Below are 144179 nucleotides of genomic sequence, written 5' to 3'. Positions count from 1 at the left end.
CATCCTCCTCATGTGGTACCCTTATTTCTTTGAAAAATACAGCTTCCAGTAAAGCATATTGCACATATGAGTGAGATACAGAGATCACGTAGATTTTTTTTGGCCCATAACCAGTAAAGAGAAGTCTTAGCTTTGAAGACCTGAGGCAGCCTTTGAATTCGTGATATTTAAAGCAGAGTGCATACTCTCCCGGCCAATGCCTTTCTTCTCTACCCCTGTGAGGCAACACAGAATTTCATTCTTTGTCTCTCCTTGAAGTTCTTGAGGGTTTTGGTCCTGCCTCAGTGACAATCCCCAAGAATGATGAAATGTTTTCTCTGATAATCAGTATTCTGACAAGTTGTGCAAATCATTCAGCACGTGTCCATAGAACCTGCCTTCCAGGAGCACCTTTGGAATGGAGTTTGACCACATGGATGCTCAAGAAAAGCAGATGTTTAAGTGGCCTCAACCCATCTGATGCAACTTTTTCTCTCTTATCCAACGAGCCATTGTTAAAAAGGCTCTCTGGCATTTACATAGTTCTAATTACTCAGATGACTTTTTACATGCTGTCTATCTCACCAAGGCCTTTTGGCATCTATGGTAAATCTGTTTTATTTTTCTTTCTCACCTTTCTGTGCCCTGAGGAGTTTTTTGTTGTAATGGTGAAAGGCTTGTTGTGCCGCGGTTCTTTACTTTAGCTTCTTCATACCACATGGAAGTCAGCTGTAAAACCAGAGTGTCCCGTAATGAGATCATCCAATTTTAGAGATTAACATCTGGAAGAGATTTTACTCTCATCCAAGTACCAGTTGCATGGGCCATGGATGTAGCAAGTATAATATATTCCTTCCCTTTTCTGGGAAGGTTTTGCTTGTGGTTTTGGCCAATAGCAGTTAAAGAAGTCTTCAGTTTGCTCAAATCTGTGCCAGTTTGAAATAGATTTCCCCTGCTAAGAGAAATGATGTGATTTTTATGTTGTACTGTTCATTGCTTCTCACTAAATACAGCATGGGCAATTTAATTTCAGTAAGGCCTTTTCCTATTTCAAATATCTGCTTTTGGCTCTAAGCTTTTTGGCAATATGGGTATTTAAAAATGATGCAAAGCATATGTTTAAAGAAAATGCTTTTCTTGTAGTGGAAAACACTGGAACTTTGGTCATTCGAAGTGGAAATGATTTGTGATAATTGATTTGCTAAATGTGGTAGTTATTGACAATTTGAATTAATGACTAGAAATGGGAACTCATGATAGAGGTAATTTACGTAGCTGTATCTATAACAAGCATCATTGATCTAACTGTAAAATGAAATAATCATTATGATCTTTATGACATTTTTTTTTCTGCCCAAATATTATAAGCAATTCAAGAACGATACTATTTATTTTTTTTCAAGAAGTTATTTAGACAAACACTAATATGATTTTTTAAACACATATTGATAATACAACTGTAACTTATAACTGTGTTCACAATATACCGCTTGTCACCTGACGAGATCTTTATTAAAACAAGCTAGCTTTTCTTTCCCTGTAGCTATTCCAATCTTCTCCAACATACCATCTAGACGTAGCTTTGGTGAAACAGACTAGAATACTGTACAGGGTCAACACAATAATTTAAATGAGCAGAAATAGTAATTTGATTCTTTCCTTCTTTGAACTGTACAAGGAAAGACACAGTTGAGAAACAACAAAATAAAGATAATTTTTGCTTTAACCCTCATCCGAAATTTATGGTGTTATATAGCAGTTCATAATCACTGTTGCTTCTCATGGATTAAGAATGGTAAGAAAGAAGGTAATGCATAGAAGAAAATGGAATCTGAAGAAAACTGCATCATGATCAATCTAGAACTATGCTGTACTGACACCAGATTTCAGCATTTGCTTCTTCCTCCTTATAAAGACAATCTTTGAGGTTTTTCTACTGTGCCTGTCCACTTTGCTCCTTCTCTGCAAAGGATTCTTTTTCTCAAGATCTCCTGGTCCTGTCAAAATCAAGAAATGGGAGGACACCCTGAATCTACTTATCTCAGTGCTCCAATTACATATTTAAAGAGGTCATCAGAGAACCCAATATCTGAGAGCTAAAGAGGAAAGCAGAAACAGAGGAAAGGAGGAAGTCAGACATTATTTATTCATTACATTAAAGTTTATCTATCTACCTGCCTTATTTTACTGTGATATTGTGTTTGTGTTGCACCTTCTGTGTCCAAGGTTATGAACTCATTGTGGTAGAAATCAGAGATTAACTGATGTACCTGCAAATGATCACCACAGAAAGGGAAAATGTGTCTAAGATAGATATTAGTGGTCCTTAGATTAATTTAGGGAGACTTGTCAACCAACTGACACCTCTGAGCATCTCTGCAGTCCCCTGGACCGTAACTCTACCCCTTTTATAGCCAAGAGGTCTCCTCCTCTGCCCATTCAGTGTGTGAAAGGTTTCTAGAAACCTGCATGGCTCCTATCTGGATATGTCTCCTTTTGGGAAATTCCTCATAGGAAACAGTACTTGGCACCTTTCAGTCTGGTAAAAGGGCCATTTTGAGGTAAAGCTGTTTTGAGACTCCCTTTCTCTCTCTCTCTCTCTCTCTTTTTTTTTTTTTTTTTTTTTTTTTTTTTTTTTTTTTTTTTTTTTTCCCCTCCCAGAACTAAACACTCCTTTGGTAGATCAGGCTTAATAAATGTTATAGTGTGAAGATGGGCGGTATGTGACAACTTAAGAACTCTGATGAAAGTTGTCTTGTGAGTCTTGTCACAGCAGTTGTGCAATCTTCAGATGGTACCAGCTCTGACAGATGTTGGTGGTTCCTGGAGCAGAACTGGGCAAAGAGAGAGATTTTTCAGAGTGAACCTTGGACCTCTGCTCACATTGCTAGTGCAGGCATGTTTAAATGAAGGTGCTGGCCCTACTTTGGCAGCATTAAAGCATTAAGACAGACACCTGGGGCAGGGGTGCTGAGTTGCTGGTGTGAGATCCTCCAGAACTTGTCCATTAAGATAAATAGGTCCATATAGGAACAGTATTTCCAAGGTAGTTTAAACTATAGCGTGTTTTTTTTTTTTTTTTTTTTCTCCATATTTTTATTGAGAAATTTACTCAGAAATATGTTAGGAACCATTGTAAATGGTGAAACAGTTTTTAAGCCAGTATTTCAGGTTTTACAACTGTGAAATCCTTAACAGCACTCTGCGTTATCTGTGACCACAGATGGATAGAAACCTCAAATAGTAATAATATATATATATTTTTTATTTTTTTTCTCCTGATCTAAGATACATGTGACAGTTAGAGCCATTCAGTATCTTTACAAAATCATTAAATTTTAGAAGAAACACTCCTCTTCAAGCTTTAAAAATCTCTGCTACAAACAAGAAATTAATTTACATTTCTTAAAGTGGCCTTTGTTAAGGATGGTGTGTGCCATCAATGACTTTGCTTTTTGACAAGATCACTGCCAGCAAATATAATGACATAAGAATTCTGGAATAAGTGTTGAATCTTTTGAATGGTACAATGTACTTCCGATCAAACAGTCCTTAGTAAAATTGGATTATCAAGCAAAACAAATGATTTATTTTGAAAGTTATTCATAGTTTCAAAGCATAAGTACAACCACTGAACAGTCATTAAAGTTTTAAAATGGGAGAGAGAGGACAAGATAAGAAGTAGGAGGAAAAAGGGACAAGCAGATCATTCATCAGTTTTGAAAGGTAGAAAAATAGAGAATGCAATGCAGAATTTCAGTTATTATCACTCCTGCTGAGGTAACATTTGATTTTGCTAAATAAACAAAAATTAAAACTGTCTTATAAGTTGCATCTTTTCCTTTTTTAATGTGATAATCAGTCACAGATGTGTCTAGTGCACAGGGGAGTCTGATTAGGAAGTCTCCTCACCTTGCTCAATATGTGGCTTTTTTGGTTGCTTCTTTTCTGTATGTTTCTTTGGAAAGGAGACATTTCTGAAAAGAAAATCAGCTCTCCAAGATGGATATTGTATGAATGTATATGTTATAACTATACACCATGTGTTTTAGTGCAAAATGTTGCAAGAATAGCCTGTAATGAATCAATGAGTGAGGTTATAAAGTGTGTGCGTGTGCTGTTCATGCTGTGCTCATCATGTTCCCTGTGTTTGTACAGGCTGATTCTGCTGTTGTGTGTTGTGCAGGGGGTTTCTGCATGCACAGCAAAACAAGGCATCCAGAACACTGCAGACCTGTAGAGACTGACTATATTGCATGTACTGTGTCTAATTGCAGCCATGCACCGTCTTTCCTGTGCATGCGCTACTTTTTGCATGCACGTGCCCCTTCTGTAAGGCTTCTATAAAATCTGTAGATTACCATTGAAGCTGGTTGTCTGTCACTCAGTCATAGCTTAGAAGATAAGCGAAGGCACAAGTAATATCTGGAAGCTAATGTCTGCTTTGATAACAGTCGCTCCATTTCATCACAGTCAGAAATGATAATTATTAATAATTTAAGTCTTAATCTTTTATCATGAAATTATTTGAAAATTACTGTAAGAAACTCTAAAAAAAAAAAATTTGATGGTATTTGTTATGAGAAAACAAGTTTCGACAGCTATCCCAAACCCCTTTTCTGAATTCCCCTGTCTTCCATGGAAGGAGGGAAAGTCATCTTCTTTGGGTACATAGGCGTTTATGCTGCCCGAAGCTCATCCTCCTTTCCTGGCCCTGTCCATCTATTTTTCTGTTTTGAAAATAAAATTTTTCAATGAAGAATATTAGCATGTAGCTCATTACCTCTGTAGCTGGCTGTGATTTGACCAAGAACAACTAATATGGTAAGCAAGGAAAGGAAGAAAGTTTCAGAAGACCAAAAGAACTGTTTCCTTCCCTCAGGCAGGCATGGTTAAACAACTGGGCAGTTTCCAAAGGTGTAAGGCACCAGGCTTAAGTCATGACAGACTTTCCTTTGAAGTGGAGGTAGTTGCATTTTATTGTTTCACAGGGTACTTGTTGTGTGAAATCAGATCTAGTAAAGATGTCTTGACTGAAGAAGAGCCTAATTCTACTGCTGGGTGGTTGGGGTGGTGATGCTCTGGTCTTCCATGTCTATCTCATTAAAGCAGGCACATCTCAGGTCTGTTTCTGAGCACTATAACTGCTTGATTAATATTTATTAATCTTCCTTCCAATATTTCATTGTTTTCTGTTTGGTTTTATCTTTATAGCATTTGTTTTCCAGATGTGAAAAAGTCTGAGAGAAGAGAACAGATATGGGACTTCCCTGAGCAGAAGATCTCTATTACCCATGGCAAAATCTGGGAGGTACAATCCATTTTGGGATTTGTATCCAAAAATTGATGCCAAAGTATCCCAAAGTCCAAAGTAGAGCTATCTTTAATTGTCTAACTTAGGAAACATTAATGTGCACTTCTCTCATTTTTCTATGACCGTTCTCAGATGAAATGTATTTATGTACTAGGCAAAAAGAATATGGTATCTCCTTAGCACTTATTATTTATGACTTGAACCCAGGATATCACAGTTGTGAGGTGATCAGTTTTCATCTGCGGTATAAATAGGTTTTGTGCTTTTTTCTCAGAAACAGCCTCTGTTCCTGTCTTCAAGTAATAAGTGGTATGTTTTTGACATGATGCAAATACTTGTTGAAGGTTAAGCTGAACCCATTTAAACTGATTTTGTATATGGCCCATTCAGAGCATCCCATGTGTCTCTGGAAAGGACAATTAATGCAGACTTTTGCTCCACTGATAGGTAAATTCAGACCTGTTCAGACCTCCTCTTTGTTTGGGTTAACTTGGTTCAAGAGCTGTCAAAAGCCTGATATCTCCTCTGAACTTCCTTAGTAAAGATGCAGTTGGATGAGGAAGGAGATGAGCGTGGTACAAGTTAAAAACAAACAAACAAACAAAAAAAGAAAACAAAAAAATCACTAAAGTGATGGACATAAGTGGCAAGCCAAGTTGTAGTGTCTTGTAATAGAACAAATAACAATAGAAGTGCTGTGATCTCTCTGACTGGTAGAAAGTTAAGCCATAATCTTTTTTATTTAAAATAAAATAAAATAAAAAAGCAAGCAAACATTGTTCTTAACGGGGAAGTGCAGGTCTTTTGCTCTGCTCCATCATCTGGAAAGCAAAGGGAACTGGATGGCTCCTGCCCTGTCTGCATAGATGTGACTGTGTAAAGGAGACTCAAAGACATCTGGTTACCCCTCTTGGGGAGGCACTCTGGGAGCCCGGGGGCAGGGAAGGACAGCAAGATACTGTTTTAAGGATAGAAGTTTCAGCCATCCAAATGAAAGCAATGACAATATCTGAGGTGACGTGCAAAAGGCTCTGGATTAGCATCCGTATCCTTATGAGGCAGTTGGAGACAGGGTAAAGAACACAATGGCAAATTCCACAGAGGACACAGGATGGTAAACCTGGGCAAAGTTCATGAAAGCTGTGAGAAACTTGAGAGGCACCTCACCAAGCTGGGGCAGCCACCGACCAGCATGCTGTGTGCAGTTGGATATCTGCAGCTCAGTGCAGAGATCCAGTGGGAAGGATTCAGAAAGGAGTGTGAAGAAAGGACAAAGGGAATGGGAAAGCTTTCATGGAGGGACACTGAAAAGACTTCGGTAGTTTAACAAGAAAGGGCAAAAAACATGTAGAAGATTTAAAAATATACCTCCATATGGCATAGTGGAAGCCTCTGTTCACCTGTTGATTCATAAGGTAAAATACTGTGAAATTGTTTTGTTGAAAAAAATTGAATTTAAGTTGAAAATGGCAGTCAAAGCTTTTCTATCCTTTGACTGCTAAGCCAATATAACTCATTCCCCTTAACTTTCATTGGAACCAAGGACTGAAAAGAAAGGACTAGGTAGCATAGGGATAATGATTAATCAAAATGAATAACAGATACTTATGAGGAACATGAACCCTCAACCTTAAAGGCATTAATCAGTTCTAATTCTTGAAAGTTAGGAGAAAACTTCCTTTCTGCTTCTTGGTACAAAAAGCTGCCGGTATTGATTTCTACAGAAGCTACTCTCTTTGAAACTTTGGTGCTTGCTTCAGCTAAGGACAAGATACCGAAGATCTCTTCTGTGACCATGTACGGGCTTTATTAAAGCCTGCCTGTCCTGCAACCTTCTCCTTCATCACTGAGTCCACATTTGGCTTCTCTTGTATTACATAAAAAGCTCCTTGTCCCCTTTTTTGAATGTTGGCCAAACTCACACAGCTGTGAGTTTGAGAAGGCACGTTTTAAAATCCAAATGAGAGAGGGAAGGATTTAGAAGGGGTAATAGGAGAACCAGGAAAAAGTAGATGCTCACTTTTATTTCCTTATTTTTCCTTTGGTTTGACAAAAAAAAAAAAGAAAACCAAAACCTGAAAAAGTAACAAACTTTTCATAATTACCTGAAATAGATTTCAGTAGAATGGTGCACCCAAAAATGCTTAAGAAATATTGGAGTTAAAGCGGGTTCCAGACACATCTGAAATGGTCTGTTCATATCTAATTATAGCTGCTGCTCTGCGTGTGTGTGTGTTTGATTTTGCAGTGCAGATGGAGTGGCTGTTTCACTTGGCCGCATGTGTGTTGGCCTGAACCCGTCCCCTCATTCACTGCATTCTGACACTATGTTTAGAAGCACTAACTATCCAAATTATAATGGGCCTCATGCTTTGCATTTAGACTGCAAAAGTTAAAGCCAACTAAAACAAATGCCTCAACACTGATTTTTTTTTTTTTTTTAATTTAAACTTATTTCATTATAAGACATTCTCTTAAGAGAAATTATTAATGAGATATTAATGAGATTTATTTTGGTGTGGTACACTGAAGATGAATCTACTAAACAAGCCTATATATATATATATTTTTTTTTTAATGCAGTACATCTCTCATACATTTGATGCAATTTCCCCTCAAGTATTAATTTAGAAAAAATACTGAATATTTCTTAAACTTGCATTTGAAGAGGAGAGAATTAAATGCCTTCAGACTTGTAGCCTGTTTGTTCTCTCTGTCACATCTGCTGGTGCAGTACCTGTCTCCTGTCATGGGAGAGGAGAATAAAATCATGTTTGCAGCCCCCTTCCCATCCACACTGTGGCAATGCTGACCCCTGGTCTATTCTTTGTGTGTTCTGACACAAATTTCAGCCTTGCATCTTTTTATTTAGAAGTTCTTCATGAATCTTTTATGGGCACAAACTGGCATTGCAAATATGACAAGATATTGCACTTGTTCTTGTGAATGTGTATCTCTGCTCCTTCAGTCCAGAAATGGGGTAAAACACTGTGTTCTTTGTGACTGCTCTCAAGCAAGAAACAAAGCAAAAACTTGGAATAATCTGTTAGCTGAAGGAATAAGGAAAACTGAGAAAGTGCACTTGAGTCAAGCATCATTTTTTAGGGGCGGAAAGACAAAAGTTCAAACTTGGTCTAAGATGCTTCAGGAGAACATAACTCAAGGAAAGGAAGATGCACACGGTAGATTAGATAAAGTGCAGAGGCTGCAACTGTCAACACAGAAATAACTAAAAGTGAATTTGAGTTAAGAGATATGAAGGATGAACAGCTATTAATAATAATGAGACATTGAAGAAATCCCACAGCAGCCGATGGGAGAAATCTGAGAAGGTAATGCTATTAGAAGGATTTGTAAAAATAGTAAGATATGTTTGCAGGGGCCATCTCTCAGTCATGTTGGTAGAGTAATGGAACATAAAATCCAAGTTTCTAGAGTTGGAGCATCCGAGATCCAAAAGCAAGTCAGAATCGTGGAACTAACCAAAATCCATACCAAAGGAAAAGCCTTACAGAAATAGCTGAACTGCTGTATCAGATGACCATAGCAAGACTTCATTTGATATAGCAGGGAAGGACGAAACACTTGTACACATCACTCAAGAGTGGAGCGTGAGAGGAATAAGGCCGAGAGGATATAGCTCAAAGAAAGTAAAGAATTTAGGCTAGCAACACCCCCACCCCCCCCACACCCCTCAAAAAAGCGTTTGAAATTTATCTGTCTACTTTTCTGATGCAATTAAAATTTTTAATGGGCAGGAACTAATTTTTCTAGTCATTGAGTCTGGACAGAAATATGGGAAAAAAAAATAGTGCAGGGTCAGCAGAAAAGGTGAGGTGCTGGTTTACTTGAGTGATAACTATTTTTTCACCAAGTATGACTGAAGAAAGATCTAGCTGACTGGTAACTCACTCTTTTCTTCACAGTGAAAGTTAAGTGAATTCTGTTCACATACATTTGAACAGCTTTGGACTAATTTGCATTTTATAGGAGAAACATTCACCCACTTCCTGCAAAATCCCCTCTCCCCCTCCAGAAACAATGTCATTTATTATTAATATAAAAATACCTGATGTAATTGTGGCAAATTGTTAACCAACAATAGCATGAACAATTAGCACAGAGTACCAGCTCCTGCTTTGCTGCACGTCCCTTGGATCTTCAGCTTCCACGTAACCTGAGTTTTAAGAAATTTAAAGAAAAGCATCAAGTTTCATGGATTATACTATCATAACTAAACCCAACCGAAAATCCTACGAAATGGATTGTTTCACATCAATACTCCTTGTGTTTGATCTTGTTCACTGAGAACCAGCAGAGCCTTAGTAAACCAGCAAATTTTCTTCTGGTTCCAAAGCAAGAAAATTTTCTTGGGAAGCTTTCATCTGGCTCTACTGGTGGCTGCTGGTTGTCACATAAGACCATCCCTCACTTGGAGGGAGATGTGACTTCCCTAGAGTTGCAGAGTTGCATGCAGATGACAGGCTGAGCGTATCTCTGGAATTAGGCTGGTATGCTTATAATAACTTGTGTGCCCTAGTTATTATTGTTCAACGAGGAGTAAATATAATAGCTTTACAGCCCACCATATTAAATGGAATTCAATGATAGATCATTTACAAAACCAAATGGTTTTAAAATGATCCCGCAATGTGCTGAGTAGCTCTTATAATGTCCACAGACTCTAATTTGGGAAAGGTATTTGTGCGCACCCATGACCTTAAGCGCACAGTTCCATTCCTTTGCCTAAAGACAAAATTTCCTAAATTGGTGTCACAATAACTTCAACTCTTATCTGAAAATTCACAGAATTACGAGAATGTTGATGAAAATGTTTCTGTCTTGTACTTCTTCCAGTGTATTTTAGCAAGTCACAAACAGCATAATTGTTGCATTTTACACTATTAAAATCTACGTGTTTGGAGGTTGTATTCTTGTGGTTAAATTGTATAGCAGCAACTCTTTTCTTGGGTTTGTGCTGGGCAATAATTTTCTCTGAAGAATTATTATTATTTTTTTTCTTGTTGTTGTTATTATTGGTCCTTTTACAGAAGTTATCTAACGTGATGTAAAATGCGACATGCAGGGGGTGATAATATATTGACATAATATAAAAACCTATATCTGAATAGACTCGGTTCTTTAATACCAGCAGGGGACTGAATCATGGATAATGCTGTTTCTCTTCTTCTTTGTTTCTGTATCAAAACAAAATAATAGAAACTGATTTTCAGTTATTTACCAACTTTATTTACCAAGAAAACATGTTTATTAGAAATCAGGTGTGGGAGTTGGTATGTATTTTAATGATTTATATTCCCAAGTGTGCTTTTTTAACCTACTTTGTTCATTTCAGAACATTTAATTCACTGAAACTCTTAGCAACTTTTCATATTTTTATTTAAAAAGTTTGAAATCAATTATTCAATCTGACTATTCAGTTTAGAGGAGATGTTAAGCTATTAAGTCTTCTGAAGTCTTCTCTCCTCTCATATGGAAAGCAAATGTAAATAAAGTATTTGCAAAATGGTGAACAATGGCTAGAAATTTGGGGAATAGAATAAGCAGCTTATGGCCATGATAGAAAGACCTTTGCTTTTGTTCTCTTTCTTCCCATGCCCCACCAAAGGAGCCCCACGACAGGAGTCTCTGATCTCCCAGGCATTTTTATTCCACATTCTTGCCCTTTTTCTTATTATCTGCTTTTTATTTTTTTGTTTGTTTGTTTGTTTGTTTGTTTTTGACATCTTTATCACAGCGTGAGTGTTCTTGCCCATCTTCCTCCTTCTGCTGGTCTCTAGACACACTCAATGTGCCATCTACAGTTGCTGGCATCTTTTTTTATCATCTATCGTTCATCCAACCCTCTCAAGCAGAATAACCCTCATGGGGATTTGGAGAGATGGCTTTGCAAGGAAACCTGAATGGTCTGCTGTCTGCACCTGACTGTTTTGTCCTCCTGTTGGAACTTTGAAACACCAGCCCACCACTGCTGTGGCCTTTCCCTTCCACTGGCTTGCTTCTGTGGGGTCTCCTGCCCTCACAGAACTCATGCTAATGTTACTTTTTCAGCATTTCTACAAAGTTACACCTCAGTATTTCCAGAGCATTCCATGGGAATTGCTATGCTTCTTTCCTTGGGCTCTTCTCTTCTATCTGTCCTTATTGATGTCCTGTTCCATCCTTTAACAAAAGTTCAGCAGCCCTCTATATGGGCTCTAATCTCCTTCTCTGTTCCTGTCCTGCTGTGTCTGTCCTTAGGGTCAATGTCACTGAAACAGGGATTTATAGCCCATAAATTCAAATTAGATTTATATTTAGATGCAGATTTCTATACAATGAATTTAACGGTAAATTATCAAAAGTCATCTTGTCTTCCTTGTGTTTCTACTTTGCATTGGAGAATAAGTCTCCATAAATAGCAACACAATAGTTGTATGTATAGCTTTAATTTTTCTCAGTGCAGTTTCTATTTTAATTCTTTTTTGGTGACAGTTACAAAGGCCTTAGTGCTGATTAGTCCCCATGTTCACTGATATTGAAGCCTTTCCTAACTTAAACAATAATTCTGCATAATTTTATTTTCTCTTTGTATATATCTGTTGCCTCTAGTTTTATAACTGAGACTCATCTACCCAGGAAGTTAATAAAAATTATCTAGTGGTATAATTTGAAGCAGATTAGTTTGATTGCATTGAATCAGTTTTTGGCACTTACTCAGAATTTAAATGGCTTTATTTTATTTCAGCTTATTCTGTTCTCCAAATGACAATCAAGTAAGGTTGAGCTAGACTTAACTCTTAGGGGCTTTTAGAAGAAGCATATTCTGAAGAACTTGAACAATGAGAAGCAGAGATTTACCTCAATTTGTGGTGCAGTGGGTAGCCAGAATTGGGTATAAGAACATGCCTTATAAGGGACAGGGTACAGAACAGAAAACTGAGTTGTCACTGGGAAAACTGAGTTCTGGAAAATTAAAATTGATTTAAATATGAGGAATGTTTAAAAAATTATCCATTGACTTGAAATCTGACTATAGTACATTACATGATAATCTAGTGTTGCAACATTTAGAGAAAGCATGAAGGAAAATATACTTTGATATAATGTGAGAAAATGCTATATAAAATGGAAAGTGATGAAAAAGATTTAAAATGTCTCAGAGATCCAGATAATTACCCACCCAAACCCATTATTTAAGAATCTGTATTTTCAGTTTATTAGGTGTTTTTCCCACATAGATAAAACAAAACTGCATGGAAATATAAGCTGTAGAAAATATCTTTGTCCTATTGTCCTGTTTTATAACAGAACATTGTTTAATTTCATGTATTCTAGTAGCAATAATAAAGATCTTACTTGAAAAATGACTGGAAGCTGAACTTTCATAAACACTTCAGCAATTTAGGAGCTTAAAAACTAATGAAAATTACCTTACCATTTTAAATATTAAGCCTGTTAAGATAACCTTGTAACTTTTTACCTTTTTTAAACACTGGAGTTTGTAATGCTGTAATAATTGAAAACCACTTCTTAGAGACAATATTTTGTCTGTTAGAAGGTTACTATATTCTTGTGTTAGAAGAAGACTGACTTTTTTTCTCCTTTTTTATTTTTTATTTATATATTTATTATTTTTTTCTCCCAGAAAATGTTTGGTGTTTATCTGCAATGGTACAACCCAAATGGTTAACAATGAGGAACTGTGTTTATAGAAGAGATGTGATCTGGACTCATGACACACAGACATCTTCAGTTTTGACCATGTGTAGATTCCTGACAGATGACTTTTGTGATTAACTGTACTCAGCTTTCAGACCAGTGCTTGTGCATATTCCTGTAGTGCCATAAAAGAAGTGTTTCATGTATACCTACACATTCTGCATTAGCTCCCCGTGTGAAGAGGTCCTCAGAGTCTGCACAGGTCTGTGCAGTCTGTGCTTGAGTTGTACACACTGCAGTTCTGCTCATATCTGTGGGCCAGATGAAAGTGAGATTGCAGACTAATAGGACACATTTACTCAGATGGCATTTGGCCAATTTTCTGATAAAATGATTGCTAAATAAACCAAGAGTTAAATGCAACGTGCTGCCAAGGAACATAGTTTGCCTTTTGCTGTGAGGAGTAGAATGTGAGTCAACCAAAGCATTCGGCTACAGCCCGCTTCCAGGCTTGAGGCTGAAATGAGATACTTGTTTGCCCACACCTGCTGTATGTCCATCATTTCTCAAAATGCAGAGCCTTGTAGGTACACCACCTACAGGTGAATGCAGGCTCACAAAGCTACTTCTTGGTCTGTGATACAAATGGGAAGAAATCCCAGCTCCAGTTGTACCCACATCAAGTTCAATTAATACCTCAGAGTCAAAGCCCAGTGAAAAAACATGTTTAAATGAAGTGTGCGATTTTTTCCCGTATCCTGGAATGGCACAAGAAATATTCTGGAATACCAAAAATGGAAAAGTAGAGCCAGAACTACTTTAGGATATGAACAAAGTAGTGTAAGCTTTGATCACAAGATCTCACCAATAGCTGTCTGTTCTGATATTAGCACACTAGTATTTCAGTGGATTAAACACAAGCAAATTCAATCATAAGACACTGTCCAAAGTTGTTTGTTGTTTCAGAGGAAAGAGTTTATTTATTAGTATCCTTTTCTTTTGAAAAATAGATAAACAATTTTCCTAGAACAGCATTTTAATATATATATATAATTTAAAAATTAAATTATTGTCTAAGTACACGATTTTCTTGTGCTTCCTTAATAAATATGTTTTCATAATTACCCATTCACAGATGTATCGAAATTGTTTCTAGGGAAATACAAAAGACCTCAAAAGTAGGTTAATGAGCCAAACTATTACTTTCTCATACCTACCTCCTATCTTCTCTTACTGACAGTTATGATGTAGACAAAGCTATGAGAGCAAGTAGATAATTGCACTTTCTACATTTTTTTTTTTCTGATTCCACCCTTTATACTGACTATAATGATTTGTGCATGCACATGTGCAATTCTACTAATTTATTTATAAACTTCTACATAAGTATTTTAGGGTAGATACAAATTTCTTATTTTGCTAACCTAATTGTGTTATCACTTAACTTTGGAGATATATGCAGAAAGGCAGACAAAAATCATTTGATATTTCAGTAAAAAAGTATGACTATCTTTCAGTGATTTAGAAAAAAAAGGTCTTTGCCTGCTTGTTCTGCTTAGCAGCAGAAATATTTTAAAGGTTACAGATGTCTCAAAATAAAGGGGTGTGGGAAAGATTTCACTTTTAACTGAATACAATTTCCGCCAACACTGTAAAACTGAAGTTCTGATTACATTAGTATTTGTTACCGTACTGGAAATGATATATCAGAATTGAGGCTTTGAAAAATTTGAAATTTGTGGTTATTGATAAAGCAGTTTGTAAACTAAATTCAAACTTTCCAGCCAAGTTTATCTAAAATAGGTGCTTTAATTTCTGTTTGCCTGTTTGCTGGATTAAATGGAAGAAAAGACGGAAGTAATTGTTTCTCAGGCTCTGGCTCCAGCCATTAGTGATGTTAAAATGTGATGTTACTTACAGGAAACTGCATAGACCTTTAAAATATGGTTGTTTGGTGGTTTGGATTACAGTTAAATTACTTAATATGATGATATTCAGAATTAAATTTCTTATCTAGTTTTTGTAAAATGACCACACTAAAGAATGGAAAAGTGATTTTAGGAAGTTCTGTAGGTCAAGAGGACAATGTTGATTCATATCATAGAGATTTTTAGGCACATCATTTTGAAAATGTTTGCTTTTGTCTGTACTGTATTCCTGTAAGCTTCATACTGTGTTGTTTGGTACTGGAAATGCTAAGAGGAAGCAACTTGGAGGGCTCGATGGCCAGCTGCCTGATTGCAGTGCCATGCAAGGATGAAGGGCCAGCAAGCAAGACAGAGGAAAATGTTCCCAGTTTTGAGGGTTCTATCCGGGGCTTCCAAGAAGAGGGTCAGGTCAATTATTTACTGATAGTTGAATTGCCAAAATCAATCCAAACAACAAACAAATTAAAAATTGATAACAAATGTGTAATTTATTATTGGTTAAGGTTTCTCTGAGGTACTGTAAGGTCACAACATTTGCCATCAGCCAGGTTCTTGCTCCTTAGGAAAGGCAGGCTTCTTCTCTGACAGTGGTTATCAAGAACAATATCAATATTATAAGTCCATTTTTGTGAAAATGTTCAGAATGTAATATTGGGAATAGCTTAATTTTAGCTGTAATTGGAATCGTAGCAATAACTGACTCATATTGCAAGGGTAAGGTTGGTGGCAGTTTTCTACACTGCTAGATATCTCCAGCACTGTTTCATCTTTGTTTTTTGGACAAATTTCATACCTATTCATTTTTACAGTAGGTAAGCTGACATTAAAATGATGGTGTGAATTTGTTCATTATCTGCAAAGATGGCAAAAATGGATTTCTCAGCCTATTTCAAGAAAGTCTCCAGCTGAACAAAACATTTTGTTCCAGTATTGGAATGCTGCATTGTGTTATTTTGGAAATGTGAGAGGAAAAAACTGTGAAAAGAAAATTCCCATCTGATTTATCAAGAAATCTATTTTAAGTTTTGTGATTTTTTTCTCTGAAACAGTTCACTACATTGATCTATCTCTAATGGCCAATACAAATCCACAGATTATGTTATAATTCATAATGAAACAACAAAATAAATCCTTAATTTATGAAACAAGAATTCTTTTTGAAAGGTCACATTTTTATGACCATATATATTTCTTTTTTAGCAATTCAGAGTGTTGACACAAAGAGATTTTTCACACAAATATTTTTCATTAAAACAGAAAAAGGAAATTCTTATTTAAATATATGAAATTAAGACACATTTTTCTTTGCCACTTTCCTGGAAAAATTCTATGCAGTTTTCTTTTTCTATTCTTCTGTTTCTTCTCTGGCAAGTGAGGCTAGACAAAGGTTTTACTCCTTTTACATGTATTTGTTATCATATTACATTATTTTGCTGTGATTTTACATTAAGTTCATTCTGATTTCATGCTTTACAAGGGCTAAAAGCTCTTCTACAAACAATACTATAGGTACTAGTACACAGCTGATTTCTTCCTTTTCATCTAAATGGTGGTAAAAGACCCTAAACATAAGGTCTTGAAGATTTGCAATGGTTTCTGTGAATGGAATATTTCCTCACTTTCTTTTGAATTCAGTAAATTTATAAGCAACACTGTCTTTTCCTAGTATGACTTAAATGTGATTGAAGTGATGAATTATCTTCCTTGTCTCATTATATAGATTTCATTTTGATGATTTTACTAGCTAAAAAATTAGCCAAGTTTTAAAAACAATAGTTTTTGTTACACTTTGGTTTACTATATTTATTAATAGTAGTTGTCTGAAAGTCAAGGAAATGACGCATGTGTATAAAAAGTAAAAAATGGCCAGCAGCATTCTTTAGTTTTCAACACATGATTCCAGTGGCCTTGCCCTTTGGCCAAGACTTTTGTTGAGTTTCTTCTGTAACCTTTATCCTTATTTATATTCCTTCCTTTCCCTTTCGAGGGACCTTTTGTATTTGTTGTGAACCTTTTTAACCTTTTGACTAGAAAGTGGGATTTTTTTTTTTAATTATTATTATTTTTTTTTAAGAAATGAGATCATTAGAAATGAGAATTGCTGGCCTGTCTGCAAAGTCATGGATTACATCTTTTCCTACAGAAGCTGCAGCACAAGGACAAAATGTGCATCTTACTTTTCTTGCCCCACTACTGTGCCTTAACCGCTTTACAAATAAACTGTCTTTAAGAGAGTCACACTGTTTTTTTGTTTTTGTTGGAAGTATCTTTAACACATTTAGCAGTGGCTTCAGCTATCCCTAATTTGCCTAAAAATGTTTGCCTAAAACCTACAGCAGAACTGAAGGATGTAAGTATTCTGCCTGTGGCTGCCTTAAGACTTTGGCAAGTATTTGATGCTGATGGCATTTCAGTGAGGTGAAGACCTATACTGACTCCATCATCTCCCAGGGAGCCTAAAAGCTGGCACAAAAGGCAGCACAAAGTTCTCACATAGTCATCTCAGCAGATGGTCTCTTTTTTCCAGAAATGCCTCCTCATTCCTACTGGCTTATCATAAGAGTTGGTAAATGTTCAGCATTTCTGAAAAATCTCATGTAGAATTATAGGAGGTTAGCTGTAGCATCCCATCCAGTTGTTGTTGAGAAAAGGAAATAACTTCTTTAATGGCCTGAAAAAGATGCATTAGAAAGTGTAACAGTCTGAGTCCCCCCCCAAAAAAAAATTTTGAGTGTACATAAACTGAATGTTGCCTTGACATCCTTTCTGAATTAGAACATGACCTCCTCAAGCACCACATCACATGTCCTTTAATACAGACATTTCAGTGAGGAATTTGGGTCCTCCTGCCTTATGGTGGAGCCTGTAGATTCTAGAGGGCTGCTGAAGAGTTGCAGCTGAGGCTTTGGTGATCCTGGCTGCCTTCTTTGATAAAAGAAAATAAAAATAAAAAGCTGGGAGGACTCTCCCCAGTTCTATCCTGAGAAAAAAAACTCTGAGCAGCTGGTATTACTTGAAACTCCTAAATTTTTATTCTGTGTGGATGACACACAAGTTAGAGAAGATGAGGGAAGAACTGTGGTTTATACTTGTGAATTTGCTTGAAATAGAAAACAGATTTCACACTTGAGATGAAATATCAAGATATGCAGGTCTCTCTGGAACACTATCTTTGGGTATGATGTCTTTGTGCTGTCTACATGAAACTGCATTACAGCACCAGTATGCAGGCAATAAATGGAAGAGTGGCAAGTGGTAAAGTAAGTACTCCATTACACTGAAGTTATCACTAGATTAACATTTCTGAAAATCCAGGGGAGCTGAAAAAAATGGAAATGGGTGGAAGGAAGCTTGAACTAAATACACAAAATGAAATGTGCACTAAAATCTGTAAGAACACCCCTCCCCTCCAAAAACCCAAATCTCAGAAGTTTAAAGTTAACTCAGGAAGCATAAAAGAACGTCATTTATTATAAATATTAAATGGCTTTTGGGTCTTGTCTCTAAGAACTACTTAATGCACAGAACCCACATTTATGTCTGTTTTCCAAGCACATTTCCAAACATGTTTATGAGTTAAAGGAGCAAAGGTGTCAGAGAAGCCAATTTTGGTTCTTGTTTTGTTAGGTCTGATTTATAGACTAAGTAGTGTCTGAATGAGGTAACATGGTTGTTAACAAGGTTGATATTTTGAAAAGAAAGGTATTTTGACAAACAGAAAGTGAAGTAATAGTAAAAAGTTGAAGTTTCACAGTGAGAACTTCTGCTGTTATCTAAAGGAATGTCCTACCCAAGGTGTCTATCTCTCCCTTTGCCATAAAGACAAGTCAAGTCAAGCTTTGAGCCTGTAATTCACATCTACATCAGTTATCTTGGGCAAGTCGTATAAATTCATCATTAAGTTCAAATCTCCCTGAGCCAGAAGTCAGAGGTTACCCCTTACTTCTGCCAGGAAGGGTTTATAGGCATAACATCACACATCCTTGCAGGGCTGTGCAGCTCTGTACCCATCTCACAGTGCAGCTGGAGTGAGATAAAATGACTTGGCTTTCCTCTGCCTCCACCTCCTAGGAAGGCTTCTCGGGTGGGTGGTGTTCAGAGCACATGAAGCCCAGACCTCAAAGCGTTTGGGGCCTTAGGAGATGCGGTGGCTACTTGCACTCAGGAGCATAGCTAAAGGCTGCAGTGATGCACCTCTGCAGAACACAGATGACTGTTGGATGAGGTGAGAAACACGAATCCTGTGCCTGCCCCAGCCAGGGCTTGCACCCGTACGTGCCACACAGCCTGGGAGTGCCCTAGTCAATAGGACAGCAGTTGTTAGGGACTGAGGGAATGAGGAATTTTCCGTTCTTCTATTAAAAATACACCAAGGGAAGGATTTAATGTTTCTTTGGGCTAGTGGGAGAATTCAAGAACCTGTCTGACCTTGGTGCAGGTGTTGGGACACTGCTTTTACTGTTATGGCTGGGTTTGTTTCTTGGAACGAGTGGGGTGCAGCCTCAAACCTCCCTGAGCTGAAAAGGGCACTGAGCCTGGGTCTTCCCTTTCCTCAGTAGTGTAATGTCACATAGCTGATCAAAATGGGAACTTGTGCCCTGCGGTTGAAAAGAGAAGACAGATTTCTTCCCTGTTTTTAAAGAGTTTGAATTTCCTCTTTAACTCCAGCAGAGGAATATGGACAACCCCAGAACTGAGCACCTCTGCACGCTATAGCTATGCATGTAAATCTAGAGCCTGTCTTGAAGAAGGTTAGAGCCAGGACAGTCTCTAACCATCCATCAACCATTTTCCCCTTTGCCAACATACTGTTCTGCCTGATGTTGTGGCTGGGGACCTTCCTCTGGCACACCACCTCCTTCCTCTGCACAGCAAGAGATGCACAGAGCTCTGCTAACTCAGGGCTGTGCAGTCCCCTCCACCCATGCTCAGGTATAGAGACCTACAAGTTTGCAGCAAGGCCCTTCACAGAAGAAGACAAGACATTTTGTTTTGATCACCAAAGTTAAATTTGATGGGGTGGCTCACATCAATGTCAATACCTACAGTTCTGTAGGACAAAGATCTAGGATCATAACTACTATATACTTTTAAGAGGATGTTTGTATTTTTTGTTGCTTATTTTGAAATGATATTTTGAATGTATTTCAATGCTGGTAAGATGGTATTTATTGCTAAATATTAAGATGGAACTTGAAGTACTCGCTGAAGGTCAAATTCTCACCCAATATAAATTTCCATTGCCCTGTGAAAAGCAATATATTTGTATCTGTTATCACCACCTGAAAGATATAGTTTGGAAACGTGAGGGAAAAAAAAATAGTGTGTTGTAATAAAAAAACAAACTCAAAACCCTCTAAAACCAAACCAAAACAAAAGATAAATGCCAAAACCAGAAACAAAATAAAAAAAAAAAAAAAGAGAGAGAGTAAGAGCCAGAGTTGACAGTACAACACTATGCATGTGTTTGTATGAAGAATCTCTGCAGCATTTCTGTTCATTGAAGAAGGAACTGAGTGCCGCAGTAGATGACTGCAAACTCACATTTATCTCTGGAATTTCTTTTGCTTCTGGAAATCACAAGATAAGCTGAGAAAAAGACATCAAAATGTATTAATGAAATATATAGGTATGTAATGGATCTTGATTAATGATATATCTAATCAAATAAAACATTACATGATTCATGATTCTTAAATGTGATTTGCCAACAATATTCCATTTGGGCACTGTTTTCAAAGGATATTGTTAAGGTTTAGGAGATGAAGTTTTCAGGTTAAGTTGTTATAATGAAAACACCACTCAATATGTACGGCTTGAAAATCCATTGTTAATTAACAGCATTCAATTCTTAATTGTCTTTTTACCAGTTCAGTTGAAATCATTGACACAAAATACATTGTTAAACTGCTTAATCAATCATTGTAGAAAAATAGAGGTGTTTGATAGGGACATTCTAGTACAAAGTTTACGTGAAGCTTCCCCATTGAAAGCTTTGGAGGCTTCTATTTTTTTTAAGCTTATGTTACAAAAATGAGATTTCATAAACTTTACAGTCCATACTACATGAATACCAAAGACAATAAAATACAGGGGGAGAGAGAGAGAAAGAGACAAACACACACACCTTAAGCTTTAAGTGCCCTATTCACAAAAATATAGCTTACACATGCGCATGCCCCAGTGGCGTAAAGTCTATTTTTTTGTGCTTGAGGACACAAAAAAAGGTTCTGTTAGGGCCCTGAGCTGCTGTTCTAATCAACATAAACTTTTCTTAAACTGCAGCAATGAATTATAGAGTGGCCCAGTAAATTCCAAGAGCAAAAAGCAGGTTTATCCTCAGAGGAATGGTTTGCCTTCAGATCATGCACCTTTTGCTAGGACTGCAGACTGACACAGGCTCTTCCCTACCCACGTGTTACCCCTGGGTCTTCTGCTGTAAGGCTTCTGTCTTCCAGCAGAGCTTTGGAGTGACCCTGCCTTAAAAGTTCTGGGTGCCCCTCGTGGGTGGCCTTACAGATGGGCTGTGATGTGTCAGTGGGAGTGCTGGGCTGGTTCTGGTACCAGGACAGAAGACCAAGCTTTAAGAGGTCTATAGCAAAAGGAGCTGTATCTCAGAAAACTTCAGCATAAATAACCTTTACCTGGTTGACAAAATCATCCATCCCAACTGGAGGGAACAAAAAAAAAAACCCATATTCTGAACCATTACTTAAATCACGCTGCTCTGTGAAAGCCTTTCAGGAAAGATGCTCAGAGATGAAACAAAAGACTTCCCATCCAGCCTGACCTGCCCATCCCTGGTGGCAAACCTTTCTCCCACACCCTGCTCTTCCTGCCTTGGTATTAAGCACAGCTGGAGAGCCTGCAAAACCCTGTGGATTAGCCACACTAGGTGAAAACTGGCGAGGGGCAGTTGTTTCAGCAAAAAACAGAGAATATGTATGGACTTGGAGTGAAAGCTATATCACAGTGCAAAATTTCTACCTGCCCACTGAGATTCTCCTGAGTTGTTTTTTTTTTTTTTTTTTTTTTTTCTTCCCATTTTAACGTAAATGTTTCTGTACTAAAATGCTTCAGACTCCTTTCAATATATTTCTCCGTTCTGCAGTGGGCAGGTATTAAAAGAAAACAACACAAACAAACCAAAACCAAGCAAATTAAGGCTGCAGCTTCCTTTCCTTCATTGACAGGAATGTTGTTGTGGATGGGCCAGAGCGAAAGCCCACCAAAAGCATCACAACCTGCATTGAAGAGGCAACATTTAACACATGCTGGGCAGAGTCCTTGGTGCTGGGCACTGCTGTGCTGCGGGAGCAGCATCCATCACACAGTGTGTCCATGAGCAGAGGGCCGTTTGGATCAGCACCCCTGCTGGTGCAGGTGTTGTGGCGTGAGCTATGCAACTGGTAATGTTAAAGTTGTTAAGCCAGGATGTACAGGATTTACAGTGGTTTACAGCAGCCAAGGAGCTAATCTAGGGACCCCTGCTTCTGAACACGGGTGGCAGAATCTATGCATTTTTCTGAGAAGCCCTATTGAAACCTGTTACCCAGGGATGGCATGTGTTTTGTGACTTGTTTTGGGACTGACAAAGCACCGATGCTGTTGGCAAGAGAATTTCTTCCATTATGGCTTCAGCTGAAATTCAGCTGTTTTCCAGCTAGGTGGTTATGATCTGCTCGCTACAGGACCACACTTGCTTTTCAATGGCCTGTGCTGCTCGTGCAGCAACTTGCTCCATTTAAATCCCATGGTTTGTGTGGGGAGAAAGGAGTTGTTTCCCTGGATATTGCACATAAAGGCTAATACCTTATGGAACATGCTTGCTAGACTAGGAATACGCAGGAAATTCTTGTTTGCCACAGTCTAAATTTAGATTGAACTGCCAAGAAAATACCCAGGAATAGTTTGCCTTATTTGTAAACATTTTCACAGTATATCAGTAATTATGTTACAATTTTTCTACCCTGCCCTCTCCCAGACTTATGGCTTTTTAGAGTCAGAAAAATGACCTGTTTGGGAAACAGTGAGGTACTCTAAATAGCTGCCAGTCTGGTACACTGAAGATGTCATGCACTATAAGAGCCATAGATATAAGGGGAGAAATCAGTATGAGACTCCAAATGTTAGAAGAGAAGTGCTTATTTCATGGGTAGTTTGTTTTTGCATCCCGATATTTCTAGAACTCGTTTTCTAAACCTACATTAATTACACAACTATGTACATTATTTAGAAGATCTTTACTACAGTACTTTTGTACATGCGTTGTTTATTACTAAATGTAAAGAGAAATTAATTACATAAGGCATATGTACAGTATCGTGTTGGGTTGCAGAGCCCTCTGCTCACCTTCCTCTTAAAGCTGCAAGGCCCATTTCATAAAGGCTTGCTGACCAGTTTACAAAACTGTCCTGAAATATATATAAAAAAATGGAGTCAAGGCCCATTGCTTTGATGAACATCAATTAGCCTTGCCTTTTTATATACCTTGATTATATTCCGGTGGCTTTTTTTGGTCAGTTTTAGTAAACCTGGAGGTCTGAAGTCGGTGAGGTGCAGAGGAAACCGTCGGTTGTTTGCAGGGTGGGGATGGAGATTCCACTGGAAGTAATGGGTATTGCAGCTTTAACCTATGCCTTTGCTTAGTCTGTGAATCTCTTGAGTTTAATTTGGGCAGGTAGATATTTCACATCTCAAATATTTATTTTCCCAGAATTAAGAATGACAGGGAAGAAAATAAAAGTGTGTGGAAGAAAGGAAAGGGGAACAAAAAGGGAGAAGATAAAGAAGGTCGTGTGGTTCTTACACCTCTGGTGGTTCTACAGTTTGGACTCGTTCTCTAGGTTTGCCACATCACCATTTCTTTCATTTTGGTCTTCTTGATTTTTCTCTTCCTCTTCAGTTTCCAGCTCAGCATGCTGGTCCAGCTTGCTGGAAACAGACCAAGTCAGGGGCAGTTCTGCTCGGCTGGCCATCTCTGCCAGCTCTTTGGCACTGTAAACTGGTGTGTTGGTCTCATATGTTTCATGAAAACTATTGTAGTCAACTTCATAAAATCCATCCTCCAGAGTGAGGACAGGGGTGAAACGATAACCCCACAGGATCTCACTCGTAATGTATGAACTTCGAGCTTGGCATGTCATTCCTGTAACAGAGAAGGAAGAAGTGTTTTAATAAGGACCCTCTGCTTTCCCAAATCCTTTTTTTTTTTCTCTCTTTTTTTTTTTTTTTTCTTTTTTCTTTTTTTCTTTCAAATAGGCAGAGAAGAGTATGTAAAAAAACACATACCAGCAAGATAATAGGCTTGACCTCATATGAGGTTGAGTTTAGAAAGCAATGTTATGGTGTGTAACCTATTTGATGCCTTTTCCTTCTCAAGTACATATATAATAACATGCATTGAGTCTGTGAGCAAAGTCTTAACATTTCTTCATTACATGCAGCTCTTCTTTCTGTATTTCATCAGTGAGTTACTTGCCTGCTGCTGAGTCTAAGATTGCTTGTTGCGAATGTGCGTGACTTGCTTTGTGACATCCTTTTGATCCCTGGCAGGTGATTTTTGTAACAAACCTACATCGCCACATTCAGCACTTGCCTAGGCTAACTGAGAAACTCTGGTAAAAGCTTTTTCTGTGTTGGAGCTAACTCCTGAGCCTGTAATCCACAGGTTGACTTGGCTCCCCCAGGGGCTGGAGATACCTTTTAGTCATGTTTGAGGTTTGGATTGGTGGCCAATGCACAAACATCAGCAAAGCTCCTGGGGAACACTGTCATGGTCTGTGGTGTTGAATTCAGATGACTGGGACTAACTGTGAGCTTTGTTACCTTCCTTTCACAGCTCTGCTGGACCTCACTCTGTGAGCTGCTGTAGAGAAATAAATCTGTAAGATAACATATCATGTTAAGAGATATGGAGATAGGCAACCATTCCAAGTTCAAAGTCTGATTCAGGGTGTCCTCTGGCTGAAGAAAATCCTGGTTGTGTTGCGGTGCTGTGACTTGGAGAACCCATCCCATCTCAGGCAGAAAATAAAATCTTATTGCTCAGCGGTGGAAGGGATAACTCAGCAGATCAGGAAAAATATCAGCAAAAAGGAATTTATAAGGCAAATGAATATTCCCAACAAACTGGGTTTACATAGAGAGGATGTGATGGTTTTCCTTTAATTATTTGCACATTATTAACTACATGTTACTAATCAAACCTCAGCTAAACGGTATACATCAAATAATAAATACCAATATATATCCTCTGAACAAGTCTGCCACACATCAGTTATTTAGAAGATAATCAAAAGCAATAAAAAAAAATCTTTCATTCTGGGGGCACAAATGGCAGTCCATAGAAATGCACATCATTTCTCTTCCCTGTGAAGTCACACAGAGAGTTTCAGGTAGAGCAAACATGGGTAGTTTAGTTTCTGATCTTTTTCAGGACTGCAATAACTACTCTAGATGATTCTGCTTTCATTCTATTAAATCTTCTCTTCAAACTCAGGTAATTCAGGGTGTTCTTGGTACTCTACCTTTTACATTTATAATGCTATGTTTAGAAAGCCACTTGCCAGCTGTTACCACACTGTGTTACCATGCTTCTTCAGTAGTAATTTCCAGTTATTGCCACACATCAGACACTGAGGAGTGGTGACTGTCAAGGGAAGCTTTAGCATGAAGACTGATGCACTTTTTCTACCTGTTAGAACCAGGCAGAAAAGTGAACATACTTCTACTGTGTTTACTAATCTTAATTTCTCTTTCTTTTTCCCTTACTGAACTACTAGGACCTTCATTTTTTATTTTATTTTAATTTTTATCATTATTATATTTTTTGGTATTGCAGTGCAGGTCATGTTTACATTTCACTTCTCACGTAATGCACAAACAGAACTGTAAAGATCTTACCATTTTAGTGTTCATTTCACAGGTGTGAAGGAAGAACACTGGAAATCAAATGACAAAATCATCCTTTTTGAGATTTCCTGTGCAATTTTTTTAGTCTAAAGAAGATCTTCCATGCCAAATGATGGAGGAACTCAGCAGCAATATACAAGAGACAAATGCAGAAGTGCAGCACCTTCTGAAAGGGCTATTTCTTTTGCAGAGCTCTGGCAGAGCCAGAAGAGCAGGTATAGTATTTCATAGAACCTCCCTGCCCCAGAGATGGTGGCATCACTGAACTGGAGGCAGAGAGGGCCAGAAGCAGCCAGGGGTGGTCTTGATGTCTTCCTTGTTATCTCAGACACCACTCTGGACTGGCTTCCTACCTGTTCTTTGCTGCTTCATGGTGGCTTGCTGAGACCAGTGACCCCTGGATGGGCTGTCCTGAAGGAGTGTGTCACTCCTAACACTCACATGTCTCTAATCTATTTGCTGGAGAAATTTAACTTTGAAGTGAGCAGAAAATCTAGAGTCTTCATTAAAAAGGTGATGAGATTAAATTAAAAAATATTGAAGTGCCTTTGAAACAGTGTTGCCTTCCTGTGCTCTGACCAAATACCCACTGTTCCTGCTGCAGTTAGGAAAAATTCATTTAACCTTTCGAAAAGAGGAAGGTAATTTTCTGCAGAAGTCAAGAAGATTAATTGAATTAGGCTTGAGTTACAGCTCATTAAAAACTAACCCTAATCTGAAATTTTGACCCATCTCTGTTTTTAATTTAGTCTCCCATTCTACAATGATTTAATACCTGTTCATTTTCCATTGACAGACAAAATAATTTCAGACCTAGAATGAGAGTTAGGATTTTTGAAATAAGTACATTGAAATCAAGAAAAAGACTATATCTAGTGAGGGCTGTGTGTATGAGAAAGGCCTTATAATGCTTTCCAAATATTTGTGATAGCTGATACGGAAAAAGTCTGTAAGTGGATCACAAGGATTCCAGATTAAAATGTCCCATGCTTGCAGAGGCCCTTGAAGTGATTGCCAGTGATCCTCTATGGATCTGAAAGCAGAACAGAGAGATTTCTGCAAGTCTGCATTGCATGGGTTTACCTTGCTTGTTCCTTTTCTTCCTACTTTTTCTGCATTTACGCCTTTATCATACACTATTGTCTAATTTGCACACATTTTATTATACACCGTGGTTTTAATTGTCTTTCATTACTTGCTGTAAGTTCTGAACATGTTCTTGGTTAATGGAATAAGCTGCATCTTGAGTGAGGGAGTTTTAGGCTTTAGGTTTACAAGTATTGCCTGATTTATTCAGTATACATGTTGTTTATATGTAGCTATAGATCTGTTGTACAATGGCTTTAAAAATAGCTGTGGTTTGACATTTTGACTAGTGTCTCACTTTAATTGGATCCCTTCAGGGCAGATGAGAGCTGGAGAGCCTGTTGAGCTTCTTAGTTCAGCACTAATTGGACTTCTTCAAAATAAACAGGAAAATTGTGAGACCAAAATAATTCATTTAAAATTAATTAAAGCTATAACTAGAGTGATCTATTTAAACAGGAACCTTACAGTCCAGTGAAGACCTTGAGGCTGGATGCTCAGGCCCTGCTAAGTTGCCATGGCTGATGGGTGTCCAGTGAAATCAGGGTGGCTGGTGGTGACTGAAGGACAATCCTGGCTGTGTGGGGCAGCTGCCAGCCCCTGTAAACCCTTGTGAGGCAGCTCCACAGCCTCCTGCTCCATCTGTCCCTGCTCCCTGGTGCAGGAGAAAGGCAGAGGGAGGATTAGGTTGCACTGCAGTGGGCTTTATCTGACACCTGTTCATCTCACTGCATGCTGGACTTTCAACACACTGTGAGCTGGTGAGACCTCTGATGATTCCCCTTGGCTGCTGTCTCACTCCTCTAAACTCAAAGCATTTTGAATGAGTGGTAATCAGCCCCTATACATTGTAGCTTTCACTTAGGTCTTAACCTTAAATTAATAGCAGTTTTGGTCTGTTTGTTTTATGTTTGCACAGGCTAGGGAATCACGAGTGAGCACTGCCTAAGAAATTGATTGTTGGGCAAGTTACCCATGAAGTAAAATTAATAGCTGTATTACTTTCCTTCTTCTTCTTCTTCTTCTTCTTCTTCTTCTTCTTCTTCTTCTTCTTCTTCTTCTTCTTCTTCTTCTTCTTCTTCTTCTTCTTCTTCTTCTTCTTCTTCTTCTTCTTCTTCTTCTTCTTCTTCTTTCCTTCTTTTTCTTTTTCTAATTATACTTAATGTGCAGTTACAGCTTGATAGGCTGTAGCCAGGGTCATAAAAGTCTTCCTGAATGGCACTGTTGTGGATACCATTCCTATTGCTTTCTTGTCCCCCTTCCAGGGTTGGCACTATGCAGAGAGAGTCACAAGCTGAATTTTGGTCCTTGTTACAACATAGGAAGCAAAATAAATTACAGGTTTTGGTGAAGGAGACTTTTTTTTTTAAAAACAAACAAAAACTAACAAAAAAAAAACACAAAAAACAAAAAACAGCTAAGGTAATATTGCAGCATTTTTATAGTTTTGCTTTTGAATGGGAACAAAAAGGTCCTGCTGACAGTGCTGGGATTAGTTCCATGTATCTGAAATCAGCCATTAGTTACTATTTTGGATAATCCCATTACTATACAACCAATGTACCTAAAAATCTTATTTATTCTCTACATGGTTATTATTCCTGTTCAACAGGTAAGAATCAACAAGACCTGAGCAGCACTGTGAAGATTGGCTTGTGAACTGAAGTCAGCCTGCTAAATTTCTGTCTGCTTTAAAGTTGACATAGAGCTGGGCTCCTGCTGCAAGGTATCTGTGCTGGGGTGGGGATGCTATTTGCCCACAGGTTAGGCTGTAGAGGACTTGGTCACATCTGTGACACTATGTTCAGACTGCTTTGACAAGAAGTTGGGACCGTGCTCTGGCTCCTGATACGTGTGGGGTGTTTCTCTCCAGAGAGCCTAGGAGCATGAACTAAGGTGACTCCCTCCCACAGGGTCTGTGCACCCCATCAGCAACTTTTCTTGCTGCTAGAGTGAAAGGCTTTTGATGTGCTTAATATTTGCACAGTGCGGTCTATGAAAATGACAAAATAATCCCCTCCAGTCATTGCTGATATGAGGGTAAGGTTACAACCCCACCTTTGACTGATTAGAATTAATAACAAAGTTGATGACACCTCCACATTCATCACTTTTGAAAAGTAGCCCAGTACAGTTATTTTGAGGTTACAGATTGTTCACGCTGTCTACTACTATTTAGGCTTATGCTTACCACTGTCTGACAGTGGTATAAGGGCTTGGTGTGGTGACCCAGAATGACTTGATGCACTTCTTCACAGCACACTTAATTTAAGGTTTCTCTGTTAGCTTACACAATAATATGTTGTGTCACATACAATTTAAGGTTTCTCTGTTAGCTTACACAATAATATGTTGTGTCACATACCCTTACCATGTATTATTTCACTTTCTGATGGTAGACTTCAAAAAGAAAACACTAAAAGAAAGTTAGGGGAAAAAAAAATCATGGAGTCAAATATGTATTTGGGCTGAAACACAGTGCTTTGCAGCTCTGAGTCAGCCTATTGCAGGTTGTGTGTAAGGACAGACCCACTCAGCTTTTGTTTTACTTGGGGCAGTCTATGACAACAAGAGATTTTTATTTTAAAATTTCAATCCTATGACAAAAAAGGAATTAAAAGCTATGTGATAAATTGAAATGAGGGGGGCAAGTATTGCAGGCTATTCCTGACTGCATGATTTTGGCTGATGGCCATGATGTCAAGAGGATTTTGAGGTTCCATTTACTGTGGATATCCTCTGAGACAGACTTTCTGTTGCACAAGACTGAACCAGCTAGCCCATAAGAACCACCTGCTTTCAGTCTTCTCTTAGGAAGGTTGCTTCACTGTTCAGCTTGGAGTAAGATCTCAGCAGTGGAAGACAGGAGTGTACACAGAAAAATACAGTGTCCATATTTCTGGGGCAAGAGGAGTTTTGCACATCTACAGGACTATAAAATTTGGTGTGGGGTCTCCAGCTGAGAGCTGAGACATCCAGGTGCATGTGTAATATTCCTATTATACTACTTTCACCCTGTCTTTATTCATAATATACTCTTCTAAGGTATCACTGTAGAGATTTCAATCTTTGTCCAAAATTTCATTTGTACAATAAGAACCTTTTAAAACCAAAACCAAACATATGGAATTCTCTACCCCTACAGCCTCTATATCAGGGCTCATGATGCAACTATTTTGCTGTAGGAGTTATGAAAATAAGGTGGCGCTGACCTGTAGCATTAAAGCCAGATTTGCACCTTACTTGAGGCACAGGTGAAAAGACAGGGGAATTTAACTTAAACACTGTGATGATAGAACTAATACAGAGGTAATTAGATGAACATGCACTTTACCTCTTAAACTCCGGTATGGCACACACAAAAGCTACAGTGACTTTCTGGGTTTACATCTGAGCATTGCTCCTCTATTCATTAAGTACCACCAAGCAGTATGTACAGAGAGATGGTCCCTGCCTGGATGACCTTTCAGTCTCAAATGTATTTTGTGCAAGATTTGATTTGTGAGTCTGCTATTTTTAGACATTAAGGACAATGAAAGATCAATATGTGCTATTAAAAACAAGCAAAAGGCTAGGAGTCAAGAACATCAGATTTATATCTTGGTTCGCTTGCAGATGTACTGTGTGGGCTTTGGTAAATTACTTAGCTCTGCCAGGTCTGTTTTATTTGTCTGCCTCAAGGGATGTGCTGAGAAGATTCAAATGTAGTAGATGTGTTTGCGATATATTATCCTTCTCATCTAGACTACCACTGTCTAATTTGTACTAAAGAATTCTCCCTGGTGTGAAAATAATTGCCTGAAAAAAGGACATAGGTTTAAAATAAAATTTCCATAGTGCCACCAAGCTATTGTCAGAAATATTCTGTTAGCCAATTTGTTCTCTTTTATCAATCTAAAAAGAAAAAGAGCAAAAACTTGTCTTGTATCTTAAATTCATTACTTTTTCTAAAGCCTGAAACCATCACATGTCATTACCAGAAAATGTTGCAGATAGCATGCTCTTGTGCTCTGATAAGACATTTTCCCTTTCCTTTTTGTATGTGTTTACTTTGACAAGAAACTTTTTTTTTTTAATATAATTTTATTTGAGTTAAAAAAATATACATAGCCTTTCATTCAGAGCTAGCAATGGGAAATTCCCAGTGGGTCTGGTAACTTGACTCAAAACACACCTGGGAATTGGATACTTATCTAGTTCTGAACTATGCCTAATGCTCTTGAAAGTAATAAAAGCCAGACAGGTGCCTGACAGTCTTTCAATGCATCTTTGTTTCAGCAGGCCTGGGAATTTGTGCATGACATCCTTGTGTTGTGGGTTAGGGATGGTGTGCTTGTCTTCTCCACCTCCCAGCTACATTGCAGCATGGCCACTGCTGGCTCACTGTGTGTGAGCATGTGTGTGAGTGGGAGAGGAAGGGAGGAAGAAGAGATTATTTTTCCCTACAGAAATATAAGGGATTAACTTTATTCTTTATTATTTATTTATTTTCTCCCCCTCATCCCATTTTTAATAAACTAGTGCTTACTTTTTTTTCTTCTGTAATTTATTTGAGTAATATGGTAGTTATATTTTCATATTTCTTATTTAATCAGACTAAGAGGCTGATCTTCCTATTTACATTTTTATACCTTTATCTAATTCTATATGTGAATAATAATCACAGATCTTTTTGGTAGCTTTTGTCTAACTCTCACAGATGGAGTTGAGACCATGGACAAACTCTACATCAGAAACTGCAAGTCTCCCTGGAACGAGCTGGTCTGACTGGTGAGGATGGCAGTCAAATCACATCCCCATGGGAGAAAGGATATGTTAGTAGGTCATGTTTGCAAAAGAGGTGAATATGTGTAGGAAATTAAGCAGATGACAAACCATAATTACAATTCAGTAGGACTTCCCGACATTCAAAGTCTATTTTTTTTTTCCTAAACAAACTGAAACCAAAAAACAAGTATGAAAAATTGAGTTAATATTGAATTATATTCTACATAAAGTCCATCTTGGGTCAGTCAAAGCATTCTGTTTTCATTCTGGCTTTTTTGATGTATTAGTATAATCTGAACTAGAATAAGACAATCATATTTTAGTAAAAAAGCACATTGTTTTTATCCCCAGGGGAGATTTCAGTGTCAGTGAAATGATAATTTCCAATGGGAAAATGATGGGTTAGGAATGTTTAACTTATTCAGTTATTATTTCTCCTTTCAGGAATTATAGAATCATAGAATAACCTGATTTGGAAGGGACCCACAAGGATCACTGAGTACATGAAATGTCCTTCACTGGATATTTTGTGTCTAATTTCTTGCCTTGTGACTGCATGTAGGTTAGTCTGAGAAATGGTACATGCAGAAAGCAGAAAAGCTTATCTGATTCAATCTCCATATGTGCTGCCACTTTTAGCTACAGTGCCATATACATTCTCAATAAACAGCTTCTCATAGAGACAGTACAATTACTAGTCAGCCAATATTTAACCTTCATTTAGCCTTATATTCAGGCCATGCCCAGCAAATCAAGCTGCCTGATGCGTATGAATTTTAATCATTTTTTCAGCTGCGCCTCTTCAAATGGATGATGATTGCATTTTTCTGTCGACTAAATCTGTGAAATTCAATATATCAAACAATGCAGAGTCTGACCAGAGGGAGAAGAGCTTTGCAAAGTTGGCTCTCAGAGTCCTTGGGAACAGGAGACTTGGTTAGGTGGAGCTGGAACAAGAAGAATTGGGATTTTGTACTCTACTCTGTGTTTGAGTGTTGGGATACATTGATAGTTTCAATGGCGTTTCAGACATCATCTCATCAACATGCTTTAGTTCTCCTAACAGATATCTGCAGGAGAAGGATATAAGAGAATCAAGTTTGTAAGAAGCTGCAGTGCATAGCTATATCTTCAGTGACTGCTTGCAAAATGTGAAGTGCTGATGAAACAGAAGATCTGTCCTGACCTTTTAAGAATGCATTACCATTGATCTGTGGGCTTCCTCTTGAATTCTGGCCTGCAGATGGGACTGTCTCTTCCACCACGGTGCGCGGGCAGCTTGCTTTGCAATTTCCTGACAAAACAGGAGGGAGCGGGCAGTGAAGGCAGCAGGCTCCAGCTGAGCCACCTGCTGCTGCTTCCATCCTGGCAAGGCTGTTTGTGAAGTGGTGCAACCTGACCCATCAGGGCAGAGGATCCTAGGTAGCAGGGAGTGTGGGGAAGACCCCTGGGGGTTCACTTAGGCTAATAACTCAACTCTGTTTATGGTTTCCAGCCTAGCCAGATGCCCTTCTAGGTTGCTTCAATAACAGAGGCAGCAAGGCAGCAAGAATCATTGCCTTTGCATGAGTTCATAGAATCATAGAATCATAGAATCATAGAATATCCTGAGTTGGAAGGGACCCTTAAGGATCATCAAGTCCAACTCTTGACACCGCACAGGTCTACCCAAAAGTTCAGACCATGTGACTAAGTGCACAGTCCAATCTCGTCTTAAATTCAGACAGGCTCGGTGCAGTGACCACTTCCCTGGGGAGCCTGTTCCAGTGTGCAACCACCATCTCTGTGAAGAACCCCCTCCTGATGTCAAGCCTAAATTTCCCCTGCCTCAGCTTAACCCCGTTCCCGCGGGTCCTGTCACTGGTGTTAATGGAGAAAAGGTCTCCTGCCTCTCGACACCCCCTTACGAGGAAGTTCCTCTTGCCTTCCTATTTCTTTTCCATAGGCTGAAGCAACATCTTTAATTCTCATACCAGAGAACCTCAGAAAATAAACAGTTCAGACAAATATTCCAGTTTGGTTACCTCGGTATTTGAAAGCACTTTGGGCTTGGTCTATTTTATGGTCAATCTAGTAACTATATTCAGAGCTGCTGGGGAAAAGCATCTCAGACAAGTGACAAGAGAGGAGCAGATGCAGTTGCCCAGCTGAGATGCTGTGCCACACCTGGCTTCCCATGACCTGACCTCAGGCTGGGAAAGGCTAAAGGGATTCACTCATCCTCCAGGGTCTCTGAGTCCCCTGCCCTTTCTCTCACCTCATGATGGGCTGGAGAACCATAGGAAAAACCGGTTTTGGATGACAGAAGGGTGAAGAAGGAGCATTGCTCATCTTGGGGAAGAAAGCAGTAGAACAGCTCCTGTTATTCACAGCTCTGCATAGACCCCAAAATTGAATGAGATCAGCATCTCAGCAGCTTATTCCTCTCTCTCCATCCCTTGCTGGGGAGGCAGAAGATGGGAATGGAACAGATATGAATCCCAGGTAGGAAATGAAGGAAAGAAAAATGCACCCTCTAATACTTCAAAATTCATAGTTTGATTAAACCCCATGACTTGTTGAAAACTAGCTTTTCTGTGCAATTTGTCAGGATCTGTTTCTTATCCAACACGTTCAGGCTAACACTGCAAGATGCAATAGCTCAGACACACCTGTAGCAACTGTCCCTGGGGCAGTGCCTATGTGTGGCATAAGGCAGAGCTGAATGCTCTACAGGCTGCCTGCTTAAATGCTGAGAATATAAACTCTAAAAGTAATTGGCCTCATAAAAGGAGAAAAGCATTGATTATGTAAGAGCTATTCTAAGATGGCATCCTTTAAGACATATGCACAGAGTCCATCTATTACAGGAAAACATAGCTGGCAGCTATATTGGCTCTATGCTACATAATGCATAGCATACATATCTCCCTTGAGGAACATGCATTTAACACACAATAGTAACTGTGACTGCCAATAGACCAAGACGTGTCTGGGCATTGGTGAAATCCCACATCACCATGATGCCAAGGGATGTCTGGGAAAAAAACAACACAACACCTTTCGTCAGAATGACACTTGTAATAAAACCAACATTTTCTATAACAGTGCGTACCTGCTACACACTTGTGCTGCCATGACTGTGAGATAAACATTTCATTAAAATACATGTGTGATCTTTTTCACCTCTTGCTGTGTAGACATCTTAAATGCATAAATTGAGTCTGCACATTTGGATGGCTTTTGTTTCTCTTCTTAAAATGCTACTTAAAAAAAAAGAACAGAATATTTAAGGTTTGCTCTGCAATAAGTTTACTGACATAGCTTTTTATAAAAAATGTCACATTTTACTGTGAAAATGTTTGTGAACCCAAGATTAAAGACAAAACAGTGTGAACATGTAGCTTAGTATGCTGTAAAATTTAGGAAATAAGAAAGATCACTAGCTTTTTGACAACAAAATCTGTGAATCACCCACAAAGTATTCTGGTGGCTGTTTGTGGTTAATGGCATTGCTAAAGCCTGGTTTAGCTGTTGTGAAATAGGAGGAGGAGATGAAAGAGAGTTTGGGGTAAAGCACTTGCTTCTGCCAAGCAGATGCTGGTGTGATGTGGTGTTTGGAAAAGCATCATTAAAAATAATAATAAAAAAGGCTGACGCTCTATCCAAAATCTCTTGGATTTTTTGGTAAGCAATACAATTTGTTGGTAGGGTTAGCTGGTGGTTTTATAACACTGCATCCTTTTAGGTGGGCTGGAAAACAAGCTAAACATGGGTAGGTGGTACTTGCTTTTAGGAGAGACAACTTGAAGAAATCAGTTTTCTAAAAATATCTTAGTTTCAGAGATGGTAATTTTGACTTATATTTCACTGGAAAGAGTCCCAAGAGGACTTGTGTAGATTCAGAGTTGCTCAGTGGCATTCAGAAGAAAGCTCTAAATCCTGACAGTATCACTGATACTGTCATATCTGCTGTCTGAGAAGGCCAGCCATTATCACACATCAGCCTATGAAAAGGGGATGGAAAGGGAGGTACGTGAGAATTGGATTAGTCCAGCTCTGGCTAATAACAGCAAAACTGTATTTATTTATATATTTTTTTAAACAAGCAACCAAGCAAGCCCCTCACTGGTCCCTGAACCTGTGCTTACTTCATTCAGCCAACACCTCCTCCTCTCTTCTCTCTGGTGGCTTTTGCATGGATCTGCCTCTAGCTCTATCATCCTGCCTGTGACCTGTAGGCAGTGAAGCCCCTGGTATGTGGAGAAATTTTGCTTAGAGACTTTGAAAAATAGTTTTACTTTCTTCACTGTAAGACCCAAATGGCCTCAAGGCTGAGGTCCTGTCTGAAGGCCCCCCACACTCTACATGGCCCAAAGCTAATGTATCTGCTCTGGGATGAGGAGGAGGAGAAGGGGGAAGAGTAAAAAGAGGAGGAAAAGGAGGAGGATGAATATTTGGGTTAATTTTCTTAGAGTTTCTAATGATAGTTTTAGGTAGTAGAGTTAAGTACTTTCATTTTCTTTATAGGAGAGAGTTTAAGCAACCACACTTTTTGTTTGTGCTATTATTTAGAGAGTCTGGTTGAATCCTTTATGAAAATCCTTTAAAGGGAAACTGTTAAACACATTGAGCTTAAAAATTCATCTGCCATAATGACGATCTCTAATTAAAATTTAAATTAGGGTTATTGAATCAGCTGTTGTTATCGTTATCGTAACAAAAGTATCAGCCAATCCCAAAGTTAATGTAGCCCAGATTTTTGATGAACTTTTGCAGGCCTTCTAGCTGTTATGCAAAGAAAATCATCTGCGCTGTTAAAATCCTCCCACTGAATAACAAGTGCATTTTGATTTTTTTTTTTTTTCCCAGTTCATAGGATGAGACTTAAGATAAGTTGATGCTTTCAGGTTAATAATATTGTCTATCTGTCAACTTTAGCAGCATATTTTGAAGTGCAGGCCCGAGCAAAAACTGGTTGCCTCAGGGAATGAGATGCAAAATCTTTCACTTCTGAAGCAGTGTTTAATATTCCAGTTATGTCAAAATCGGTATCCATATTTTAGCTGTGTGGCATCCTGTCTGATAATAGGTGCTATTAATGTACCTCCTAGTAGATCAATAACCATTTTAGAAAAAAAAAAAAAAACACACTTGGTTTTAATTGATTTTGGTTTTATTTGAAATGGCAAAAATGAAGCTGATTTGGATCTTTAATTACTGCCTAGAATTTAGCAATGAGTCTAATAAAGGAGAATAGCAGCAGTAGAGCTGGGAATTTAGGAAATCTTTGGTACTACTCTCCTGATATTTCTATTCTGGGAAAAAAACAGGAACAACACACTTCAAACTCTAGGGTTTTCAATCTAGCACTTTCCTCAATGCCTGAATTCACTTAGAAGGAAAAAATAAAGAAGAAGCAAAAGCAGCAAAAGGGTATTTTGCTCCTTTCCTTGTTCATGTCTATTAAATATTTAAACTATCTGTTCCTGAGCAAGGGATAGACAAATCAATCTGTGACTATGTGCTGTCTGATTTTGGAACAAATATTTCAAACTGCTGATGGAGCATGAGAAATTCAGAGTTTCTTTGGATTGTATACCTCATTTATAGAAGCAACAAGGAGTTAATATGACTCCATAACACCCCAAAATTCCCTATAATTTAAACAATATTTATCTGAGCTGGTGAGAAAAGTTAGTTGCATTAGTACAGAAAAAGTAATCAACCTGAAGAGAGGTGGCTAGGCTTGGGGTGGGCTGTGTGAAGAAGCAAGGAGAAATGGGCACTCACCCCAAATTGCACAGTCCCCAGAGGAGAGGTACTTGAAATACTGCAGAGGGGCCTTCAATCAAAATGAATGGGCATTTGAAGCAAGAAGCTCCTTGTGTAACAGCCTGCATAATTTTGTCTAGCTTTACTGGGGAATTATTTTTTGTTTATCATTGAGGCTGGGCTTGGTGTTAACCAAAAAAGCTGAGTTTTTTCTCAGGGAACAATGATCACAAAGTACATTGGCAAAGAATTGTTTGTCTCAGGGTGTTGTGATGCTAGATGAAAGCTGGTGGGTACACAGGGCATGTTCTGTTCCAGCCCTTCCTGGCCATGGGCGCTTGAGTGCTTTCAGCTTTACCTTTGTGGGTTGTTTCATTCCTCTCTAGCAGTCATGAGGTGGCACTCTTCTACCAGAAGAGATAGCTCTCAAAGACTTTGAAGTGTGCATATATCTAAACTAAGAAAAAAAAAAAAACAATGCCTTGAAAATATTATCAAGAGATTATTGTAGAAGTTCCTTTTGAAATATTTGGACAGGGACATAACATGCCACCAGGATGGTGCGTGTTTGTGACAGGAATATAGTATTGCAGGAGGAGGTATCTTGCTGGGTTCTGGTTGAACTAAAGGTTAGTAGCCTACTTGGTTTTCTTCTGACTCCCATATAGATTTGAAACATTTCTGTGCACCAGCTGCAGACTATATTCTTCTTCATGACAAGCACAATTACACAGTCTCTTTCTTGCAGCTTTTATTACTGCTGCCAGACCACTGCTAATTTGGAGCACTTCATTGATATATGCTTTGTATAATGAGCACTTGGCTAAAACTGGACATCCTTCACTCTGATGATGTCCTGCCTCTCAGAGAATAAACTAGAACAAGCTCTGAGTTTCAGAGGTAAAAGGGAGAAAGATTAAACCCAGGCACTGCTGACTAAAGAGCTCTGCCGCTAATGTTGTGTATGAGTGTTTAACAGGAGTGTTTAAAAAATGTATGCCACAGCAAATGGAAAACACAAATCCAGATTCTAGTCTAAGTTAACAGCAGTTCAAGTTAGGAACATCTTCCACCAGGACACAGATGTTCCGTACTGTGAACCTGAGCCACATCTCCACAGGTATACACATCCATGAGATCCTCGCTAAGTCCCAAGCCAGACAGCAGAGGCCTGTTTGTAAGCCAACAACCTCCAGCTCCTTCTGAGTTCCAAAGGCACACTTAACCTCGAGGATGGGAAAGAGAAATAGCATTTGGCATGCTCCCTTTGGAAGGTTACTGACTCCTCTCCTTCATGCTTCCAGTTAACAAGGCTTGGGTGACAAGGGAACACAGGGATGGCTTGAAAGCCAGTTGTGCTTCTTTCAAACCATGTAAATCACAAAGCCCAGGAGGAAAAATGCAAGAGTCTGGAGATGAGGCAGGCTAGCAAAGAGGACATGTGTTTGGGAATTCAAGAAAGCATTGGAGGAATGCTGGGTCTAACCAGCCATGTGCCATGCAGTCAGCCTTTCTTCTCCCTCCATGATAAAAGTTTTCCCTGGATGCCAAATGAAGCACACCACCAGTGCTTTCACTTCATACTCACTCCAGGCAGAGTTTTTATTTATTTATTTGTTCATTTATTTTTAACAGAGAGATAACAGAAAGAAAATCTCTGCACGAGGCACTTTATTATCTAACTCAGCCTGGGACAGGTGGCAGGTGCCACCTTGGCTTCTTCCCCTTGCCTCTTTGAGTACTGCTGAAGATCTGGGCCCTGATGTGAGTGGGTGCTCCTCATCTCCTGAGGCTGAACTCCAGTCTGGTAAATCTGAGATTGACATCTTTTTGGGCAGAACCCCCTGAACCCAAACCCTGATGTTACACACTGCCTTAAGAAGTGACTACAGAACTGCCACATGCTATGTGCCTATGAGTATAGAACATTATCTTCTATTTGTTTGGTACAAACAAGATTATTAGCTTCCTGTGTTTCCTATCAATTTTTAAATTACATTTTACTCTTATTTTACTGGAAATGGAGGTCAATGCAAATACAATAATACACGAAAAGAATGTATTATACCAATCAGTTTACTTCAGAATCCAGAGGCCCAGCAGGGAATGAATTACTGAGGCTCAGAAATGATAACAGTAGTAACGTTTGGCTCTTATTTCTCATGGCTTTTTATCTGAAAGTTTCAAAGGCAGGGAAAGATTACTGCTTTTTTTTTTTTGTTTTGTTTTTTGTTTTTTAATAAACAATGGGGAAACTGAGGCAGAGAACAGTGGTGACTTGCCACAAGGCTTCATAGAAGGTGTGTAGCAAAGAAATACTACTGTAGTGAGGATACACACATTTTGACTGCCATCTGGGTGCATGAAGGCTATCTCTTGTCCTTTTGATGTGAGCCAGGAGGATTCTTTTGGCCTGAAGTACTGATGCAGTTTTTATGGAGAGTTAATGTTTTGAAAGAGCTTTTTTTTATTTTTATTTTTTTAAATCCTATTATTTCAAGACAAAGCAAACTTCTGCTCATTTCCAGAGTCTCATCAGAACTCAAAATCTTTCCTAAGACCATTTCTTCCTTTCGCTTTAAACAGAGAAGGTTATAGATGACAAACCTGGGGAGCCTGTTCTGGGAACACAAGGCTAATGGGATGGGTCAAGGCAGAGAACATGAATTCTGGACTCATGATTTTGCTTCCTTGGCCTTTTTCTTTTGTATGTGCAGTGGAATCCTCCATTTCTTTTAATCATGATGTAAAAACTGTGACTATCAGAATAATGGAGAATTTGCCTGTGGGTGCTGTGATAACATGAGGCTGTGACACTCATGCATACACATACAGATGTACAGAGATGCATGGCGCCACCAGGTTCAGTAGTTTTGGAGTTCCTGCATACCCAAAATAACAAATCCTTGATGTGTGAAATCAAGGAAATCCTTGGAAATCCTCAGTCCCTTCAAATGCTTAATGAGATAGGTTGATTGTCATCAAATGAAAATTACTCCTGTCATATGAGGGGAGGAGAATTTAACTGTCAGCAGTGAGAAGACAATTAACAGACTCCAGAGAGGCACTGGGTTGGTTAAAATATAGTTACAAGAAAATAACTGGGAAATGATGGATAGATCTGGCTATTATAAGCATATGGTGAAAATGAAAAACAAATCACCACAAAAATACTGGTGTGTTATGATGGGTTTAAATCAGCCAACACAGTGAGCAAAACTGTTATGCCATCATGGCACAGAAATGTTTGGGTTTTACATATTTTGAGAAGTTTAACGGTATTTCCTCCCTCTCCCCACACTTGTTCCCCGCACACAAAAACATTAGTAGTGCAGAAACCTTCACTTGATTTCTAATTTGGGAAAATGCTGTAGCACAACTCATAATTCTTTTTCTGCACAGTTTACCAGGGTTGTATTACACATTTTGGCTGCAAGAATGCACTGTAATAAATGATAGCTCTTTCAGCCTGTTGGCAGTACATGGTCCGACCATCAGTCTTGTAAATGTTCCCATAACCATTGAAAAGTTGAAATAATTTGGAACCTTGGCTTAACACATTATTAATCACAGAGCAAAAGGGTTGCTCTGATTTCACCAGGCATACTAATGTTAAAAAAAAATCTATGATAATCTCAGATGCCAGTACAGAGATAAAAGCACAGCTAATTGTATGCTGCTCCCGTGACTGAATACAGGTTTCAAGCCCAATATTTCAGGGAGCATTCCTCAAAGTTTGGTTAAGTAAGTATGAAGGTTTTCATTTAACAAATCCCTTTGTGAAATTGGCCAGATTGTTTGTGTGTCTATGTGTGTCCCTGAGGGAAGGAGAGGCCAATTAATATCTCATTCACATTCCTAACTGATAATGAGAATGAGAAATATGATACAGTCCTCTCTAGCTGTAATATGCCTTTTGGGCTAATCAGAAGTCCCATTTCTACAGGCTTTCAACCACAAACTGATGTGTCCAAAGCCAACAAAAATATGAAGGTCCAATCCAAGCTTCACAAAAATCAAAAGTAACTTCTTGCTATATTTCTTGGCTTTTAGAATGGAGTGGATTAAGGTCTGCATGGCAATGGACATTAAAGGTCTCTGTAGGAATGGCATTGTGATTCAGGAACCTTGGTCTTGGGGAATTTCTCAATTTTTCATGTGACTGCTGAATCACATGAATGCTTCTGAATCCAAGTGTGGTAATACATTTGAAGGGACAACAAAAGAACTCTTTCAAAGGAAATCAGCCCAAGGTAATAAGAATGTAATAATTTGGATTATTCATGTCACAGAATGGTAGAATCATCTAGGTTTGGAAAAGACCTTCAAGATCCAACCACCAACCTCGCCCACCAAGTCCCATCACTAAACCATGTCCCAAAGCACCACTGAAAGGCATAATTCCACTTTGTGAGCTCTTGCGATACCTAGCAAAAATATCACAACAGCTTTCTACTATCTACAGTGCCACAGATCAGGCTGGCCAGCTGCTGTTTGGGTTATTGTTGTACCTTGAACTAAATTGCTGTGAGCAAACATCTCAAAAGAGGGTGCAGAGCCCTGACTCTGCACAACTCCTGAATAATGCTGTAGCTTGCAGCTCTGTTGCTAACAGGAGAAAGATGGAGATTAAGATGGCAGCTGCAAAGAGAAATTCACTTTGCAGCCTTTCCAAATTATCATACTTAAGAGATAAAGCTACAGATATAACTGCTGAGATATGATGCTTTCTTTACAGGAGGACAGTTTGTATTTGCAAGGAGCTTTAAATGTCTTGTTTTCTCACAACTGTTTCCATCTCCCTTGGTAAGCTAATTTTGAAAGTTAATGGACTAGATCCTTCAACGTGTTAATGCTGCATCGTACTGCTTCAGTGGTGCGAAAGCGCACTATAACAGTCTTCTTCTGCTACTGGAGGTTCTCTGGGAACTGCTGAGTGATATGGGTCAGTCAGAAAGGATCTTCCTTGGGCCCTGGTACATCAAGAACAAACACTTCTGGGGAAGAAGTGGAACAAGAGAGGTAACTGACCTTGAGTGACTACTGCCTTGGGGCTGTAGGCTGACTGCAAAAAATGATTTTAGAGGCTACTGATAGAGCATAGTCCCAAGATTGGAAGCCATGATGCTGCTCCTCCAACCGAACAGTAGACATGTGTCCATGCCACTTTTGATTGCTTATTTGGAAGAAAATAGGAAAAACGTCAAGGAATAAATGATTTATTATTATTATTTTTTTTCAATTCTAATTCTTTCTCTTAGTTGTGCTGACAAAACATATATATATATACACACACACACACACATATATATATGTATATATTTTTATGAGGTACACCTACAGGCACATGGCTGTTTGGTGCACACTGTACTGAGTTAGGCACCAGCTGCTCTGAGAGGTGATGCTGACTGGGGTGGGGTGTGTGTGTGCACCAACACATCCACTGTGCAGTCACAGGGGAGTCTAAAGGATAGTGCTGTGGGTTGCACCACCTACCCAGATCCTGCAATGCACCTACTTACTAACTCTGTGCTTACATGATTCAAGCCAGGGTTTTTGGAAGGTTTTTGTAAAGACCCTTGAGAACCACAGGGTGCAGCAGTGATGGTGTCCATTAAAACAGCCCCAACTGTGATAATGTTTGTCAGAAAGAAGAGGAGGCTGGCAGGGAGCAGTAATAACTCTATCTGGCCAGTTTTAATCTGCTCTCTTAAGTCAGTCTGACTCCAAGCCAGGAATAGACACAGAAACAAAGACTGACTCCATGGAGAGAGCTGCTGTCTGCCTCAGTCTTCTGATGAGAATACAAGCCCGTGGTAAACCAACATGAACACAGCATCTACAAAAGGAAACAGCACTGTACAGGCAACATAACGGGTCACTGTTACAACTTGGTGTCATCATATAGCCACAGTTTAAACTTCCTGCAACTTAATTCTGACTTCATACAGGAGACTAGACAAGCACTTGTCTGTGTGCTTCCCACACATAAGAAAGTTGCTGTTTCAGATTTTTCATGAATAGAATAGAATAGAATAGAATAGAATAGAACAGAACAGAACAGAACAGAATAGAATAGAATAGAATAGTTCAGTTGGAAGACACCTACAAAGATCCAGCTTGGATGATCTCATTGAAATTAGTCCAGTGCTAGAGATGTGAACAGGTCTAAAGCATGACTGTTCTCCTCCACTTCAGGTAAATGCAGCAGAGACTAAGGCAGGCATTATGAAGCCTAATATCCTCGCCTGTCCTCATACATATTTCTGAGGCAATCAACAGCCTGAAGCTTATGATGAACAGGAATAGCATTTTCTCCTCTAAAATGACCATGAGCCCTCCAATGGTTCTTTTTGTCCTACAAATGCTGTCTGCATGTCATCTGATACATCTGCCTGGGCCTTGCACATTGTGTACTTACTGAACATAACTGTGTGGACACCAGATGAGTCTTTCATGTTGTGTTTGTCCTGCAGACAGCAGAATATGCCACAAAGAAATCAATTTGTGCGCTGTCCCTTCCTGCTAAACATCATGCTGCTGGTTCTGCACCACCCTCCAGACTTGACTTTAGGCCTGTATAGCCCTTCTTCATCTCCTGCCTGAGCAATGCAAGGCTATCTAGCAAGGCATAAAAGCATGGGGTCCGATGCATGCAGAATGCTGATCTTAACTGTCATTTGGTCTGTACAGCAAGAATAAAAACTAGATTTTATGTTCATGATGCTCTTTACCACAGACCAGAATAACTGTGGACTGTTTCCAAGGTGGGTTAGGGTGGTCAAAGTAGAACTTTTCTGTTTTAACAGAAGCAAATGACTAGGGAATAAACTGCAACAACAACTAAATACGTTTCTAAAACTCAGTAGTTTTTATCTGAAATGCGAGACTAACATTTTGGACTTTATCTTTTTAATACAAATTCAGAATAGCAGCCATCACATCTGACATACTTCTTTTGATGCAGGGATGGGAATGACCAGTTCTGATACATTTCAGTAGTGCTGTACAACATCTGCAGCATAGACATCACAGCAACAGGGATCTGTCTGAGAATGGGACAAAAATGAGCTCCCTGGGTAGAGAGTAATGAGATCGTCAGGGAACACTTCTTCCTGGGAAAAGCATCACTTACAAAAGGGCTGTTGTTTCTCAGGGTAGTCAGGAAAGGACTGTGGGAAAGGAGACAACACTGGGATATCTGAAGGAGAGAATAACAACTTAAGTGGTCAAGAACATTTTTTTTTCAAGGTACATGCATTGCTGGGGACAGAATGAAAAGGCAGGTCTGAATTTGCCCTTTCTCTTCCTATTTTAACACATGTGAAGAAGCAGAGTGTCAATCAGTTGGGCCACCTGTGAACAAAGTGGGTGGATCAGTGGGACAGGCCCTCAGGGGTTATGACCATCTAAGCAGGTGAGGTTGTGGGCTGATCCTTTTTTTTTTTTTTTTTTTTTTTTTCATAAGGCTTTGGTGCTCTGGAAGGGACTAAATCTCTAGGCTAACACAAGGAATGCTGCTATGCTGCACTTTTCTGAAGGACTGCCATGCAGAAGCACTGTAGAATGCATTCAGACTGAACAAAAAATGCTGTGCGATGGAAAACTGAAGCTGTATAGAAGTGCCAGGCATGGGAGCAGGCGTGTCCCTTTCTACCTTGTGGATAAGTACAGCTTCTCAATATACCATGGAGAACTTGAGAAAGTAGATTTGATTCCAGAACATGTAAGTCTAAAACTCATTGCTTTTGGCAGCATGGAGAGATGTGATTTTCAGTGTGTATCTTTAGGCTGTCAGCACCAGAACACAACTTAAAATGTGCATAACAGTAGCTGGAGAAGGTTTGAACTGTTCACATCAGTGTGAGCAGAGCACTTTTGACATGTTCTGGCAAGATGCTTATGCATTATCTGTGTCCTAAGCCATTGTGGTCCTGGTGTTGGTAACTTTCCTGCTACCAATTGTATGATTCAGCATTCTGAGGTGATCAGCTCAGGTAAGCCTGAGGTGAATGTGTATCTGTGCTTTGTGAGGTGAATCTGCCCTAAGGGAGGACAGTGGGGGAGAAAAGGAAACTTACTTTATTTTTTTCTGTTGTCTATTCTTTTCTTTTTGTCTCCTTGTTAGAGAATGACAGATGCCTGCCTGTCAAACTGGCACATTGTCATGTGTAATCTTGAGATAAATGAAAGCTGTAATTTGACTAAGGGTCTCTGACAGGTTTTGAAACAAAGAAGTTTTAATAGCAAACCTGGAAGATTTCATTCATTAATTGTATAGGTGCAGCATAATCCAGTTTTCATGAACCTTTCTTATTGTAGGAGCTGGAATGTCCCTCGGTCTTCTCATCTTGCTGAATTCAGAGGGACTGAGCAGAGGTGAAAGATCTGGTGGAACAGGCAGCTAATGAAGTGAAACTTCAGGAAGGTCGGATTCAGCAAATGAAGATCTTGGGTGATTTGATGGCTGCTGAAAGAGCTGTGTGGAAAAGAAGCCGAAACTCTTGCAAAACACATCATTGGTCTGAGATTAATTTCCCAGCTCTCAGTTCAGATCAGTGTCACAAAATTAATAAATTGGTATCTTTTGATGAAGTCTGTACTTACACATGGGGGCGGGTATAAAACTAGTTATGATTCAGTAAAGTGGATTGAAGTCCATGATGCTGTCAGCACAGATACAAAGCTTGAGGTGAAAAGCTGTAGGTCAGAACTGAAGAGATTTTTCACTTGTGCTTCCTCAGACCTTTATTCTAAAATAAATTTCCTGTGCCCCATATGAATAACATAGTAGCTGAGTGGGAATCAAGCATGTGGGTCAGACCTAATTGCTCTTAGCTTTGACAGATCAGGCTCACTTGGACTCTGGTTTGCATACAGGCAGAAGGGATAGTCTTATGGAGCCTCCAGAAGAAAGCTGGGCTTGTGCTTTGCCCAACATCTTTAATGTTTAGGCTGGAAGAATTCGGAGGTAAGTAAGCTGGTTAAAACAATGCATTATTTTTCTGTTCTTCATCCTCAGAGGAAAAGGCTTCTGTTTCTTTCTGCTGTAACCAGGACTAGGTCACTGGGCTGACAATGGGATGCAGATTTCTCTTCTTTGGAGACAGCCAAAACATCATAATAAAAGACAGCTTCTTTTCTCCTAGCAAGACTCAACCCTCTGTTAGAAAGGAGGGAATCTCTTTTTCTTTGCTAAAAGTCTACTTTAGTAGCACCCACACATTGATCCTTGTATTGGAAACTTAATAACTTCACTTGAAAATCATGCCTTTTTGATGGCAGTGGAAATAACATGACTTTTAAATAAGTAGAGGAGACTGTCATTGAAGTGGAGCCAGTTATGTGGGAGTCAGATGATTAAGGTAGATAGGACGTAGGAGGGAAGAAATACTATCATTTGGAAAAAAATACTGTATTTTGAACAGGTTTAATGTTCTCTTCCAGGAAAGTGGGGCTGTTATTATTAAGTGCATTATCAACATTTAGATGCAGGGCTTGGTTCTCTGTTGATGTGCCTTCTCTGTAATTGTTCACAGCCATGCAAATAGCTTAGAAAATGAGTCTAAGTTGTTAGAGTTGCACAATTGTAGTCTAGGGGAATTGTGTGCTCACTTTTTCAGATGTAGAGACAAAGAGACAGAGGGTGAGGTGAGAGGGGGTTACTCTCTCATCCAGGTCTTGCCAGCGTCTGCCTGTCTGTCTGTAATGCAGCAGCCAGGGATCTATTCTCCAATCTGTTCATAAGTTCTGTTTCATTCTTGTTTCTTCTTTTTAACGTTGATGTCTGGCCTGACCTGAGTCCTAGCTTAAGGCTGCCTGACACTATTGCTTTTTTTTTTTTTTTTTCCTTTTTTTTTTTCTTTCAATGCTACTCCAGCATGGAGAGCTTGCCCCTTCCAGGATTCCCAGTTTATGTGTGCAAACAGTCCCTTAATTCATGCCTTAGCTTAAAGCATGTGCTTATCACCTTGACATGCAGCAGTGCCCAAGGCTGGCACCACTGCAAGCAGCCCAGTGCAGTGACAGCAGCTTGGGGAACAGAGACAGTACTGTGGAGTGAGCATGGTCCTGGATGTCAGCCCCAGCAGCTGGGCACTGGCTGATGCTGAAAAGTCTATGCTTGTCTCACTCTGGGAGTTTTGTGTCTGTCTTTGCCTGACATCTTTGTCTTTACCAGACATCTCTGAAGATGTCTGGTTTTTGCAGCTTGGCTTCTTCACTGGGTCTGTTCCTGCTTTCTCTCTGTGAGACCCACCCAAAGCCAAATGAGGCAAAAAGACTTGGATCTGAGCATTTTTTTTTTTTTTTTTTTTTAATCTCTTATTCCAGCATGGAAGCAAAGAGCATTGTGCCCAATTTGGGAGTTCAAATTTAAAGATAGGGCTTGAAGCATTGCTCACCTGGTACTTTTGTTCCCCTTGGACTTGCATTCAGTTACTCTAAGATGGAGAAGAGGGAGGGAGAGAGAGAAAGGGACGCAGAAAATCTACATTGAAAACCTAATAAATCTGAGATGGATTTAGTGTACTGTCTTGTGGTCTGGATGCAAAAAAATCTCAGTGTAGCGATTATGCAAATGTAATAAGTCCTTGTGATGATACGATTAGACTTCACTCAAAGCCACAGGAAACTTTCTGTTCATTTTGGTGGACTTATGGTGTTCTAACACTCACTGGTTAGTTACTTCATCCTGGGGTCTCATCATTTTAATATAAACATATAACCCTGGGTAGCAGTTCATAGTAATGCCTTTCTGTACCATGTTTGTGCTTTAAAACAAAACTTCTCCAAAAAAAAAAAAAAAATCCTTTTTTTCTACTTGATAAACTTGGGCAACTTTCAAGCTGATAGAAAAATAAGGTAAAACGTTATCTCTGCTCTAGATGCTTTATGCCAGATTTTAGAGTGCAGCTATGTTCTTTCTTAGCACAATTTCTGCTCTCTGAGTTTGCAGAGGAGGAGCTCATTGACCCTGAACTCTAACCAGAATGACACCTACTGCTGTATAACTTAGCCTCTGAGCCTGCAAGATGTTCTGCTTTAGCAAGTATGCTTTGATTTGCATTAATTCCTCCACTTTTCTCTAGCTTTCCTTCCCACGTATGTAAACACCATATCCACAAATGAGTTAGAAAACAGAAAAGTAAAAACCCTGTTACTCACTTGTTACTTTGCTTGGGATTTGAGTGACCATGTATATTTGAGTGGCCTCCTCCCAAACACCTTCACTCCTATGTATTGTAATGTAAAGCTCAGTGCTTTTTGCAATTTGTGGTTAAAAATCATTGAGAATATTATTATTATTATTTTTCTTGTCATATTACAACAGTTTTCAGGGTCCCTTTAGCACCAGGCCTTCAGACTCATAGTAATGAAGTTCAAGCTCACAAAGTTTGGAGTACAGAAAGCCAGTATTCCAGCACAAATTTTACTTTTACAAGATTTTCTAGCATAAACTTACTGCAATTACATGAAGTATATGGAAAATACAGTTGCTGTATATTATCACCACCTACGTGGAGTATCCTCCTTTAATCAGCACGGTTCATCATTCAGTTGTGTGATACTATGGGGTTTCATAATAGATATTATATTACATGATAATGTATTGAATTGTATTATAAATGCTGGTATGTATTTATGTGCTAACCTGCAATTTTTGATTTCACAGCATCAGTTATACACTGAATACTAATCTTCTGTCAATAAACCAGTTGGTGCTCAGTACTTCCCCAAGTGTTTATACAACATACAGGTGCGTTATGTATTTTGCCCATTTAAGTAACTTATGTTCATCTTCAAATTAAATATTAAATTGCTTTAAAATTGATTTTTTTTTTTCTTCTTATCTTCTCAAGTTCTGCCTAGCAGGAATAGTGGAGATAAGGCATTCTGTACAATGCATTGCTGTTTTTACCTGGAAGGTATCTGTCTGAAGTGGCCAGTGGTAGCTCAGAGCAGGCTTTTCAGGGGGAAAATGAAGCTGTTCCTAGTTCAATAGTTTAAATAGAGGCAACCTGAGGATTACACACTGTGGCACTCAGAGATACCCCAAGGAATTGATCCAGGTCATGCCTTAGTGGACGGTGGCACTCTGACCAGACTCCCTTCCCCATAATCCTTTCCTTGCTGTCTCTGGAGTGGGATAGATGAGAAACTTTATCTTGTCCTGTCTCTGTCCTGACATCACCAGAGTCCCTATGGAAGTAGCCCTAGTGAGCTGCAAAAAACCTTGGGCCTACTTGAACTTCCATGGGGTCCCAGATGTGTGATGCCTCCTGCATCCCTGTGGGACAAACATTTCTTGTCATCCTCACTAATGCCTGGGGAGACATGCAGTGTGCTACCATGGATCTGGGCTGAGAGGAGGGAGTGAAGTTCTGAACAGAGAAGGTATCCATAAATGTTTGTTAGTCTTGCTCTCAGTATCTGTTAAATATTTGTTAGTCTCGCTCTCAGTATCTGTTAAATACACTGCTGAGAGGCAAACCAGAACTAGAAACCTTGACAAGCTGAGCCTTTATTCTCACACTGGTACTGCTGCATTCTGCCTTGCTCAGCTCCCCAGGCTCCCTCCCCTCAGGTCCCAAGACTTCGACCTTTGTGTAAGCATGGCATGGCAAGGAATCCCTCTTAACTGTGTATTTTCTGACACTAATGCACTGAACAATATCTCTCATGCATCAATCACAGCTCAAAGTGGTGGTTTGTATTTGGCCCAAAGAAGACTGGATATTTATTTGTTTGGTTTTTAGACATGAATTTTTGATTTTGTCTTAATTTTTCCAAAGTTCAGGGGCTTGGCATAAATAGATACTGAGATGGCAGAAGAAACAACACATAGCAGAAGCCAGTTTAGCTGAGCTTTAGCTGATTTAGCTCTGGACAGACCTTACAAAATAAGCTAAGTATTTTGTTTATACTTTCATCCAGCTGTTTTATATGTAATACTTTACCCATATTAGTGGATAAGATGTGGCTTTGACATATTAAGTTAAAGATGTCACTTCTAATTGGTGCTTAAGTGCCTGTCAAGTGCCAAGAGCAATTCCTTCAGTTTGTTATAATTCCTCACCAACCTCACGCCTGTCTTCCTCAGTCACACAAATCCCCTTTCAGCTTAGTATGACTCAGCCAATACTTGTTCACATCTATCCTAGCTGTTGATATTGCATCACTGGATGTTTTTGTTATTATTTTGGGCCCTGGAAGATGTGTGATTATTCTGTGTAACCTCCATTTGGGTTTCTGTGTCACAGTGATGCACTACATAAAGCCAGAAGTCAGAACTAGCTGAAGAACATGGGAATAGGAGACCACACCACTAGCCTATCATCCTCCTGCCATTCTGCAGTCTTTGGATGGAAGGCACTGTATGAGTTGCTCTTATAGAAATGGCTATGATTATTTGTTGTTTTCTGTGTATATATATTTTTTTTTGGTTGCTTTGCAGTCATCAGGAAAACTTGTCTACCGTTTTTTCAGCATCACAGATTGTGCTGTTGAGCTCCAAGGATCACATTATCTAGAAGAATACTTGGATATGCAGAGATTATTTGGCTTATTGGGTCCTCAAAAAAAGATACATAAGATATGTCAAGATATAAAAAAAGAGGAGGAGTATGTCAATACAAGAACACTGACGTCTAAGACCTCATGTCATCAACAGGTTTTCATGATCAAAAATGTCCTTGTTGCTGAAGTGAGAGGGGCTTAATTTGAGAAAAAAATAAAAAAAAATCCAGGAGAACTCATGGATGATTTTTTTTTACTGTCATTGTTATTCCGACCTGCTTGATTCACCTAGTGTAATGAAAAGAGTTTCAAAAGGGATCTGTTCTCTGTCTTGGCTGCCATAAGGAGGATCAGCCTTGAGATCTGTGTATGTTTACAAGAGTATCTAGCTCTTTATTCTAGTTCTGTTATAATTTAAATGAAGTAATTAGCACATATTTGTAATGGACCTGCAATACCTGGTGAGGATTTGGCTCTTGGTTCCTTTCTGTGTAGCAGATGATGTACTAAACTGCATATGGCAGATGGAAAGGTTGGTAGGAGGTAGTGAATTGGATACGTAAGAAAGGGAGATATGCTGAGGTGTATTTTCCTGGACCAAGCATTGGTCCGAGTAGTGTTTGTATTTACCCTGAAGAGTTTGTATGATAAAATATTCAATATTTGTTTGGGCTGTCTGTAGAACAACTTACTTCATACATATACAGAAAGGAAAGTTACTGTGGAGAACAGAGTGACTGAAGGACTGCTGCAGTACAGCATGCACAGGGGAAAGATCCCGCCTGATAGCACCATTCATCCCATAGGTATGGAGTCTTTGCAAATGTCATGAAGTCCCCTTTTAATAGGCAAAAGTTCCCATATGGGTACTTCATCTAGATTATAAACATTTATCTACTTCTAATCTTCCATTTGTCTTTTAATTAGAGTCTTAATTGCTTCTTCTTTGAGGCCATTAGAGAACTGACAGGCATTGCACAGCTCAATTTATTCCTTTGGGGTCCTCATTCAAAGGCCACCAGAGACTGAGACCTACTCTATGGATTTGGGAGAGCTTTGGATCAGGCTCAAAATTTTATAATAAGCATTTGTACACATTAGTAGGGGATGTTTCTGGACTGAATTTCTGTCACTGATGGCTTTTGAATACTCTGAGAGCATTTTATAGGGTAAGAGAAGGTAAATGTGGCAAGGTTAAGGTTCATGTTGTGTGTTGTTCCAGATCTTGAGTAATTTAACAGGGTTTTAAAACTCTGTTGTAGCTGTGTTCCAGCCCTGAGGGGAGAATCTGAAAGTGAAGTTTAAGCGCTGTGGTAGAATAAGCTGTCCCGGAGCACAGACAGGCAACTTCCATTCAGCTGTTTCTAATTCATCTGCAAGTTGAAAATGACTCCTGGATCTATTTTGGAATATTTGTCTTTTGAAATAAGTTAGATCTTTGCCTCATCATTCCTTGCTATGGAAAAATAAATAAATAATAATAATAAAAAAAATCATTGCAAAATTTGGATGGGGAAACAGAACAATTATTGTTCTCCAGGGGAAAAGCTGGAGGAGGCCAACTGTGAATGGTGGGCTTGTGCTCGTCCAGCTCTAACAGCTCCGATGCCTCCCCTAGAGAAGTCAACCCCCTAGTCAACCTCTCTGTCTTGGTTTTGGCTCACCTTCCTGCCCTGTCCCACTCTGCAAATCATGGTAGAAGTGCTGCAAATGACTATTTTGCTGTGGTCTTGACACACAACTTAATGCTACTTACAGCCTTCATCTCTAAAAGGCTCTGCAGAAAGGTCTGGAAACGCTTGAGTTGCTGCAATACAGCTGCACACCATGGGCCAGATCCATGGCTGCCACCTGAAAAGCACTGAACTTGATTAGTCTTGTGCTGGCGAACTGCATGGCTGTTGTTAAGTACAGGCAGCTGCTGGCCTCTTTCTTCCCAAGAGAGCCTGCTTTTGATTTGTAGTAGGAGAAATACATGTACATCTTCCTCAGACTGCAAAGCTGAACCCTTTCCACTTCACAGCCATGTAGATCACAGAATCACACACAGAATCATAGAATGTTAGGGATTGGAAAGGACCTTGAAGAATCATCTAGTACAATCCCATACACAAGTTTGTTAGATTATGTTTGTTAGATATGGCTACTGACCTCAAAGCAGATTTTTGGCTGGACAAGAATCCTTGACTGACTCAAAACCTTTGGCTTTGGATTCATCTACTTTTTTTCACAGCATCTGTTATAACCCTACTGATAGTTAGAAACTCTCATTGCTGTACTTATTGTCTAAAACCAAAACAAAAGCCAAAAGCTCCCACTGTAATAAAGGACTAATGGAAAAAGAAGCTGAAAATTACAAAAAGGGGAGGACTTTTCCCATCTTGGTGATCTAAGTGTAGTAAGCTAATATTTTTTTATGCAGGAGTGAAAAATCTGAACCTAATGTCTAGTTAAAAAAGTGCCAGCACAGTTTAATTGGTCTGGCCGAGTCTTTTTTTGTTTGATTGTTTGTTTTGTTATGGTGGTGCCTGGCAGCTCAGCCATAGTCAGACTGATTTTTCTCCTTTAGTGCTAAGTCCCTGTCTCTTCAATTCATATTAGTCTGTGTTAGTCAGAAAGGTGGAATAAAAGTTTTCAGCCCTGATGTACCTTAGGGTTCCCACCAAGGACAAATCTTAAACTTGACACTGTTGCTGGATACAAGGCTGTCTGCTGTGATGATGATAATGTTAATAATAATAACTAAGCAATTGCTTCTAGTTTGTTTTGTAGTTAGATGGAGAGAGAAGCAGGAAAATGCAGCAATCTCCAATGCCCATCCCAACCTCTCTCAATGTCTAGAAGGACAGAAAGGTGAAAAAGGGTGACTACAGCCAGGGGAATGGAACAAAATCCAGGATAAGCAGGGAACACTGTGACTTAGTGCAATCTTTGGATCACTTTTCAAAGTTCAGTTTTCTGGTGAAGCAGTGCCTTACAAGTTTAAGATATTCTCTTGTAGCAGACCTCCTGGAGGAGCTTGGTTGCACTGCCTGCCTGCCTGCCTGCTTGCCTACAGCAATGAACTCATACTCCTTACCCAGCTCTGCCTCTCATCTCTGAGGCACAACTGTCTCCAGTGGTTCAGTGGTTGCCACAGAGCAGCCTTCAGGTATATAAAACACAATGTCTTAAATAGTGACATGGGAGAACAATGTGAGCTGTTAGCTGGGCTATTCGTTTTTCAGAGTCATTCAGTTCTTGACAGCTATAACATACTACAAGAAGCTGGTTTAGATTTTTATAATCGCAGAATAATTTAGGCTGGAAGGGATCTATGCAGTCATCTGGTTTTATGCACTGCACAATGCACAGCTAAATAACTCAAGTTACTCAGGGCTTATCCATTGTGTGGGCACCTCAAATGATGGCAGTTCTCTTCTCATCCTGGGCCCCTGTTTCAGGGTCTGATCAGCCATATGGTAAGAAAGTTTTTCCTAGTGTCTTATCATGTACTTGTTGCTTCTTGTCCCATCACCCTGGACCTTTGAGACATGTCTGCCTGTCCTTTCTTTAACATCTCATTAGGCCAGTCCAGACAGCAATAACATTCCCCTTAATCTTAAGTCTCTTGTCCAGACTGAACAGCCCCTGTTTCCTCTGCCTTTCCTCACACTTGTGTCCTGTGCTCCATCCCCCAGATATCTTGGTGTCCCTGTGATGGGCTTGTTCTAGTAAGTCCATGTCTTTCTTGTCCTGGGGCATCTTAAACTGGACACAGCACACTAGGGGTGGTCTCTCAAGTGGTAAATAGAGAGGAGCAGTCACTTTCCTCAAGATGCTTTGTATACTTTCACTAACACAGCTCAGGAGGCAGTGGGCATGGTTTGTCAAAATAACTTATTTGGGTGTGTACTATTCACTCTATTAACAGCCTGTGATAAGATCTGTAGTTTAATGAATTGCTTGGGACTGTATCTGCAGAGACTTTTACTCATTTTCGTCCAATGAGTTTAGTGTGGGCAGCAACATTCATTGTATGTGTGAACCTGAGCCCATTCACCTCTTTGGAAAGCCTGAACCTCAGGGTTGAGGTAGGCACTGGCGCTTGTCAGCTTCCTTCCTCATAGTGTCTTTTTTCTCTTTTATTCTCACTGTCACGTTTGTGGCATCAGGGACATGCAGGCTTCTTCCAGCTCCTTTTACTAACAGGTATAAATTCAATGACAAATCCCTGAGGCTTTGGCTCCCTTATCAATGTGCCAATCATGGCACAGTGAGCAGTCCTGAAACAGATAAAATGTTTGCACTGTCCCCTTCCCTTGCTGTGACAATGGCCTGCTTTCACACTGTCATAACAGCATGTCATTTCCCTCCTCTAGTGCTCAGGGTGTGAGATAAAGTGCTGACCAGTACTGTTTGGGAAGTTATTTGTACAGTTCCTGCCTTTGTAATATTAAACTGCTGAGAGGAGTCTGGGAAGCTACAGCCTGGCATCCTTTGCATGACAGGAAATCCCCTGGAGTGTGCGTTACCCTTCCCACTATTTATTTCTGAGAAGTTGGCAGAGCTGATCCAAACTTTCCCTCTGAATATTGCCTCTAACTACAATTTTGGCATTTCTCAGAAATCTCAAAAAGGTTTCTGATAACCACTGAAAACTTTTTAACGATCACTTTCATTTTTGCTTTCTTTTCATGTTTTGAATACTTCTTTAATTCAAGTTTCTTTATTTGGATTAGTTGTAAGAATTTAATAATCTTATTTTTATTAAAACCCTATATTTTTAAACAAAAGTCTTGTTCCATTCCATAGAAATCCCAAGAAATGAAAATTGTCAAAACGAGGAAGAACAGAAATCTTTGAAAAAAAAATAAAAATATATATATATATATATATTTTTTTTCTCTCTAATTCTCTTGGGAGCGGTTGGAAAGAGGGTGAGAGTGAGCAAGCAAGAGCACAAACCTGATTACATAAGCACTTTCTGCCTTTCACATTCATTGTCACGGTGGCTGCCATCATTCCCAGAAGATGTTCTCTCTCTTTCCATCCTTTTGTCAATACAGTATTTCTGGAGAAGGGAGGAGTGGAGTATGACCAGAATTGGTGGGTTGCTTAGTAGCCATATACATTGTCAAAGGACAATATATATATTTTTTAATGTCAAAATCAACCCAATTGTACTAAATTATAGATGTTCATCATCACTTCTGGGACTTCGGCATCTAACATTAAATGACTTGTTAAAGTAATCTGCTGCAAGCTGGTAGCATGCTGCATTGGAATATGACTATTTGGTAACATGTCCTTGGGTTGAAGCTGTGAACTATCCTTCTCGATCAGTGAAAAAAGCAAGCTAGGTGTGCAGCAGAGATGGATTGTTCTGCTATGAATGGCAGGCATGAATCCTGGAAATGTGTGGCTGCTCAGTGTAAACAGTCTATTTCTATACTCTGAAATCAGTGTCTACACTGCTGTTTGGACCTGGTTTGAGACTCTCTAGCATGGTGCTAGTTTGTGTATTGGATTTGTGTGGCAAGGTTTTGGTAGCAGGGGACTGCAGAGGTGGCCTCTCTGAGAAGAATTCAGAAGCTGCCCCATGTTAGATAAAAGCCAGTTTCAGCCAGCTCCAAAGGGAACAGCTGTTGGCCAGAGCCAAGCCAATAAGTGATGTCGTTTGTGCCTCTGTGAGAAAAGATTTAAGAAAGTGAAAAAAACTCCTGTGCAGCTGGGAGAGTGAGGAGTGAGAATAAGCTCTGCAGCCCCCAAGGTCAGTGCGGCAGGAGGGCAGGAGGTGCCCCAGGTGCTGGAGCAGCAGTTCCCCTGCAGCCTGTGGAGAGGCCCCTGGTGGAGCAGGCTGTCCCCCTGCAGCCCATGGGTCTCACATGGAGCAGACCTTCACGCTGCAGCCCATGGAGAGGAGTACATGCAGGAGCAGAGGGTCTGGGGGGAGCTGCCACCCACCCGTGGGGGACCCGTGCTGGAGCAGTTTGCTCCTGGGGGATGGATGGACCCCAAGGTACGGAACTGTGTGGGAGCAGTGCTTGAAGAGCTGCTGCCTGTGGGCAGTCCCCGCAGGCTCAGCTGGGGAAGGATGGCATCCCAAGGGAGGGACCCCACGGGGAGCAGGGGCAGAGAGTGACCATGAAGGAGTGGCAGAAACAAAGTGTCAGGGACTGACTGCAGTCCTCATTTCCTGTTCCTCTGTGCCACTTAGGGAGGAGGAGGTGGGAGAGGGTGGATGGGGGGAAGGTGTTTTAGCTTGTTTTCTTTGTTTCTCACTTCTCTAGCTTGTTAGTAATACATAATAAATTTCTCTAAACTCTGTACGCCCATGACAATAATTGGTGAGTGATCTCCCTGTTCTTATCTCAATCCTTGATCCCTTTTAATCATATTTTCTCCCCCTTTCCCTTTGAGGAAGGGAAGTGAGAGAGTGGTTGTGGTGGAGCTCACCTTCCCAGCTGGGTAAAACCACCATAGTTTTCTCCTCTTCTGTGACACAGACAGGCAGATCTCTGACCCCATTTTGGATGTGTGCTTAAACTGGAGCTTGTCTGCTTTGTAGTGAAAGTGTAGTGGTGAAAAACAGCCAGAGCACTTCAGTGCATCCAAACATGTGCTTAATTCTTCTTGAAATGCCATAGTTGAGACCTCTGAGATCACCTGAGATTCTGCATGATTTGTTTTCCTCCCTTGTGGACTTTTATATTGTGGCCTCAGGATATGCAGAAACTATGCCATAAATGGAGTTTTTAGTCATGGCAACAGCTTTCTAGGGTATAAAGCATATATTCATAAGTCTTCCATGACTTTTTTTGTGCACTTTATGTAGCCATTGGGGTTAACTGCAATCCATAGACTTGTTCTTTTTAATGTCAAATATCGATTGGAAATTTTGGAAAAAAAGCCTTCCTTGCTCACTCTTCAATCTTTTAGGTCACTTTTGACTTTATAGTTACTGCTCTGTTCAATTTTGTGAAAACTTTCTGTTGAAGGTGAATAACCTATCTGCTCACATTCATCAGAAATTGATATAAATATATGTAAATTTCAAAAGTCTTACTGCTATCAAGAAGTGTAATGTAGCATGTTTATCCTTTGTTACAATTCATTGAGATATAACAGGAGGAAACAATATTATACATGTAGAAGTAAATAGGCACCGAAGAGAAATGTGAAAAGATCTTTTAGAGATATGGGCAAGAACAGATTTTGCCAAAAATATTTCTCAAGGTTTTGAACTGCAGACTGCTTAAGTATGCTTCATATCTGGAGATCAAACACAAGAGAACAAGGTAATCAACATGAAAGAATGAATTCATTCCAGCAAAAGTTCCAGGGGTGAGATGCTGCACTGACTCAAATCAGTGTGTGCCTGGGAATTCATCATGGTGCTCAGCAGCCTTCCTCTCCAGGTTGATAACTGCCTGAGATGATCAAAAATAAAACTCCCAAATTATAGAAATGGTTGTTTCACTTTTTCTTTCCAAATCAGCTGCTTTGTGATGACCCTTCATTTACACTGTTCCAAGACCAAGTAGAGACTATGAACCAGCACAGATTAATAGCCTCTATATTTAAATGCACTCTGAAATGCAAAAGGCTCTTCATTGTCCTGAAGCACTTCCCAGGAGTGCTCAGAAATCATGTCTCCACTTTAGAAACAAGGAAAAAATGCTCAGTGAACTAATTCAGCCTTGGGAGTCCTCTAACCTGGATAAATGGCCACCGTGCCTTTTGTCTAGCATCATCCTTTTTGGTTTGCAAATTGGATATCTTTGTGGTGGAGATTGTGTGGACACAGGGGACAACCAACCACCTTGAAGTGCAGTACGTCTTCTGCTTTCTTGATCCCTCAGGTAATACACAATCATTTCTTGGTACCTGAGTTGGGTCTGGAGACCCAAAGACATCGACAGCACCTTCTTTGCAGGTGCCTTGCTTCTCAAATAAACAGTTGGAAAACACTGTGGCTTGAAGCTTTGCTGGAAGCTGCAGTGTGAAGTGCCCTACTGCTAGGGATGCAATAACAGACAAGTGTTACACCACAGCTTTGTGTTCCGGCATCTATCTCTGCTTGACACTGTGCTAGGAAAGGTGCAATGCTGATTGTGGAGGTCTATGTGAGCATGCACAGAACTTGGAAGTGCCATTTCTGTGTCCAGATTGACCTAACACAGTTTGTAAGGGCACATTGTGCAAAACAAAACTCTTTGGCTGAAAGTTTGATTTGCATTCAAAACAGATTTTTTTTTTTTTTTTAAATATCCAATTGGCTACAAGGAATTATCATCATCATCATCATCAAGAATGGTCTCAGACTCATCTTTTAGGGATCTTATTTGTCAGCATATGATTTACTGCTTGAATCTGAATACTATATCTAAAGGTTTAGGGGTGATGAAGTAACTGCTGTTGTGAAGAGCTGAGCAACTAATTGTTGAGAAAGGAATGAAGGATGGATAATAGGCTATTATCAAACACTGTGTAAAATGTTTGTGTGGTGCAACATTATTCAGAGGATAAAGCTGTTAAACAAAATGTATAATTCCTTTTCTCTGCCTTCCTTGAAAGTGGTATAGACACTCCAAAATTGTAGCTGAAATGCTCATAATTAGCACATCTCTTTTCTCATGAACTTAACTCCCCAACTTCTTACCACGTTGCATTTTTTTTTTTTTTTTTTACTAGTACTGTGCAATTGTAACTGCTCCGTTTAGGTTTTGTGGTCTCCTTCAACAAAGAGTTTATTTTTTTCCATCTTTAGAGGAAGCTTCCTGAAAAAAAACACACTTCACAATGAAATTGGAATGGTTTTCTTTGCAGACATTTGGAATTCCAACTAATGACAATTTATGCTAACAACCTCATTTTCTGTGTTAAAATTAATTACAATGAACTGTTGTTAGAATAAAAAAGTAAAAATTAAACAAACAAACAAACAAACAAAAAAGCAGAGGAGAGCAAAGACTGTAAGAGAAAAAGATTGCTGGCAAATACTAAGGAAATGGGATATAAGATGAGCTGAACCTAGATGTCTAAGCCTAGCACCTAGCACCAAGAAATGTAAAGATAGGAGGAAAAAAACCCTAAGAACTGGAGAGCTATTGTATTCTGACCATTCTTGAGATGGTGATGATCCAGCTTAGAACAGAAGTCATTTATTCCTAACCCTGTTTAAATTACATTTCAGTCAATGTACATTTGTCACATCTGGAGCACAATGATCTAATCTACTTTCACCAGTTGCCTTGCAGAAACACTTGGGTGTGAGAAATACTGATTCCTTTTCTACTTTCATCTACATACCCTTAAGAAATAATTTTAGAGTGTAAACATCTCTTCTTTGAAGAGAAAAAAAAAATTCTGGTGAAAAACTGTATCCCGAGCAAGGCGTATTTGGAGAGAGCAAAGTCTGCTGAGATGTTTTGAAAGGCTGGAACTGCTAACATACTGCTAACAAAGGGAGGTATTTGTTAGGATTGGGCAAGGATAAGGGATAAATATGGCAATTCATTAAGGTGAAAGCAAAAAGACAATAAATCAGTCAGTCAAAGGGACTGTAATGAAGAGCAGGAACAGCTTTATACAATGTTTTTCTAGTAGATAGCATCATTTACTATATAAATAACCATCTATTGCTTTCCACACACATTTTCCACAGCTGGCAAGTGTGTTTGTTTACGTATCTATAAGCCATTCTGCAGATACTGCTCTCAAGCTGCCTATGTGTCAGAATTATAAATGCACCATATTGTAAGTTTATTTGTAGAATTATCCATAAAAACCTAAAGTTATATGCCCAGTTTTGTAGCTTATTTTTTTTGACAGTTATAAATATGTTGATTTTTTTTCTTTCTCAGGTACTGTTTCATTTTTCATGTTTTTATTTTTAGTCAGAGGGAATCCCTGGAGTGTCATCTAGTGCACCCTACTGGCCAGACAAAACTTCACCAAGTTTGAGGATCTTGCTGGTTAGAGTAGCTTGTTACTTTCCTGGTGTTACTTTTCTGAGTTGAAAAAGGTTCTTTTCTGTAAATTAGTGCAGCTTTAGACGAGAGATTTGGACCATGTTGTTTACAATTCGGGAACTGCATTACCAGCAAGGGTACTGACTTTGAGATTCTCTCTCCTCTCTCTCTCTCTCTCTTTTTTTTTTTTTTTTTTAAATGTTCATAAGACCTCCCTCAAAAATAGATTTCAGCTGTTAAAACATGTTAAAACATAACATCATAAAACATGTTATTTGTAGATTTCTTTTTAAAATTTGAGACAAATAAATAAATTCTTCAAATCCAAGCTTTTGTGCATGCTGCTTAGGGGTGACAGGTTTCAGTATCTTTGAGCCTTTTTTTTTTTTTTTTTTTGTGGGTCTGACAAGAAAAATAATTTACTCAAATACCTTTACAATAAACCTACATAGTCTAACAAATCTGTTACTTTATCTCTAGAAAATAACATGAAAGCAGTAGTGATACTTACATATAAACCAAATATTTTGAATGGTAAATTTCCAGTGCTGCTGTACTGAGATTGGTGTTTCAGTCATATTGTTTCCTGTTAGTATATTTGCATTTAGTGTTGCAGCTCTGCAATAAGAAGGGTAGGGATGCCAGAATCTTGTTTCAGTGCCACAACTGTATTCTGACACTAAAAGAAGCAAAAGTGCCTCAGAAACCACTTCCCTATTAAAGCTAGATCTTATTTTAGTTCTTGCAGAGTTAGTATTGATTCTTGCATCTCACTTGCACTCTACCTGCTGTTAGCATAGTAGGAAATGGAACAGGGGCTGTAAAAGATGGAAATAACAGATATGTCCTTTAGATATGGTGACATTTGGTTGTAACTTTGTCCCCAAGTCCTGAAGGCTTGTCATTTTCTTCACAGCTATCTGATGTACTTCACAATGCTGGGCTGTGCAGAGCTGAAGAGCTGACCTCATCTCATAAAGTAGCATGGCCCTCCAAAATGAGAAGTGTGAGGTGCTGCATCTTCAGCTGAGCCACCAATACTCAGTGGTGGGGGCTGCAATAACGTGTTAGCTGTGAGAACTACAGAACAAGACCAGAAACACTCACCCATTGTTGTATATATTTTTTTTTTTTTTTTTTTTTTTTGTGCATTTGAGAGATGCGTGCCAGTATCAGAAAAGCCACAGGAGTAAATATTTGCAACAGCATTATCCTCTGAACCCAGAGGGATGTTTTTGAAAGTTGTAAACAAATAAGGAAAACTGCATATTGAAAGGACCCATAATATGTTTTTAAAAGCAGTGTTATTTTGAGTTCTTGTAGATATGGTATGAAGGAGTCAGACTGACATCATGTCTTGCTGGAAGTACCTTGGTGAAGCTTCTGCCCTCAAAGGAATCTTCATGGTACATCGAATGTGAATAGCAAAGGTGTATTTTCCCTGGGCTTATATTTTGATATCTGCCTTGGTAGAGACATATCTACTCCATTTCTCAGAACATCTCAGAAAGTGTGGTGATGCTTCCAAGGGAAATTAAGGAGTCCTTGATTTGATCTTTCTTCTAAATTTCGGTTTGGTTAATTATTTCAATTTCCTTTCATAAGATGCATTATTCTTCATTTCCTGTCGTAACACGTAGTGGAGAGTTTACATGACACTACATGAGCACTTTTGTTTTATACTAGATGTAGCTGTGTTTTTGGATCCTTTAAGGTGAAAACTATTGTATAAGGATAAAATGATATCAATTGTTCAGTAAAACTTTAAACATAATAATAACAATAATTAATAAAAATAACAGCAAATATTTATACTTATCATTTTGCACTATGTTACTTCATTACTCATTAAAGAGATAATTGTTGCCAGAGTGGGGAGACTCTGAAAACTGAGAAAGGGTTATTTTCACTTGATCGGAATTGGTCACTGACCAAATGAAAAAAAAAGAAAAGTGACTTTTCTGATGAATAGTGTAAGATAATGATATCCAGCTGTGTTTGTCCCATGTAAAACAATACTGAATGATATTGCTATAGCTAATGTTGCAGATTCTTAGCTTTAGCTTTAATGTTTCTATATCCTATGGCTTTGATCAGTATTGGAAGGTGTGATGCGTAGTATGTTGCTTGCTCTACAGGGTTGGAGATTGCTGCAATAAGCAACATCTCTTGCTGCTCTTTCTCTACATTTGGTGTAAGAAGGAAAAGTGAATATATGATGGCCAAAATTTGCTTTCACTGTTTGCATATGTAAATGGAAAATATTTGTAAAGTTAAAAAATGGAAGTCTTTAGTTTTGGTAGAATGTTGACCTGGTTGCACCTTCAGCAAAAGTAACACAATGCATGTGGAAAAACACAAGTAACTACCACACAAACATGTTTTAGAAAATGTACTAGTAATTATGACATTAGTCTTCATGATGCCACAGTTAAGGGGCATTATACAGCACCCTTCCCTCATATTTTGTGTTATATGCATGCTAGAGAGATGACCCAAACAGAACAAAATGCGGCAGCTGAAAATGGGAAATGTAGCTGCCTATCCAGCTGCAGAGTAACACTTTTACCCTGGTGTTTCTGAAACCTGTTTTCAACAGGTTTTCAAACCATTGTGTCCAGTCTCTTTGTTGCTATGGACTTCCAGACTTCTAGAATTTTCTCATAGCTTTGCCAGCTCAAGCGATCTGAGAGGCAACCTTTTTCAGTGAAAACTGATAATGACTGAGTGGAAGATTGGCGTCAGTATCAGAGCATCAAAGGAGGGCATAGAGGTCTGTGTGATTATGCAGGGGTCAATAGGAGGTAGGGGTGGGAGGGTGAAATAGCGAAAAACTCCAAGGCTTAAGAGAGTATGGCTACATTGGATTCACTGCAGAAGTATACTGTCTTTTTATCTTATATGTATTTTCAGTGAGATGCCTTTTATACTTCTACTACTTGACAATCATTTTGCTGGAAAACATTGTTCAGTAAACCTGGAAATATCTACCATTCTTTGGGATGTCAAGTTTGTTTGACTGTAGTACAGAAATTTCAGAATATTTCAGCTAAAAACCAGCAATTTTCTCATCTTCTCATCCAAAGGTGATGCAGATGTTTGAAACCTTTGTGCCTACTGCATGTATCAGTAACAGTAAACATTTCATCTCTTTGATTTCTCTTCAGTGCCACCTATTTCCTGGAAAATGTGGAAGCTTTACATTTACTGCTTCAGATTCTCTGCCAAGTTCCTTTCATTTTTATTTTTTTTCTCCATTTTTGTCTCACACGTTTATTATATGGTGACAAATGCAGTTTTCTTCTGACACCACATAATAGATGTGTGAAACACACACACATGTTCTGGTAAGAGACTGCTCTTTATTTCCTGTCTCCAGTTGCAAAACATGAGTCAGGGTTAGGAAGGTCATACTTCTGTCAGAGAAGTGTAATCTGCATCCTTAAACTTTCCTAGCTTTTGTTACAGTAGTGGAGGAAAATGGCAAATCTAGATCTTCTATTTCTCTACTCAGTATTTCCTCCCCAAGCACATTATTTCTTCATTTCCTAATCACCATTCCCTTGTATTGTTTATGTTTACTCAATTCAGAGATTGATGCTGTCATTAACAGGAAAAACATCTCTGCAGCTCCTAAACTAAGTATATCAGTACTCTGACTGCAGTAGGTACAGCAGTTTGAGAGAAAGCATCCGCCTACTATTCTGGCTTTAATGCAAAGAAGAAACATTGCTAGTCCATTACTGTGAATTCCAAGCATTATTTTCTCTGCATAGACTGAGACCTGATGTTCTGCTGTATAATTGTAGTTAATGACCAAACAGCCTCTCTACAAGACTTTGGTGACATAATATGCCTTATTTATGTGTACCAGCTTTAAGTGTTCTGTACACTTCTGCAGTGTGTAGGGGGCCTCAGTGAAATACAAAATCAGACAGATCTTTTGTGAACTAAAGTGAAACAAGCCCCAAGTTACAAGTTAAAACAAAAACAAGCAAACAAACAAGCAAAAAGAGAAAGCTGAACACATTATCACTTCTGACTGGATCCAAATAAACTAGGAATTTCATGTGACAGGCAGTTATTCTGCAGTTACCCATGGGTGATTGGAAGCAGCAGGAACTATGGTACTTCCATGTTAATCATAAACAGAGCTTTGTAATGATTTTTTTTTTTTTTCTAAAGCATTTTATCCCACACGGTCCTAGTGGTTGAGTTGCTCCTGCAATCGAATGACAAATAACTGGGTGACATGCTGTGAAAAATTTAGAAAATGAGAAATGTTATCCCATTTTCCAAACAGAGCAGAAACAACACTAATTTCATTAGGCAAGATGGAATAGACAATTAAACTGGGCATGCTTTTAATTTTGAAGCTAACCAGATAACTGATGCCTTTTGCAAATGTAATGACTGTAGGAGTGATTCTGTTAAAGAGAAGTAAAACCACTGATTTTCCTTTCTAAAATTAAAGCATTTACCTTACACAAAGTATAAGAAATGTTACCTGTTGCCTCCACCATTCCTTCTAGGATTACAACAATTTCTAGCTCCTCTTTGGGCAACTGGGCTTTGGAAATCTCCCAGAAAGGACTCTGCTGGTTAATTTCATGGCTGATGATCAGTGGTGAAACCAAAAAGAGACGATCATCCCCTGTGTAATAACCTACGTTGATATCTGTCTGGTTGAGTGGTATAAATTCCCCCTCCTTTGTCTGTTTGGATTTGATCAACTTGGCTCGTATTGATGCCTCTACAATGTGTGAATTCCTAAGGTCTCCTACTCGGAACATCAGACACAGCTTTCCATCCCGCATGGAAATAACTGCATTTGTAGAAAAAACCAAGGTTTCTGCCCTCTTCTTGGGTTGGGATATTTTCACAAACATGCAGCCAACCATGAAAGCGTTGACGATAGAACCTAAAACGGACTGAACTAAAAGCAGAATAATTCCCTCGGGACACTTGTCCGTGATGACCCGGTAACCATACCCAATGGTGGTTTCTGTCTCGATTGAGAATAAAAAGGCTGAGACAAACCCATTGAGGTTGCTGACACAGGGGGTCCACGTGCTGTCCCCTATATGATCCATATCTCCTCGCATGTAGGCAATTAGCCACCAGATCATTCCAAAGAAGAGCCAAGTCACTGTGTAAACCATGACAAAAATCAATAGGTTGAACCTCCACTTCAGATCGACTAAAGTAGTGAAGATGTCAGTCAAGTAACGGTAAGTCTCTCTGACATTCCCATGGTGGACGTTGCATTTCCCATCTTTCCTAACATACCTCTGGATTTTTCTCTTGGCACATTCTTTGTTTAGATTTTTTGGCAGATCCTCTCTAGCTTGTTTGGGTAACTTTGGCTGATGAATAGTGACAGGGCTCTCTATGTCCTGCTCCATTGAGTCTTCTTCCAGTACGTTAGCTGCCATTAAAAACAAACAAACAAGAAAAAGGCAGACATTATTTTTCTTATTATTTCTCTAAGTTAACAAACAACTTATTTCTGTATTACCAACACGATATCACTATGAATAAATAAAATTATCATCCTAGTTCTTTGCTCACCTATCAGATGCAAAATGCGTAAGTCAAATGATGTCAAGCATCCTCAATTTATTGCTAAATAGAAATACTCTGAAGGAATGTGCTCTTCTGTCCTGTCTATCAGGTCCTACATCCTACAGTGTGTATATCTACACACATATTTAAATTATGCAAGATGTGTTCTAATAAATCTTTCTTCCCTTTATTCCCCTTATAGAGTAATAAATGAGCTTTTTTATGCACCAAGAAATATCTGGGAGACAGTAGATATAAATGAGGAAATGGATTTGCTTGAGGGTTTCAGTCAAGATGAGCAGAGCAAATGAGCAACAGTTGAGGTATTTTTTCTATCAATTGCATTGCTGTGGGGAAAGTATTAAATAAGTTTAAATAAAACAAAAAATCAAACAGACAACAACAACAACAACAAAACAACAACCAAACAAACCAACCAACCAAAAAAAAACCCCCAAAACAGCAACCACAAACATTTTTGTTCAGCAAGAGCTAGTGCTATTCCTGTTGAAGGAAAGATGGGCTTTAGTGTAATATATACCAAGACCAATTCAAGCACATTTCTACAGAAAATCAATGTCTCACTGATACTGAGACAGAGAACTGTGTGTCCTTCTGCCAATAATGTAAAATGTTCAGTACTTCAGAACATGATTTTATTTGAATTCAGTATGCCTGTGGCCTTTAATTCAAGTGTACCTTTTTCTCTAATGACATGGGCCTACAGAGTGCTCCCCAGTATGTCTTACAAGAATATAAAACACAGAAACAACAGTAACTGCCTTTTTTCTTTTTGCTTTCCAGCATTTTGAGATAAATGTCTTCATTAATATATGAAGTTATGTTTATGTACAAGAAAGAAGAGTTTACTGAGAAGGAAAGTGGTCTAATCAAATGCATTTTGCTTGAAGACGAGGACCTGGTGAGGTCTTGGGTAATTGTTGTCCTTTTACTATAAAGCCTTATGCACTCTGGGGCTTGTTTCAGTGGGAATTTCTGCTCTTGTACTCTTAATTTTCTCCCTTCTGGATAGCTATTGTTCTATTGTCAGGCTGGGAAGGGAAAAGGCTCCTCCTTACTCTGCCTGGATGCCTAGCTCTGAACAAAATGACATTGATGTGATAACGTACCACTGGTTTACAGAGATGCCCTTGCTCAACAATCAGGGTGTTGACATGCATGTTGTCAGTGCACCCTGCAATAGCCACCGTTTACAGCTATATCCTCTGCTAACTTCTGAGCAGGCTCTGCAGTGGGCTGCCCAGTCCTGCTACAGGTAGTGACCCTCAAGCAGAGAGCCAGGCACAAGCATCTTGGGTTTGAGAAGTGCCTCATCTCCCTGAGCTCCTGTTGGCTCTGACCACCTTTGGCCTTTCTGGGAAATCAGTGCATAAATCCATCAAAGCTCCGTCCTGACTCTGTGGTCATGCTCCTGGCACCCCATGGGCTTGGGTGTTCCCAGTTTGCACTGTCCTGGGCAGTAGACCCAAACTCTTTCATGTGAAGGAGCTACGGGGGAAGGCCTGGACTCTTATCTAAAGAGGGGACTTGCACGTGGGGGTGCTCTTGGTGAGTCAGTGTGACTCGAATATTGTTTTGTTCTCTCACTCTTCACTGCAAGTATTATGTAGCAGGCTGTGGAGTCTCATAGTACCTGTAGCTCTTTCAAAATGTGCAGATTCATCCCTATGGAGATAGATCGCAGGCTCTTGTAAAGTTTTAGGGGTGACTGAAGCACACAGGTAAAAAAAAAAAAAAAAGCTGTAGACTGGTTGTATTTTCTCCTGGCCTGCACCAGTGACAGCTAAGCCTCTGTTCAGCCCCATAGCTTGTGTTAAAAGAGAGGCATAGAGGCTGAGAGTAGCATGGAACCTGGTAGCAATTTTGTGTTTTAGGACTGTATACTCCATCCTGTGCCACTTGTGCAGTTTGCCACTGTGTCTTAAGATAGCATTATTTTGTCTGACTGTAGTGGCAGCACTTGAAATCATGTCCCAAACCAGTCAGTTATGGATGAACTTAACCCAGTTGGTGACAGTGTGCCTGCTTGGATTATCACTAATGCTGTATAATGTATGACGAAATAAACACAATGAAAAGGCATTAAAGGAACCTTGTGAGGCAGACTTAAGCCAAAGCCAGAAAATTTGAAGTTAGGGCTTTACACTTTATACTTAACTCTATTGTGCCTAAGGAAATTTCAGTCCACAGGAGCTATCACATCGCTGCAGTAACAGACTCCTGAAATACTCATGAACAGCCTACAAAGGCTCTGGCTTTTGAAGCTTTAATGCTATGTATGTTAGATGAGTAAAGCTGGTTTAATGTGTTCCATTATGGTTCAGGCATTGTGAATATTTTGCTTTCCCCTCCCTGTTAGAGGCTGGCATGGGCAGAGACAAGGTGCAGGTGTCACCCGTTGTCTTTGAGACTACTTGCTACTAAAGGCAAATATACACTAGACCTAAGTGTATTAAAAACCTTAACAGGCATGGGAGGTGAAACAGGTGCTTTTTATCAGTGGCATCAGGAGAAATCTGAAGGGATGTACCCATCCCAGGGATGCCTTCCAATCATATGCTGCACCCATCTAACCTACTTTGCATAACGTGTTTATTTCTTACAGAAGTACTTCCTAGCAAAGAAGCATGTTTTATTCACACAACAAAATTTTTCTCATGCTTTCAAAATGCTCTGTGCTTATGAAACCCTTGTGCATCACAACCAGCATTACCTGCCTTTTATGGTGCATGAGTTGAGTGACAAACAGAGCTAAGAGCCATGTTTTCTCAAGCAGCCATAGGTTTTGTAGCTGAAGCACGGAGCTGCTGTGCTCATAGCACACGTTGGTGGGCTGCCACTGTCACTATAAGGGGGTCTCATAAAATGTGAGAATTTTCCTTAAACTTGAGAAGTAGCACCAGAGCTGGATCCTGCCTGCATACATAAAAGGACAGCTTCTAACAACCAAACCCACTGACTTCATTTAACCTAAGTCTCTCTCAGTATATCATCTACCTAACAGTCTTGCAGTCATTATAATCTCCCTGGAGGCATTTGGCCATTTTGTAAATTCTTAAGGCTCTTTCCAGTGCTGCCATTTCTCAACTCACAGGCTGCCTCTGAGAGGAAAAATTAAGACCAATTTTTTAATTCCTTTTTTTTCTTTTTTCTTTTTCCTTATGCCTTTTTACTCTTTCACTTGACCAAATGTCTCTGCAATGAGACCCCAAAAACACCTGTATGGGGAGATTTCTAGGGCAGAACTACAGCCCATCATGGGGTGATCAGAGTTCTCATTCCAGAGTGAACCACGGGAGCAGCAGTTCCTGAAGTAAGTGATCCAAGGACTGTGCATCTCTATGTTTCCATGGAAATGCTTGATGAATAAGTTTTAATCACATGGCACGATCCCTGTTCACCAGTGAGGCTGAGGAACTGCCACATATTGAGGGAGCCTTTGCCACAAAATGCTTTGACTAATTATATTTTTACTTGATATAAACCCAATTAGCTTATGCTGTTTATTTCGTTTAATTTTCTTTTTGGTTATATAATGGCTGTCACGGTTCCAGGAACAGGGGAGTGAATAGCAGCTATCTCACTTGAGAGCTATTTTTACTCTCTCCATTTTTCTTCTTGACAAAAATATATACACATTATTAATCTGCACAGAAAAAAAAAGGGTACTTTTGAACACTTCCCCCTCTGACAGTAAACGTTATGTTTGTTTGAACACCACAATGGCCAGGTGTCAATGCCATGCTAATTTAGAGTAGACTCTGTTCAAAATATTTGTTCCAGTGAGACTCTCAGGCAAATACATAAAACACGTATGAGATTTCAGTGATTTGTTTCATTTTCCAGCAAATAACAAGAAGGACTTCTCTGAATATGTCCCTGAATAGTTCACTTGTGTTTCATCATAGCAGTACATACTGGCTGTGTCTATATCACTTAATTAAATGTGCCCAGGCTTATTCTTTAACATGAAGGTTAAGTGGGGTAGTACAGCCCAAGTTTGTAATATTTCTCTCCCATTGTTTTCAGTGTAGGGTAGGCTTATTTAGTCTGCTCATTGTGAATGGTCCATGTCACAGAATCACAGAATCACAGAATTTCTAGGTTGGAAGAGACCTCAAGATCATCGAGTCCAACCTCTGACCTAACGCTAGCAGCCCCCACTAAACCATATCCCTAAGATATGTCCCATGCTAATACCTGAAATGCAGCAAGGAACTGTGTGTACTCAGTACACAAAAATACAGCAGGGATTTTCCTAGGAATTTTACCATACAAGCAGTGCTCAGGAGTGTTTTATTTTCTAGTGAAAATGCAACCAGTGATAGTGTTCTAGCCTTGTCTATTCTATGACAGCCTTGGAAAGGCACAATCCAATGTTTCTAAGCACATATATTTATTTAGAGTCCGTGGAAGGACATGAATCTGGTGTCAACAACAAACTTTGAGCTGTACTTATGCTTTCATAACCTTCATGGCTGTGAACACAACATATTACTATAATTGTTAAGTGATTGTTTTATAATCAGCAATGTAACTTTTTGTATTTTGGTAGTCCTTCAGAGATCTTGTCATGATGTTGTATAAGCGCAAACCAAAAGGAGTCATGCAAAGGGCATACTTGTCTAAATTTAATGCTCATAGCTTATTTTGACTGTAGGATGTCCTACAAAATAATTAGATGTTTCAACAGAGAACATTACAAATTGTAACTGACCATTTTGCAATAGAAGCTGATATAGGCAGTTCAGTGACAGTTTCACTGCAATTGAGTAGACTAATTTTATTTCTTCTAGCATAGTTGTAAACTGTGTGCAAATTTATTAAAAAATCTCTAATGAAAAAAAAAATAAAACATTTACAACCTACAAACTACTCCCATGGACTTTATCACACAGATACAAATGTTGTGCAGATGTAGTTTTCACTGTGATTTCTGTCTGCGAGTCATTCCTCACTTTTCTGATAGGACAAGTGCAAATTTTAAATTAAGCAGATGTTTGCATTGATAGGGTCCAAGCTTGCCTTTTGTGAATAGTAATCAGTATTCACCTCTCATTTGCTGTGACCACAAGATTTCCTGATGCTGAGCTCACCTATGGAATATTTGACAGTACCAGGTGGATATTACTGTTCCCTACTGTCTCTGGAAGACCATTAGTCTTTGGTATCAAGAGAAGTCATACATAGTATTGTACACTACAAGAGATTTTCCACTATGTTCAATACTCTGGTCTAAGCCTAGGTCTTTTTGTTTCTTTTCTTGCACGTAATGTAAGGAGAAGTCAGACAGAGGAAGCAGACAGGGAGCTTTTGAAATATTTTGCCTGATCCCTCATTTGTTTTAGTCACCATTTAAGAGCTTTGTAGAATCTCAGTCTGATGAGCATCGAGGGCACAAGAACAGGTATTCTTGGAATAGAGGGGGATTTGCTTGTTTGATGAACTCAGCCTGTAAACCTCTCAGTGAAAGCAGATAATCTGTACTGTGTGACATTGTATCACCATGTGGTATGAGGACAGAAAACCTTATTTACAGAAAAAAAAAAAGAAAAAAAAAAAGGAGCCTTTTGTAATCAGCTAACAATTGTAAGCAGTCATTATCAAAAATGCAGATTTTCCTCTGAAAAAGAAAGAAAGAAATTAGGATCTGGTCCTGTGCTGTAGAAATCAATGAAAGATTGCCTATTCACTCAACTGGGAACATTGTCTATTTCTCATTTTAAAATGTTGAACTATTCAATAAACACTGACTTGTCAAATTTCTTCAAGTGCCAAATTACTTATTTGCACCCATAGAATCATAAATATAAATTCAGAGAGAGCATGAGTATGATTTAAATTTATTTCAGCTGCATTTTTCACTAGAAAATAAATGCAAATTGAAGTATATTTATGATTAGAAAAGTGGCTGTAAAGATGACACCTTGTTTTTTCATGTTACCTGCTTCATTATTTCCTTCTAATCCAACTCAATAGAAATAAATTTCTACTATTTTCATTTCTTTTAAGCCTGCAGAGTTGAAAAAAAAAAAAAAAAAAAAAAAAAAATCAGTCTGAGTAACACTGTGCCTCTCCATGGTATGAACATTTTCACGAATTTCTAATTCTTGACCTTTTTATTATGGAGGATGAAAAATGATGCTGATAGGTGAATTTATGAAACATGATTCCATTTTTGGTAATCATTTGACCTTATAGTTTTTATATTGGTTTCTAACCAATTTTGACACAAAATTTACCACTAAAGGCTCCAGAATGCTGTTTTTACATCTGCTTTGCTACATGTAGCTTCATTTAAAGCACAGGCAAGCCAGACATCCTGGGCTGCGTTATGCGTGTGGTTAAGTATAAAAAGGCTGTAGATTCTGAACCTGCAAAGATGTTTGGAGACAGTAAATTTTCAACATCATTTGCCTTTCTTTAAGCTAGGAACCTCAAACTGGATTACAAAACTTGTTTACTACCTGAATTCTGAGTGCTTGGAGTCAATGTTAATTCAGACTTATCTCTTGTGCAAATGCCTGGCATTAAAAGTAGATTTATAGTATAAGGAGAGTTTGCTGCTCCTTATTCTTCTAGAAGAAAATCCTGTTTGTCTTTGCTCTTGTCTGATTAGTCTGGTTAAACATAATTTTTATAAGACTTTTGACTTCCAGAAAATCTCAAGCTGGAGTTCTGGACTATGTGAGGTTTTCCCTAAAACTGTGTGTGGATTTACACGTTACCTACTGTTTTTGACTTCAGCATATAGGCTAGTCATTGACCCACTTACACATGTAGTGACTGGAGCCAATCCAGGGTGTTTCCTGGGGGCCCAGTTCAGTGCAGTCTATGTGCCATTATTTTGAGCAGACTCAGCATATCTATGGGTTACTGATGATATCACACATGCAGTATGGCTTATGCTATGCTCTTTTTTATGAAATTCCCCTGGACAGTGCAAGTCATCTTTGTCATTAACTATATGTTCAACTTAAAACTCCTTCTACTCCTGTGTAGCAGATGGTCTATCATCTTTATCTCATGCTCACTTCCTTTGGCTACCCTTCCCACTTGTGTACCAATGGTAAAGTAGACACTGGAAACCTACAAGGAAGGCAAAATCAAGATAGCTGCTCATGATAAGTGTGCAAGGCTGGCATTAAAATCAGAGACTCTGGCATGCCACATATTCATAGCAACATACAAAGAAGTCAGAGGACTACACTTTTGAAAAAAATCAGACCTCAGTCTTTCTTGCTATAGTGTTCTTGTCCTAGCCAATGAAGACAATGGGAAACATAGAAAGAAAGCATCTGTGCACTTGGAAAATGCATATGATCACCACATCTGCTGCAAGCAGTGGAGCAAGGTCAGTGGCAGAGAGAATGCAGGTGTCCCTAAATCATGCCACTGGGCAACAGGAGAGCTTGTCTCATTTCTACTGTTTGCATGTGGTAAAGCTACTGACAGCTGTTGTAGTAGAGATAATAGGGATAATTAATGATTCACAGTGCTGACAGGCCTTAATAGCTGCAAAAGCTGGCCACTTGTTTCCCTTCTGATGCCTCTGCTTCAGATGTATATCTCCCAGAATTTCAGTAAAGTGTTATTGTCTGTTGTGCCCCTGGAAGAGTTTCTTTTTACTAAACTATAGCTATATCAGCTAGTTACTATCACGTATGCCAATGCCAAAATTTTTACTTGTAAGTTGCGGTAGTTCTTCAGACATTTACTGAGAACTCACAATTTCATTTCTGTGACTTGTATGAAGAAAAGGAGAAAGAATGAAGGAAGTACATTGACCTGAATGTTAGTTTAAAACTTTGTGTTTAAAAAAAAAAAAACAACTTTGTGTTTTAAAAAAAATCATAGAACATTTTGGGTCAGAATGCACCTCTAAATGTTTCTTGGCCAACCCCATGCTCTAGACTGGACATCTTCAAAGTTGGATGATGGTATTCAGGGTCAAGGATAGGAGTTTCCAAAGCCTTTCTGGGCCCTGTTCCAGTGCTGTATCCTTCACACTGGAAACATTTTTTTGTATCCTTTTGTAGTTCCCCTTGCTGTAACCTGTGCAAATCGATCCTTGTTTTTCCTGATGCACTTCTGAAAAGTCTGGCTTCATCTTGTCTATAGCATCTTACCTATCTCATCTTATCTATTCATCTTATCTATAGCATCTCTTTTGCATCTTAGCTGTTGATTTTTTTTTTAGCTTCCAAGGAATTTCTGTGAGGTCTGCATATATTTTCCTTACTGAGTTCATTGAAAAAGAAAGTTCTCAAGTTTTTGATTAGAGATTGGGAAGATTAGTCCCTTCTCATGATTTTTTTTCCATATTTTTTTTCACAACTTAAAATTCTAGAAACAAAAATTAACTGATCAGCTGGATATTTTGTATAGATAATTGACACATCTAATTCTGCAACTGTAATGTCACTGACATCTGTGGAGTTCTCCTGGTTATTTCTGGAAGCTGAAGTGTGAATAGGAGCTTGGCTGGCCTGTCCAGTGCCGAATATGCGTATTGCTAAATATTAGCCTGCTGCCCATATTGGCTTCAGGCCATGCCAATAGTACTCTGAGACAATACATGGGAGTGGTTTGGGATTTGATAGTATGTGCCAGGTACTGTTCCCATTAGATAGCACAGATGAGAATGCATCACATTTGGCTTCTTTCACTCTCATTGTCTCATTGAACTCTATCCAAGCAGGCTTTGCTGCCTCAAGCATCTCCACAGACCCTCATGCCATCATCTGCCTCAAGCAACATATAACCTTGGTGTGCAACACAGACTTCAGGACCAAGTGCCCTGCAGCATGATATGGGTGGTCCATACCCCTCCCTTGCTTGCAAGGCTGCAGAACGATTCCTGACCTTCTTTTGTTTAGCATAGTAGATGAGGGATCTGGAGTCTATTCTAGTATGTTAAATGTTTAGAAATGAGGGCAGGCAGCTGTTGTACTAGTCAAAGTTTATTTGCTCAGTTAAGTCACTATGGTGGAGATAAATAGACCCTTGCAGAAGGAATTGCAACCAACAGTTTTTGCACTTTCCTGTTGATAGGAGAAGCCAGAAGTTTTCTCTCCCAACTCTATCGGAGACAGTTTTTTTTTTTGTTTTTTTTTTTTTTTTTTTTTTTTTTTACTTGAATCCTAATCCTTGGGACAGCCATATACATTTTTTTTTTCTTTTTTTTTCTTCTGCATTGCTGAAAGACCTTGAGACAGCTCTGTTCCTGAATATGCATACAGCTTCTTCAGCAGGTGTTGGAACAATATTGACTGCTGCACAGACATACCCTGACAGCTCTCTTTTCTTTGATCAATGAACTATCATAAGTATAAGGCATAGGAAGAATGGAGAAGAGTATTTTTGTCAGAAAGGAAGAAGCATATTCCATCAGTATGCTGCAGTAGTCCACTGAAGTCAGTAACTTACGCAATGAAGTAAGCTTGCAGACCAAGTGCAGGAATTTATAGTACTTTCCTCAGAAAGGAGCAGGAGATACTATATTATTGATCCAGATCTTGAATTTGATCAGCTTAGGTTTAGAGGATCAGAAACGAAATTGAGTGTTTAACTTTCCTCTGTAAAACATCACCTACAGTGAGTAAACTTTCCCTAGGTCAAGACAACCTTCTGCTGGGGAGACAACATGGTGTTGGTGCTGTGAGTAGTGTGTGTGTGTGCTGTGATACAAAGTAGATTGATTGCTATTTTACAGCTGATTTTGCCTACCAGCAGCTTTCCAGAGAAGCAAGGCTTTGGGAGAACAGTGAGAAAGCCATTAGTGAAGATGAGATGTTTGTGTTAGAAATAACTGTCACTTGCTATGTCTGCTTTTCCAAGAAATACAGACTGCAGAGAACAGAGTGACTTTGAAGTACGGATAACCAATCCCCTCCCCTGGTCCCCCAGTTCTCAAAATAAGAAAGAAAAAATGTTACAAACGCCCCTTTTAAAATTACGTTCTCTTCTTCCCCTCAGTTTACATCCAGCTATACCCCAAACAGGCTGCCCCAAGGTCACAGACATTGCCTAAGTGTATTGGTTTTCCTTCTGCTATTACTGTCAGATGAAGTTACAGAAAGTATTGGAAAGACTGGGAAAAGTGAAACAGTCAAGAACTTATTTTGCTTTTTATCTGGTAATGGAGATTTCTTTCATTATAACTTCTTTGCAAGTCAAGGGAAGATTTCAGTGGCTTCTGCTTCTAGGCAACGTGCTTCAGAGGAGCAAAATATTCCTCCCTTACAAAAGTCAGACAAGATTTTAATTTAACTTTATAGCACACTTGAAAAAAAATACTAAGATTATTCTCATAGGAAATAGGGAAACAAGGTTTTTGTGACTGCTGCTGTCTCTCATGGTGGTTACTTGGTTTATGTATGAAGCTTGTCTGTTGGTTAAGATGACATTGTTTGGTATAACAGTATAACTTATAACCACAAACTCTTCCATACAAACACTGCTGCACAAAAACTATCATGGGGGCCTGCCATTTATCCCTCTTACAATCACTCAATCTATCTTAACAGATGTCATGTTCTTTCCATTTTATTTGTTGTGGTTTATACCAGGGCTCTGGCTGTTTTCTGTAAGCTAAATAATGCAACCATCGGTGGCTTCATCCACTTTCTCTGCCAAAAGAAGTTGCAGTGAAATACAAATACCAAGTTTCTTGCTACTGACTTCCCATTTCTACTTTGTGCAGTTTATAGACTGCAGAGAAAAAAAAATGAAAAGAGAGAAATAAAGATGGAAGTGACATTTAAAAAGACTTTTAGGAAAAGAAATTAAAGAAAAAAAATCATAATTTGAGCTGGATCAATGTTTTGTTTCAGGTTGTGGCATTTTGATAACCTGGAAACAGTATGTGCAGAATAGTACATTAACTATATTTCCTAAGGAAATGATCCTTATCAATCACCTCTATTTGGCCTCCTCCCAGTCACTTTTGAAATTTTAGCTAATATTTAAGTTTTTAGATCTCCTATAGATCTTCAGTTAGATTCTGAAAGGTAAGTATAGCAAAATTTGAAAGTATGTGGAGGTCTCAAAAATATTAAATTCCTAACAGTGTCATGAAAACAGACTGAGTTAACTTCACTATCAGATGCCAAAGAATCTGTATAAGAGGGAGGTACAATAAATGGTGCTCCTAAAACTACCCTTTTACAGTCATATATATTTTTCACAGATAGCTATTTACCACAATCTCCCTATGAAGCATCTTCAAAAACATTGCTCCCACTCTGCGTGGAGCCAGAAGGGATGTATGCTTTTGTTTTCAGACAGTGTAGGCATAGCCTGGATCTGACTGATGCCCATTTTTGATAGAAGGACTTTCCATGTTCAGTGGCAGATTTGTTTAGATCAGAGTCCATGGCTTTGTCTCCAAAGAAAATTGTAGTGCAAGAAAATAAACCTGACTCAGCTCATGCTTTTTTTTTTTTTTTAAATTATTATTATTATTATTGTTATTCTTATTATTTAAGTCATTTAGTTGAAGCAGAACAAAAGATTGAATGAACATATATTTAGTTTCAGTCGAAACTTTTTCTTACCTTTGTTTATTTTGAAAGAAATCCACATACACTAGCTGCAATGTGTGCAATGTGAAACAGCTGTACAGGATATTTTACTCTCATCTACATATGAATTTGTTAAAAACATATTCAGGCAACTACAATCTCAGGTCCAACATGACTGAAAATATAAACCAAAAACACAGAAAAATGTTTCCATGTCAACAAATGGCAACTCTTTATGTTGAAATAAACAATTCAGTGGTGTCTAAACTACCATTTACTATGTTATTTCATTTAAGCTACATAATAAAGTACAAAGGTCTATAAACTTGTTTGAAAAGAACGAATCAAAGGAGTTGCTTTAAAATTGCTATAACTGCTGTATTTTTTTATTATAGTGAAGTAGGTAACAAAAAGGAACTGTAAGCACCAAAATATTTTATAAGATTAATTCAATTTAACCAACAGGAATTTCCAAAATATTTTGTGAAGGAAAAAACATCTAATTTCAGAATTTCAAAAATGTGATATTTTGTTTGTGAAATTAATACTTAAGTCTAAGAGCATTTTAGCAACAGTTTTAGGATTCAGATTTTCACTTCTTTTTCACAGTAACTTTTTACCTAGCTTTAGGCAACAAATAAGGTTGTTAAGAAGGATTAAATAAATAAACTCTAAATGGAGGAATTATATGGAAGATTTTGTAATGCCTGTTTTGGTCTGGGTAAAGGTTTTCTTTTTGTTTTTGTTTCTTTTTTCCCCTTTCCATTTTGTTAAAAAATATTTAAAAGCCTTTTTGTTATGTTCTTATTTTTTCATATTTATTTATTTATTTATTTATTTTCCAGTCTGACTGAAATCTATTAATCATTCACCAAGGTTGCTTCCATGTTATGACTCTCTAAAAGTAATGTACTTTGAGGGTAACTTGAACCTTACTGAACAAAAAGAAAGATTTGACAGTGCTGGGTTCTCCTGTTATCCCAGCTGGCTTGAGCACAACATGCAGTTTTTGCAAATCCGTTAAGGAGTCTTAATGGCATTTGATTCTGGATGGCTGAATTTATAGTTTAATACAAAAATAAAATCCTTGTGTGGATTTAAATTTTCTTTCCACAGAATGTATGGGTCTTTCCAGAATAGACTGAACTGGTATTATATTTTTTAAATAATGGACATTTTGGATGGTACATTAGCCTTCAGCTAGCAAAGCCCATCTATCTTTATTGAAGCTAGTGAAGCTCAGCATGAGCACAAATAATTCAAAGCTTTAATAGCTTTGAGATGTCTTGAGAGAAAAGAGTTGTTCTGCTTTTCATATATCCCCCAATTTGTATAGGGAAAAAATTTGCCTATGAAATGTATGAGCTTTCTTTCAGGGATTTGCTCATAGACATCAGAAATACAGGTTGCTCTTGTTAGAACTACTACATGAAGCTATATGCTGGGATAAAATGTGAATTCTGTGTCTTTTCTAGTCAGGTACATGTAGTCAGACTCACTTAAAGAAATAGTTGTTAAAGAAGCTGACCTTTTTAAAAGAAAAAAGCTTCTGTGCAGTAAATAAAAGTATTGAGCCCATGGAAGAGAGCTTTTGATTAATGAATAGGCTGGTAACAAGAACACACTTCTTGTGCATCCAAAAGCAAAATTAAATGGAAAACCGATGGTAAAAATAGAGCTTGGCTGCTTCAGATCTGCTTTCTGTGCATGAAATGACTGGCACATTTGCAAACAAATTAGCTTGTGTGTTGGATAGGTTTCTGTTTTGCTTCTGTTTAAAACTAACTCAAAGCCCATTTGTGAGCCTGAGGCCAGCCACAGAAGGGTAATGCTTTGCCAGGAATGATGCAGGGGTTCAGCTGCCCACTGTGGTGCCTGAGTCCCCCAGCAGCTCAAGTGCAATGGGAGCTCACCTGGCTGATCTAAAGGGTGTGACTGATGGCTTTGTAGGTGGCTAGGCTTTCTCAACAGGGAGAGCAGCTATAAGAGAGGACTTATAGTCAGGAAACATAAAAGTGCACATGGATTCATTTTTAATGAAAAAATAATGATAAAAAAACCTTTAAAGACCTTCCCCAGAGGTCTGATTTTGCTTTCCCAGTATGTGTGCTGATGTGGGAACATCAGTGAACATGAGTGTATTGGAAAGGAATGAGGATCCTGGGATGTCAGAGATGTGGGGGGAAAGTTGACAGGCAGAATGAAATGTCTGGGCACTGTCATGGGTATGTAAGGGATGTTGTCTCTGAGAGCACTAACAGAGGGGTTAGGGTTGCAGTGGGAGTTTTTGGGGAATGGACCACTAGGCTTATGTGTTCTTTCTATCCTGGCGTGGTAGGGCACTTCTATTCTTCCAACTCTATAATGTATATGTTTCTCTTTCTGAAGTCATTGACAAAGCTCTGAGGTTAATGAGTGGTTCATAAGATGTGGACATATGCTAAGAAAGATATTTTGTTTCTATTCTGATCGGATGATTTTCCTGCTCATGTAAATACCATGATGAGTTGACATTAGAGGTGATTGGACCTTACTTCATTGCTACAAAATGATTTCTGAGTTCAAATACAGAGACTTATTTTTTTCCTAGCCTTGCTAGTTTCCAAGGAGATCTCACAATGTAGATTGTCTACAAAGGTGGTAATTAGCCAGCAGCGAGCAAGATGGACACAGAGAACTTCTTGGCAAAAATCAAAATTTCAAAGCAATTCTTTCTTTCAATGGGTAGTATGCAGAAGCAATCTGATCAGTTCTTTTCAGACTTTGAAAATATATCCTCATTTGCCTTCACAGTATGATTTTTGTACACAACTGTCTTTCAGATTGGTGACTGCACTGGAAAAAGGAAACTACACAGATTGATTTGGATAGGATATTTTTTGCAATATTTGGAAATACAAAATAGGATCTGATGAATTAGTCTGCCTCCCTATAAATAAAAATACTTTGGATTTATAACTGAATGCTCTGAAAAGTCATAGGGCAGGGAGGAGTAAAGGCAGGTGCCATTCATAAAACATTTCTCTTTTTTATTTTATTTTTTTAATGTTAAACATGCATGGCCATTATATGGGGTGAGATTTGGATTTGCCTTTGAGTGAAGCAGAGACAGAATTTGAACTTGGGCTGTTTGCTTTTTTTTTTTTTTTGACTGGTTCTTACAACAGGTGTTGGGAGTGAGGAAGGGTGAAGGAGGGCTAAGAAAGGTATTAGCTTTTCCTAACTCTCTTGGGAATGCCACCCACATTTCCTTATTAATCTAACCTACAAGTATAGTACAGGTTCTATACATGATGGCCATACTTTCCACCTTGGGAAAAAACATTAAAAAAATATGTAGTTGAAAAATATTTAGCGAGTTTGACCCATACAAACAGATTTTAAGCTAGAATGCTTAAAACATAATTTGTCCTGTAAATAAGCTATTTGCCATAAAAATATCTTATAGCATATGTCTTGATGTGATTTTCAGGCACATCTAAGGTGATGCTTAAAGAAAGGCTTTAGAAGAAAAGTTCTTTGAAATATTAATTATGGAAAGGTCAGTCTGGCTGAGAGTTAGCATTAGCCAGACATAATGTGTGGGTAGAAGAGTGAAAAATCTACCAGTTTACTCTGACCATTTTATCATTATTAGTATAATTTTTTAAGGATTGGATTAAGATTTTGAGCTTGTCTCTGACTTTCACACCTCCCATATATCCTGATATGGACCTTATTTGTGTTAGCAAATGTATATTTATTTCCATCTACACAGAATATGTGGGAGTCGTGTGAAACGAATAATGAGGACCTGAGATACGTAGAATACAAAGCAATGTATTCAGGAAGAGTGGGGGAGACACATAGGAACCTCTTCCTTATCTATATACAAACATTTATTTTTATTTTTTTTATCAGATACTGAGCTCTGAAATGGTGAGTAAACCCTTTATTTTGGGGCTGTTACTCCTTGCGCAGTTTATACAGTTGGTACTTGGTTCTGAAAGGCCAGTGCATGAAGCTGCATTGGAAACATTGTTTTTATTTTTTTTTTTCTGATGCTTCTCCAAGCAGGCAACAGGGAGCAGCAGCAGAGCAAACATTTCCTTCTGCCTGATGTTTGTGGCTGTCAGCAGACTTGAGACAGTCCCCACTTTACTGCTTTCCTCTGAAAGCCAAGAGAGCAGTGAGTTTGTAAACCAGCACTCCCAGAGACTCTGGAATGATCAGAAGCTCTAAAGGAAGATGGAAAAAGCACTCCTTTCCCCAGCCACAGCTGGCCTCTCTTGGTGGACAGGATCTGAGGGAGCAGGTAGGGTTTACCTGCTAACAAAAACTGGGCAGGAGGCCTAGATAAGAGTGTTATAATAACGCAATACAACAGAGATAATCTCATTCACAGACCTTCAGAAAGAGCAAGCAGATGCGTAATGATGCACACTGGGTGTGACTTGTGCAGGTACCAAGGAAGATGCAGCCCCTTTTCCCTGTTAATCTCTAGGTTGAGCTCTGAGCTGCAGAAGGAGCCAATGCCCTGAACTGCTGCAGGACTGTCCCTAGCATGCAACATGACAAGCACTACACCTTAACCATGATAAAGTATTTATTACCTCTGTCTTCTATAGAGCAAGCTCTACTAGCAACATCTGGCAAGCCATTAATAACAGCTGACTGTGATAAATGTCTGTTAGTTACAACTGATTTCAGCATTTCATGGCTGACCTGAGTGTAGGCAATAAAAGCGTAATACTGTTCACATGCAAATTAACTGCAAGTTGCTACTGCAGGGATGCTGTGGCTAAATGGGCAACATTTTGGTTTTCATCTGTGATCTGTTTTAACAAACCAATTGACTTGCTTGCTTTCACCTCCCCTCTCTTGCAATTACCTTTATTATTTGTTTTTATACTTAACATTATTGTATGGCTTGTCTCTTTAAAGCCACCCTATCAAATTGATAAAGAACATTGATTCCTCTCTCATCCTGTCTGTCCTCTTAGTACTGTTTAACATAATGTACTGATGTTATGGGGATAGGCAAAATTAATAAGAGTTAAAAAAATGCAGATTAACACGTGGGTAAGTATGTTTGTTGGAGGCAACAATGTATAATGTTATCTCCATGTCAGTGGGGAAAATGCAATGCTCGGTGCTGTTCACAAAATGCTCCCTTTCTTTGGGAGGCTGAACATGTTTAATTATCTGTGGTGTTATCCTAAGATCATTAACACAAAGAAAGGCAGCCTGGGATTCCCCTTAAGAGAAGTTATATTTTATTATATACATATATACATATATATGTATGCTATTTATTATGTATATTTCTCAATCAGCGATTTCAGTGTGGAATTCCAGGGGACAAACTGTGCTGGGCATCAGATTCAGTGGCTTTAAAGGACCTTTTTGACCTTTTAATCAAAAGGACTTCTTTTTTTTTTTTTTTTCCTCCACCACCTCCTCATAAAGCCACCACTACTTTCAGTCCTGTTTGATCCTCTTCCTACTTAAACATGAAATGAAACTGATGGCCTCTGGTTAAGAAATTTTGAGCTGGAAAATTAGCTGATATTCATAGAAAGGCAGGTTTGTGCTCTGTTTTCATATGTAAAACCAGGGCTAGTAACAATTATGCAGTGTGGGATCTGTGACCCGGCAAGGCATTTGGGGCTGGACCCAATATTGGCCTCAAGTCCTGTGCTATGGGATTAAGTGCGCAAAGTGTTTCCAGATTTAAAGGACAGAATGAACCTACCCCTGCCACACTCTGTTCCTGTGGCACCTTCACACTTCTGTCCAAGTGGTTCTTGCTGAATTGGGCCTGGTGCTTTCACAGAAGACACGCTGCTGATGTGCTGGCATTTGGCACTGACTGCTGGGAGTCAGCAATTGTCAGAAAGGGGGAGCCAAGCTCCTAGCTGTAGCACTCCTGTTTTGGGAGACTGTTTTTTACTTTTACAAAGCACAAGTGCAGAGGAGAAAGGATGTAAAAGCTGTCTCTGTAACGTGGTAAATGTTGTGAAGATTATTTCCCATGATTGAGGCTCTGCCAAACTCCATGCTGTGGGCTATCCAGGTGCTGGTAGGTGCTTCTGGACTCACTGTGCCTTCTAATTTCAAGCAGTGGATGCATGGGGCAGGGAGGCTTGCAGGGGAGGAGGAATGGGAAGCTTCTTGCCCACAGGAGTAATGTGTATTTACACAGTGGGTGTACTTGACAAGTGGCTTTTTTCCACTTGTATCTGGGTGCTGAAAAGGAAGCTCTACCCATAATGCTCAAGAAAAGAGCAGCAGGCAGGAAAAAGTAACTGTCCTGGTGAAAGGACCTTGGCTTTATCTGGTCATCTCTATGGGTCTGCTCAGTGCCATATGTGCAGATGGGAGAACAGGGGAAAGGCAGCTTACACAGCTCTTCCCACTGACTTTGTCACCCAGCCTACTTACAGGGTGGTGATTCTTAATTTTTTAATTAAAAAAATTCCCCAAACTTCCCCACTGCTTCCCCAAAGGAGTGTTTTTTTTGACAACCCAAAAGCCAGGTTGTATTCAATAAACAAAAACAAACAAAGAAACAAAAAGAAAAGGAACTATATGGAGATGTCTTGTTAAAATAGCGAGAATGACTTTTCTATACCATTTGGCTTGCTCACAAATACAGTCAATAGAGAAGGAAGGGAATGAAGATGTGTTTTCTGGTGTCTTTTAGGATAGTTGGCAAAAGAAACCTCTCTGACATTTCTATGTGACTTTAACATGAGGAGATATATGCAAGTTTCTGCTTTGGATTTACACTGGCTAATATAATTTGCAAGATTACTGGAAAATCTAGCTTCACTCTGAAGGGTTTGCTGATTTCTGAAAGCCTGACATATTCCAATGCTTCTAGAGCTGTTGGGCTCTTACGGATGTGTTTGAACAATGCAGTTCAGAGGTGGGTTTGGCATTCCCTGTTTTAGCATTATGTTAATAGGAAGTTGTGTGTAAGTTAAGAAACTGGTGCACTGGACTGAGGATTGGCTGCAAAATTTCTCACACATGGATGCAGAAGGCTGTACTCTTAAACACTCCTTGCATACATGTCCTCACAGAGCACTTCAGTGCTTTCATACAGACTCAGAAGCATCTATATCTCTAATTTCTATTCATTGTCTCACTTCAAAAGCTATAAAGGAGCTTTCATGGTACAAAACCAAAGAGAAATGCAACTAAGGAAGGATAACATACTGTCAATGTAAATATTTCAATGTTGCAAGGAGAGCAAGAATTTACAACATCCTGTTCCAAATACAGAGACAAGTAAAAAGATCCTCTTAGGATCTTTCTGCTGGTGGTTTATAGAGTCCTGAATATTTTGATAAAATTGTGTAAAAATAACAAATGATTCACTCATTTTAATGGCTATGTTAATATTTATTTTTAATAGATCCACTTTGATGAAGACAATAAGACTTTCTGCTAGTTGCAAATTCTAAGAAAACTTCTTATATGGAAAGAAATATATGAAGTATTAGATTCTTTGAAAACATTCTGTTTTTCTGTTGAGCCTTGCAACCACCAATATGAGACAAGTGTGCTGCTCAGTCTGTTGATTAGGGTTATTACTAGCATTTACTTACAATCTATGGTTTCTTCTATTTACGTATTGATGGATGTATGGTAGCCCTTTGGAGTGGAAAAGTTAGATGCTCTGAAAATGGAGGGAGTGTTATAAATGAAGGGTTTCAAAAAGGTAAAAACAATGAGTAGAGTTTAATAGATGTGAGACATAATAATATGTTAGTTGCAATGGAATAAATTAGCAAAGAATTCTCAGGTTGAGTGCTGGGATTTGTTTCTTATGTCTTTTCACTAGGCTTTTCATCTTCAATAACTTTTCTGTCTAAAATAAAAGAGGAATATAATTGATTTCCAAGTTGCACTGGGATGCCTCTGAATGTAAAGGCAATCTGGATGTTCTGTTTTTCTTTTCTCTTGTCATATTTCTTTGTATTTTTATAGCTCCTTCTATTTTTAGAGCTATGTAGCACAGGTTTTAGTTACAGAAATGTTGGAAATCGATTCCATCTTAGTATGTTATATTTTCATGGTGTTTTCTGAACTGTGCACTATTTCCAAAAGAGTTGTCAAGGTACCAGTCATGCTAATGTAATTTATCAGTAAAAGCACCTTGAACATTTTAAGTTATCAGATGGTAAACCGTCCTCACCAAATATGCTAAATACTCTAGCTTTGTACTTTTTTCAGCTTTGTACTTTTGGGCAAAAGTAGAGTTCTGAAAGACTCTTAAATCTCTGGGTGGGTATAAATCACAGAGGATAAATTAGTTACAGCCAATGAGAAATCAGAGAAGTCAAAGCTGAGATATTGGTCTGCCTTTTCAAATACAGTTTACTACCTAGACATTGTCTAAACAATGTTTTTCATCAGTCAGTACCTGGTATTAATGTAATTATTCATGCCAAGGTATCTGTTAACACTATCAATATTACATCTTCTTTCTATTGTGCAATCTGTCAGCCTGCCATAGCATTTCAGATGAGGCAGTCTGCAGATTTATATTGAGTACTAACCTAGTGCATACACTATAAATCCAGTCACCTCCTCTCAGGCGTACTCTTCTAGGTAATCCTTTTTCAGTAAAAAAATTCTCCTTTCCCTTCTACAAGCTCTATCTTCTAAATTTACCTTAAATTATTTATTAGCTTAAATAATATCTTTTAAACTAAGTCCTCCCCCCAAAAGCTCCAACACTAGTGACACCCTTTAGATTGAAGTTAAACAGAACCATGTGCTAAGAAAGAAAACAAGTGGCCTATGCCATATAGAAGGTAAGAGTTCAGTTACTTGACCTGTCAACAGAGAATATATTAAAAACGGCACTTGGCCATGTAGTTGCTACTGGGACATTGTCAAGCAAAAGTGGCAGTTGTCAAGAGCAACATTTCTGGGGTCAAAGGACAAAGTGTTACGGTCTGAAAATATAGCCCTAAAACTGAAGATTCCTTTTAGTATTACTGATTTTCCCTTTCCACATCTCATGTTTCTTCCTTCTCCTTCTCATTGTTAAGCTTTGTCTCAAACCTTAGAGAAGCTAAATCTTTCCTTTTGTGGAATTACAAAGTTAAGCATTTTGGCATCACTGCAATTTTATTTACTGTGACTGTTTTTACTTTAATTTCACATTGTTATTTTTTCCAGAATCTTTACTTAAAATTTTGTGTTTTCAAGCACACCCAGTGTTGATCTTCTGCTACAATTTCTAGCACTACCAGACCTAGTTAGCTGTGTAAGTCTATAAACATTCACTGCAGAACATAGAATGTAGGCTGCAATTTTCACAGTAAATTGTAAGATTATTCCTGGGAATAAAAGTATATTTAGGTGTTAAACCAAAACTTCATCCTATAACTTTGTATTGATTTTGTTTATTTCTTGAATTGGAGGGAAGTACCTGGGAGAAGGAAGCAGTACAATTACAGTTTCTATTGTCTGAGGAAAATGCAGAGCTTCTTCCACCTAGAAAATTGAGTGTTAGTGTGAATTTAATTATCACACTCTGCTCCCAGGAGCATTCTGTCTGCAGAACAGTCAGGCAGGCCCTTTTCTTTTCTTTATTTTTTTATTTAAAAAATTTTTGAGACTAGAGTCTTTATGCTTCCCTGGCTCGCACATTTGAAAGTTAAAATTTTATCACTGAGTGCCGGTACTTACTTTTAAGGCAGAAAATTTCTATGTTGGGTCTGTGTTTTCCATTTTGCCCTTCCAAGAGGTATTAGATAAACAATTTCATTAGAGTTGATTACATACAGGACATACTGCCTTCAGTTCGCTTGTTCACGTACTGCTCTGGCTGTCTTCTGTCCCCTCTAGTGGCTGGACAGTGGAAAAAAACTGTGATACATGTTTTTAATACTTCTTTTCTAGTGTTTGGAGCAAACATCTTGTGTCAGATCTTTGCTGGGACCTTTTCAATTTGTGGAGCATACAGCTGATAAGGAAAGACCAAAATGGAAAATAGATATGGAGCTGAGTAAGAGATATGACATACAAGGTGCTTTTAATTCAACAAAAAACTAGTGTTCCTCCAAAACTGTATCAGAGAGAGCACAGAAGATAATTTCTAGAGAAGAACTTGATGATTTTTATTCATTTATTTTCTATTATCTCATGACACCATAACCTTCATAATATGAATCTTGACTTCTTGAAACATACTGGAAAACATTTTTTTTTTTTTCAGAGATTTTCCTTTCAATTCCACTTTTCCATGATGAAACAATCCTGGAGAGTTTGCTGCAAATATTCAATATGTTGTATTTGAAATCGGGGTTCTGTTCTCCAGCTGGGACTAGTTATTTAAATCTCATGACACTATTGCTGTTCCTGGGGTGGAGGGATAGAAGAATGCAAGAAAGCTCTGAATTTGTCACTAGAGTGGGGAGCCACTGGAGTGTGTCTGGGAAATCCAAGCTAGTGCACTTTTGCAGTGCAGAGCAGTGCTCTGTTGCATGGGCACACCAGCCCAGCTCCAGAACCAGCTGTTAGCATACTAGTGCAGTCCATTGCCTGAACCTCTAGCCAGAGGAAGCTGCCTCTTGCTCATGGTGGTCTTGTGTGATTTTTGTTGAAAAGCTTTGGCTTTGAACACTGGCACTGTTCTGAGAGAGACCAGGTTATTGCAAGGTGCTCATGTTACTGCAGAGTTAGCCTTAATCTTGTTATGTTTCTGATTTTGTAATGAAAGATGAAGTCTCATCCTTTAGGAAGTGCTTTGCTCATTCACAGCTGTGGTGAGCCATATTCAGCTTTCTTGGCATGGATATTCAATTCATTTGACATAAAATGAAAACTTTTCTGACAAGTGTCTGCAGTCTTTTTATTTAAAAAATTATCCCATTTGCTTTTAGCATGCTTTAGCCTCAGGATGCTGTTTAGGAAAAGAAAAAAAACACAACTCTCTAAATTGATATCAGAAGTTAATGCTTACAGGCTATTAAAAGGAAAAATAAACTTGCCATTAATTGGGTAGTAAATGGTGATTAAGAAAAGCATGCACAACTCAGTTTTAAATGGATTGTTCAGTGTTCATACCTTGCTGCATTTCTCTTCTTCCTAGTCCTGGGAAGATAAAATGTGTTAAATAAATTACATCAAAGATTTCTGTCCAGCTGTTGTGAGTTCTACAGGACCAAATCTAGACTGCTGTGCATTAGTTTTATGGATAGTGGCACCTGACTATCAGTAGACTTGCATTCACCTCTGCACTGGTTGAGGACCATGTTATCTACCTCCCAAACTATAGGCTGAAGATTTCAAGTGAAATCTAGCAAGTTAATGCAAAGTTTAATTTAAACAATATTAACTTTCATTAGTAGAACTTTATCAAAGCATCTTGACAGTGGATTTTCTTTTTCCTAGTGTATAAAGATGCAGAAACACAGAAGGAGATAAATTAGATGTCCAGCAACCAAATCTATTAACAGATTTGCTCCATTAATCCAGTTTTCCAAAAAAAGTTTTTTTTTTCTTTTTTTTTTCTTTTTTTTTTCTGTTAATGATTTAGCAAATAATGAGATTGAGTCTCTTCTCAGTACTGAGCAAACACCAACATAATCAATTTCCACTTTGATTAAGTCTAAAGAAAACCTATTAGATTTTTGTTGTTGTCGTTTTTGCTCCCCAGTACGGTAAAAATAACTTCTCAGGAGTACTTTGACTGCTTTTGTTGCTTGCAAAAAGAGACAGACTCCTTATTTGGGCTGAGTCACAGAAACCTGAACATATTCCTACCTGATAACCCCATCTAGACTGATTTTCATTCATTCTATAATATCCATTAGATAGATTATTGCAAAATCTAGTAGAAATGCTTTGTAAAGGTTTGTTATCAAGCATGCTTGGATTGCATCTGAAATAAGTGCTTATTAGGTAATCAGTCACCTCCAAGGTGCATCCTTAAATTTTAACAAGAGCTCAAAGTAAAAACATAGTAACAAGATTTTGAAATTGTTAATCTACAAAAGTGAGATTAATGCTTTTAATCATGTCTTTAGTTTTGCTACCCAGTTGTCTTAAAAAATCAAGAAAATTTCATTGTAGTATGTTTTATCATGCATTGGATCTTGGCAGGCAGGTGTAATTCACTTGGGACTGCTATCAACACACAGATTTAAAATAAACTGGTTGCTATCAAAGCTGTAAATTAACAGACTTAACAAAACTAGATACCACAGATTCCATGGAAACCAAAGTACCTGACCGAGTCAACAGAGATGTAAAGTCAAATGCATATTTCTTCTTTTTGATTGTCCCTTCCAAGTAATTGCCAGAGCAATTAAGGTTATACCTGCAGTCTTTGGAGGCCTTTCAGTTAGGTACAATTTGCAAGGTTTAAAAAAGTATGGAAGAAAAAAAAAAAACGACAACACAAAAAAACAACCAATCTACCAACCAACCAAAAAACCACAAACCCCTAAGAGTGTAAGAGCTTTAAAAAATATTGCAACATTGAAAATGTTTGAAGCTTTTTTTTTCAATTCTTTGTCTGTACTCCTAGCATAGAAATGATTTCCTGATCATTAGTAGGGCTTTGTCTGCTGCCTGCTAGCACTTGAATCACAAAATACATTGTTCTTCCTGACCACAGGGGCACAGTCCTGCAATCCAGCCCTGCACATGGAATGCACTACAGCTGCAGTAGGAGTTAGATGCCTTGCTCTGATTTACTATGGGCTAAACACTCTTCCATGGTGGGTCAGAAGGGCTCTGGAAATCATCTAAGTTTCCCAGAATGTGCTTTCATTTCCTAAGAGAAGTAATCTAAATCTGGATGCAACAGATGTGTGGTATGAAATTGCAATGTGCAAGACACTTGAGGTATTTGTGCTCCTTTGCAAATATAAACTTGAACATAAGACTGTTTAAAGACTTGAGGTCAAGCTGGCCAGGGAGCAATTGCTATTTTGTGATAGCTTCTGCAATTTTTGTGACTACTTCCAAGGTTCCGAAGTTTTCCTTCTGCACTGAAGGAGAATCAAACCCTTAAGAATGTGCTTTATAAAATTAATCGGTGAAGGACCTCCATTTTTGTCTAGGAAGGATCAGATTTTTCAGCTTTACTTACTTTCTGCAGTCCCTCTGAACTGATAGCCCAGTTTGCAGTCTTAGAAGCTCCACTCCAGTGCAAATTTCCCTGAAATTGGAAACCAATGTACTAGGCATTTTTACTCTTAAGAAAAAAGCTTTTTCAAGAAGTTTCTTTGTCAGAACCACTCCAACAACTTCTTTGTGTGCCTAGCCCCTGCTCCCCTATCAAGCTATGCATAGAATTTTTGGAAGAACCTGATGGATTTTTGGACTTTCCTCTGGCTCTCTTCATGCCACTTTACACAGAGCACAAAGCCACCAGAGACAATATAATGCGCCATAAATATTTTGTTCAAATTGTATAGAAGCTGCTGAAGTTTTGCAAAGCTGTTGAGCCAACCTGGACTCTGGGAGCCAAAGAAGTCAGGAGGGTGAGGAAGAGCAAGACATATACTTCACTGAGAGAAGTGCAAAATGTTTCCACAGCTTTACTGTTCCTATGTTGTTTTCTATCCTATATTTAATCAAGCTGCTACTAACGTCAAGCTGTTTTGTCTTTTCACATGAGAAGTGGCATATTGTAGCACAGTTCTGAAAAATAGCCAAAGTCTATATGAGATGAAGCTGTGTCTAGAACAGCTTCTTCTATCCAGGAACTGCCAGATGTTGTGCCCTACATCACAACTAAACTAACTGCTGGGGATCAGGGAGTAAAGAATGTATTTTTCTGGGATGAGCAGGCTAATCAGTCAGGGTGTTGAGGTTTTCTGGGTTACTTCTGATATAGGAATGCACTAATGTGACTATTAAGCACGGAGCCGTCTTTGATCTGTGAATCAATCGTTCAGTATTCTTGGCCCAGTGAGGGCACATCTGTTCCTCTTTGATCCATGGAGCAGACTGATCTGATAATATGCTTTCCCCAGGGCATGTGGCTGGTCACAGTCTGTTAGGTGGACACAAGATAGTTGCCTTAGCAAAGACTAAGAGCTTTTTAAAATCCAGGAAGTTTATTGGTCAACAGATAAGTTTGTCAATCTCATTTGCTGCTGAGACTACCTAGACAGCTATGGTATGTGCCATACATTAGGCATGATCTAAAATTTCAAGTTCAATGTTTTTGGGTGACATGGAAAGTACAGATCAGTCTCTTTTCTCTCATAGCTGGTGTATGGTATTATAAAATGCAGCACTACTACTTCACCTTGGTCACATCTGCTCTTTCAATGCATTCACTCCAGGACCTGCTGGCACCTGTCACTCCACCCCTGATGACAACATTCGGATGGATTGACCTGTTCTCTTTGACTGTTACCCAAACAGGCATGATCTCATTGCGCTGTGCTATCTTGTCCATCTCTCCTCATGCTTTTCACCTTTCTCCATCCAAAAATAGTCCCTTTTGTTTGCTTCTAGGGAAAAAATAGCAGTTGTGCTAAATAAAGCCTCTCCATATTTGTTCTGCTTGGTCCTAACCTTCAGTGAAGAGGGGATGATTTAAGGGTTGTTTGTAGCCTAAAATAAAACAGTAGTAGTTGCTGATTTTTATTGCTTGTACTGCAATGATTCAATGTATTAGGATGAAATACTATTTAGAGTAATGAAAGGAAAGGATACTTCAGTGACAGCATTGATTTTCATCTAACACAGAATAATATCTAATGTCGGCACAATGCAAATCACAGCCAAATGAGATTTTCACTCACTGCAACAGAAAATTATTAAAATGCAGTATTCAGTAAATGCATTAACATATGGTGATACAACTGTGATTCTGTCTGCACTCCACAGGGCTCATGGAGAACATGCTAAACTCTTCCCTCCCCCAGCTCTTTAAGCAGAAATTTCCTAGTTAAGAGAAGAACAAGTAAGTACATGTAAAGTGTGCTTCTATTTCAAACTCATGTTAATTCTGATTATTCCAATTCTGACTGTGACTCCAGTTGCCTAGGGTAAAAACTGGATCTATCTTTCACATTTATTTTAATTTCCTTTGGATGCTTCTTTGCAATGTTCCATGGCAAAACTTCACCAGCCATCCAGGGAGATGGTGGAGTCACTGTCCCTGGGGGTGTTTAAGGAAAGGTTGGACGTGGTATTAGAGACATGGTTTAGTGGTGCTATTGGTGGTAGGAGTGTGGTTAGACCAGATGATCTTGAAGGCCTTTTCCAACCATAATGATTCTATGACTCTATGGTAAACACTGTTTGAAAAACTAAATAAAGACCCTCCACGACTTCACAGTAAAGACTGACCTAAAGGTTATTTCAGTTCATTCAGTGGCAATTTATAGAAGGAATTAAAAAGATGTAATATTAATCAGGAAAACAGTAACCATACAACCAGAATAGTCCTGACGCTTGTCTTCCAGTCTCATACTTCAGGTACAAATAAGACTCCTAAATGAGATTCCTCTTCTGATTAAGACAAAGCATAGAAATTCTGCAGCTGGTGAAAGAGATTCTCAATTTTTGGCTTCTCTACTGAGAAGTACATGTAGGTACAATTTTGCACATAAGTGTTTTCTGGAACCTGGAAAAATGTATGTGTTTTTGTATTCTAGAGAACCGTGAAGAAAGGTGGAGGGGTTCAATGTAGTTTTGGTAATTCACCAAAGCCTCAGAAACATCCTGGGTGCTTTATGCAGAATTTCAAATTTCTGGTAGACTCAAGCTCTGATCAAATCTGTACAATCCCTGTAATCATGAGTAACAGTCATTTAGACTCTTAGTAACAGGCTTACAGGAACACACAAGAAAAAAATGCCCAGAAAGAAAGCAGGACAACAAAAAGAAACTATTCTGAGAGTCATAAGAGTAGAAAAATTAAGAAAACGTTTTATTGCTACCTGAAGTTCCAATCTTAGGGCTTTCTAAAAGGAATCCAAATAAAAGAACATATCTTCTTCCTTTCTAGCAAAACCAGTCTGCATCCTAATCTGTCAGGGTTTCCAACAGATGCCTCAGCAAAGCCTTTTGAAAACCAAAAATTAACTTTTATCATGCCACATTGCAAGACAGATATTTTAAAGTTTTAGGTCTTCTAGCCATAGAATGCTTTTTAGGGGAAATCTCTCTTGTGCACACTGGTAGTTCATAGCACAGCTGGAGCGCTTTTGGCAAATGAAAGGGCTATAATGACATTGCTGGAGTTTTGTGTTGCCTACCTCTCTGTAACCACTGGCACAAAGCAGCTCTGAGAGCTCTCCTGCTGCAAGAGGATTTGCAGACTGCTGGGGGAACAGGGAGCTCCAGAAAGATAGCTGAGAGGGAGGAAATTGATCCAAGAGAAGGCACTGAACCACTGCAAGTGGATGTCCCCCTAGGAGAAGTGAGGGCAGGGACATGGTAAGAATATAATTACAGGACATTTGCTTCCACACTTGGATACCACTGAGAGCAAACTCATGGCTGTCCTTATCACTGAAAGTGCAGATAAGGTAGTACAGGTACCACCACCTGATGGAGTGTTAGAGGTGCCCTGCCCTGCTGCTGGGGCCAAGAGGGCCACAGCTGTGATACCTATGTGGCTGAGGATATTTTCCATACTTGGAAATACCAACCACGTCAGCTACCATGTGTGGGTTCCCCTAGAGCAGGCTTAGTTTTTGTGCTGCATTAGATGCCTTCTCGTCACAATACTTAGAGTGTGGTGCAATGAACAAAAACCCCTGTATCACTGTGAAATTGCGACTGTACCACACTGACCTTTAAATCATTGGGCCTAAGTTAATGATGTAAGTAACTCACTGTCAGTGTTAGAATGTGTGTTAAGCTGAGGTAAGTATGGGTTAAAATCTGTTGTTCTCAAGAGGTCTGAGAAAAAAATAGCATAAGGAATGAATCTCTGGCTGGTAGATACTGTCTTCACTAGAGCCTTGTTGATGTATAATAGCTGGAGATCTGATGCAAGGCATGCTGCTAGAAGTACTGTGGGAAGACAAAAATAAGATTTCAAGTGAGGAGAACGCTCCATGCTTGTAATTTAAATAATAACTACATATGCTTTTGCTAAAGCCGCTTTTTTTTTTCTTTTTTTTTTTTTTTCCTGATTGTTAAAGTTGTCTAGATCAAAATTCCTTGTGGGCCATCAGCATAATTGCATCAAATAATAAAGCTGGAGAAAAAGTCTATAGTCATAATAGAATGTCAAAGAGTAAAATGATAACAGAGCCATTAAAGCCCATGCCAGACAATCAGAAGCTATTTCAATTGAATTTTAACTCACACTGGGACCAGAATTTTGCTGAAACACCCGCTTTTTCCCACTAAAGTGAGTGTAAGTTCCTGCACTGTCAGATTTGCTGCCTTTGTTGTGCAGTAGGTTGCTGTGCTGAAAGTGCTTTTTTAGCACAATTTAAAAAAATAGACATCCAATAGGAAATCTGTCTCTCTTTTTAGGTACTAGCTGGTATACACCTTCATTTTCTGCATAAGCCTTTTGATATTTTTGTTTATGATAAAGATTTTTTCCATGTTTTCATTGTTTATATGGAGAGTATATGGAAGACTATTTACATAGTAAGGATTTCTGTAGGATTTGCCTTCAAAATCTACCAGTACTAGTTTTAAATAAAAATTTGCCTGTAAGAGGGATACTTTGAGTATCCCAAGGGAAACATGATAAGGACACCACCTTGTCTTCAAATAAGCTGAAGAAACAATTCAATTCATGGCATAAACAAGGTTTCTAGCAAAAAGGAGGTAGTCATTTTTAATTCTGCATCTGCCAGATGCTATCATGAAATATGTACTTTGTTTTATTGAGAAGGGATATTACATTGTTTGAAAAAGTAGCTTGATTCTGTTGGACTCCAGTCTGTATTTGGGAAATGGATGAGAAGAATTTGCCTTTTATCACAGATGACCAGATCCTTATGTACCTCACTTCAGCAGAAGACATAACATCTGTATACCAGAAGAACCTCCCATGAAAAACTTTTCACAAATTGCTCAGATTTCTACTGCTGAGCAGTGCCAAGACTACAAAGAGAATTAAAGTAAAACTTCACATCTTCCATGATGACAGCCTCCAGGTATTAGCCACTCAAAAACACAATAGACTGAAAGCATCTTGAATGCTCTGTCTTTAATTTCAGCAAGGACAGTTGTGAAGAGCAAGTCTCCAGAGCTGAATGTTGGACATTGCTTGCTAGGTATCTCTTTGGGGTGTAGTCTAAACGTTTCTTGCTTATTCATATGAGGGGAGTTTTGGGTTGTGATAAAAATTAACTCTCTTTCACCAGCTGCTCTGAGTCTTCTTGGCTAAGGTGTCAACTCAGTCTCTTGATGATGCCTGTATTTTTTTCAACACTGGTATCCTGATTACTATAAAATGCTGTATTACTATAAAGATCCCTCTCTTTGCTTTGGCCTGGGCTGCAATACACAGTTTCCACAATGGGAGTCACATGTCACAGATTACATGCATCCATGCACACAGTTAATGTAAACTGGCTACACTTAACTTGTTTTCCCCTGAATACCACCTCCTTCTCCAGCTATACAAGCCTGCAGGTAACAGATAGCTACCAGAAAAACATTTTCCCATCAGGAAGCAGGTCAACAGCTGCAAACCAAGACATTTGCTCAGCAGATCTTTCTAGTGCAGATGCAGTTCTCATGGCTTTTAGCTTGATTTACACATTCTGGGAGAGGGCTGGGGCTCTGCTCCAGCAAGATTTGGGCTATGTGGTTGGCAGGGCCAGGACACCACTTGTTGAGTCAGAGATGGAGGGTTGCTCTGCCCCAGCAACATTGCAGTATATAGGACCGGCATGCTGTACAGTACGGTATGATGGTGAGGAGTGAAAACCCCTTCCAAAAGCTTGTGCTGACTACCTTTTAAGGGTTTTGTTGTTCTTGTTTTCCTCCATGTGCCAACTGTATGACCTAACACACAGATTTCCCTTTGACGTGGAGAACTGTTTGCTGAATAACACAACTCCATCCTTCACTTCCTGGCTGTCTGCTCACCTTCCCCCACCTCTTTTCTAACAAAACATACATTCTTCTCTTCTTTTGTGTTCAGATCTGCATACGTATTCTTTGATTGCTAAATTTTTCCTACATTAAATGGTTTGATCAGTTCCCAGATATTTATTTGCATCTATATGTACATCCCAGCAGTCCTCCCCCCACTTTTGTAAAAACATATAAATATTTGAAACAGAAACACATGAATCTAATTTGCCCACTTTTGGTATTTTTAAGAAGTACTTCAAATATTGCAATGTGGTGGGAAAACAAAAAACAGCAGAACTCACTCTAAGATGTAGCACTATTACTTGTGCGTTAACAGAAAAGAACTGCACTGTTTCTAACTTCAAACGGAGTTTAGTGTTATGCTCCTTCAGCATATGGAGGGCTTGTTTGATGCAGACTTGATTAGGATTCTCTTGGGATCTATTCCACATCTATTCCACATCCTGCCCATTTGTTTCCTTAGACAGATATTGCACACAATCCCCCTCCCTTCCCTCTGGAGATGGCTCATTGCCCTCTGTCTGAACTGCTTTACAAGGACAGTGGTAGGGAGCGTGTGGTGATGATGACGAAGACTGCATGCCAAGCAATGAATGGTTCCTATAGGGGAAAATGCAGTCTGCAGACACCCTGCCTCCGAGTCTGACATTAGAGGCAGCTTTTCTCCTTATCTCTCAGCACTTACAAATATGCTGTTAGGCATATCTTTTGCGTGAAGTGCTGGGTTTGAAAGCTGAGACAGGTGCAAGGAAGGATGAGATGCATGGGCAATTTAGGAGCTACAGTATACGTGGGTACAAAAAGAAACAGTTCAGCAAAAAAGCTGGCTTTCTATTCTGGGGTTTTGTTGCTTTTTTGTGTCTCCTTCATTCTGAGATAGTACTCAGATGTATTTCTTCTTTGTTCTTAATAGTGGCAACTTTCTTCTGGGCTTGCATAGAAATCAGAATCAGGAAACAGGAAGAAATTACGGGACTGGCAAGCCTGTGAGCCATAAAAGAAATCTGAACAAGAAAGAAGTTACTTTTTTTTTTTTTTTTTTTTTTTTTTTTTTTTTTTTAACAGGGTGGGAAATTGTTCCTTAGGTTACTCCCACATGGGATGTAAGGTGACTCCACATTGTCTGCAGAAGGAAATTATATCCTAATAGATCAACTCATATAATTGGGGACAAAAACAAACAAACAAATATGCATTTAGGCAGAAGAGTTATTTTTTAGTTGGGAAATGGAGTGTAGGAGGAATACATTAGCAAATTAATAACCTCTCTAAAAGGGTAACTGGATGAAATTTTCTTACAGGTGTTATATAGAGCTTTTGGTCTCTTCTGGCCTTAAAAACAGTAGAGGAAGTTGGAAAAAAATCACCTTCCAGCAGAGAAGAGCTTATATTCCTTGTTGACATAAAGGTATGGGCTTATTGAAGATGGTAAGAACAGCAGAGCTGTTCAGCACATGTGTTTTCAAGATGGCCTTGTTGTACAGCAAGATCCCCACCTTGCCGCCTTGGCACCACTGAATTGCCCCAGCCCCTACCAGTGCCTGAATGATACAGATCTGTACAACTACACAATTCTCCTTTTTTTTTTTTTTTTTTTTTTTTTTTTTTTGTGGCAACTCTTTGTTTGTTTTGCCTTTTCCAGGTTTGTTGGAGAGTTTCCTTTAATGTCAAGAGGTGGGTGTCTCTGATTTTTTTTTTTTTAATTTTACTCATGTGGTGAGTCACATGAAGCCTCTTCACTCTGTTCTTTTCTTTGCTGTCTTTGTTACCAGTCCTCAGCCTAAAAATGCTACAGTGGAAGCAAGACCCTGGATGGGTTTGTAAGATACAAGAAACCAGTCTGTGAGAATTATCTTAAGGTGAGACAGGGTGACTTCTGCATGCTCTTCATGTGCTTTGACTCTTGCTTTTAGCAGGAGAGCTGCAGTTATTCAAGCTTTAGTCTAGTCTTATTCCTCCACCATTCCTTCACCAGGCTTGATCAAAGAGGAAATATCTACATTTTGTTGTGGTTTTGGTATGTAGTTTTCCTCATATATTGGTATCTGATGGCATATGGCATCCTGATGTTTTACTTGATATACTTTTAATATGAAGATAATGCAAGCTAGCTGAAGGATCGGGATATGCAGAGTACAGCCATGGCCAAGCACACTCTGACTTGGTTTGGAACATGATTTCATACTGTTATCATTTACAGTGCAGAAGTGCTTGTCAAAATATGTATATCTAGTTACAGAGTGAAGGATTCAGTATACATCCTCAGTATTTTCTAGACTACTGCTTGCCTGGATCTTGCCTAAATATGGATACCACAGCTAAAACACTTAATTTTAGATTTTACTGTTCACAGGCCCCTCGCATGGTCAAAGGAGAGAGTTCAGTACCATCCAGGGATGATATGGCCTATATGACTGGATAATCTTTTATTGTATTGTCTCCTTTCCTTTCTCTGCAGAAGATGACCATGTTTCTTCTAATGCAGCCTCCTCAGGTAGGTGTCTAAAGCTATGTATGACTAACAGCTTTAGACACTAAAGAGCTTTGATTTTATAATGTACCCTGCCTAGATAGCATGATCTCCTTGCCTTGCACTCTCTCATGACTTGGTGAATTCAGGTTGACATGGATGCAGGGGCCAACATGAACAAAAAGGGTTGCAGGATAATTGCCCAACTTATTCTTGACATAGGGAGAAAAAATATATTTAGTGAGAGAAGGAAAGAGGATACAAAAAATACATGGTTTTAGTGTAACGTAACCAATTATTTCAGAATATAATTGAGCCATTAATTGGGCCTGGGTGTTAACCAAGAAAGAGATATATTCTTTAATAATATAAAGTAATTATCTACTGCCATTTCTCTTTTTTTCTGCCATGCTTTCAAGCCTGGCTCAATTATCCATTATTCCACACAGTCTATTACTAAGGTCAGCCTCTGCAACATAGTGCAAATTTCTGTCAGTTTTCTTTTGTCTTACTGTGGCATTATAGCAAAACCCATGAGAAAGTCAGTAATTCTGTTTGCTGAGCTGTGGGTTTGCAAGAGACAGCGTAAAGCCACATTAACAACAAGGGTAAAACAAAATACTGAATATCTTCCAGTCAAGTTTACATTATACATATCTGTGCACTGAATTAGACAGGACCCATAGAAAGAAGAAATAGTATTGTTGAGTAATTAAATGTTCTTCCATAATGTATATACTCAAGGAGTGGGAATATGAAGTTTTTCTGAATAAGCACATTTCCTAATTTCTCTTCTTTCCTCCCTGCCACATCCAGTAAAATGTTTTGTCTGAAGTCCACAACTCTCTGTATTTGCCTGGCTGCTACATTAAAGTTTAGGACAGGAACCCCCAATATTTACTTGCCCCTGGGCAAATAGCTATGTCACATTTTCTCACTCCTTAATGCTAGTAACTATTATCTTTTCTGATAGCTTCATAGATTTTACAACTCAGCTGTTTCAAATTATGAATAAATCACCAAGTTAGAGTGGAAAATCCAATTTCCATGTCTTTACTGCACTCCTAAATTAACTGATCCCAACGTTTCCTTCATGATCCTTTGAACTGCCTTCTGATAGGGAGTAGCTGAGAGTGGATTCCCGTAACCAGGCCTTCTGGAAATGCAATGAGGTCTTCTTCAGAGAGGAAGGGTACTGTCAGTGCAGCTGACTTTCTTAACAACACTTGCGGGGGTGTTTTATTATTCAGTTTATTCAGAGCAGGATTAACATTCTAAAAATTGTTCTAAACAATAATGAGTTCAATCTAGACAATGTGCAAAAGCCGGAATCCAAATTTTCAAAGATATACCCACAAAGAATATTTAAATGAGTAGTCACACTGCATTTATCCTCAAGATACCTAACAAAAACAAAGATACCAGATTAACAGGTAAATTTGCCATTAGCTTTGCATTTCATTCTTTTTACTTATGCATTAATTGCTTTTGTCTGATAGGAATTATTCTGAAGGAAGAAAATGATTTTTTGATGTGTAAGGTGTGTTAATATGTAAATATGGCAAATATGCAGGGACCATGTGAAGAAGGATGAAGTGAAAAATTTCATGTGATGGGACATTGAGTTAGAATACAAATTGCCATAAGAAGTGAGTTTTCTTTTCTCTTACAGAAATGGGAGAGATGATGATAATAAGCTATTGTTACATGTGCTGAATGCATTTAATACTTTTAATTAGGATGAATAGACAGATGCTAGAATTTTCCTAATGGGTCTGCATATTGCTCCTTGTCATTTTCCTATAAAAATAACTCTGTTTTCTGTGCAAGAATCACTGCAGATTTATTTGCCATGCTGACTCTCTTCACTCCTTTGGGCTTTCCTGATTTTTTCCCCTGTCATTTTCAGACATTAAACAGTATTTAATCAATGTAAGAAAATGCCCAAGGCTTCATAAATGTGGCTTTGCTCTTCTAATGGTTGCCCTTTTTAATGAAGCAGATTCAATTATAGCACCTTTTCAAAATGTTTAAGGGATTTAGGCTGCTCTTGCACTTTCAGGCTTCCCACAGTGCTGTCACTCAGGGAGCATGGTCTCGTGATGGCATGCTAGTGAGAGCTTTGCATTCTCCTCATTTGCTTTTGTGGTTGCCAACAGGCTAAATTAAAAAATGTGTGGCAGAAAATGAAAATGAAATTGTAGTAATCTAGAATGCCAAGATGTATAGTGATTTGCTTTTCTTGGGAAAAGTATCTATTCCCTATTTTACAAAGGAAACAAACAAACAAAAAAGAGGCTGCATCCTCTTTTTCCAGGGAAGTTACAGCTTAAAACATCATGAGTCTTTTCATGAACAGGTTGTTTAAGGTCACTTACATTACTGAATATGGAGTGGGGTGTAGCTTTTTCTCTCCCTTTTCTTTCACTTAACTCAAATAATGCATAGCACAAATATTACTTACCACACATAGAGCAAAGTGTACTGCAGAGTGCCCTGCAGGGACCTTTCCCTTCTGGAACTACCCTGCGGTAAAATAGGAGAAGGGGGAAGGCAAGACCTAGGCAGCTTCATGTTGGCAGAAGTCTGTAGTAGTGCAAGAGGAAATAAAACTGAATTGATTACCTCATTGGTTGCCTGCAGGTTTTTATGGTACCCAGATGGAAGACTGTCCAAGGAATTGGGAAAGATGAAGGAGGTGGTGGTCAGAAGATTCAGACTGAAAAATACACTGCTAGTGAGGAAATGGGGTTTTGATACTTTCAACTTCTGATAAAACAGTATTTGGTAATTTTCTAGTTTTGAAGTACATTCACCATTGTAGCAGAAGGTAACTTGCCATTACATGTTAACAGAAGATACAAGCACCATTTGAAGGAAGAGAACATATCTTTCATACTATCAGATGTAATTTGAAGGTTTGTGCAGAATTGTCCTGCAATACGAGTTTAATTACAGGCTTAGTCCATATGGGTATGGGACGGACGCTGTTGGTTTCTGTTCCTTTAGAGGATTTCATAGGGACCCAGTTTTGTGGAAAGAACTATGTTAAGGAAGACTGTGTCGGGTAAGAGTGAAGTATCACTATGGGTCTCACACTTTCTGTATGTCAAATATCATTTGATTTCCTTAGAAAGTTTTCTGACGCCTCTTCTGCCATATTGTGCCTGGCAGGAATATTGCTCTGTTCGCTTGACGATTCTGTTGCCAATGAGAAGTTGTCACTGATAGCTCCTATTTCTTTAATAAGATTTTGTTTTGTGTTATTTTGACAGTTCATCATCTTCTTGGTGGATCACATAGGAATTTACATATTAGTTTTACTTTTTTCTGAGGACAGAAATATTTTTGCAAGAATTTTGTTCTGTAGTTGGCTTGAGAATTTTTTATCTTGACGGAACTTATCAGTTTCTCATCCACAATGACAACTGTTGAAATATATATTTTGGTTAACAATTGAGAGAACCATGTCTGTAAGGAATAATGAGAACAAAAATTTTATGTGTGTACTAGTAGCACAAGAGAGAGACTCTGTTGTACCATATTTTCCTGTGAAGTTTATTGCTTGCATGTACTCCTAGGGCACATTTGACTTCCTCTGACTGTCAAATGAAAGGAGCTGAAGATGTGATGTGCAGCAAGGCTGGCCTGCTCTGGTTGAACTTATTGGCTGGTCAAGACGGATGGATACATAGAGCAGAAGGGAGAAATTTACCAGGCCTAGGGGACTAGCTGCAGATTTAGAAAAAGCTCTCTTTGCTCTTTTTAATACTTTCGTGACTATCATTGTCAAAAATGTGTTTTGTTGCACCTAATGATCTATTTCTCTGGGGCAGCTTAGATCACATTGTAACAGTCATTTCTAAGTTGCTCAGATGTATGGGATTATGACTGATACCTGCAGAACATAAGAAAATTTGCTTGATACTCCATGACACAAATTGCAGCAGAGCTTTTCATCATTTGGAGGAAAATGAGGAAGGAGAAAGAAGGGAGCAAGTGCAGAATGTGAAAAATTTAAGCTATTTGACTGACGCTTTCTTGTAGTTCCAGACTGCTAAATCTGATATAGCTGTTTAATTTCAAAGGCAACTGCACTAAGTTTCCTGTTTATAGGGCAGAGCTTGGAACCAACAAGACAACAGCATGCAAGAGCTAAATGATTGATTTTCTCCCAGGTCAGCACTTAGCACTCTCAGAGTTAAACATTTTTTTTTTTTTTTGGTAAGTTATTTTCTGTAAGTTATAATTTTAAGTCATTTACTGTCTCAATGAACTAGTAATCCTGAAACAGATGAAATGGAAGCCCTTTCATTGTATCAAACACTTTAGACTCTTTTCCCTCAGGGAAAAGAAAGGTTTCTTTCTTCAAGAAGACAAAATCTGCATAAGAGAGTATTGCATAGGTGATGACAGAGCACATACCAGTTTGGATTGATTTCACATGCACGCTTACAGCCTGGGGTCAGACCTTACTTCCTCTCCAGTAATGGGTCTAAGGATTGCAAAAGAGGGAATAGTTCTTTAAGAGATCTTCTGTCCGTTCCCTGGAGCCCAGAGCCCGGGGCTATAACTCTTGGTCTTAATTGTTCCTTTCTGCTCTTCAGTGGTCCCCTTACTTGGGACAGAGAAATTATAGGATGGATATGAATGGATACATGTGAGTAAATGTAAAAGAAAAAAAAAAAAAGCCTTGGAAACAGATGTCAGTCTTCCCTCTGCATCTCTCACAGCTGTAACATTTAATTTGAAATGGGGAAGCATCTGTCCAAAAGAACTGCTCTGAGATGGTCAAGCATATCTTTGGTTCTAGAGACTGTAAATGTCCATATTCCCACAGCTTTCTCTCAGACACCAGAGCAGGAATTTGCATGACCAGGATATTCTTGCAGAATTCTGGTAGGCCAAATAAGTGTCTGGCATCACACATTGGACAATCGCTTTTACATTTTCACTTGTCTGGCAAAAACAATTACATTCTCCTAGATTTATATCTTGGTTTTCTTCATTGTTTTCTGAGTGATGTTTGAGACTCTGAGCAAGCTGCCATACTTTGTCCCCAAAGGATGGGCCACTCATCTTCTCCAAGCTAAAGAATCCTCTTCTAGATACTATTAAACTTGGAGAATCTGAAAGAGGGTGCTTACCTTCTCATAATAAATATTGTGAAGCTGTAGGGGATGGTCTCAGCTTCAATCCTTCATTAGAGATCAGTGTAGGGAAGCAAAGGTCTATCAGAATCAAGGTAGCTCCTGCCTGAGAGCATGGCTAATGGCACAGGATCAGGGCCATTGCATTTCCTACTGGTGATGTTAGATATGCCTTGAACAAAATATCAGTTCCCAAACAGCTGAAGTAGCTTATAAATCAACACCTTAATCTTTTGCCTGGCCCTTTTGTTTGCCTCATTGAGTAAGCCTTCCTTCAGGCTTGGACACTAAAGGAAATAGTTTGCTGCAACTAATGTTCTGTCTGTCTACTTACCAGATATCATATGGACTCCAGACTAAGCTCATGTGCACAGAAATCAGGTACTTAACTTTTCACTTTTTAAATATGCACCATATGTGCAAGCAACGTACTTAGTATAAAGTGGCTGGGTGACAAACACAGAGGAAGGGACTCTTTTCTGAAATCCCAATGTAACAGGAATACGGTGATAGTCACAAAATACTCTTCCTTATTAAGAGAGAAAATAATTTAAGGAACTGATGTTGTGTCACTTTTATGTCTTCTCCCTTAACACTGAGAATTCTGCATCAAGCTGTAATGCAAACTGTATTATTAAAAATGACTCCATAGCTATACACAGCAAGACAGTTATGTCCTGATGCAATGTATGTCACCCAAAGAATGTCACACTTTGTTCTCCTCCCTGAAGTAGTTAGAGCAATAAAGAAGTTCTGAAGTGTTTTCACATGAAAGAATCCGATTCTAATGAATAATGACGGGTTCAGCCAGCAGGCTGCAAAACTCCTAAAAGCCTTTTTAAAGGTCTCTTCAGAAAAAGACTACAAGGAAAGTGAAACACATGGATGTTTCATGGTGTTGGAGTCTTAACAATTGGTACATCTCCCTCTGCATTATTAAGGTGAGTTCTCACCACCAAGCTTTCTTCATAAGACTTTTCTGTTATGTGGAGGGTGATGTTATATATGAACAGGAATAGAAATACTTCTTATCTCACTTTGGTACATATGTGATGCACTGCAAAACTTTAAAACATTATAAGTAACCAAGAGACTTTTAACAGAGGTATTTTTTCAGAGTTTTTTTAAAGGTTGTTTTTCTATTAAAATCCATATTCGGCACCACTAGAATATGACACGTTGTGAAGATCTTGTCAGCTGAGTTCACTACACAATCCACAGGCTCTTTTAGTTCCACTACTATATTTCTTTCTCTATAAGCTTCCTACAACAGGTGGGACTTCCCTCACAGGCTTTCCCTTCACAGTCTACAGTCAACCGCAAGGATGGTAGAAGTCAGTGATTCTGCTAACTAGTTGCTGATGTGTCTGCAAGTCCTTCATTGACCCTTTTCTCGTTGCTGATCAAAATCTTTTGATCACATTCATAAAGACAAAAAGCCTAATATAGAATCAAGAAGGAAGCTGCCTTCTAAGTCAGGAGAGCAATGCATGGAAGTCCATTGGTGGAGGAGGAAAACAGCAATATGCCATGGTATTCTCTGCTTAGATACAAACTCCAAGCAGGAAGACTTACTGAGCTGGGCCACTATCTTTAAAATATTGCAATTCCTAGAATAACATAATCTTATTTCCTTATGATCATTAGTTGAACAAACAGATGCTGAGAGACAGTTTATTGAAGGTAAGGTATACATATAGTTCAAAGGGTCATGAGGCTTGCTAGACAAGCTGTGGGTCCCATGGCATGACAGACCCTCTCTGTTAGGCATGTTTCGATGTTTACTTAGTGTTCCTCATTTTTAGTGTTTCTAACAATGAGAAAATCCCGACAAATGGAGCTCACATGTGCTGTTATTCTATCAAAACAAACTATATTTTGAAAACTTATTAAGGCCCTTAGAAGCCAACTCTTTTTTTTTTTTTTTTTTTTTTTTTTTAATTTTATTTTTAAATAATTAGTAAAGGAGCTTAGTTGCATTAGATGTAACTACTTGACTTCTTTCTTTTGTTGTCTTCCTACTTGTAGCTCCTTTTTCTGTCACAATAAATGACAATAAAAATAAATGACTTGACAATGAAAGCATGTATACATGCCTCTAAATGTCCCACCTAGTAAAGAGTAAACTATAGGTACTATTTTTACTTGTCCACATTTTTCAGAATTCACTGGTTTTTGATTTGGAAGGTGAAGGTGGGTTTTAAAAACTTTTATTTTTACTTGTAAGGTTGACAGAAGCAAACCCAAGCCTACAACTAAACCGTACTGTGCATGAGGACACATGCATACTCTCAAACCCCCCAGGTTGCTTGCTTGTGTGGGTGACCTGCTTGGGACATTATCTGAAACATTGCTGTCTCTTGCACTTTTACTACAGGTTTTCAATGAGAAAGAATTTCTGACAGATATTACAGGAATGAAATGAATTCTCTTTACTTTTGTAAATCCATTTATTCCTTCACAAATAGTCAATCTGAAGCATGTTTTTGTTTTGTTTGTTCCTTTTTTTTTTTTTTTTTTTTTTTTTTTAATAATTATGCTTACAGAGGCTATATTAGAGGATACCAATCTTAGAGGATACCAATCTCCCCATCTTCTTTCTGGAGGAAGCTGGGGACATAGGATCTCCTCCAAGGCTGCCTAGTTCAGTGAATTTAAATTGGACACCTAAACTAACTTATGCAGAAGCCCCAGAAGAAAAGCTTCCTGACAGCATTGGGAGCTAGATGGTGTCACTGATTATTCTGATGTTTCCTAAAATGTTTCCTGGACTATTTCAGGTAGAGGGAAACAGCTTACATTACTGCAAGAAAAAGATTAAATTAAATTGCTTAATAAGAAAAATGTGTATCTTTTCCAACATTTCCAGTGCTTGATGGTGCTACAATAAATTTTTCTGTTTGTCCATATTTTATGGAGACAGGAACGTGAGTAGAATTGATTCTAGTAAAGGAATGATAGACCTAAGAGACTAGAGATTCAATTCTCATTTGTTGGCTCTTGTATCATGTTGAGTGAGAGTTAGCTCATTTCATGAAGCAATTCCTTCGTCTGGGCTCCAGTGCTGCCACTGTAGAATTTGGTAGAGAGTCTGAGAAGCTTTCAGACCAAGCTATTGCCGCAAGACCATAAAGAATACAAGCATAAGGAAGAACGAATACATGTGCATGTATGCTTTAACTAAAAAATGCAAATTAATAGAAGTGCCTTCTTGATGACACAATCCAAATGACATTTAATGAAAGATGGTGTATTTTGATGTGGCAGGCTTAGAAAGGATTTCAGTGATAGTTATGAAAACAAGACACTAAAAACCCCTGTGAGTGAGTTACTGATCTGCATATGAGTATCATATGACACTCAAATAGATGAGGATAATCTACCTCCCCAGAAGAGTAATTGTGTTTTGGAAGGTGGACAAAGGAAGAAAGAACACTCTTGATCAGATGGCACAGCGTTTTTTAATTTCTCTGAAACAGCAGGCAAAGTACTGAGAAGTGTCACAAAGACTATGAAGAAAAAACAAAACATGATAGTTGCATTTTGTTTCTAAGGACTTTTTTCTGACTGGCTGAATCATTCTCAGTGCTTCAGGAATAACAATTAGATAAGTCTCCCAGGGATCTGAAGTTTTCTTAACATCTCTTGCATAAGGAATTTGGGAGTGCAGGGCTCTCCCTGGATATTCTTTTGGAGGGAGCAAGTTACAGTCATTTGGTTTCTGTTTCTAGCTCTATGCTAAGTAACTGGGGGTGGGGGGTAAGGTGGAGAGGCGTTCATGCATATCTATCCATGTATATCTATACCTGCATCTATTTATTCGTATGCATACATGTATTACATTTCCTGGTAACAACAGGTACAAGATGCATTTAATTCAACAGTTCAGAGTACAGAAATAAAATAAAATAGCATATATTGATACTATTACCAGTAAAAAGCAAGAGCATATGCTGTATTTTATGTCCACTTTAGAGAAATCATCAAGTTCTTTGGTATATCTGGGACTGCATTTTAGAGTTCAAATATATTTGCATTTCATGGCCATCCTTTCCACTGCTGGAGCTGCTCTGCCAAACATCATAAGGTGCTTCAGGGCAAAGTCTGATATGGATCTCTTCTTGTCTATGCCTTAGTGCTACTGTGGTACTTCAAGAGACTGATAACTCTCCTTGTATGAGTGACACATTTCACCCAGCTGCCAAGCACACAGTTCCATCTAGCAAAAAAAACTTGATTTCCTTCAGAAGTATTTTTTACTATGAGCTGACAGTAACAGACAAACGTGGGCTCTTAAAATACTGCATTGTTCTTCTAGCACTGTAGAGTAAAGGTGGTTAGGCTTTATGTGCGCATGCCTGAGGGAGAACGAGAAAAGCTCCAGATTCTCCCGACATGCCATCTACTTGTCAAAATGACAGCCAGCTGACATGGATCTGTATTGTCTGCATCCTGAGAATTCTCAGTGCTATTTCTGAGTTGTCCTCAAAATAGTTACTCTGTGCAAAGGAGTTCACAGCACACTGAAAAATCCTCCTTGTACCTAAGCAGTCTGGGAATTCAATGAAAGATTCACTCTGGGGCATTTCCTACTGAAGTAAGATAAACTACTCTGTATTTGCTGCTCACTGATTAGTTAATGACAGTTTGGCACATTGATGAGGGCCTTTTCTAGCACAAATAATACAGAATTCTGCATCCCTGGTCCAAGGAGATCTGCAAGGCATGTGAGGAGCCTTGGACTCTCTCTGTCAGGAAGCCAGTTAATATATTTCATACTAGGGAACTGTGATTCCCCTTTGCCTTTACCCTTCTGTCTGAGATCTACCTCTGCTGCAAATATGCATAGAAATGTACCCACTTGGAATATGCACTGCAACTGAGCACGGACGCAAACAAGAGAACAGTTGGTGTGCATGCACCTGTCATGAAAAGTAAAATTATGCTTCTGAACTAAGTGTGTACTGGAAATTTTCATTCCCAGCTTAGAGGTCAAACAGACACCAGGCTGCTGTTCAGGGGAGAGCTCATCATACCCAGATGCCAAACAGTAAGTCATCTCTAGCACATGAGCAAACAGACTTTGTAAAAGAAAAGCAGTTTTGCCTGTAAAGCTGCAAAAATTTATCTGACACTGGGTAGTATATATGGAGAAGGCACCATCTTCATAGGCAGAAATCCATTCTACCAGCTTCTTATTTCCAAATTAGATGAAAGGTAAAGCTGCTGAAGGCAAAACATAGCAGCCCATTCCTTACTTGTGAGCTGAATAACAGGATTATGCTGAAGTGATTAATACTGTATTGGTTTCCTGTGCAAAGTGTGTAAATGAGACTAGATTTCCTCTCAGGCTAACTGGCATATTTACGCTATTTGAGGAGCTAGTAATGAGCTCTAAGGGTGACTTGGGGTATTTCTGTTAACTTTAGTTAGATTTATACTACAATGTGTCTGAGAAGAACACTGAATTTGTGCCCAAGGTACAGAACCTAGGAAATCTGTTCCTAGTATTTTCATAGACATCCCTTGGGATCTCTAGCAAGTCTTATAATCATATTATTATTATTATTATTATTATTATTGATAATAATAATAATTTCTGCCACATGTCCATTGACACTGGGGGATTTGGATTTTGTAGTTCCCTTTGAACAGCCACATTTCTGCTGCAATGCATCACAGCTCAGCTCAGACTTTTTGAAAATATAGGCCTGTGCTTTCACCTCAGGGAACAACACCGCCCCATGCTGCAGTCCTATGGGAAGGTAAAATTAATGTTTCAGAGGAGCTCAAATATAATGTGGCAATGCCTTTAAATAACAAAAATCAAATCAATTGAATTCTCATTGCCCAAACATTCCTAGCAAATTGGCTATTTTCTTTTTGCCCCCAAACAACTGAAGATGTATTATTAAACCTAAGCAAATACAAACGCTAAGTAGTATGAAGAGCTTGACTCATACCAAGAGTTAAAGCTGGAAAAAATTCTGTCCTTAATCCACCCTGTATTGCCCTGTGGTAACATCACTCCTCATACCAGAGGTCTAGTAGACTGCTTACATTCCCAGTAGATAGCAGAACAAACTGGCCAAGGCACATTTATAATATAATATATATATATATATATATACATTTATAATATATAATATATATCACGTCTGTAGTAAAGTTATTTAAAGACAAATCAGCATTGTTACACCTTTTATATATGTGGAAATGAAATCACTGGAGTCACTGAGGAGGCACTGGTGATGAGATTACTGAAAAGTGGAAGAATAAAATATATAAAACTCAAAATCTCTGTAAAATTTTATGATGTTTTTTCAGCATTGTTAATGTGGATGAAAACAATGTGTATGCCCTGAGACTGCTGCAGTGCATAATTAATTGATGTCTCCAAGGCTGGATAGCAGGTAGTATCTCAAATGTGACTATTGTTGGTCAATGCCTGGGAGAGTTTTATACAGTCACTGCTGACAATAGTCATACTAATCATCCCTTCATTTTACACTACTAATTGGGAAACTGGCTTACAACCAGTTAGAGGATGTCTTCAAGTGTCTTCCTTTCTTCATGAATTAAGTTGGGTTTGCCCACCAGTGCCTTCTGTTCTGTTCTGCTGTGTTGGGATTATTCATCTGCCTGAAGCTTGAATTCATTCTCTCTATTCTTCCATTGTGTCCTCACATCTGGACAATAAAAGACCCAGAAGCTATATACATGTATATCTTTGCTCTCTTCTTTTTTGAGGGACCTTTCAGATCCTCATGAAATGATTAAGTGTGACTTCATCCTCCAATATTGATTCACGTCAAAGTGGCCAGCTTACACATTTTGTTTCAAGACCAGCTTTACAGAAACTCTTGTTATGTCTTAAAAGAAATATATCTTTATAAGACAGATAACCACTACTTTAGGTATTTACGGGGAAAGTTAATCCAAATACACAGAGTTGCATAAGGCTGGGCATATTTTTCCCCATTTCAATTTGTTTTTGAGGCTTTAATGGAACTAAGTAGGTTAACTGCTTTTGACTCATTCTTGAAGCAGATATGAATTTCTCTCAGGTTAGCTGACTGTCTTCAGTTTACTGTAGTACTGCATTTGATTTTTCAGTTGATAGGAATGAAATAGTTACACTGTGTATGTAACTTCAGTGTAAAATAGGCAGAAAATCTGGTATGTCTGCAAGAAATGAGTTAATAACCAATGAATAGCATAAGAAATGATGCTCTGGTACTTCACTGCTAAATTATCTCTTGCTCTGAGTTGCTTAAGTGCTTTTTTCACTGATCCTGAGCCCTAGGGCAGGGACATATATATATATATATATTATTTTATCTTATTTATTTATTTTTTTTTCAGGTTATATGCTCCTTATCAGACAGCTTTTCAAGCAAGTTATATTGCTGCTTATGATTATGTCAAAGCTGTGAGAGTGCGAACTTTCCAGAGCATTGAGTTTACTTAAACCACTGCACAGAGAGAAAGAGAGAGAGAGATGACCTTGCAAAACTTCTAGTGCAGTTATGAGGTTACCTCTAATCCTGATCTGCTACAGCATTAAGTAAGGCAGATGGTTCAAGGGAAAGGACCTGAAGGATCTGGAATGGCTGGTTGAGGTACCAGTGGGTCAGTGAAGAGACTCTTGTAGCTTCATAGGATGATCCACAAAACCCCATGGGTTGACCTGCGTTAACTGCAACTGAAAGGGAAAGCAGCTGACAGTGCTCAGTCTAGACTAACCAGCTGAATAAATATTCAGTTCTTTAATTGATGACTAGGTATGACTGAGCCTGAAATGTCACGGAGACTGCTGCTTTTTTTTTGCCTTAAAAAGGCACACTGTGAGTTGCAGTGACTGGAGAGCTGCCTGCTAGGCAGCTCAGATCTCTGGGCAGAGTCTCTCTGGCCAACCTCTACAGAAACATGTGGGAGCATCCTCACTTTTCCAAAAACAAGCTATTGTTACCCTGTGCCAGAGCTGTAACTTTACTAGACAGATTTTGCTCAGTGTGAACTTCCAATCTGATGCTCTTTTACTGCTAGGCAGGTCCACACCAGCTGGTTTAAAACTAGCGTTGAATGCTTGCACAAGCTCTCGTCACAGTGGGGACTGCACTGCAGATATATCCTGAGGCTTCAGTTCAGCAACAAAGTACAATGGTCCACCCATGTCATTTAAGCTTGTTGCATGATCAGGACCTGAGCATTGGACATGAGTCTGTCCTGGAATACTGGAATCAGTAAAATGCCTATAATGGCTTATCAGATAAAAATTGTATTGATGCTTTCTTGGTTAATTTCTGATAAATAGAGCTGTGATTTTACATGACCTTCATTTCTCCAGATGACAGGTTTTTCTATCAAAGAGGACTACATTGCAGACGAATGTAATATAATTATATAACAAGTTACACATAGATAAAAGGGTAAAAAAGGGTAAGCATTAGTAGACACCCTTAATAAGAGGGTGCGTTCCTTCACACTGACAACATCTGCTTTACTTCCCTACACCCACTTCTACAACAACTGATGATTTATTTTAGTTCTAATGCAAAAGTCAGATTTCAGATTTTATCTTTTAGTTCTGCATTTGTATTCAATAATCCAGTGCGACAAGATGTCCAAAAGTCTATTGCAGCAGGTATGTGGACATTTGTCTGTTTGGCTAGGAAGGCTATTCATTCTAAACCTCTGTATTAAACTATTTTATCAGGACTGTAGCAATTAGTTTAAACTAGGTAACTACTGACACAGTTTAAAGCAACAACAATATTATGACTGTTGAAATACCATTAAGAGTCTCATAAACAGGTGAATTTATGCTATGGACTTTTCCCAAGGCTTTATTAGAACTTGCACATGAAAACTGCCATACCGAAATCCAGCCTGCAGTTGGTTATTTTAGCCTAGGGGAAAATGCAAATGCATTTTTTAAAGCAAAAATTCAGGCAACTCAGAGTCATTACGATTGTAATGTAAAGTGTTACAGTACTCAATGCATGTATGTTGTTCATTTGCACAAACATTGTGTGATGTTTTGCTTTGTTTACTCCTCCATATACAATGGATTGTTAAAAACACTCCCTTTTCTTTTTTCTTAAATAGCTTTCTATTCACTGTTTGTAGTATGTACAAGTACTGTTCAACTAGAAGACTTGCCTTGAACTAGCTTAGTTTGTAAGCTAGATAGAAGTGGTCTCTGGGCAGGGTCAAAAGACAAAGATGTCTGTGTGCATCAGCCTCTTTGCACCCAGGAATCATCACTGCTGCAAATGGTTTAAGAGTATTGTAGAAGGTAGCAGAGTCGGATGCACAGTGTTTTTTCCTTGCAGGGGAATTTTGGCCTTCTGGATCTGGGAACTGTATGTTATATATCCAGGGGAACCCTTAAAATGATAATTTTCTGTGATTAGTTATTATTTTTTAATTTATACATACTTTTATTTTCTGCCTTTTGCTCACAGATTAAAGTTCTGACCTTGGAATATGAAGTATCACAGATTCTGACATGCTGTTTCACTGGCTTCAGCATCAGTAACTGCCACTACGGAAACCAAAAATCTGCTCATGCCTTCATAGCACTGAGCTCCAAAACCAAGATGTCCTTGGGAAGAATGGGAGCAAAGAGGCTTTTGCTAGACTTTTAGCTCCTTATTTATAAGCTTCACAAAAGATACTGAAGAACCTTTGATTCAAGAAACACCTTTTATCTGATCTGTGACTTTAGCTGAAGTGAATGCTCATTTTTCAACTTTTTCTGGGGCTTATTTTCAGGTAGATTATTTTGGAAGAACTCTAGGTTTTTACTCACTACTGACGTCAATAATGCTGTCACCAGAATCCCAGAATCTTCTGCTTTTTTTTTTTTTAATTTATTTTTTATTTTTTATTTTTTAACATGTTATACTTTTGATAGCGGCATAGGGAGATAGAGTATTCTCCTGGCCTTTTCACTCCCCCTCTTGTGTGTGGTATGGTTGGGAATTCTCAGTAAGTGGAGCAAGGACAAGACACAGGGGACAGAGTGGCTGTCCTCAGAGGGTGAGACATTCATACCAAGTTCTTCATAGTGGTAGGAGATATGACCACCTCTTGTCTAGAAAACACTAAAATCGGGAAATGGTGATGATTCAATTTGTATGTTCTCAGACAAGTGCAAAATGCCTCATAAGCCAAATGTAATCCCTGCGCTTGTCCTTATTAAATAGTGTGGGCATGTAATAAAACTCTGTGGGCTTCCTTGGTGCAGAAGCCTGTTAGGGAACACAGACAGATGGAAAGCTATCAGAGAAGACCTGTTTTTCCTCAGGCACCTCAGTTGTTAGAGCATTGGTGCCATGCTTCCAAGCTACCCTATGATATGAGTAATGATAACCTGTTCTGCTAGTGGGAGCAGAACAAGACAAGGAGGCATGGTGGGAAAGAAGGCACTTTTTCACTTTGTCTTCACAAAGTATTGTGATGGGCTTATTAGGCTGAACAAAGAATCTGTGCACACAACTTCCTATAACTTCTCATGCTGAGATGAGATGACCTCCTTGGTGGTTCTCACAATTACATCTTTGGTCTCTGAGAATCACAAGCTGCCTGCTGCTGTCCAGCTTACATTCTGTTAGGTTGTGCTACTGGGAAATAATAACAGATCAGAAATGCTGAAACAACCTGCAAAGTCACAGTAATTGATTGCTCTTTGTTGCGTGTTTGTGAGAGAACCAGGATCTGCATGACTGTTAGGAATACAGGACCACAATAATTAGATGCACTGGCAGTTTTGTCAGTGAAAACTTAAAGGTGTCTCTCTGAGCTGCTCCTGGCTTTATCCATTGCATTTGTATTTGCACAACCATTTTGTCATGACAGAAGCTTAAAATCTCTCAGACAACATTGATTTGAAATATTGCCTATACAATTTTACTAAAATACACATGAAGTGAATTTCAGTTAATACATTATTAATTTTGTTAATGTCAGATCCCTAGCAACCTCAGATATATGAAGTAATGCATGTGAATGTTTAGAAAATTTGTCAAATCTGTCTACCTTAATGTGTGCACACCTATATGTGTGTCACGCAAATGTGACCCTAGGTTTCTGTAAACACTCCTTAAGATTGATTCTTGGTACACTTTGAAGATAAGAGATTTATATAGCTTTTTCCGTTTAACTGTTTATTTCCTTTTTCATGACCTTTTGTTTCTAATTCATTAAGGGAGCTGAAATGAATGCTTTTGCTAGCTATTTCTAGGAAAAGGCTCTAATAATATTAATAATATTAATTTAATAATACTTAAGATGGATTTTTCAAGGAACATTTTATTTATATTATGAAGATGGAATAAATAATTGCATAAGGTACAGAGAAGCAGTTCCTGCTTGTCATGTTTTTATAGTCTTCATAATATTTATCACCTTTAAAAACTCAGGTCATAACTTTTGTGTACTGCCTTCCATCAAAGCTAGTTAGAATATATCTTAAAATGAAAATTCATTAAGGTGTTGTCAATGTAGCTGCAGAGCTTTCTATCATTTTCTAAACTGTATTGCTTATATAATGAAACTAGTAGCAAATAACCTTCAGTGACATAACTCTCTGCTATTGCGATGTATTTAGAGGGGAGAATGTAAAATAATGTGAAGTAATGATTACAGGAAGAGAGAACAAGGATTTACCCATCAGTTTTCTATGCTGCTATAGGAGAAATGACTACTGCAGTAAAATAAACTGTATGATCTTTGTCACTTTATTCTCAAGATGGTGCTAAAGGATAGCAATCCATTTTAATACTTTCAATTATTTTGGGAAAAATAAAACAAAATGCATATTTTGCTTTGTAGGAATAGATGTTATAGATGAACTAATTGATTTCTTTTAATTTCTATTTCAAAACCTGTATATGTATGTGCACTTGGAGTGACTCCAGATCTATCATTTTTTGTTAAATAGAAAAAAAAAAATTGAAACTCAGCTTCCTGAAAGACTGTTTTCTTAGTCCATTGTGTGACCATATTTCAAGATCATTTTTAGATGAAATTCTTATTGCTCTCTCCATAGTACATAAAGACTGCTCCATTAATTCAAATCCAAAATAAAAATACATTAGTATGTTGGATTTTTAGAGGGAAACAGGGTACAGGTCATAATTTTTGAATAGTTGGATTTTACCATGAACATTGTGAGAACCTTGTATTCTAAAGACAAGTGCTTTCTGCCATATCCCTCCTCAGGAGAAGTCATGAAGAGAGCAGATCCTCATGTCTTTCTGAAACTGGTTTAACTGATTTGGGGGAATTTATGTATGTTCATTTCAATTAAATAGTAAACTGGTTTACTTTTTTTTTTTTTTTTTTTTTTTTTTTTTGAGTGAATGTGAAATGCTTGGTAAATCAAGTAGCTCTTTTATGCATGAATTTTTTGGTGTTTTGCTAATGCTTATTTTCATATGTGGTAGTGAATGCTGTTGCCCACCTTGCTGTGAGGAATAAGTGATCTACTACATGTCTTACAGGCAGTTAGAGATGAAAAATTAAAATATCTCTTCACTGTATCTGTGAGAACATATTCCCAGTGATTCTCTTAGATGACTTTCACATGATGTGCAAAGCCAAATATACTGCCAGCTCACTTTTTTTTGATGTTAAATCCCAAAGAGGCATTTTAACCACAACCGACTGCCATACAGATTTCTCTCAGTTTATGAGGACCAGTTTCTTCAGCTTTCTAAGACCCATGGGTGGAAGTAGCCCAGAAGTTTTACCAAAAAAAAAAAAAAAGGAAGAAGAGAATCTGAATCTTCTTTGTATGTGATTCTAGTGCAATGAACACCTGCCACCACAACAAGTGCAGAGAGCTCTGACAGCCTCCTTCATCTCTACAATGAGGTGCAGATATCTGTCATGCTGAGGTGGCTTGATGCTTTCTTTCTTTTCTTCCTTCCTTCCTTCCTTCCTTCCTTCCCTCCTTCCCTCCTTCCTTCCTCTCTTCCTCTCTTCCTCTCTTTCTGAAAGTTAGGCTTATTCATTCATGGGATGGGTCAGAGCTAGCAGCAGAATCAGATTGCAGCTTTAGCAACGTCTTTGCCCATCAAACCCATCGGCACTGAGTTTCAGAGCAAACTGTGCCTCTTTCCACTTGACTAACCTGATCATGTAGCAAAGCCACTAGTACATGTTTAACACAGACTTTGCTATTTTAGTAGATTTTGTTTCTCTAGTGCTTGGTTTAAGCAAGATGAGAGCTGCCTTCTGCCATTCAAGCAGTTATTTCTGTGCCATACAAGGGAATCTGCTGCACTAGTATGGGATCTGTATTTTAGCTTGCTGCTCCTGGGGTGTACACATGCATCCCATGTATATCCTGTCATGGTACAATGGTAGACAGTTTCCTCTCCCTTCTAAAAAGAAGAGCTGGTATTCAAAAGCAACTGTATTAAAAGATCTTTTTAAAGCCAAAAAGTTAGGAAAGTTAGGACATATGTAATCAATAATATAGTCTCTAAATGTTTGTTTATTTATTTATTTTTATTTTCCCTGGAGAAATCTCCATCTGCAGAAGGAATAGAATTTAGTGGGTGTGTAAGGCCTATCCGATGAAAAAGTTGGCTTGTTGTAGATCTAATTTCTCTTTCACTCATAAAATCCACGTGTGTAAAAAGGATGACACTGTAATGAGAAGACTATTTAGTTCTCGGTCCCCAACTCTCATCTAATTCTCCTATTTGAAAGGTTACAGAAATACTTAATTAAAATTCTGGTTGGCTGTCATTAAAACCACACACTCTTCATTTCCTGGGTGCTCAGTTGAGACCTGGAGATTTTGTTTTTAATCTTGGTTACCAAGCTTTTGCACCTGACACTGCTAAAGTTTAGCTTCTTTGGCAGAAGGCCAACTGGGAAGCCAGGACTGGGACCTGGGACATCATTAGTGGTAGCCCTTCTCTCTGATTTCTCTAGAGGTCTTTGGCAGGTAATTCTGAGCTCCAGTCTCAATTTCTGCCTGCAAGGTGAAGACAGCAATAACTTCCTTTATTTTCTGCAAAGTACTTTGACGCAGTGTTGAAAGCCCCACAGGACAACCCAGGAGGAAATGCATGAGCAGGTGTTGTGAGCTGAAGGTTTTCCGGGCATGATAAGTCTGGCTATTCCTAGCTTGAAAGCACTCTGAAACCACAGCTGCTTCAAGTCTTTCACTGCAGACTGATGGGTATAGAATATGTATAGACCAAATTGCTTTTTACCTGCTATTCTCATACTTCACTGTCATTTACAGATCCAACTGTAAACAGTTTCTCTTTTATGTTACTGGCAATGTAAGGTTTTAAATCAAAACAAATTCCCACCCAAGCAGTCATTCCATCACCATCTCCTCTGAACTAAACTATCTAATCAAAATTTGTGTAAGACACTTATACATTCATATAAACACAAATCTGTGCATATATGTGTGTATATATCTATTAAGGTATTTAAGAAATATTTTGTGCACATAAAAATAACATTATTTTAAATGAAAAAACCCTCAGGTCTCTAATCCCTAGTTCATCAAATATTACCTCTGATTATGTGGAAAGAGGGTTGAAGAGGACATTAAAACCTGAAATTACTGAGCTGCTCATAGAAGTAGTTAGTGAATGTAGGCAATAATCTGTTGTTTAAAAAGCAAAATCCCCAAGGATTTTGAGTCCATGTGTTCACTGTGCATGCATGGCATGTATATCTAATAGATCAATATTTCACAGACAAAGAACAATTTACATGACAGACTGTAAATTGTAATGGCTCCAAAACCAGCCAGTATAAATGGATTCTAAGCAGTGTGAATCAATAACAGACGATTCTCTAATAGCTTCCCCACTGCTGGTGGGAGACAAACGCTAAAGCACCACATCTGTTCTGTTGCCACCTTGGGAATGCCTGATGCTGCGTATCCTATCCAGATCTTTGTTCTGGTCATTTTATTTTATTTTATTTTATTTTATTTTATTTTATTTTATTTTATTTTATTTTATTTTATTTTATTTTATTTTATTTTATTTTATTTTCTATTGAAAATCTTGGCAGGGTAACCTGCAGCCTTGTAGCCATGCACTTGAGATCCTCACTGTTCATGCCTAAGATTTCAGCAACATAATGAGTTAAAATGTTATTTTAACATCAGTTAAAATGATGTTATTTACTATGGTTAGTTAATGATATGATGCTAATTAATGATGGTAGTTAATACTTCTGGCATTCTAAGTGTTAATCATAGAGAGGCTGACTGACAAAAGATTTCTAGATAGACACAGCTCACCTCTGACAACCCTAACTTTCTGTCTTTTTCTACCACATCTATGCATTCATTTGTGCAACTCTTCTGAAACTGCTCATGTTCAGGTTGCTAATAGTCTCTTTCATTTGTTTGTTCCAGCAACAGAGTTCATCAATCCCTTCTATGTTTCTGTAGATCTGTAATGAATTTTCTGTAGTCTTCTCTTTCTGAATCTCAGGTCTCTTGTTCTTTCTCTTTGGATCACTGACATCATTGAGTTTTAAATTTCTCTCCCCCCTTATTTATTTATTTATTTATTTATTTATTTATTTATTTATTTATTTATTTATTTTTAAACTGTCACTCATTCACTTTTGTTGATTCTACTATGTTTTATTCTTTAACATACTGCGTATTAGCATTTATAGTGCAGGGATTATTTTTAAAGAAACATCATTCCACACAGGAAAAGACAAAAAAAAGCCAAAACACCAAATGAAACCAACAACTACAACAACAACAACAACAACGATTTAACTCCTTCCCACAGCAACCTCTGATAACTGTGTGGGTTAAATATATTTGCTGGTGATAGGAACTTGCCTCTATCTGTCCTGTTCCCCATTGCTCACTCAGCCCCAATCCCACTAACATGTTCCATCTGTCCCAATAGTCTCTCTACTTCTGATACTTTTTCATCATCCTCTACCTCTCTGTGTGGTTGTTTTGAATGGTGAGTTATGTGAGGACATGTCTTCTAGTACCTGTACTCTCAAAGAATGTGGGAATTGTGTGAAGTTATACAGGTGAACATAAGACATTAAGATTTTCTCTGTTTTTACTGAACTATAATGAATTCTCTGATTTCTATTTTGTTTCTGCTAAGGTCTGACGGCTGAACCTTAGCATGTCTAAGAAAGGATTTTGTGCTCTGCTCCTCCCTTTCAAAAGCCCTTTTTTGCCTTCATTTCCAGTTCTAGTCTTTGGTGTGAACAGAGGGCTCTGTTCCTTTTGTTTCCATAGCATTTCACCATTTTAGTACCACCTTTAACTCCCCCTGTTTTTCCTCACTATGTGTTAAGTGTTTCTATCATGATCCTGTACATCTTTTCTATCTAATCGTATTACTAAAGCTGCAGTAATATACATTCTGTATAATATACATAGACTGATACACACTGTAAATCTGCTGCTCAGATTTCCCCTTCCTCCCCTCTGCAAACATATACTCTCACATCCCCCTCCACTGTTCACTGTTGCAAGCATGTTCCCAGTTTTTTCTGTGTCTCTGCTAGCACTTTTCCTTTCTATTATTAAATTAAAGCTTCTTATGCTTTTCAGAATGCACAAGAAATCAGAGCCCTGTTATAGGTCTGCTCTTCTCTCTGTCACCTAGCACCCCTTAAAAGTGGGTTTCCTCAGGATGAACCATAGTCATGAAACTACCCATCAGTATTGGTCACTGAAATACATGTACACATTCGTCATTTTGGTCTTCTTTCTAGTACATGTGAACTCTCCAGGGCAAGGACTGTATTAATGATCTGCCATAGATCATCTTTTCTACAGGTCACTATATGCATCTGATACTCTAAAAATTAAAAACTGTAATGGATGTCTGCCGTGAAAGGGAAGAAGAAACAATGGATAGGGGCACTGCAAGTGAATTAGCAATAAAGACAGTTAGAGCTGCCTGATCAGTCTTATTGGAATAGTGTTTTTTTTTTTTCTAAGCCTCAAGGCAAATACTGTAGATTGCTTGGTGCACTTCTGTGTATAAAAGGGATAAGAGTGGAAAAGAGGAAGAAATGAACCAGCCTTCTTTTCTTCCTTTTTTTTTTTTTTTTTTTTTTTTCATTCTTTCTCCTTTTCTGCAGTAATCTGTAGATACTTGGCTGAGATGGGCTAATATTAAAATGAAACCACATTGTCACACTCTTCCTACACCTCTAAGCAACAGACAGAACCATACATAAGAGACAGTACTCCCTAACATCTGACTGAAGCACATTTGATTTCACTGTGCCAAGTGGAGGGTGGAAATTGTATCAACACCTTGCTTTAAAAATGCTGTGAGCAAAGATTAAAAAAAAAAAAAAAGGAACAGAAAGAAGAAGGAGGCTTATATATGGAGCTCAAATTGTGATTTATACTGACAATTTCAGTGGTAAGCAATTCCATTGTTTCTTTGCCCATTTGAGAGTGTTTTTTTTTTTTTTTTTTTTTTTTTTTTTTTACCTTTTAGCTCTCCCTGAAGCTATAAACCATCTCAAGCATAGTAAAACAGCAGTTGTAGCTTCCTCTTAGGCAACAGTACCTATTCTCCTTTTCTGGCTTCCTGGCCCCTAAAAGCAAGATATATTATGAATATATAAGCATTTTCCCCTCCTTCTCTCCTTTTCTCCTTCCCTCTCTCCCATGTCTTTTCCTTCCCTCTTTCCTTCTTTCAGCAACCTCCCTCACTCCTCAAAGATATATGGTCTATTGTGATTCCTTAAACTTATAAATGTCAGTCCTTCCCCCAGCCTGCCCTCACCAGATTCTGCTGTTTCAGTTCTCCAACATCTCTTGCTATATATAGCCAATTTGTCTAACTGAGTAGGAAAAAAAATCCTTTCCTTTCTGTAGGGAATACCAGCAAAGCAGCAAATATTGCCATGGCAACAAGCCTCTCAATCCATCAGACTCCCGCAGTATCTAATACATAATCTGTGAGGCGGAGACAAGTGTTGAAAAATGAACATGACATATGTCACTTCAGGATTTAATGTCCTTTCCCCATGACCTTAATTAGCTCACCTTATTTTGGGTAGTTATTCATTTTCTGTTAGAAACTTCTTTTTTATTTTGCTATATTGAGGAAGCTTATGTGTGATCCACATTCATTAAGATGCAATTTTTGACTTTTTTTTTTTTCCCATAAACATGTCACAAAATGGGGGTTTCTATAGCAACACACAATGCAGACTTAATTTGAAATTATAATCTCTTGATAAAGATGAGATTCCCCCCAGCCCCCATTTCAGAGTATTTTATTTTATTTTTTAAAAGAAAAACATTGCTTTTGTCACAGTGGTATACCTCTCTTCTGTTCCAAAGAATGTTTGAAAAGAGTTTCTTAAAATTAAGACTCATCACCTAATGGCACTACTGAACTTAAAAATACATATTCTCAGCACTTACTTTCTGTGTACAATATTTTCTCTGTACAATATAAATTTTGTATAATTCTCTTGGTTTATGGCCTTATCTTATTCTTAAATTATTAAATTCTTCCACTATGATTGTTTGTTTAATGCCATGGAAAAAAAGATAACTTCATTAATCAACAACAATTGCAAGGACTACTGGAAAGGCTTTTCTCAAGTTTAATATACCTTGGATTTTTAAACTAGTTTGTAAGACATATGCTGTTATTGATTTTGTTTATTCCTCAATGTTATGACTTTAAAATATTTAAACTATTGACCAATTTCAACTGCATTTAAGAAGTATTTCCAGACCTTCTGCTATTGAGTGGGAAGAAATAGATCTGCAAGTTCTTCTGTCAAGGGTTTGGAAGCAGAAGTGGAAGTGGGGAGGAGGAAGGAGAGGAAGGAGAAGAGAAGGGTTTTCTTACAGTTGTAACATCCAAAACACAGAAGGAATCAAACGTTCCATGGGGAACTGAACTCTCCTAGTGAGGCAGAAAGAGTCAACAAACCAGTTCTAAGCAGTGGGATGTCTGAGGAAGGAACTAATACCTATCGCAAATGGCCCATATGTAAATGCTCGACACACCATCTTTTATGAAATCACTTGCACAAAATGAAACCTAATGCCCATGGTTACCTGCCCTGCACTCCCAACAATGTTTCTTCAGGGCTTTATATCAAACTCTTGGACAAAAGATTCATCCTTTGTAGTTAAACATTCAGGTTGTGAAATTGGCTATGGAGTCCACCGCCTCCTATTCCTCATGTTTCTGGATCTCAGAGGACTAGACTCAGCTATTGAACACTGATTGTTCTTCATAGCCATCTGCTCAAAGGTCAACAGGTGTCTCTGAACAGCAAACAGAAGTGTGCCAACAGCCTGACTCAGGCTCTGCTACCAGTCTACCTGTCCAACATTTTTTTACATGGTTGTTTCAGATCTACAACAGAAGAAAGGCAAACTGTTCTGAATTGAAGAAATTTACTTTAAAATTACACCATTTTAAGCTACTTTGAAATTTGGTTGTTTATAATGTTTTCCTTATACCTGCAAGCTTTTGTTGTTGTTGTTGTCAGCAGCCTTGGGAAGTTTTGTGAATGTCAATCAAGTGCACGACAAAATCCAAAAGATCATTTGTAAGGGCACTGAATGAACCAAGATAACACTGGGTTTTCAAAACTGATCACAGGCTCATGACTTTGACATTGTCAGTCTTTCCATTGTGTGGACTGCTCTCCATGGTTGGTGGTTGTGGGGGGTCGTACCTTAATGCAGAGTTCTACTTGGTCGGAGTTGCTCGTGTAAAGAAATCATTTAAATGAGTTCATAAGTCTCTTTCCTTCCTTTTCATGTTAATTTCATGAGCACCTTATAAAATTAGGGATGTAGGAGAAACAGTAGGAGTTTTTTTTCTTCACTTTAATGGGTTTTGTGTCATGCTTTTCATGAATTCATTTTTAAACATTACAGCACATGTGATTGAATGGGTACTAAAAATATGCAACATTCACCCACAAATTAGTACAACAGCATGAGCTACTTGCGCCTTAAATAGTAATACTCCCCTAAATAAAAATGTTATCACCAAAAAGACACTCAAATACATGCGAGAGCAATATACCATAGGAAACAAACTGACTTAGCAGGAGGTCTGTAGATCTTTTCTGCCTTATTAAAAAAAAAAAAAAAAGGAAGAAAATGTACTCCAATATGGTATTCTATGTTTCAGTAGGTTCTGGAGGATATTATTCTTTGCCTATCATTAAAATAACTGTTCAAACAATATGAGAAAATGGAGCAGAACAAGATATTTAAACTGCCTCCCAAACCTGTCAAGTGAAAGTATAGGTTTTCTAAACTCAACAAAAATGTACCACTTTTAAGGACAAGTAATTGTGCTATTTGTTGTCTTTTTGATTTACAGCTAGATAAGTGAACCCTTCATGACGTGTGACGTGACTCCATTGCATAAGTTCCTAGGAGCAACAGAAGAAACCTGCAATATACAGATAGTAGACTCAGCTTGACAAAGATAAATTTGTCAGATGATGACAATCATTCTGTTTCTTGTGAATGAACTAAAGCAGTAATTTAAAGTATCATGATTTGGGAGCATAATCATCTCTGTATGCCATTCACAATCAATTGTAGTAGAACAGAGCCTTATATTGTTCTGTGCATAGATTGTGAGCTGCGTGAAGATTTATAGACATAGATTTGGAGTTGGACAGAACCATAAAATCTGACCTCTGAGATAAAATAACCAATTAAATTTCATCAAATGTCTGAACTCAGTCACTTACATACAATTAAAACATTAGTGACTTGATGGATGTCAGGACAAAAGACTGTGTTTTGCAAGCCAACAGTATTGTGAAGTTTGTCTCTAGTCTCTTTGGCTATACTGCTCTCAGCTCCCAGGTTAACAAGGTGAGGAAGGACCCAGATAGGGAAGGACAGGTCTCAGTGAAAACTGTTGTGATGGTGGCCAGCAACTCTTACAGCTTCAGACATGTCATTGTTTTTTGTCTCCTTACAAGCTGCTACCTTGGCCCTTTTTGGTTATTTGGTAGGATCTCTAAGGTATTGGGACAAAAATGAAATAATTTAGTAGCTGTACTTAAAGCTCTTGCAACTGCTTAGGTAGCCCCAGGTGGCCCATACTGATGATGGATTAAAAGGGTACTTGGCCTTAAAGTTACAAGAAGATGGGGAAAGTTATCTTATAATTACTTAATGATACTCCTTTTGTAGGGCCAGTAATAGTTATGGTAATAAGTGGTGAAGAGGGAGATATAAAGCAGTTTATCAAGCAGACGGATAAACCGTTCACAGAATAACTTTTACCTAGTTTTCATAGGTTAGTGTATCACTTCCTTCTGTATGTGGATTATCACCTTCTAACTACTTATATTTTAATATATGAATTAATACACTGAATGTTTGTACTCCATGCCAGCCAGAATTCCTTTAAACTCTTTGCCTACTCTATAGTACTTTGTGACAAACTCTTTCATAAACTACATGCTCTGTGAAAGTATTTCCTCAGATGTGTTGCTAAATGTGATGGCATTAAGATTTTCTGAAACTTATCTTTCACCAGCTCCCCTTTCCACAAGCTGGTGCTGTCAAGTAGGGTAAATAGTAGTGTGCTTATCTATGGTACTATTCTATCTGTTGAGCCGTGTCTGTCCTGAGGAAACATGGAGTTTTATTTTGTATAAATACTGATTCTGAAAATTTCACTTATTCCAACATTTATTTAATTATTTATTTCAAATGAAGTTGTAAGATATTAAGGCAAACTAACATCAGAAAGTCATATTTGGGTTCTGACTCCAACATCCAGCAGATGACTTCCAGATGAAATGGGATATACAAATGCAAGAGCTACGCTTCTCAAGGTAACTTTGTTGCTGCTACTCCTGTTTTAAGAGTTAAAGAAACTCCATATTTCTTAAGCATTTATTTTTAATTGCCAATTAGGTGAGTAAGAGCTGCATGTCTTCTGCAGCTGCTACCAGTAATATTTTTCTTTTCAGCAAGCCTTACTGCTTTTCATCATTTTGCTTATAGGTATATGGATTAAGAAGTGTGCTTACATTAATGACAAAGTGGAAGGTGCTTAGCAAAGATTGACAAAGACTCGAGACACTGAATGTTGAATTGTGATTATAAAATCTAACCCTACAGTTTAAATAAAGGGGGTTAGAGTATGTTTTTTGTAAGATGGCAAATATTTGAAGAGGGAAAGTAGGGGAATTATTTACAGAAAGGATGATAGTAGGAAAAAGGAGCAATCTCTAATTATACATCAGTTTCATGCAGTTCATATTTCTAACAGAGAGGTGCACAAAACTGTGCCCTCCTTTCTGTCAGAGAGATATGTCTGTACAATGTATCTGACTGGGATGGCAAAGGGGGAAACACTGGATTCTGTAGTAGACAGATGTTGGACTGTGGAAGAGCCACTTTGCACAATCACTGCAGTCCAGTCCGTGCATCTGAAAGGAAACAGTGCTGCACATTTTTATTTATTTATTTTTTTTAACAGCTCATTTATTGCTGGGAATGACTCTCACTGGAGTCTTTTTGGTTTTCTCCTGTATGTAGTTCAAGATATTTTATGGCAAAAGAAATAGTGGTAAATAAAGTTGGCAGAGCCTGAGGTATGAGTACAGGCACTGGCTCAGAAATAATGATTTGATGTGTGCTGTACACAAGAGAGAACTTAACTTGTAGGTATTGTTTTGTCTGTAATATTGTTAATACGGTCCCTGATATACCCTCTCAAATGTTTGAAGAGCAATGGAGGCAGGTGAAAAATGCAGGGACAATATAGTCTAGTTTTAGGGGTTAGCTTAATATCTGATTGTAGACTTTTAAAAGAAATCTGTCAAAAATACCATGATAAGACCTTTCACTTATTGTTTATATTGAATAATGCAACTGCTCTCTTTTTGCAATACAGTGGGATATTTTTCTTTCACATCAAATAGTTTATCATACCATGTCCTATGAGGTTTCCAGACATTGATTCTGGAGACCTTTGCAACTCATGTTCAAAGTCTAAGAGTTTAAGAATCCAATATGTTTGTGGTGCTACCTTATAAACAGCTGTTCTTGTATATCTCAGATACCATCTTTCTCCCCCCCTCCCCCTCCCCTTTTTTTCCTGGATTGTTTTTCTGTTAACAGTTGACCTGTTCTTTGCTATTGTTCTTTGTTGAACAGTTCTTTGCTATTGATCATGTTATGTTTATTTCCTAGAACTAAAATCCATTATGGTCTCTTATCTGCTTGATAGCTCAATAAGTCACATCTAAGTTAAATAGTTTTCTACAGCTTTCAGAAACATTGATCCTGCTTTTCACCATTTCATTCATCTCGACTGCTCACCGTGAAGACAATTGATTGGTGTCTCAGACATTTTTAATGTCTTCTTTATCCTATGTGAATATGAACTTCCTACTTTTTTACATGTACAGTGAGGGCTTTTCTTTCAGTGCTACATAATGCTCACTTCTCCAAACAAAATCTGTTAATGAATAGCACCTTTGGAAGATTTAAGCACATGTTAAATAAATACAGAAAAGTTCTGTATTAGGAGAGCATTCAAATTGTGAAACCAAGCACAAAACTGCTAGAGATACAGAACTGTCAGTGCTTGCGCAATGCTGACTGGTCTGTATGTGACATAGCTTATTATAAGGGTATATGAATGAGGTAATGTCGCCTCAACATGGACTTTAGCCACCTAATTTTTGCCAGCATAGTCCCAAAAAGAGGTCCTTAAAAACTGGTACTTAAAATCTGAAGTAACTTTTGCATTTGATATTAAATTTCCACACAAGCTTAAAGTCCAGTCATGTCCAACAACATCTGTGTCTTCTTTGAAGAGTCTCTTCTCCCTAATTCTCCCTCCTACCTAATCTCATCCAGATTCACTGTGCTGTTCAGATGTTGTAGTGATATGACTGTTTGAGTTCTGTAGAGAGTGGTGTTGTGGGAAGATTTTTTTTTTTTTTTTCCCAAATGTCTTTGTGCCTAGACCACTTAGTTTTAGTGTAGAAGGTGAGAGTTTACTTTAGGAAGCATATGACTGTAATAACCTAGCTCCATTGTGATATGAACCATAACAATGCAAAGCAAAGGCACTGAAAATTCTTAGATATTGTCAGAAAAACTATAGCTTCTGTCTTAGAAATGATTAAGCCTGAGTGAATAAAAACTAATGGTAGGACTGAAACACACACCTCTCATGCAAAAAGCAGCCTGAATAGATTATTTTTTTTTTGTTGTTAAAGTTGTAGGTAACAGGAAATACTGTACTTCAATAATATGCACTTCAATAACATAGCCTATCTACACTCACAGCTTCTTTCTGGAAAAAGAAATTCAAAAACAATCAGAAATTATTACTTCATTTATAATTCAGCTCTTGGTTTTCTCATTCCTGATAATTTGAGTTTAATTTTCACAGAAATTTTAGCTTAATAAAGTAGTACTAAGCTTCTGGAATCATAGGAATATATGAGAGTCTTCATTTTCATTTAGAAAAAAAAAAAAAGTAATTTTTCTTTCCCTCATACTTGCAGAGAGAAATTAAAGGAAAGACACCTGGAACCTAAGAGAATGAAGAGCAAAAACTCTTCACATTATTTTATAATCAGTACTAGAAATACTGTCAATCATCTTCCTGATTAAGACAAGTTTCTATTGTATCTTGGGCAGTTATTATTTCATAGTTCTCCTAAACCCCTTCTAAAGCAGCACTGAAACAAAAGGACTTTCTGCTGTCTTGCATAATGAAGTTCTGTTTCAGAATCTCATTCTACTGTCCAAACGTGACCTTTACTATGTGGAATAAACTGTATTTTTGTTTAATTATAATAGCACAGTTCTCTCTGTTCATTTCATTATATACGTTAGTTAACTGCTGATGAAATAATAACAATAATAACAAAATACACATTCTGGTTATTTGTAGTTTAAATTTGACCAAAGTCTTAAGTAATCAATTTTGAAAGAAACTATGTCAATCTATGTATACCTTCAAGTCAACAGTAATTAGTTCTTCTATTTAATTAAACAAGTAGCTCTATGACTTATTATTTTCTATGAAACTGTTTTTACAGAAATATCTATCATAGCAGAGCTCTTCTGTTACTGAAAATGTAAGAGATGATGAAAATGCATATTTTGGAAAAAAAAAAAAAACAAACTTACTATTCTACTATTGGCATGCTCTTATAAAAAGGTTAACCCTGAAATGATAACTGAGTATCTTGAAAATAAATGTCTGTAACTTTCTCACACATGTAAGTCACTTTATGTATGAGTTTTCTGAACCCTCTGGAGTTTTTGCACTTGAATTTTGCCAAGTAAAAATCTGCTCTTTCTAATTAATCACATGTAACATCAGTGGAAAATGTTGGACTGGATATTTGTACTTTAAATTCTTTTCTGAGGCGAAAGAATCAGTCTTCTAGATCTTCTAGAAATCTTCTAGATTTCTCTTCAAGACAGAAATGCAGCTTTTAGGATCATTTCTTCAAATTCCTAATACTCTGCGTGTACAGCTGGTTTTGTGTTCACACCAGATAGCATTTACACATGTACCACCAACTTGTGATGTGATGGTAAAGAGGGTCATGTTTCTTAACAAAACCACAAAGAAAATGAGGGCAGTATAGTGGGAAAAAAAAAAAAAAGTAGAAAGTTCACAATATTCTATACCAATATATAGTATATTGGATATGTGTTTACTGTAATGTACCATACTCTTTTCTGCTTTAAAACTCAAAATAATTAGAATTGCTAAAAAAAAAAAATAATATTCAGAAACTACCCTAGTACATGTAAATCTGAAAATGCTGTCACTTTAAAGTAATTCAAAGCAGAAATACTTTTTCCTCTTCATAAAGCCTCTCTACAAGTGTGAGAGCACTAGGGACACTTCAGATTTAGATGTTGGAGATAAAAAGAGAACTTTAGTGAAAAGCACTCTATCACAAAACAGACCTCTCCTAGCGTTTGTGTGCTCCTGAAAAGTCTTTCAAATTAACTTGAAACATTTTTTTTTTTTCTTTCCGAGTAAAATTAATGGCAAACATAATTTAGAAGGTTCTATTCAGAGTAATCTAAGGTCTCGGTCTTCATTGTTTCACTAACATTGAAAGTATAATTACAGACGTTTGGGATATACATGTATGTATTTTTAACAAATGAAGAAACATCCTTGTTTTGACCAACTCTTCTGCTTCTGACTGGTCTAACACAGGAGCTTAACTGTGGCTTAACTGAGAACCAGAACAAGTATGACTGTTTTCTGACATACCTTCACTGCCTGAGGGCATCTTAATTGGATGTCACTTCTCTGTTTAACTGGTTCAAGGTAACCAGCTATGCCCATTTCTGATTGTAACCTGTAGCAAGTTCACACTGCTCATGTCACACATTGATTATGCTGCAGTCATCATATGGCACCCTATATCCATGCTTCTGCATAATTCATAGTTGAGACCTTGGACCTCCATGTTACCTTAGGGAGAAAAGTTTTTCCAAACTTGTCTGTAAACCAATAAGCCTCAAAGATAGGTCTGGATGAAAGACAAGGGACAAGTGCACTTGTTCCTCAAGAAAGAACACAGCCCTGGCAGGGTTTTTGGAGATAACAGGAGCTTGAGGAGGGCTTTGCAGCTGCTATCCAAGCCCAAGAGCCATCATGTTGCAAAAGGAGAATCCAGGTAGCCCATGACATAAGACAGACATCTCATAGTTGCTTATTAGGGGCTATGATGTAGACAGGTTTCTTTCACCTGAGGCAGCTCAGGAACATGATGCACACTGTGACTAAATGAATAGCAGGAGGAGAAACTGGTGAGGAGATTTTTTCCAGCATCTTAATACTGGGACCTAAAAGGAATTTTCTAAGCTACTGCCAAGGTATCACTGTATTTGGCTGCTCACTAAGGGTCTTATAAAAATTCTTATTCAAAATGGTGATCACTTCTGAGGACGGAATAGTTCAGTACAGGATGTTTCTCTAAAGTATCTAATATTTCATATTGGACAAATTAATGTTGGCTGTTTAACTTTGTTGGTGACACAGACAGTAGGGTCAAGTGCATCCTCAGCAAGTTTGCTGATGACACCAAGTTGTATGTTGCAGTTGACATGCTGGAGGGAAGGGATACCATCCAGAGGAACCTTGACAGACTTGAGAGGTGGGCCTGTGTGAACCTCACAGAGGCCAAATACAAGGTCCTGCATTTGGGTTGGGGCAATCCCAAACACAAATGTGGGCTAGGTGGAGGATGGATTGAGAACAGCCCTGAGGGTGTTGATGAGAAGCTCAACATGAGCTGGCAGTAAATGCTTGCAATGCAGATGAGCTGGCAAGGGCATGCTTGCAATCCAGAAAGCCAACTGTACCCTTGGCTGCATTAAAAGCAGTGTTGCAAGCAGGTCAAGGGAGGGGATTCTCCTTCTCTACTCTGCTCTTGTGAGACCCCACCTGGAGCACTGTGTTCAGCTCTGGGGCCTCCAGCACAAGAAGGACATGGACCTATTGCAGTGATTCCAGAGGAGGGCCATGAGGATGTTCAGAAGGCTGGAACATCTGTCCTATGAAGACAGGCTGAGGGAGTTGGGGTTGTTCAGCCTGGAAAACATAAGGCTGTGGGAAAACTTTATAGTGGTCTTCTAGTACTGATAGGAAGCCTACAAGAAAGCTGGAAAGGAACTCTACCAGGGAGTGTATGATAAAACTAGTGGTAATGGCTTTAAACTGAAGAGGGTAGATTTACATTAGATATAAGGAAGAAATTCTTTACACAGACGGTGGTGAGGCACTGGCACAGGCTGCCAAGAGAAGCTGTGGATGTCCCATCCTTGGAGGTGTTCAAGACCAGGCTGGATGGAGCTTTGGGCAATGTGGTCTGGTGGGAGGTGTCCCTGCCCATGGCAGGGGGGCAGGAATTAGGTGGTCTTTCCCTTCCAACCCGAACCATTTTGTGATTCTATAATTCTAAATACAGCAGACCAAACTTCTGCTACCTCCCTGTGCTGCTTAATATTTACTCTACTACGTTGCTTGTTGAGCTTTAGGTATTCCCAACAAAGATAGTACCATCATTTGGTTTAAAAATGACCAAGAGTGCATGGGAAGCAGGAGAAAAACAGAAGAAAAAGAAAAGCATTAGGAAAACACTCTGGTTCCTGGTTTCATTTGTACTTCAGCTTTCAAATATTCTAAGATTATATGAGGTAAATTGCCCAGCTCAAGCTATAAAGAAATTTCAGAATGCATATGGATTTTAAGGCATTGTAAAGGAATTCTTGGACATCTCCCTGGGGCTCAATGCAATTATGGTGGCTTTGTATTAATTTTGTACAAGTGTTGTAAAATAATAACTTGGGGCAAAGAGTGCTCTTGTGTGCTACACATTTCTGCTTATATATCAGCTCTTAGTGACTATCCTAAATAAATTTAGCACAGCGTTTTTTTCTAGTTTGCACTTTAACTGTTATATCAGAATGATTTCTCTCTCTCTCTCTCTCTTTTATTTTATTTTCTTATTTTAACCCCCAAGGCAGACTGCTTCCTCAACACACACAAGTGCAGGGCTCTGTCATGATACCTCATATCTTTCCATCATCATATAGGTCCTTGGTAACTTGCTTGGTAACTTCATCATAGCATTTTGGTAGAGAGAACAAAATAGAGAAGTGGAGGGAAGGTGATATATTAATTTTGGAATTGTGCAAAAAGGTGAAGAGGAAAGAGAGAAGAAGTAGAGCTTTTGGGTGAAGGGCAAATAATCATTTTGCCATACTAGTGCCATGAACAAACTATTTCTGGAGTCCTTTATTTATTTTCTCAGTTGCAAGAAAAAGGCTCTGCAATCCAAACCAGAGGTCTAAGCACCCTTTGCTTTTTTTAAGAACTATTTGACCTGTTTTGCCCATATGGCAGTTTGCTGCTTTACCGTTCCATTTTTTTTTCTTTTAATCTGCATTAGCTTTATCATGAGCACTGTGGTATATTCAGTGAGGTTTTTCCTTCCAGCATGTGACTTACACTAAAAATATTTTAAAATTTTATGAATCCATTGGAAAATTTCATAAAATATTTGCATGAAGTATGAACAAATACTCATATGAAGCAGCAGTAAATATTTAAAAGAAGCAAAATAAAAATCATTCACAAGGAAAACAGGAATCCTAAGGGAGCTGCATAGTGTATTTTTGAACACCTCCTGATCAATTATGGACTTTTATGGATGACAGTCCTTTTGCTCTTTAAGACATTCAGAAAGTTGCTTGCATTCACCTAAATCTTTTTGGTGAGGTTCTCACATTGTCTTTGAAAGGCTGTCCAAAGCCCATCCGATACTTAAAGCACAGGAAAGATACTACTTATCTCCTTCCACTTCTGATAACATTTTCCTCCATCATCCCATCTATCTCCATTCCACCCATTAGGGCATCATTCTACAGCTACCCAGTATCCATTAAAGCCAGAGAAATGATGGAGTCCCAGGATGATACTAAGAATGACATTGTACATCCATAGAAATTAGTGGAGCATATTATTCTTTATGCCAAAGAAGAGGACAAAGTTTCTAGAGGGTCTGTTTTTTTTTTTTTTTTTTTTTTTTTGTCCTTTTGGACCTTGCTAAACTGTATTGTTGATCTTTCCTCTGTTACCTCATAGATTTTGTTGCACCACTGAGAAATAATTCTTTCTACTTACTAATAATTGACAAGGCATAGGGATGTGGATCTTGTTGTTCCGAAAAACTGAAAATATCATCTATGAGCCTCCCTTAGAAACCTGAATTTTGCCTGGTCTTACTAGAAGCAGAGTGGGGGACAAGAAATAGACACAGCAGCATTCAGATATCAGTGCACAGATCAATGGAAAGAACTCCAGCCAGTGCTTTACTAGAGTTTAAATACCCATCAGTAGATTGCCATGTATCTTATACTGTTCCCTGCAGTTTGCTACTGCTTAGTAAGACTCACAGTTTGGAGGGGAGCTCTTAGACTGAATTCTGAGTTCTGTACGTGTGCACAAAACTTTAGGAATATGGTCTCCAGTACATGGATGCTTTGATGCCTCTATTGTTTCTCCCAGGTCTGCAGAATTTTTTTGTGGGATAGATCACTTCTGATACTGAAATAATATATACATTTTTATAGCTAACATTGGTTATTCTACCTTGCAATAACATATGTAAAGAAATACAGTCAATGTTTTCAAAAGGAAGCAGAGCAAACATGATAGCAAAAAGGCATGGGAGTGCTGCCCTAACAACAGTTCTTTTCAGAACAAACAACAACAATAACAACAACAGGAAATAACTTTCTAATGTAAATGAGTCTTATGTATGTCTGTGTTTCCGTCTTTCTATGGGTTCTGGTTAAACAGAGTAAAAGATTTCTCTCTTTCCGGACAATTTACTTAAGCTTGCGTAGGCTGTGGAGTTAGATTTGTTTTGGGAAAGAGATGATTGTTTGCCAGGATTTCTTCCTAAATTTTCTCCAAATCTTATTCTGGAATAGATTATCCTGTCTGAGTCTCTCAGCTGAGTGTTTATAAGCATTAATCCATTATCTGGATCTGGTATTAAAGAGGAAGCACAAATGACTTCTGGGTTGCATATTCAAGACAATATATGTGTCTTAGAAACCAGTGAAATCAATGGAAAGTTTTTCTCAAATATCTCTGGGCATAATTCCTGTTGGATAAATCTTGCATAGGTAACAATCCTGAATAATTGCACTGGATTTAGTGGGTTGTTTTGTAAGCTAATGAAGAAATTTACACTCTAACCTGAATATAATAAATTAGGCACTCATTACATACACAAGTAGATACATTCTCTTGAAGTGAAATTCCGGCTCATGAAGTTAAACAAGAAGTAGGAGTTCTGCTGGATTTATATCCAAACACAGCTGATTTAAACAGTGAACAAAGAAAATAGAAGTCCTTCCTGTAGGGGTTCTTTTTCTTTGGAAGGAGTGGAATGATTTATGATGAAATTAGGAGTGAAGACAGGGTTGGAATGAGATCCCTGAATGCAAGCACTATTTTCTGTTTTTGTGGTGTTATGTGAGGCAGTGGAACAGATGGAAAAAGAAAGTAGTTGAACTTCCTATTTGTTGTACTCACTCATTGACTCTGTCAATTTGGCCATCTCTGTTTCTCTTTTGGGCTTCTCCTGGGGGAACAGACAAAATAAAAAACAAATATATATATATATATATATATAAAATACACTTGAGCGCAAGTGGCAATGTGAGGGAAGGACATTACTCCTTCATATATTTCTATTGTATTTAGGGATATATATTTACTTCTAAATAGCCAGTGCCCTTGTTATTATTTTTTGTTTCCTGTAGTCTCTGGACTGTATTAACTTTGAAGAATGAAACATATTTATTTATCTGTGTATGCATTTGTATTTGGTTGGAGTAATGGAACTTATTCATCCACAGTGATAATGGAGAAAGAAATTCTCCCATTTTACCCTCTGTACTATAATTTGCGTATGTGTTCAGGTTTTCTGACAAAATGTGTGGAAATGGCCATCACACAGAAAAAATATACTGGAAAAAAAAAAAAAAAAAAAAGAAAAAAAGCTTATTTAGAGAGAGATGAATTTCTAATGGAAGCTTGAATGAATGACTTGATATTGGGCCTGACAACTAAATGAATTGAATGAAATACTGTTTGTTTGTTTGTTTGTTTTTTCCCTTTGGTGTGTGAGGGACTCCCACTCAAACCTGCGTGTCTTTGTCACTCATTTGTGAACTCAAATTTTTAGTCTGCTTTGTTTTCTTGTGTCATACACTTGTATTTGCAGTAACTAAGCCTGCTTTGGCAGATGGCTTGGTCAGTCTTGGTCAAACCCTCAGATTTGCTGGAGTTCCCCTTAACAGGGACTGATGCCCAAGAGGGTATGACCTCTTGGAATCTGCATCCCACCTACTGAATTTAGAGCAAGAGTTTGGGTTAAATTAAAAATGTCAACCCTTCACAAACCTTTAAAACCCTGTTAGCTGTTTCTGAGAAGTTGTTATGGCTACTCTGACCCTTATGATCCCAGAAACTATACAAGCCTCTTTAGTGACTCATTCTCAGCCCTGTGGGTAAGCACAGCTACCAGTTACCTGTCTATTACACCACAGCTGTCTTTAAAATGCAAACATTTTAGATGCTCACAGCTGACAATTCCAGATGAAGGGAAAAGTACTGGGTATCAACTTCTATTAAAAATATGTGTGGGAGCTGTGCCTAAGCCCCTGTTGAGGTCAGGAGACAGTGACTTATAGGACATGAGTATGCAAATGCTGACTTTCTACACAAGCAGCTTTTTCTCCCCCAGATATAAACAGAGCAAATTACCTCCAAGATATAACTTTAATGGACAGTAACCTCAAATAGGTGTTCCTTGCTCCCTGTCTCAGCTCTGGGGCAAGGCGCTGGCTTCTGTGTGAGGTGGCCTGCAGTAGTTGCTGAGATGGCTGGGGACAGGATTCAAGTGTGGCACCATATTTCTTTGGCTGAGTCTGTATGAACAGCACTGGGGTAAGCAATGAGCTGAGAATGGTGTGAGAGTAGTCCGTACCAGATGTTATTTGACAGTATAGACATAGTTTTACAATGCTATTTGACTATGATATGACAAGAGAGGGGGTTGTTCATTTCTGTTTTATCCCAGTACTGGCTTATATTTGGTATAAAAATCTAGAAGAATTTTTCTATACCAAACCTACTACTACTTGCACTTCAGAAAGCCAGAGTTTTGCAAACAAAAGCTCACATTTCATAGCAATAGGAAACATTGGAACTCATGACAGGAACAGATAATGCTTCGCAACTGTATACATACCATTTAGTGTATTTAGTATTAAGACAAGGGTTTAAGGTTATATTCTGCAACAGTGTCAAGGTTAATGGTATAAGCCATGTTGATAACATACCATTCAGCATCAGATTCATGCATTATTGTGGAAGAGAAACAAAACAAATCAAAACAAAACCACAAAACAAGAGGAAGAAAGAAAACTGGCATTAGAAATAGCACAAGAGTGCCAGAAAAAAAAAAAAAAAAGTTAATGGTAATATATAGCAATTTCTTGTATAGCATTAATCATCAAAGCAAAGCACAGCACTGTGAAAATCATCAATAATTTGTGTCCATGTAGCTGTATAATGTGGCTGTAAAACACCCCCTCCCACTAGAGAACTCACAGTTTATCAGGAATGAACAGTTGGGGAAGATCAATGTTGAGTCCTGAAGATGGAAGGTTGGATTTATTAGACTAATAACAAGTAGTGATTTTAAATATTAATACTTTTCTCTTGCATATTATTACGTACTTTTCACTAATAATGAAGTCTATCATAAGGACATAGGAGACTAGTATACCATTTCCCTTTTAAATGAAAGTGTTAAATAAAATATATAAGAAAAGGTTATACATTTTTGAACCTTAGAGTTCTGCTAATGATCAAATATTGTTTGTTTTGAAGAAGCTGGTACAAACAAACACTAGCAGAATGTACTTTTTCCTACTTCTTCCTTCTGTAGTGTTTTGAGACCACTGACAGGTAAGTGCATGAAACAGAAATATTTATTTTTAGGTACTACAGATTTTCTCTACATCAGATAGGGTATATCATGTATGGGAAGAAGCTAAGGTTTTCAGGTTTATGAAACTGTCACCCATGTGAATTTCCATATTTGAGAGCCAACATGAAATGGCTAACAAGATTGAGCTAATTGCTGCACTTGAAAATATAGGAATGGTTTGGTTGCCTTTTCTGGAAGGAAATGACCAGGACTACCAAAATTGATCCTCCTTCTTCAGAAGACAGAGGTAGTCTTGTAGGAGTGTGGTTTCTCAATAGGAGAGGTTCCAAAAATGACCTCTCTTTTTCCAGATATTTTCTTGAAAACAAAACAAAACAAAACAAAACAAAACAAAACAAAACCACACTTTTTTTACCATTATCACTGATGTTTAGAATCTGTATGAAACTCTTCTAAGGTTTTGAATTTTTTCTTCTTCTCTAATGAACATTAGTTTGTGAAAACATACACACAACAAAGTCCTTCTGGAAACTCAAAGCATTTTTTTCCACTCATCTGTTTTGTCAAAATGGCAAATTTTAAGGACATTAAAACAACTTTAAGAAATTTGATTTTGATGACTAATAAGTAAGAAATTCCACCCTTTCCAACAGAATGAGTTCTGACAGACTAGCATGGGGGTAAAAAGCCATTAAAACATTTTTTTCATTCTATCTTTAGCAGGTGTGGTTTCACTTCAGGTCAGAACTCCTCTTTAAGAGCAGATGCCGGTAGTATTCTTCTTCAAGATTACAAGGAAAACAAGAACTGCAACTTTAGAAAGTACACCAAACAATTCAGTCCTTACTTTTCATCTCAGCTAGTGCTCGTATCTTTCGTAGGCTCATATCTTTTTGTAGCTATTTAGTCAACATTTAGTGATTTCTGGAGGGAGTTGAGTCCATGGATTCTTGTTAACCTGTTCTAGGGCCAAGAATGCAAGCATTCAACAGCATTAGGGGAACAACAAAGATAGATTCTGCTACTGTAAGAGACCGGTCTGTGTGCAGCTATGTGCTACCCTTGCATATCTGTGTGAGATAGCTATTATCTTCCTGGATGAATAAAAAGCAATAAATCCCACTCTTCGTATTTGAAATCACATGCATGTATATAGTACAATTATGTGTGAAATGTACAAATATGTGATATGCGTGACATGTAAATTAGTGTGTGAAACATGATAACTTAAACTAGTAAAGATGGGTATTTAAAACTCTTTATACTTTTTGCACTCAGTGAGAACTGAGGTCCTTATTCAGCTGAGGGTGTGTGAGAAAGAAGTGGCAAATGCCCTTTTTCTAGGGGAGTTTTTTTCCTTTTTTTTTTTTAATGTTTTGTTTGACACTGCTATGAAATTTAATTATTATCATTCTATGATAATAATTTTTATTATTATAATGAAGAGTCTTTTCCCACTGTAGTCAGAAAAAATATAGAGATATTTCCTTTCTATAAGCTTGCTTAAGGCAAATGAACTGTTGCTCCATTCTGCAATATTTTGAGATTGTGCAGTCCTTAATCTTAAATTGAATTAAATCTCAAATTTTTATCATGTCATTACATGCAAAGAAAGCGTGGACTTTAAATTACTCTTTGGCTTCTCAGCCAAAGAAAATGAGGCACCTTTGTATAAAGCTCTCATTGCCTGACTTCACTCGCTGTATATTCTGCCATAGATACTGTCACAGCATGCATGAGAAGATGTTAATAGTGCTAACAATACCTTGCAGACTTAATAAGTTCCGTGTCATGCATTAGCAAAGAATGAGGATTGCAACAAATTCCAGATGGGAATCAAAATACAGAGTGTTGTAAGGAAATACACTTGTGTTGTAAGGAAAAATTGCTGAGAAAGAGAGTGCATGATCTTCCTGTAATTTTTCTAGTCGAAGGACATACTGAAGCTTTCTGGTCAATGGCTGTTTACTTCAGCTAAGACAAATTGGTGAGAGCATTATCTTTGTTTTGTTTGTTTACTGAACAGCTGAAAATACTGTTTTGCTTTTGCCAGTTCACAAATGCAGAGTTGCACCACCATGCTAAGAATCTGTTGAAGCAATCTAGAACTTTGGCTAAAATTTCTAATAGTACTTCATAAGGCCTGTACTGACTGAACTATGGATCAGAACTGAGACACATTATATCCATTATACTTTTTTTTTTTTTTTTCTTCTGAAGGTTTGTTACTTTCAAAAGTAATTCAGTGGCAAATCCCTAGTAATTTCATTGATATATCCTTTCAGGCAATAGCTATTCAATTGCTAAATGCAAATTCAATGAGCAAGAACTTTTTCTGAAATTTTAGCTCAGAGTAATCTATCTTGGGATATCTTAAATTACTTTTCAAACTACATGGAAATGGTGTTATGTTTGAAATACTATTAAATGAGAATAATAGAATTTCATTTTATGTAGTGTCTTTCATACTCATGACATCCTAAAATGCTTTACAGTAATGAATTAGATACTGGTTGTTAAGTGATGATGTGTAGGCAAATGCAGCACTCATTATGTGTTATTCATTTTAGCAATAGCCTACACTTAGCTCTCGAAAGCATAGCTTATTTTAGATGGAGAGGGATTGTCAGAAGGAGGTGGAGCTCTTTGAAAAATACCATAGAAACTTTCATTTTTATCTGGACACATATACACCAAAGAAAAGTAATAGCTTAATAGCTCATCTTTAGGACCTTTATCAATAAAAGAGCTGTGTTACTGCATTCTTCTACTATTACTAAAATACCTGCCGTAAGTAAGACCTGCCTAAATTTATTGAGTCTCCTTTCATCTCTCTCCACACCAAAACTAAAGTATGGCATGTGTCTTCTTTATTTTTATTATTTCATCTTGCCCTTCCCAAGTAGGATGGTTGTTTCTATCTGCTTATCTGCTTTTTTTTTTTTTTTTTTTAACATCTGGGATAGGTCCTGTAAGGACTGTATTTGTGCCATACCCAGAACAATGTGTTCTCAGGCAAGTTGGCCTCACCCTCAGCTTCAAAGGTGAGAGGTGAGAATGTGAGCGAGTAATCCATATTCCCTTGCAGTGATACCAGCGTTTGAATGGCTAAGAATATATTACAGCGGAATATACTGTGCTTGCCACAAGAGGTGATTTCAATTTCCATTAGTTGGAATGAACTTAAAATACAGTATTTGAATATATGAAGTAAGCAGAGTTCCTGAGGATGTACCTTCCCTGGATTCACTATACTTAGTGAACAGTAGATGTGAGTATGGCTCATTAAAGTGTTCAGATTTTGTGAAGCACACTCAGTAACTCTCATATCGGAAGACTTACATGGAGGAAGTTGGCATTAACAACGGGAGAAACTGAGTTTATTTCTCTGAACTGGAATATAGTTTTTACATTTCTCATAGTTTTAGTTAACTTACTCATCTTTCATGCTTGGACTGTGAAATATGTATAGAAAAAATATATACATCTATATACAAACATATATATACACATATTTAGGCAGAAAATCCAGCAGCAGTTCTATAGAAGCTTTTCAATTTGCCTTGAACTCGAGATACATAGCTCACAGAGTCTTGCATTAAACCCACTGCAAATACTTTGTCATTCTCTAACAAGAAGATACAAACATTCCTATATTATATAGTGGGAATGGCATATGGTAGTTCCAAAGGTAGAAAACTTTTCTGGGAACAGGAGGAGCATAAATAGTTTTTGCTGACTGCTACTGAGTATGTATGAACATTTTCTAGTGTACGTGCATCTCCCAGAAGAAAAATAAATAAATGAAATATAAAGAGAAAAAATAAAAAACAGTTTTTAATTTATGTTAGCAGGAGAGATAATACTCATATTTACAGAACAACAACAATAATAAAAAAAAGAACAAAAACAAAAGGAAAGGAAGAGAGAAAGTGACTTTCTATTTTTGGCATTTTAAGAGAGGTATAAGTTGAAGTAAATCTCAGGTTTTCAGGTTTTCTCAAATAACTGAAAAAAACTTATTTAAAAATGTAGTGCAGAGAACATGAATGTAAAAAATATTAAAACAAAACAAAACAAAACAACAACAACCTACTTTTGTCTGCAAATCTATGAACTAAAAATTTTAAATTATCCCTAATTTATTGTGGTAACAGTGCCAGACTATACAGATTATTTTACAAGCAATTATGTTTTACATTATTATGCTGTTAAGTAATTGTTTCATCTGCTGTCAACTGTAGAAGAGTAATTTAAGTAGCAATGTGAAATGGCCATTAAGAAACTAAGGGGACCATTAGGTAAAAAAATAAATATCTGGGGTAAGGAGAAAGACCAAACGTAGGGGTTAAGTAATTTGCTGGTATTATTACATGATTAAAGGCAGGTTTACATTCTCAGGTTCTTTGCTCTTGTGGGTAAAGTATGTCAGATTAATTTTCATCTGCCATTAAAAAGACCCTACAGAATACCCAAATATTTATTTGATTGCCTCAGATCCCAGTAAAAACACATCTCTTATAAGAAGTCGTGTTGCCTAAACACAAGGAGAACTTCAATTTCTGTACTTTGTCAGCCAATGCACTGTATGTACTGCTTGCTTTTGAGAGTGTTTGAATGTTCTAACAGATTATAGACAAAGGTACTTGCAATGAAGTAGTTAAAGCTTAAATGTAGCATTAGTAGCCAACAATGTGAAACTAGCAAGTGTACGTATAAGATGAAAATGAAGAAGAATATCCTGGCATCAAAATGGTGTAGTGATGCTATACTAAAAAATATAGCAAAAAAGCACTTTGGGTTGTTAAAACTGCATTGGAAAAACCAGCATAACTCAAGTCTCAACAAACAGTCTTCAGGACAGAGTGGATAATTTTACATATGTTTTGTCATCTAAATCTCCTGACGGGTGGAAGGGTGACTGTATAATTAATGCATGTTGAAAAGCTATATAATCAGTGGAAATGTTCTTAACAATTCAAAGACCTGGAGATCAAACTTTTAAGAAACTGCTATTTTCCTTTTTAGGTCATACATTAATATACTCTGAATTTTAATAGAGGAAATAAAAGGTACCTTGAACAGCTTCCTTATATATATATAAAAAAAAAAAAAAAAAGTTGGTGGAAGCATAACAGAGAAGAATTGCTATAGTAAACAGACTTAAAAATACTTATTCATTTTCATATAGAAAAATAGATATCTATATATAGAAAATACATGTAGATATCCATTTTCTATATGCTTATATCTATTTTCATAATGCTTATATATTTTCAGATGTTAATAATGTCTGCATTTAGTGTTTCATGAACTCATTGCCCCTCTGACCTGAAAAGGAAAGACTCATCTTGTTGTTTGCATTCTTATGGCATTAAACTCCAGATTTTTGTAAGAATCACTTGAAGACTATTTATAAACCAGGGATTTCACATGAATAATTATAGGTAGAAGCATGCCCGAAGAAATCTAGAAATGATTATTTAAACTACTTAAGAGAACAATGAGCTAATAAAATATGCTTTACTTATTACTTGCCTTGATGTATTGTAAAAAATAAATCATAAGTGAAGAGAATAGATCAAACATTTCAAACTGAACCCATTTCTTCAGGTACCTTGTGATCTTGTTTTGTGCTGTGATCATGTTCATTCAATGAAAGTTCTTAAGCAAAAACTGTCTTCAGTGTTAGATTTGGCTCCAGATTGAATAATACCAAAGTATCTCACACAGTTTCCAATTTTAGCACCCTTTTCTTGTTAGATCTATGAAAATGAATCTTCAAAAGCAAAAATGAACAAGAAATGTGTCAGATGATGCAAAAATGCTAATAATGAAAATCGCTCCCTGTCCATATCTTTTACAACTCCCTTACACAGATATTTTTCAGTGAAACTGCAACAGCATTAAAATAGAGAAATGTTGTGGTAAATCAGCCTTTCTGAATTTGAGAACTTAGATT

General features: G+C 38.1%; 1 protein-coding gene across 1 annotated transcript; it reads right to left on the bottom strand.

Moving 5' to 3' along the window:
- Positions 1-23705: 23705 nt before the first annotated feature.
- KCNJ6 (potassium inwardly rectifying channel subfamily J member 6) lies at positions 23706-135814 on the bottom strand (the record flags this gene model as incomplete). Its single annotated transcript, XM_082784797.1, has 3 exons — positions 23706-24031; positions 65386-66306; positions 135790-135814. The coding sequence occupies 3 exons, from the start codon at positions 135812-135814 to the stop codon at positions 23706-23708; spliced, it is 1272 nt and encodes a 423-aa protein (XP_082640923.1).
- Positions 135815-144179: the final 8365 nt, after the last annotated feature.

Source organism: Aythya marila (genome assembly GCF_965140915.1).
Source record: "Aythya marila genome assembly, chromosome: 1".
In the NCBI taxonomy this organism is placed as follows: Eukaryota; Metazoa; Chordata; class Aves; order Anseriformes; family Anatidae; genus Aythya; species Aythya marila.
The sequence above is the reverse complement of the archived record's forward strand: the minus strand, read 5'-3'. Positions and strand labels throughout refer to the sequence as shown.